This window comes from Garra rufa, chromosome 16, assembly GCF_049309525.1.
Source record: "Garra rufa chromosome 16, GarRuf1.0, whole genome shotgun sequence".
NCBI lineage: Eukaryota > Metazoa > Chordata > Actinopteri > Cypriniformes > Cyprinidae > Garra > Garra rufa.
Window position 1 is genome coordinate 19,172,928 of NC_133376.1, and position 142,369 is coordinate 19,315,296.

A 142,369-nucleotide genomic window follows, 5' to 3' on the forward strand; every position below is an offset into this window, starting at 1 on the left:
ATACTATAAAAAGCTGTCTAACAGGTACCATCAAAATAATTAAACTGATCATATTATACATTCATCTGATCTGATACCTGATCTTATGGCTATTTGAGAAATATTATTATTATTACTTATAAGTGGTCTTTGTATGCTTTAAGTAAAGTGACATCAGTAAGATGGCAAAATATGAGACTTATACATTACAACTATGAGGAGGTAATCATACTCATAAAAGCTATAATAAAAAAAGTAAAAATTCTAATAAATAAAACTGTTCTTATGAATGCTCATGAGATGATACAACATATTATAAGGTTTTTATAATGTATTATGCATTCATTATAATGCCTTAAGAATACCCTTATAATGTGTTATAAATACATGAACCCACAAATATTTTAAATATATATTACAAATATAAATAAATGTACTAATGTACCTTTTAATAATATATGAATACTTTTTTTTAGTTTAATATTAATTAACATTAATAAATGCTATTTAATTATTGTTCATGTTAAGTAATATAGTTAATGTTAACAAATTAAACTGGATGGATAAATTTTAAATATTGTGTGTATGTGTCTGTGTGTTGATTTTAATTAACCCTTTAAATTCTGTAAACTTTAAATCGACCCTGGCAGAAGGGTTACTGTGAATGCATTTGCCAACTGGGCACCGTTTTCCTGATGCTATCGGGATGGCGACTGCACAGACGGTGAGGGCCCGGTCATCGCTGCTTGCAGCTTTAATTATTATTATTATTATTATTTCATCAATGTTTTGGGTTAATTTGGGGCCCTTAACATACACAAAAACTCTTGAAACTTTGCACACACATTGGAACCTGCGGCCATCAGGGCCGGACAAACTTTGACATGGGGGGGTCACCTGGGGGGGGCGTGGCACAGCGGTAAAATTTTTTACATTTGAGGGACTCTGGAGCGCATGCCGGTTGACCTACCGTTATCAAAATTCATACACATATAGACCTCATCGGGCTGAATAACCTTCGTGCTCAAAGTCGGTGCTTCGCCCAACAGGAAGTCAGCTATTCACGGATGTCTAAAAAGCGCATGCAATGGAATTTGAAATACTCCTCCTAGGCCTTTCCACCGATGGCCACCAAACTCGGTCAGCATGATCTCAAGACATTGGGGACGCAAAATTGCCAGGGGAATTTTGATATCTCGAATGGTTTGGCTGTGGTGGGGCGACAAAGTTATGGCGAGAAATGAGAAACAGGAAGTGTCTAATAACTTTAACACACTTTGTCTGATTTTGACCAAACTTCAGCAGTTTGTTCGTCGTCTGATGCCGATCACAGAGATGTGACTATTATGAGTCAACGTTATAGCGCCACCAACTGGCAGCAGAAAGTGTGATGTTTTCGAAATGCTTTAAACTCAGCCTCTTAATTTTAGTCAATTTGCTTCAAACTTCATTCCAATAATGTCGAAACACGGCCGATGGGAATCTGTGAAGGGCGTTATCGATAACTTTTATCATGTTACCATGGCAACGTGTCAAACTTTAACTTTAGTTTTTTATGTTTTTGAGCCACTTAAAATGCTTAGAATTTCATGAAACTCAACACACACATCTGTATTAATGACAGTTAAACACTGATAAAAGCCTATAAATGGGCGTGGAGCAGACGCTCCATAGCGCCACCTTTTGACAAAAGTTGGGGGGTTAGTTTGTCCTACAGTCACCAAACTCGGTACATATATTGGACTCATCAAGCCGGACAACTTTCTAATTTACACCCATTAGCTACCACCAACAGGAAGTCGGCTATTTTTATTTAAATGTGGATTTTTGGAAAAATCAGGCTGTGGAATTTGAAATACTCCTCCAAGGCCTTTCCACCGATGGCCACCAAACTCAGTCAGCATGATCTCAAGACATTGGGAATGCAAAATTGCCAGGGGATTTTCGATATCTCGAATGGTTTGGCTGTGGCGGGGCGACAAATTATGGCGAGAAATGAGAAACAGGAAGTGTCTAATAACTTTAACACACTTTGTCTGATTTTGACCAAACTTCAGCAGTTTGTTCATCTTATGATGCCGATCACAGAGATGTGACTATTAGGAGTCAAAGTTATAGCGCCACCAACTGGCAGCACAAAGCGCAACGTTTTCTAAATGCTTTTAAATCAACCTTTTAATTTTACTCAATTTGCTTCAAACTTCATCTCAATAATGTTGAAACACGGCCAATGAGAATCTGTGAATTGCATTATCGATAACTTTTATCATGTTGCCATGGCAACGTGTCAAACTTTAACTTTAGCTTTTTGTGTTTTGGAGCCACTTAAAATAATCAGAATTTCATGAAACTTCACACACACATCTGTATTAATGATATTTAGACACTGATAAAAGCCCATAAATGGGCGTGGAGCAGGCGCTCCATAGCGCCACCTTTTGACAAAAGTTGGGGGTTTAGTTTGTCCTACAGTCACCAAACTCGGTACATATATTGATCTCATCAAGCCAGAAACATTTCTAATTTACACCCATTAGCTACGATCGACAGGAAGTCGGCTATTTTGATTTGAATGTGGATATTTGGAAAAATCAGGCTGTGGAATTTTATATACTTCTCTCGGGAAAACCAACCAATTCACACCAAACTTTTTTGACATGATGCCAACATTCTGAAGATTCTAAATTGCGAGCAGATTTAGGATATCTTGAACGGTGTTGATGTGGTGATTGATTGAAATCGGAGTAAAAAAAGATAGCCGTAATTTTATTATATCTTTAAAGTGCAGCATCCAAAGTCTATGAAACTTTTTTCATACAGACTACTAGTCATTCTGATCAGACAACGTTCATTTCATAATTATACAAAGATCTATGAATTAATGAAAATTAAAAAACAAATCTGATCCCTCTCTGCTCTGCACTTATGTGTGTGCGTGGTAAGTGGGTGTGTGTTTTTTGAGTGTTAGGGTGACAGTGGGGAGGGGGGATGGGTGGAAAGAGAGAGTCAGAGAGGAGGAGATAGAAGGGAATATTTAAACTCTTGGTTGTTTATTCATTAGGATGTGAATTAGGGCTGGGTATTGTGACCAATTTGGCAATTCGATTCAATTGTTATTTTTATGGTTTCGATTCGATTCAACTCGATTCGATATCGATTAGCTATCAATATTTCATTTAAAATGTTAGTTTTGCAGACATGGGATCACTATTTTGATATAAATGCTGGTAACTTAAAACTCCCCTACTTAAGTTTATTACTGAAATACACATCTACATTAATAATAGGGTGCACACAGTTGTTTATTTTAAACAACTTTTATTTTAAATGAATACTGTAACAAGAAGTCATAAATATGTGCATCCAATGTACACCATGTAAACAAACTGCAAAATGCACATTACTGTAAAAAATAAAAAGACTAAATGTGCAACAGTGAAATCTATTAAGAACTTCAAACATGTTTAAGAATTTTTTTTTTTCTAAATTCAAATCAGGCCCATCATAAAGCCCTTGTCTGCATATACAAAACATTCTAACTGTCCATAAAACTAACAGTTCTTAACTACAGCCTGATAATTTTTGGTCACCAGATTTTTTTTGCAAAAAATTTACACCCATTAGCTACGACCAACAGGAAGTCAGCTATTTTGATTTGAATGTGGATTTTTGGAAAAATATAGCTGAATAAATTCATATCACTCATAGCAGAATCAGACACCAAACTTTGTCAACATGGTGCCAAGATACTGAAGATGTTAAAATGTGAACGGCTTTGGGATATCTTGAACGGTGTTGATGTGGTGATTTATGAATGTAACAGTAAAAAAGATGGAGAGTTATTTCCATATATCTTTAAATTGCATTATTCTAACTCATCAAAACTTTTTACATATAAAGAACAAGAAATTCTTAGGAAATACGTGTAGTTTCAAAATGTTATCATGCTCAGAGGCCCCAAAAACATTAAAAGTGTCATATAAATTGTCAGATTAAAGCTCTAGTACCAGGGATGAACACTAGAGGCCCTCATAAGATAAGGAATCGTTTGAACAATAATGCTATTTAGCTCATTCTCAGTGTATAAGAATGAAAATAATCCATAGAATCAGTTGATATGTACTGTATTGTCAGTAGACTTTTACATAGTTATTTTGTATAGGTGCTTAAAGAGCATTAAAATATTTTTTTTTAATCTTTTAAGGAAAAATTATATGATTTATATACATATATAGACTCTCACTGATAGAACAAAAAATCTTATAAGTATGACACTATACTGCTCAGTTCACTTAATTAGAATGAGAAAACAAATACATCAACTAAGTTATTATGTATTTATTTTTAATATATTTGTTTATAATTATTTCACAGATGCTTATGGATCATTAAAATAATATTTAAAAATGGTTGTAGATCATAAAACATGGTAACTATTTAAAATAGGGTCTTTTTTGTTAACAATGGTTTATGAACTAACACACGAACGAACAACGAACAATATATTTGTACTCGATTTTCTTCAAACTTCATCAGAATGATGTAAAAACACGGCCGATGAGAGTCTGTAAAGGCGTCTCTGATGCATCAAATGCTGTTGCCATGGCAAATAAATAAAAATACAAAATACATTCAAATATTTGTTTCCTGGGTTTTTGAGGCAGATAGCGTGCCTAGAATTTCATTTTTCATTTTCAATTTTCAATAATTTATTATATATTTAAAGTGCAGCATCCTAACTCTTTGAAACTTTTTTCATACAAATAACTATTCATTCTGATTAAACACAGTTCATTTCATAATTATACAAAACTCCACGAATGAAAGAAAATTAAAAAACATATCTGATCTCACTCTGCTCTGCACTCTATGTGTGTGTTTGTGTGGTAAGTGGCTGAGTGTAAGGAGGCGGGATGGGTGGCAAGAGAAAGAGTCAGACAGGAGGAGAGACAGTTAGGCTTAGTCCAAAGGGTTACTGTGAATGCATGTGCCAACTGGGCACCGTTTTCCTGAAGCTATCGGGATGGCGACTGCCAGACGGCGAGGGCCCGGTCAACGCTGCTTGCAGCTTTAATTATTATTATTATTATTATTTTTTTTTCAATGTTTTGGGGGATTTCGGGGGCCTTAACATACACGAAAACTCTTGAAACTTTGCACACACATTGGAACCTGCGGCCATCAGGGCCGGACAGACTTTGACATGGGGGGGTCACATGGGGGGGGCATGGCACAGCGTTAAAAATTGCGACTTTTAAAGGGCTCTGGAGCGCACAACGGTTGACCTACAGTCACCAAAATTCATACACATATAGACCTCATCGGGCCGAACAAATTTCACACTCATAGTCCGTGCTTCGCCAAACAGGAAGTCGGCTGTTCAGGGATGTCTAAAAAGTGCATGCAATGGAATTTGAAATACTCCTACTAGGCCTTTCCACCGATGGCCACCAAACTCGGTCAGCATGATCTCAAGACATTGGGGATGCAAAATTGCCAGGGGATTTTTGATATCTCGAACGGTTTGACCGTGACGGGGCGACAAATTTATGGCGAGAAATGAGAAACAGGAAGTGCCTAATAACTTTGGCATACTTTGTCTGATTTTGACCAAACTTCAGCAATTTGTTCGTCGTCTGATGCCGATCACAGAGATGTGACTATTATGAGTCAAAGTTATAGCGCCACCAACTGGCAGCAGAAAGCGTGACGTTTTTGAAACGCTTTAAACTCAGCCTCTTAATTTTACTCAATTTGCTTCAAACTTCATCACAATAATGTCAAAACACGACCGATAAGAATCTGTGAAGGGCGTTATCCATAACTTTTATCATGTTGCCATGGCAACGTGTCAAACTTTACCTTTAGTTTTTTGTGTTTTTGAGCCACTTAAAATGCTTAGAATTTCATGAAACTCAACACACACATCTGTATTAATGACAGTTAAACACTGATAAAAGCCCATAAATGGGCGTGGAGCAGGCGCTCCATAGCGCCACCTTTTGACAAAAGTTGGGGGGTTACTTTGTCCTACAGTCACCAAACTCGGTACATATATTGGACTCATCAAGCCGGACAACTTTCTAATTTACACCCATTAGCTACGACCCACAGGAAGTCAGCTATTTTTAGTTAAATATGGATTTTTGGAAAAATCAAGCTGTGGAATTTGAAATACTACTCCTAGACCTTTCCACCGATGGCCACCAAACTCGATCAGCATGATCTCAAAATATTGGGAATGCAAAATTGCCAGGGGATTTTTGGTATCTCGAACGGTTTGGCCGTGGCAGGGCGACAAATTATGGCGAGAAATGAGAAACAGGAAATGTCTAATAATTTTGACACACTTTATCTGATTTTGACCAAACTTTAGCAGTTTGTTCGTCGTATGATACCGATCACAGAGATGTGACTATTATGAGTCAAAGTTATAGCGCCACCAACTGGCAGCAGGAAGTGTGTTGCTTGCAAAACGCTTTTAAATCAACCTCTTAATTTTACTCAATTTGCTTCAAACTTCATCAGAATAATATCAAAACACGGCCGATGAGAATCTGTGAAGGGATCCTTGATACATCAAACGCTGTTGCCATGGCAACGTGTCAAACTTTAACATTTGTTTCCTGTGTTTTTAAATATAGCTGTGAATAAATTCATATCACTCATAGCAGAATCAGACAGTTCACACCAAACTTAGTCAACATGATGCCAAGGTACTGAAGATGTTAAATTGTGAACGGCTTTGGGACATATTGAACGGTGTTGATGTGGTGATTTATGAAAGTAACAATAAAAAAGATGAAGAGTTATTTTCATATATCTTTAAATTGCATTATTCTAACTCATCAAAACTTTTTACATATAAAGAACAATAAATTCTTAGGAAATACATGTAGTTTCAAAATGTTATCATGCTCAGAGGCCCCAAAAACATTAAAAGTGTCATATAAATTTGCCAGATTAAAGCTCTAATACCAGGTATGAACACTAGAGGTCCTCATAAGATAAGGAATCGTTTGACCTCTAATGCTATTTAGCTCATTGTCAGTGTATAGGAATGACAATAATCCATAGAATCAGTTAATATGTACTGTACTGTCAGTGTACATAATTGTTTTGTATAGGTGCTTAAAGAGCATTAAATCTTTTTTTAATCTTTTAAGGAAAAATTATATGATTTATATACATATATAGACTCTCACTGATAGAACAAAAAATCTTATAAGTATGACAGTATACTGCTCAGTTCACTTAATTAGAATGAGAAACAAATACATCAACTAAGTTAATATGTATTTATTTTAATATATTTGTTTATAATTATTTCACAGATGCTTATAGATCATTAAAATAATATTTAAAAATGGTTGTAGATCATAAAACATGGTAACTATTTAAAATAGGGTCTCTTTTGTTAACAATGGTTAATGAACTTACAAACACGAACGAACAATGAACAATTTATTTGTACTCGATTTTCTTCAAACTACATCAGAATAATGCAAAAACACGGCCGATGAGAGTCTGTAAAGGCGTCCCTGATGCATCAAATGCTGTTGCCATGGCAAATAAATAAAAATAAATACATTCAAATATTTGTTTCCTGTGTTTTTGAGGCAGATAGCGTGCTTAGAATTTCATTTTCCATTTTCAATGATTTATTATATATTTAAAGTGCAACTTCCTAACTCTTTGAAACTTTTTTCATACAAATAACTATTCATTCTGATCAAACACAGTTCATTTCATAATTATACAAAACTCCACGAATGAAAGAAAATAAAAAAAAAACATATCTGATCTCACTCTGCTCTGCACTCTTTGTGTGTGTTTGTGTGGTAAGTGGCTGAGTGTAAGGAGGGGGGATGAGAGTAAGAGAAAGAGTCAGAGAGGAGGAGAGACAGTTAGGTTTAGTCCAAAGGGTTACTGTGAATGCATGTGCCAACTGGGCACCGTTTTCCTGATGCTATCGGGATGGCGACTGCACAGACGGCGAGGGCCCGGTCATCGCTGCTTGCAGCTTTAATTAGGGCCCGAGCCCAAAAGGGCGAAGGCCCTATTGTTTTTCTAAGGATTATTAGGGCCCGAGCCCAAAAGGGCGAAGGCCCTATTGTTCTTCTAAGGATTCTTATTAGGGCCCGAGCCCAAAAGGGCGAAGGCCCTATTGTTCTTCTAAGGATTCTTATTTTTTTATTTTTTTTTTTTATTTTTTGTTAACCTTCCGGGCACTTAAGGGGGTCTTAACATACTCAAAAACTCTTGAAAATTTGCACACATGTCGGAATCTGCGGCCATCAGGACGCCACAGAGGCTGGTACCGGGGCGTGGCAAGGGGACTCTACAGCGCCCCCTGGAATTTTGAGGGCCATATAGCACACATACTTGAACGTACACATATGAAACTCGGTACACATATAGAACTCATTGAGCTGAACAACTTTTGTACTCTATGTCATTTTCTCAATGCAACAGGAAGTGAGATATTTAGGGCTGTATAAAAAGCGCATGCTCTGGAATTTAACGTACTCCTCCCAGGATTTCCATACGATTGTCACCAAACTCGGTCAGCATGATCTCAAGACATTGGGGACGCTAAATTGCGAGGAGATTTTTGATATCTCGAACGGTTTGGCCGTGGCAAGGCGACAAAGTTATGGCGAGAAATGAGAAACAGGAAGTGTCTAATAACTGTTGCACACATTGCCTGATTCTGATGAAACTTCACCAGATTGTTCGTTGTATGATGCCGATTCCATAAAGGTGACTATTATGAGTCAAAGTTATAGCGCCACCAACTGGCAGCAGGAAGCGTGTCATTTTCAAAATGCTTTGAAATCAGCCTCTTAATTTTACTTGATTTTCTTTAAACTTCATCAAAATCATGTCAAAACACGGCCGATAAGAATATGTAAAGGGGTCGATGATAAATCAAATGCTGTTGCCATGGCAACGTCTCAAACTTTAAAATTAGATTCCTGTCTTTTCGAGGCAGATAACATGCTTAGAATTTCATGAAACTCAACACACACGTCAATATTAATGATAGTTAGACACTGGCAAAAGATCATAAATGGGCGTGGAGCAGGCACTCTATAGCGCCATCTTTTGACAAAAGTTGGGGGGTTAGTTTTTCCTACAGTCACCAAACTCTGTACATATATTGTTCTCATCAATATGGACAACTTTCTAAATTAAACTCATTAGCTAAGACCAACAGGAAGCCGGCTATTTTGATTTGAATGTGGATTTTTGGAAAAATCAGGCTGTAAACAAATTTATACTCCTCCTAAGAAGAACAAGCTGTTCACACCAAACTTTTTTAACATGGAGAGAAGATTCAGAAGATGTTAAATTGCGAGCAGTTTTGGGATATCTTGAACGGTGTTGACGTGGTGATTTTTTAAAGATGTATAACCGTCATTTTCTATATCTTTAAAGTGCAGCATCCTAACCCTTTGAAACTTTTTTCCAAAAAAATAACGATTCATTCTGATCAAACACAGTACATTTCATAATTATACAAAACTCCACGAATGAAAGAAAATAAAAAAAACATATCTGATCTCACTCTGCTCTGCACTCTTGTTTGTGTGGTAAGTGGCTGAGTGTAAGGAGGGGGGATGGGTGGTAAGAGAAAGAGTCAGAGAGGAGGAAAGACAGTTACGGTTAGTCCAAATGGTTACTGTGAATGCATGTGCCAACTGGGCACCGTTTTCCTGATGCTATCGGGATGGCGACTGCACAGTCGGCGAGGGCCCGGTCATCGCTGCTTGCAGCTTTAATTATTATTAGGGCCCGAGCCCAAAAGGGCGAAGGCCCTATTGTTTTTCTAAGAATTATTATTATTAGGGCCCGAGCCCAAATGGGCGAAGGCCCTATTGTTCTTCTAAGGATTCTTATTTTTTTTTTTATTTTTTTTTTCAACCGTTGGGGCACTTTTGGGGGCCTTAACATACTCAAAAACTCTTGAAAATTTGCACACACGTTGGAATCTGCCGTCGTCCAGACGCCACAGAGGCTGGGACCCGGGCGTGGTTCAGGGCATTTACAGCGCCCCCTGGAACACAGTTTGAAAACTTGATGTACTGCGCACACATACTTGCACGTACTCATATGAAACTCGGTACACATATAGAACTCATCAAGCTGAACAACTTTTGTACTCTATGTCATGGGCTCCACGCAACAGGAAGTGAGATATTTAGGGCTGTTTAAAAAGTGCATGCTCTGGAATTTAACGTACTCCTCCCAGGAATTCCATGGGATTGTCACCAAACTCGGTCAGCATGATCTCAAGACATTGGGGACGCTAAATTGCGAGGAGATTTTTGATATCTCGAACGGTTTGGCCGTGGCAAGGCGACAAAGTTATGGCGAGAAATGAGAAACAGGAAGTGTCTAATAACTGTTGTACACATTGCCTGATTATGATGAAACTTCACCAGTTTGTTCCTTGTATGATGCCGATTCCATAAATGTGACTATTATGAGTCAAAGTTATAGCGCCACCAACTGGCAGCAGGAAACGTGTCATTTTCAAAATGCTTTGAAATCAGCCTCTTAATTTTACTCGATTTTCTTTAAACTTCATCAAAATCATGTCAAAACACGGCCGATAAGAATATGTAAAGGGGTCGATGATAAATCAAATGCTGTTGCCATGGCAACGTGTCAAACTTTAAAATTACATTCCTGTCTTTTCGAGGCAGATAACATGCTTAGAATTTCATGAAACTCAACACACACATCAATATTAATGATAGTTAGACACTGGCAAAAGGTCATAAATGGGCGTGGAGCAGGCACTCTATAGCGCCATCTTTTGACAAAAGTTGGGGGGTTAGTTTTTCCTACAGTCACCAAACTCTGTACATATATTGTTCTCATCAATCTGGACAACTTTCTAAATCAAACTCATTAGCTAAGACCAACAGAAAGCCGGCTATTTTGATTTGAAGGTGGATTTTTTGAAAAATCAGGTAGTAAACAAATTCACACTACTCCTAAGAACAACCAGCTGTTCACACCAAACTTTTTTAACATGAAGAGAAGATTCTGAAGATGTTAAATTGCGAGCGGATTTTGGATATCTTGAACGGTGTTGACGTGGGTTTTTTTTTAAAGATATAGTAAAAAACATAACCCTAATTTTTTATATCTTTAAAGTGCAGCATCCAAACTCTTTAAAACTTTTTTCACACAGAGATCTAATCATTCTGAGCAAGTGCTGGAAATATTAATTTTATACAAGCTTCAATGAATTAAAGAAAATTAAAAAAATAACTCAGAAACCTGCTGTCACTCTGGTGAATGTCTCTACAGTATGTGTGTGCGTTCAGTCAGGCACAGAGAAGCTCATTATTGCAGGGGGGAGGGGTGAGAGGCAGAGAGGGTGACAGAGTAGAGAGCCATCCTACAGACCTTTGAACAAAAAATGCACATATGTATTTTAATTACATAAATATGTCTGATCTTTGAGAGTCTGATATTTTGAGAAAATATAAAGGGTCACTTAGTCTTTCATTGTTCGTATTTTGCAGTTGTTGTTTTTTATTTATTTTTTACTTAACTGTACCATGAACTTGTCCTATTCAGTCACATAGCAAAAGATTAAAAAAAATACAAATTTTTAGCATGATCAATTTATCTTCATTGATAGACAATATTTACATAGTGTTATTTATTGAATATAAAATAATAATAATAAAAAATTATGACAAACTTTGACAACAAAACAAACGTTACTGTTAATTTCTTCAAAACATCTGAAAACCATAATTTTAAGATCAGTTATAAATATATATATATATCACCCCGTTAAAATACTCAACTTGATTTTTAAAGATATTTTGAAAGAATGAAGAGTTTATAGAGCACTTTATTGTGTATTGCTGTACACCCACATGAACTGTGTTCATGTTCATGTTAATTTACAGTACATAAACTTTATATGAATACTTTTTTTAGCTTAATATTAATTAACATTAATAAATGCTATTTATTTATTGGTCATGTTAACTAATATAGTTAATTTTAACAAATGAAACTGGATGGCAACATTTTATATTTTGTGTGTATGTGTCTGTGTGTTGATTTTAAAGTGTAACCCTTTCAATTCTGTAAACTTAAAATCCAAACTAGCAGAGGGTTACTGTGAATGCATGTGCCAACTGGGCACCGTCTTCCTTATTGATTCTTAGTTATGTAGCACTTAAGAGTGATGTCTTATAACAGGAGTCACCAGCAAAGCAATATCCACACAAAAATTGTACAGATAGGTAACAATGACATTTAAGCAGAAGTGGTGGATGTAAAGGAAGCAAAAATAACATTTTGCTATCATCATGAATCATGTTCTTATCATCATTTGTAGCATACTGGTTCACAGTTGGCATCTATCTGAAGTCCTTGCATTGATTGCATTTAATTAAATCAACATTATATTTGGTCAGTCTGATCTTGAGGCCTTAGAGATGTTAAATTGTGAAGATCTTGAGTTTTCATTAAAGGGCATGTCCGTGGTGGCCTGACAAAGTTTGATGTTTCTGCATAGACATAGAAGTGGTTATAAGTTAGCCTGAAAATGTCTGATCTGCCACAAAATTCACAGGTTTGGTAAGAGTCCTGGCCTGAAGACACCTAAAGACCAATATTCAGATATTATCATAGCGCCACCTGTTGGCAGCAGGATATCTCATATATTTCACTAACTCAAACATACCAAGGTCAATCTGCACCAAACTTCATATGTTTGATAATAGTGCTGGCCTGAACACATCTACATGCCAATAATCAGTTATAGGTATAGCGCCACCAGCTGGCAGCGGCAAGTTTGGCACATTTAAGTGACTTTCACATATTTCTCCTACATTTACTGTATTAAAAGCATACTGCCCACCGTTTGCTGTTTTCCTGAAGCCACCGGTCGGCGGTGAGCCCGGGTGCGAGGGCCCGTTCATCGCTGCTCGCAGCTTTAATTAGGGCCCGAGCCCAAAAGGGCGAAGGCCCTATTGTTCTTCTAAGGATTCTTATTTGTTTTTTTTTTTTTTTTTATTTTTATTTTTTTTCAACCGTTGGGGCACTTTTGGGGGCCTTAACATACTCAAAAACTCTTGAAAATTTGCACACACGTTGGAATCTGCCGTCGTCCGGACGCCACAGAGGCTGGGACCCGGGCGCGGTTCAGGGCATCTACAGCGCCCCCTGGAACACAGTTTGAAAACTTGATGTACTGCGCACACATACTTGCACGTACTCATATGAAACTCGGTACACATATAGAACTCATCGAGCTGAACAACTTTTGTACTCTATGTCATGGGCTCCACGCAACAGGAAGTGAGATATTTAGGGCTGTTTAAAAAGCGCATGCTCTGGAATTTAACGTACTCCTCCCAGGAATTCCATGGGATTGTCACCAAACTCGGTCAGCATGATCTCAAGGCATTGGGGACGCTAAATTGCGAGGAGATTTTTGATATCTCGAACGGTTTGGCCGTGGCAAGGCGACAAAGTTATGGCGAGAAATGAGAAACAGGAAGTGTCTAATAACTGTTGCACACATTGCCTGATTCTGATGAAACTTCACCAGTTTGTTCCTTGTATGATGCCGATTCCATAAATGTGACTATTATGAGTCAAAGTTATAGCGCCACCAACTGGCAGCAGGAAACGTGTCATTTTCAAAATGCTTTGAAATCAGCCTCTTAATTTTACTCGATTTTCTTTAAACTTCATCAAAATCATGTCAAAACACGGCCGATAAGAATATGTAAAGGGGTCGATGATAAATCAAATGCTGTTGCCATGGCAACGTGTCAAACTTTAAAATTACATTCCTGTCTTTTCGAGGCAGATAACATGCTTAGAATTTCATGAAACTCAACACACACATCAATATTAATGATAGTTAGACACTGGCAAAAGGTCATAAATGGGCGTGGAGCAGGCACTCTATAGCGCCATCTTTTGACAAAAGTTGGGGGGTTAGTTTTTCCTACAGTCACCAAACTCTGTACATATATTGTTCTCATCAATCTGGACAACTTTCTAAATCAAACTCATTAGCTAAGACCAACAGAAAGCCGGCTATTTTGATTTGAAGGTGGATTTTTTGAAAAATCAGGTAGTAAACAAATTCACACTACTCCTAAGAACAACCAGCTGTTCACACCAAACTTTTTTAACATGAAGAGAAGATTCTGAAGATGTTAAATTGCGAGCGGATTTTGGATATCTCGAACGGTGTTGACGTGGTGATTTTTTAAAGATATAGTAAAAAACATAACCCTAATTTTTTATATCTTTAAAGTGCAGCATCCAAACTCTTTAAAACTTTTTTCACACAGAGATCTAATCATTCTGAGCAAGTGCTGGAAATATTAATTTTATACAAGCTTCAATGAATTAAAGAAAATTAAAAAAATAACTCAGAATCCTGCTGTCACTCTGGTGAATGTCTCTACAGTATGTGTGTGCGTTCAGTCAGGCACAGAGAAGCTCATTATTGCAGGGGGAGGGGTGAGAGGCAGAGAGGGTGACAGAGTAGAGAGCCATCCTACAGACCATCTTTGAACAAAAAATGCACATATGTATTTTAATTACATAAATATGTCTGATCTTTGAGAGTCTGATATTTTGAGAAAATATAAAAGGTCACTTTGTCTTTCATTGTTCGTATTTTGCAGTTGTTGTTTTTTATTTATTTTTTACTTAACTGTACCATGAACTTGTCCTATTCAGTCACATAGCAAAAGATTTAAAAAAATACAACTTTTTAGCATGATCAATTTATCTTCATTGATAGACAATATTTACATAGTGTTATTTATTGAATATAAAATAATAATAATAAAAAAATATGACAAACTTTGACAACAAAACAAACGTTATTGTTATCTCTTCAAAACATCTGAAAACCATAATTTTAAGATCAGTTATAAATATATATATATTACCCCGTTAAAATACTCAACTTGATTTTTAAAGATATTTTGAAAGAATGAAGAGTTTATAGAGCACTTTATTGTGTATTGCTGTACACCCACATGAACTGTGTTCATGTTCATGTTAATTCACAGTACATAAACTTTATATGAATACTTTTTTTAGCTTAATATTAATTAACATTAATAAATGCTATTTATTTATTGGTCATGTTAACTAATATAGTTAATTTTAACAAATGAAACTGGATGGCAACATTTTATATTTTGTGTGTATGTGTCTGTGTGTTGATTTTAAAGTGTAACCCTTTCAATTCTGTAAACTTAAAATCCAAACTAGCAGAGGATTACTGTGAATGCATGTGCCAACTGGGCACCATCTTCCTTATTGATTATTAGTTATGTAGCACTTAAGAGTGATGTCTTATAACAGGAGTCACCAGCAAAGCAATATCCACACAAAAATTGTACAGATAGGTAACAATGACATTTAAGCAGAAGTGGTGGATGTAAAGGAAGCAATATTAACATTTTGCTATCATCATGAATCATGTTCTTATCATCATTTGTAGCATACTGGTTCACAGTTGGCATTTATCTGAAGTCCTTGCATTGATTGCATTTAGTTAAATCAACATTATATTTGGTCAGTCTGATCTTGAAGCCTTAGAGATGTTAAATTGAGAAGATCTTGAGTTTTCATTAAAGGGCATGTCCGTGGTGGCCTGACAAAGTTTGATGTTTCTGCATAGACATAGAAGTGGTTATAACTTAGCCTGAAAATGTCTGATCTGCCACAAAATTCACAGGTTTGGTAAGAGTCCTGGCCTGAAGACACCTAAAGACCAATATTCAGATATTATCATAGCGCCACCTGTTGGCAGCAGGATATCTCATATATTTCACTAACTCAAACATACCAAGGTCAATCTGCACCAAACTTCATATGTTTGATAATAGTGCTGGCCTGAACACATCTACATGCCAATAATCAGTTATAGGCATAGCGCCACCAGCTGGCAGCGGCAAGTTTGGCACATTTAAGTGACTTTGACATATTTCTCCTACATTTACTGTATTAAAAGCATACTGCCCACCGTTTGCTGTTTTCATGAAGCCACCGGTCGGCGGTGAGCCCGGGTGCGAGGGCCCGTTCATCGCTGCTCGCAGCTTTAATTATTATTATTATTATTTTTTTTTCAATGTTTTGGGGGATTTTGGGGCCCTTAACATACACGAAAACTCTTGAAACTTTGCACACACATTGGAACCTGCGGCCATCAGGGCCGGACAAACGTTGACATGGGGGGGTCACCTGGGGGGGGCGTGGCACAGCGTTAAACATTGCGACATTTGAGTGGCCCTGGAGCGCACACCGGTTGACCTACAGTCACCAAAATTCATACACATATAGACCTCATCGAGCCGAACAACTTTCGTGCTCACAGTCCATGCTTCACCAAACAGGAAGTCAGCTATTCAGGGATGTCTAAAAAGCGCATGCAATGGAATTTGATATACTCCTCCTAGGCCTATCCACCGATGGCCACCAAACTCGGTCAGCATGACCTCAAGACATTGGGGACGCAAAATTGCCAGGGGATTTTTGATATCTCAAACGGTTTGGCCGTGGCGGGCCGACAAAGTTATGGCGAGAAATGAGAAACAGGAAGTGCCTAATAACTTTGACACACTTTGTCTGATTTTGACCAAACTTCAGCAGGTTGTTCGTCGTCTGATGCCGATCACAGAGATGTGATTATTATGAGTCAAAGTTTTAGCGCCACCAACTGGCAGCAGAAAGCGCAACGTTTTCTAAATGCTTTTAAATCAACCTCTTAATTTTACTCAATTTGCTTGAAACTTCATCCCAATAATGTCGAAACACGGCCGATGAGAATCTGTGAAGGGCATTATCGATAACTTTTATCATGTTGCCATGGCAACGTGTCAAACTTTAACTTTAGTTTTTTGTGTTTTCGAGCCACTTAAAATACTTGGAATTTCATGAAACTCAACACACACATCTTTATTAATGATATTTAGACACTGATAAAAGCCCATAAATGGGCGTGGAGGAGGCACTCTATAGCGCCACCTTTTGACAAAAGTTGGGGGTTTAGTTTTGCCTACAGTTACCAAACTCGGTACATATATTGGTCTCATCAAGCCGGACAACTTTCTAATTAACACTCATTAGCTACAATAAACAGGAAGTTGGCTATTTTTATTTGAATGTGGATTTTTGGAAAAATCAGGCTGTAAATAAAATCATACTAAACAAAGCAGAAACAAGAAGTTCACACCAAACTTTGTCAACATGATAAGAATATACTCAAAATGCTAAATTGTGAGCGGATTTTGGATATCTTGAACGGTGTTGATGTGGTGATTTTTTAAAAGTCACAGTAAAAAAAGTTGCATTAATTTTTCTATATCTTTAAAGTGCCTAATACCAACTCTTCAAAACTTTGTATGTATTAAGAACAAATCATTCTTAGAAAATACACTTGGTATCAAAATTGGATCATGCTCAGAGGCCCCAAAAACATTAAAAGTATCCAGAAGTGAGAGAGGGAGAAATGAAGACTGTAATACAAGGGATGAACACCAGAGGTCCTCGTATGATAAGGAATATTTTTACCTCTAATCCTATTCTGTTCATTCTCAATGTGCAACAAAGAAACGAATGCATAGATTTATTTGGAGTTGTTATGTACTGTACTGTCACAATACGTTTACCTATTTTTAAAATAAACACTAAAAAGCATAAAAAAATTAGTTATTTTTTTAATGAAAAATTATGAAATGTTTTGTTTGTCTCTCACTGATTTGGTAACACTTTCTATGAAGCCCCTATTATAAGGGTATTTCTAAGGCATTATAATGAACGCATAATGCATTATAAAAAAAGTATAATATATTATATCATCCAATGAATATTCATAACAACAATTATCATACATTATAATACTTAAATATTAGAGGTTATAAATTTTAAGATTATGATTATTTATAACACACAGTAGACACCATTTTAAACCTACTTCATTTGTAAAGGACTATATCATATTAGATTTATTTTTTTACATTATATTCTATACTATTGACTATTAACAACTAACTCTCACCAACTAACACTCCTTACAGTGTAGACTTAGTTTAATGTTAGGCTAAGTAGAAGGTTCATGTTCTTGCAAAGTTACTTATAATCAGTTTGTCTTTTGGGGAACTGTCTAAAAACAGTGTTAGCATATATTTACCACAGCAAATAATAATTACTGCTAGCTGACATGCAGTTGCAGAGTTACTTATAAAAAGCTGTCTAACGGGTACCATCAAAATAATTAAACTGATCATATTATACATTCATCTGATCTGATACCTGATCTTATGGCTATTTGAGAATTATTATTATTATTACTTATAAGTGATCTTTGTATGCTTTAAGTAAAGTGACATCAGTAAGATGGCAAAATATGAGACTTATACATTATAACTATGAGGAGGTAATCATACTCATAAAAGCTATAATAAAAAAAAAAAATTCTAATACATTAAAACTGTTCTTATGAATGCTCATGAGATGATACAACATATTATAAGGTTTTTTATAATTTATTATGCATTCATTATAATGCCTTAAGAATACCCTTATAATGTATTATTAATACATGAACCCACAAATATTTTTAACAAATATAAATAAATGTACTAATGTACCTTTTAATAATATATGAATACTTTTTTTAGCCTAATATTAATTAACATTAATAAATGCTATTTAATTATTGTTCATGTTAACTAATATAGTTATTGTTAACAAATTAAACTGGATGTCAAAATTTTAAATATTGTGTGTATGTGTCTGTGTGTTGATTTTAATTAACCCTTTCAATTCTGTAAACTTTAAATCCAAAGTGGCAAAGGGTTACTGTGAATGCATGTGCCAACTGGGCACCGTTTTCCTGATGCTATCGGGATGGTGACTGCGCATATGGCGAGGGCCCGGTCATCGCTGCTCGCAGCTTTAATTATTATTATTATTATTATTTTTTTTTTTTCAATGTTTTGGGGGATTTCGGGGGCCTTAACATACACGAAAACTCTTGAAACTTTGCACACACATTGGAACCTGCGGCCATCAGGGCCGGACAGACTTTGACATGGGGGGGTCACCTGGGGGGGGCATGGCACAGCGTTAAAAATTGCGACTTTTGAAGGGCTCTGGAGCGCACAACGTTTGACCTACAGTCATCAAAATTCATACACATATAGACCTCATCGGGCCGAACAAATTTCACACTCATAGTCCATGCTTCGCCAAACAGGAAGTCGGCTATTCAGGGATGTCTAAAAAGTGCATGCAATGGAATTTGAAATACTCCTACTAGGCCTTTCCACCGATGGCCACCAAACTCAGTCAGCATGATCTCAAGACATTGGGGACGCAAAATTGCCAGGGGATTTTTGATATCTCGAACGGTTTGACCGTGACGGGGCGACAAATTTATGGCGAGAAATGAGAAACAGGAAGTGCCTAATAACTTTGACATACTTTGTCTGATTTTGACCAAACTTCAGCAGTTTGTTCACCGTCTGATGCCGATCACAGAGATGTGACTATTATGAGTCAAAGTTATAGCGCCACCAACTGGCAGCAGAAAGCGTGACGTTTTTGAAACGCTTTAAACTCAGCCTCTTAATTTTACTCAATTTGCTTCAAACTTCATCACAATAATGTCAAAACACGACCGATAAGAATCTGTGAAGGGCGTTATCCATAACTTTTATCATGTTGCCATGGCAACGTGTCAAACTTTAACTTTAGTTTTTTGTGTTTTTGAGCCACTTAAAATGCTTAGAATTTCATGAAACTCAACACACACATCTGTATTAATGACAGTTAAACACTGATAAAAGCCCATAAATGGGCGTGGAGCAGGCGCTCCATAGCGCCACCTTTTGACAAAAGTTGGGGGGTTACTTTGTCCTACAGTCACCAAACTCGGTACATATATTGTACTCATCAAGCCGGACAACTTTCTAATTTACACCCATTAGCTACGACCAACAGGAAGTCAGCTATTTTTATTTAAATATGGATTTTTGGAAAAATCAAGCTGTGGAATTTGAAATACTCCTCCTAGACCTTTCCACCGATGGCCACCAAACTCGGTCAACATGATCTCAAGATATTGGGAATGCAAAATTGCCAGGGGATTTTTGCTATCTCGAACGGTTTGGCCGTGGCAGGGCGACAAATTATGGCGAGAAATGAGAAACAGGAAATGTCTAATAATTTTGACACACTTTATCTGATTTTGACCAAACTTAAGCAGTTTGTTCGTCGTATGATACCGATCACAGAGATGTGACTATTATGAGTCAAAGTTATAGCGCCACCAACTGGCAGCAGGAAGTGTGTTGCTTGCAAAACGCTTTTAAATCAACCTCTTAATTTTACTCAATTTGCTTCAAACTTCATCAGAATAATATCAAAACACGGCCGATGAGAATCTGTGAAGGGGTCCTTGATACATCAAATGCTGTTGCCATGGCAACATGTCAAACTTTAACATTTGTTTCCTGTGTTTTTAAATATAGCTGTGAATAAATTCATATCACTCATAGCAGAATCAGACAGTTCACACCAAACTTTGTCAACATGATGCCAAGATACTGAAGATGTTAAATTGTGAACGGCTTTGGGACATCTTGAACGGTGTTGATGTGGTGATTTATGAAAGTAACAATAAAAAAGATGAAGAGTTATTTTCATATATCTTTAAATTGCATTATTCTAACTCATCAAAACTTTTTACATATAAAGAACAAGAAATTCTTAGGAAATACGTGTAGTTTCAAAATGTTATCATGCTCAGAGGCCCCAAAAACATTAAAAGTGTCACATAAATTTGTCAGATTAAAGCTCTAATACCAGGGATGAACACTAGAGGTCCTCATAAGATAAGGAATCGTTTGACCTCTAATGCTATTTAGCTCATTCTCAGTGTATAAGAATGAAAATAATCCATAGAATCAGTTGATATAGACTGTACTGTCAGTGTACTTTTACATAATTATTTTGTATAGGTGCTTAAAGAGCATTAAAATATTTTTTTAATCTTTTAAGGAAAAATTATATGATTTATATACATATATACAATCTCACTGATAGAATAAAAAATATTATAAGTATGACACTATACTGCTCAGTTCACTTAATTAGAATGAGAAACAAATACATCAACTAAGTAAATATGTATTTATTTTTAATATATTTGTTTATAATTATTTCACAGATGCTTATAGATCATTAAAATAATATAAAAAAATGGATGTAGATCATAAAACATGGTAACTATTTAAAATAGGGTCTCTTTTGTTAACATTGTTTAATGAACTAACAAACACGAACGAACAACGGACAATATATTTGTACTCGATTTTATTCAAACTTCATCAGAATAATGTAAAAACACGGCCGAGTCTGTAAAGGCGCCCCTGATGCATCAAATGCTGTTGCCATGGCAAATAAATAAAAATAAAAAATACATTCAAATATTTGTTTCCTGTGTTTTTGAGGCAGATAGCGTGCCTAGAATTTCATTTCCCATTTTCAATTTTCAATGATTTATTATATATTTAAAGTGCAGCATCCTAACTCTTTGAAACTTTTTTCATACAAATAACTATTCATTCTGATTAAACACAGTTCATTTAATAATTATATAAAACTCCACGAATGAAAGAAAATTAAAAAACAAATCTGATCTCACTCTGCTCTGCACTCTATGTGTGTGTTTGTGTGGTAAGTGGCTGAGTGTAAGGAGGTGGGATGGGTGGTAAGAGAAAGAGTCAGACAGGAGGAGAGACAGTTAGGGTTAGTCCAAAGGGTTATTGTGAATGCATGTGCCAACTGGGCACCGTTTTCCTGATGCTATTGGGATGGCGACTGCCAGACGGCGAGGGCCCGGTCAACGCTGCTTGCAGCTTTAATTAGGGCCCGAGCCCAAAAGGGCGAAGGCCCTATTGTTCTTCTAAGGATTCTTATTTGTTAGGGCCCGAGCACCGATGGTGTGAGGACCCTATTGGATCTGCTTCGTTTATTATTATTATTATTAGGGCCCGAGCACTGCAGTGCGAGGACCCTATTGGAATTGCTCCGTTTATTATTATTCTTCTTCTTCTCCAAAATGAAAAGTCTTTTTGAGGGCCTAAACATGCCCGAAAACTCACGAAACTTTGCACACGCATCAGACCTGGCGAAAATTTACATCTGATATGGTTTTCAGAAGTGGGTGTGCCAAAATGGCTCGATAGCGCCACCTATAAAATTTCAACGGAGTGCGCCTCGAGCTACGTTTCACGTACATGTACGAAACTCGGTACACACATGTAACACACCAATACCTACAAAAAAGTCTCCTGGTGCAACATCCGAAACCCAACAGGAAGTCTGTTATATTGAATTTCCTGTACGATTTTTGTGCAGTTTTTGCCATTTTCATGCCTCGTACTTTAACGAACTCCTCCTACAGTTTTTATCCGATCATCTTCAAATTTGCTGAGTGTCTTCATAAGGCCTTTGCGATGTTAAATTGCGAAGCTTTAGAGTTTTCGTCAAAGGGCGTGTCCGTGGCGGCCGGACAAACTTTGATGTTTCGCCATGAAAAAGGAAGTTGCTATAACTCAGGCATACAATGTCCGATCTGCCTCAAACTTCACATGTTTGATAACAGTCCGGTCCTGAACACACGTCAGTGCCCATATTCAGTTATAGTCATAGCGCCACCTGCTGACAACAGGAAGTGACATGTTTAACACTGTTACGGACTCTTAGCAACATATTGAAAAGCCTTAACAAGTCTTAAATAGGCTAGCAACATGCTAGAAACATGCTAAAACATGCTAGCAACACTTAGCTAATATGCTAAAGCATGCTAATAATACAAATACAAAAGGAAATTGCTGTAACTCATGCATATAATGTCAAATCTGACCCAAACTTAATATTCAACATGCTACAAACATAGTAAAGCATGCTAGCAACACTTAGCTAATATGCTAAAGCATGCTAATAATACAATGAAACAGGAAGTTACTCTAACTCAGGCATACAATGTCCAATCAGCCCCAAACTTCACATGTTTGATAAGAGGCCTGGCCTGAACACACGCCCATGCCCGTATTCAGTTATAGTCATAGCGCCACCAGCTGGTAACAGGAAGCCACATGTTCAATACTCTTGTGGATGCCTACCAAAATTTTAAAAATATCAACAAGTGTTAAACAGGGTAGCAACATGCTAGAAACATGCTATAACATGTTAGCAACATTTAGCTAAGTGCTAAAGCATACTCTTAATGCAATGAAACAGGAAGTTACTGTAACTCAGGCATGCAATGTCCAATCAGCCCCAAACTTCACATGTTTGATAACAGTCCTGACCTGAAGATATCTACATGTCAATATTCAGTTATAGTCATAGCGCCACCTACTGTCAACAGGAAGTGACATGTTTAACACTGTGACACACTATTAGCAACACACTAAAAAAGCCATTGAGTGCTAAACTAGTTTAAAACGTACTCAAACATGCTAGCAACACTTACTTAGTGCTAAAGCATGTTGTTAAAGATATAAAACAGGAAGTTACTGTAACTCAGGCATGCAATGTCCAATCAGCCCCAAACTTCACATGTTTGATAAGACTCCTGGCCTGAAGATATATACATGCCCATATTCAGTTATAGTCACAGCGCCACCTGCTGACAACAGGAAGTGACGTTTAATGGTGTTACGGACTCCTAGCAACATATTAAAAAGCGTTAGCAAGTTTTAAATAGGCTAGCATCATGCTAGAATCATGTTAAAACATGATAACAACACTTAGCTAAGAGCTAAAGCATGATATTAATACAAAGAAAAATAAGTGTAACTCATGCATACAATGTCCAATCTGACCCAAGCTTAATATGTTTGATAAGAGTCCTAGTCTGAACACAAGCCCATGCCTATATTCAGTTATAGTCATAGTGCCACCTGCTAGCAACAGGAAGTCACATGTTTAATACCGATGTGGATGCCCAGCAACATTTTAAAAATATCAACAAGTGTTAAATAGGGTAGCAACATGCTAGAAACATGTTAGCAACATTTAGCTAAGTGCTAAAGCATACTCTTAATGCAATGAAACAGGAAGTTACTGTAACTCAGGCATGCAATGTCCAATCAGCCCCAAACTTAATATGTTTGATAAGAGTCCTGGCCTGAATACATATACATGCCAATATTCAGTTATAGTCATAGCGCCACCAGCTGGCAACAGCAAATTACTTGTTTTACACTAACTTAAACATGCAATGTACAATTTGCACCAAACTTGACATGTTTGCCAATAGTCCTGGCCTGAAGACATCTAAAAGCCAATATTTCGTAATAGCACCACCTGTTGGCAGCAGGATATGTCATGAATTACACTCAAGCATGCCATGTTCAATCTTCACCAAACTTCATATGTTTGATAAAAGCGCTGGCCTGAAGACATCTGCATGCCAATATTCAGTTATAGGCATAGCGCCACCAGCTGGCAGCAGGAAGATAGGCACATATCAATGACTTTGACATATTCCTCCTACATTTACTGTGCTAATAGCATAGTGCCCACCATTCGCCACCGATCAGCGGTGAGCCCGAGTGCGAGGGCCCTACCATCGCTGCTTGCAGCTTTAATTAGGGCCCGAGCACCGATGGTGTGAGGACCCTATTGAATCTGCTCCGTTTATTATTATTATTATTATTATTATTATTATTATTATTATTATTATTATTCTTCTCCAAAATGAATCGCATTTTTGAGGGCTTAGACATACCCGAAAACTCATGAAACTTAGCACACACATCAAACCTGGCGAAAATTTACGTCTGATATGGGTTTCAGAAGTGGGTGTGGCAAAATGGCTCAACAGCGCCACCTTTAGACGTTCAGCGGTGTGCGCTTTCAGCTGTGATTCACGTACATGCACGGAAATCGGTACACACATGTAACACACCAATACCTACAAAAAAGCCTCTTGGAGCAAAATCCGGAACCCAACAGGAAGTCGGTTAATATTAATATTCTCAACAAAATTTGTGTCATTTTTGCCATTTTCAGGCGTCATACTTGAACGAACTCCTCCTAGAGATTTATTCGGATCAACGCCAAATTTGCAGAGTCTAGTCTAAAGCCCTTTGTGACGTTAAATTGTGAAGATCTAGAGTTTTCATCGGAGGGCGTGTCCATGGCGGCCTCGCGAATTTCGATGTTTCGCCATAAAAAAGGAAGTTGCTATAACTCAGGCATACAATGTCCGATCTGTCCCAAACTTCTCATGTGTGATAACACTCCTGACCTGATGACATCTACATGCCCATATTCAGTTTTACTCATAGCGCCACCTGCTGGCAACAGGAAGTGTCATGCTGTACTCTGCAACAAACTCCTCCAAGAGATTTAATCAGATCAACACCAAAATCGGTCAGTCTAATAAAAAGGCTTTAGTGATGTTAAATTGCGAAGATCTTGAGTTTTTGTTGAAGGGCGTGTCCGTGGCGGCCTGACAAATTTCGAGGTCTCGCCATGGATATAAAACTTGTTATAACTCAGACATAAAATGTCCGATTTGCCTCAAACTTCACATGTTCAATAAGAGTCCTGGCCTGAAAACATCTGAAGGCCAATATTCTATTATAATCACAGCGCCACCTGTTGGCAACAGGAAATGACTTGTAGTAAACTCCTCCTAGAGATTTAATGATATCAACATTATATTTGGTAAGTCTGATCTAGAGGCCTTAGAGATGTTAAATTGCGAAGATCTTGAGTTTTCGTTATAGGGCGTGTCTGTGGCGGCGTGACAAAGTTTGATGTTTCGCCATGGACATAGAAGTTGTTATAACTCAGCCATAAAATGTCTGATCTGCCTCAAACTTCACAGGTTTGGTAAGAGTCCTGGCCAGAAGATACCTAATGGCCAATATTCACATATTATCATAGCGCCACCTGTTGGCAGCAGGATATATCATATCTTTCACTAACTCAAACATACCAAGGCCAATCTGCACCAAACTTCATATGTTTGATAAAAGTGCTGGCCTGAACACATCTACATGCCAATAATCAGTTATAGGCATAGCGCCACCAGCTGGCAGCAGGAAATTTGGCACTTTTAAGTGACTTTCACATATTTCTCCTATTTTTACTGTATTAAAAGCATACTGCCCACCATTAGCTGTGTTCCTAAAGCCACCGGTCGGCGGTGAGCCCGTGTGCGAGGGCCCGTTCATCGCTGCTTGCAGCTTTAATTATTATTATTATTCTTCTCCAAAATGAATCGCATTTTTGAGGGCTTAGACATACCCGAAAACTCATGAAACTTCGCACACACATCAGACCTGGCGAAAATTTACGTCTGATATGGGTTGCAGAAGTGGGTGTGGCAAAATGGCTCTACAGCGCCACCTTTACACGTTCCGCGGTGTGCGCATTCAGCTGTGATTCACATACATGCACGAAAATCGGTACACACATGTAACACACCAATACCTACAAAAAAGCCTCTTGGAGCAAAATCCGGAACCCAACAGGAAGTCGGTTAATATTAATATTCTCAACAAAATTTGTGTATTTTTGCCATTTTCAGGCCTCGTATCTTAACGAACTCCTCCTAGAGATTTATTCGGATCAACGCCAAATTTGCTGAGTGTAGTCTAAAGCCCTTTGTGACGTTAAATTGTGAAGATCTAGAGTTTTCATCGGAGGGCGTGTCCGTGGCGGCCTCGCAAATTTCGATGTTTCGCCATGAAAAAGGAAGTTGCTATAACTCAGGCATACAATGTCCGATCTGTTCCAAACTTCACATGTGTGATAACACTCCGGACCTGATGACATCTACATGTCCATATTCAGTTTTACTCATAGCGCCACCTGCTGGCAACAGGAAGTGTCATGCTGTACTCTGCAACAAACTCCTCCAAGAGATTTAATCAGTTCAACACCAAAATCGGTCAGTCTAGTAAAAAGGCTTTAATGATGTTAAATTGTGAAGATCTTGAGTTTTCGTTGAAGGGCGTGTCCGTGGCGGCCTGACAAATTTCGAGGTCTCGCCATGGATATAAAACTTGTTATAACTCAGCCATAAAATGTCCGATTTGCCTCAAACTTCACATGTTCGATAAGAGTCCTGGCCTGAACCAATCTGAAGGCCAATATTCTATTATAATAACAGCGCCACCTGTTGGCAACAGGAAATGTCTTGTAGCAAACTCCTCCTACAGATTTAATGATATCAACATTATATTTGGTCAGTCTGATTTAGAGGCCTTAGAGATGTTAAATTGTGAAGATCTTGAGTTTTCGTTAAAGGGCGTGTCCGTGGCGGCGTGACAAAGTTGGATGTTTTACCATGGACATAGAAGTTGTTATAACTCAGCCATTAAATGTCCGATCTGCCTCAAACTTCACAGGTTTGGTAAGAGTCTTGGCCTGAAGACACCTAAAGGGCAATATTCAGATATTATCATAGCGCCACCTGTTGGCAGCAGGATATATCATATCTTTCACTAACTCAAACATACTAAGGTCAATCTGCACCAAACTTCATATGTTTGATAATAGTGCTGGCCTGAACACATCTACATGCCAATAATCAGTTATAGGCATAGCGCCACCAGCTGGCAGCAGGAAATTTGGCACATTTAAGTGACTTTGACATATTTCTCCTATTTTTACTGTATTAAAAGCATACTACCCACCATTAGCTGTTTTCCTAAAGCCACCGGTCGGCGGTAAGCCCGTGTGCGAGGGCCCGTTCATCGCTGCTTGCAGCTTTAATTTTTTTTGTTTTTTTTATTTTTATTTTTTTTCAACCGTTGGGGCAATTTTGGGGGCCTTAACATACTCAAAAACTCTTGAAAATTTGCACACACGTTGGAATCTGCCGTCGTCCGGACGCCACAGAGGCTGGGACCCGGGCGTGGTTCAGGGCATCTACAGCGCCCCCTGGAACACAGTTTGAAAACTTGATGTACTGCGCACACATACTTGCACGTACTCATATGAAACTCGGTACACATATAGAACTCATCGAGCTGAACAACTTTTGTACTCTATGCCATGGGCTCCACGCAAAAGGAAGTGAGATATTTAGGGCTGTTTAAAAAGCGCATGCTCTGGAATTTAACGTACTCCTCCCAGGAATTCCATGGGATTGTCACCAAACTCGGTCAGCATGATCTCAAGGCATTGGGGACGCTAAATTGCGAGGAGATTTTTGATATCTCGAACGGTTTGGCCGTGGCAAGGCGACAAAGTTATGGCGAGAAATGAGAAACAGGAAGTGTCTAATAACTGTTGCACACATTGCCTGATTCTGATGAAACTTCACCAGTTTGTTCCTTGTATGATGCCGATTCCATAAATGTGACTATTATAAGTCAAAGTTATAGCGCCACCAACTGGCAGCAGGAAACGTGTCATTTTCAAAATGCTTTGAAATCAGCCTCTTAATTTTACTCGATTTTCTTTAAACTTCATCAAAATCATGTCAAAACACGGCCGATAAGAATATGTAAAGGGGTCGATGATAAATCAAATGCTGTTGCCATGGCAACGTGTCAAACTTTAAAATTACATTCCTGTCTTTTCGAGGCAGATAACATGCTTAGAATTTCATGAAACTCAACACACACATCAATATTAATGATAGTTAGACACTGGCAAAAGGTCATAAATGGGCGTGGAGCAGGCACTCTATAGCGCCATCTTTTGACAAAAGTTTGGGGGTTAGTTTTTCCTACAGTCACCAAACTCTGTACATATATTGTTCTCATCAATCTGGACAACTTTCTAAATCAAACTCATTAGCTAAGACCAACAGAAAGCTGGCTATTTTGATTTGAAGGTGGATTTTTTGAAAAATCAGGTAGTAAACAAATTCACACTACTCCTAAGAACAACCAGCTGTTCACACCAAACTTTTTTAACATGAAGAGAAGATTCTGAAGATGTTAAATTGCGAGCGGATTTTGGATATCTCGAACGGTGTTGACGTGGTGATTTTTTAAAGATATAGTAAAAAACATAACCCTAATTTTTTATATCTTTAAAGTGCAGCATCCAAACTCTTTAAAACTTTTTTCACACAGAGATCTAATCATTCTGAGCAAGTGCTGGAAATATAAATTTTATACAAGCTTCAATGAATTAAAGAAAATTAAAAAAATAACTCAGAATCCTGCTGTCACTCTGGTGAATGTCTCTACAGTATGTGTGTGCGTTCAGTCAGGCACAGAGAAGCTCATTATTGCAGGGGGGAGGGGTGAGAGGCAGAGAGGGTGACAGAGTAGAGAGCCATCCTACAGACCATCTTTGAACAAAAAATGCACATATGTATTTTAATTACATAAATATGTCTGATCTTTGAGAGTCTGATATTTTGAGAAAATATAAAAGGTCACTTTGTCTTTCATTGTTCGTATTTTGCAGTTGTTGTTTTTTATTTATTTTTTACTTAACTGTACCATGAACTTGTCCTATTCAGTCACATAGCAAAAGATTTAAAAAAATACAACTTTTTAGCATGATCAATTTATCTTCATTGATAGACAATATTTACATAGTGTTATTTATTGAATATAAAATAATAATAATAAAAAAATATGACAAACTTTGACAACAAAACAAACGTTATTGTTATCTCTTCAAAACATCTGAAAACCATAATTTTAAGATCAGTTATAAATATATATATATATTACCCCGTTAAAATACTCAACTTGATTTTTAAAGATATTTTGAAAGAATGAAGAGTTTATAGAGCACTTTATTGTGTATTGCTGTACACCCACATGAACTGTGTTCATGTTCATGTTAATTCACAGTACATAAACTTTATATGAATACTTTTTTTAGCTTAATATTAATTAACATTAATAAATGCTATTTATTTATTGGTCATGTTAACTAATATAGTTAATTTTAACAAATGAAACTGGATGGCAACATTTTATATTTTGTGTGTATGTGTCTGTGTGTTGATTTTAAAGTGTAACCCTTTCAATTCTGTAAACTTAAAATCCAAACTAGCAGAGGATTACTGTGAATGCATGTGCCAACTGGGCACCGTCTTCCTTATTGATTATTAGTTATGTAGCACTTAAGAGTGATGTCTTATAACAGGAGTCACCAGCAAAGCAATATCCACACAAAAATTGTACAGATAGGTAACAATGACATTTAAGCAGAAGTGGTGGATGTAAAGGAAGCAATAATAACATTTTGCTATCATCATGAATCATGTTCTTATCATCATTTGTAGCATACTGGTTCACAGTTGGCATTTATCTGAAGTCCTTGCATTGATTGCATTTAGTTAAATCAACATTATATTTGTTCAGTCTGATCTTGAAGCCTTAGAGATGTTAAATTGTGAAGATCTTGAGTTTTCATTAAAGGGCATGTCCGTGGTGGACTGACAAAGTTTGATGTTTCTGCATAGACATAGAAGTGAATATAACTTAGCCTGAAAATGTCTGATCTGCCACAAAATTCACAGGTTTGGTAAGAGTCCTGGCCTGAAGACACCTAAAGACCAATATTCAGATATTATCATAGCGCCACCTGTTGGCAGCAGGATATCTCATATATTTCACTAACTCAAACATACCAAGGTCAATCGGCACCAAACTTCATATGTTTGATAATAGTGCTGGCCTGAACACATCTACATGCCAATAATCAGTTATAGGCATAGCGCCACCAGCTGGCAGCGGCAAGTTTGGCACATTTAAGTGACTTTGACATATTTCTCCTACATTTACTGTATTAAAAGCATACTGCCCACCGTTTGCTGTTTTCCTGAAACCACCGGTCGGCGGTGAGCCCGGGTGCGAGGGCCCGTTCATCGCTGCTCGCAGCTTTAATTATTATTCTTCTTCTCCGGAATGAATCGCATTTTTGAGGGCCTAAACATACCCGAAAACTCATGAAACTTTGCACACACATCAAACCTGGCGAAAATGGACGTCTGATATGGGGTTCAGAGATGGGTGTGTCAAAATGGCTCGATAGCGCCACCTTTACACGTTCCGCGGTGTGCGCTTTCAGTTGTGATTCACGTACATGCACGAAAATCGGTACACACATGTAACTCACCAATACCTACAAAAAAGCCTCTTGGAGCAAAATTTGACACCCAACAGGAAGTCGGTTATTTTTAATTTTCTCAGCAAATTTTGTGTCATTTTTGCCATTTTCAGGCGTCATACTTGAACGAACTCCTCCTAGAGATTTATTCGGATCAACGCCAAATTTGCTGAGTCTAATCTAAAGCCCTTTGTGACGTTAAATTGCGAAGATCTAGAGTTTTCATCAGAGGGCGTGTCCGTGGCGGCCTCGCAAATTTCGATGCTTCGCCATGAAAAAGGAAGTTGCTATAACTCAGGCATAAAATGCCCGATCTGCCCCAAACTTCACATGTGTGATAACACTCCTGACCTGAAGACATCTACATGCCCATATTCAGTTTTACACATAGCGCCACCTGCAGGCACCAGGAAGTGACATGCTGTACTCTGCAACAAATTCCTCCTGGAGATTTAATCAGATCAACACCAAAATCGGTCAGTCTAATAAAAAGGCTTTAGCGATGTTAAATTGCGAAGATCTTGAGTTTTCGTTGAAGGGCGTGTCCGTGGCGGCCTGGCAAATTTCGTGGTCTCGCCATGGATATAAATCTTGTTATAACTCAGCCATAAAATGTCCGATTTGCCTCAAACTTCACATGTTCGATAAGAGTCCTGGCCTGAACCAATCTGAAGGCCTATATTCTATTATAATCACAGCGCCACCTGTTGGCAACAGGAAATGACTTGTACCAAACTCCTCCTAGAGATTTAATGATATTAACATTATATTTGGTCAGTCTGATCTCGAGGCCTTAGAGATGTTAAATTGTGAAGATCTTGAGTTTTCGTTAAAGGGCGTGTCCATGGCGGCCTGACAAAGTTTGATGTTTCGCCATGGACATAAAAGTTGTTATAACTCAGCCATAAAATGTCCGATCTGCCTCAAACTTCACATGTTTGGTAAGAGTCCTGGCCTGAAGACATCGAAAGGCCAATATACAGATATTATTATAGCGCCACCTATTGGCAGCAGGATATATCATATCTTGCACTAACTCAAACATACCAAAGTCAATCTGCACCAAACTTCATATGTTTGATGAAAGTGGTGGCCTGAACACATCTACATGCCAATAATCAGTTATATGCATAGCGCCACCAGCTGGCAGCAGGAAATTTGGCACATTTAAGTGACTTTGACATATTTCTCCTATTTTTACTGTATTAAAAGCATACTACCCACCATTTGCTGTTTTCCTAAAGCCATCGGTCGGCGGTGAGCCCGGGTGCGAGGGCCCGTTCATCGCTGCTTGCAGCTTTAATTAGGGCCCGAGCACCGATGGTGTGAGGACCCTATTGGATCTGCTTCGTTTATTATTATTATTATTATTAGGGCCCGAGCACCGATGGTGTGAGGACCCTATTGAATCTGCTCCGTTTATTATTATTATTAGGGCCCGAGCACCGATGGTGTGAGGACCCTATTGGATCTGCTTCGTTTATTATTAGGGCCCGAGCACCGATGGTGTGAGGACCCTATTGGATCTGCTCCGTTTATTATTATTAGGGCCCGAGCACCGATGGTGTGAGGACCCTATTGGATCTGCTCCGTTTATTATTATTATTATTATTATTATTATTATTATTATTATTATTCTTCTCCAAAATGAATCGCATTTTTGAGGACTTAGACATACCCGAAAACTCATGAAATTTCGCACACACATCAGACCTGGCGAAAATTTACGTCTGATATGGGTTGCAGAAGTGGTTGTGGCAAAATGGCTCGACAGCGCCACCTTTACACGTTCCGCGGTGTGCGCATTCAGCTGTGATTCACGTACATGCCCGAAAATCGGTACACACATGTAACACACCAATACCTACAAAAAAGCCTCTTGGAGCTAAATTTGACACCCAACAGGAAGTCGGTTATTTTTAATTTTCTCAACAAATTTTGTGTCATTTTTGCCATTTTCAGGCCTCGTATCTGAACGAACTCCTCCTAGAGATTTATTCGGATAAACGCCAAATTTGCTGAGTCTAATCTAAAGCCCTTTATGACGTTAAATTGTGAAGATCTAGAGTTTTCATCGGAGGGCGTGTCCGTGGCGGCCTGGCAAATTTCGATGTTTCGCCATGAAAAAGGAAGTTGCTATAACTCAGGCATACAATGTCCGATCTGTCCCAAACTTCACATGTGTGATAACACTCTTGTCCTGATGACATCTACATGCCCATATTCAGTTATAGTCATAGCGCCACCTGCTGGCAACAGGAAGTGTCATGTTGTACTCTACAACAAACTCCTCCTAGAGATTTATACACATCAACACCAAAATCGGTCAGTCTAATATAAAGGCCTTAATGATGTTACATTGTGAAGATCTTGAGTTTTCGTTGAAGGGCGTGTCCGTGGTGGCCTGACAAATTTCGAGGTCTCGCCATGGATATAAAACTTGTTATAACTCAGTCATAAAATGTCCGATTTGCCTCAAACTTCACATGTTTGATAAGAGTCCTGGCCTGAAAACATCTGAAGGCCAATATTCTATTATAATCACAGCGCCACCTGTTGGCAACAGGAAATGACTTGTAGCAAACTCCTCCTAGAGATTTAATGATATCAACATTATATTTGGTCAGTCTGATCTAGAGGCCTTAGAGATGTTAAATTGCGAAGATCTTGAGTTTTCGTTATAGGGCGTGTCTGTGGCGGCGTGACAAAGTTTGATGTTTCGCCATGGACATAGAAGTTGTTATAACTCAGCCATAAAATGTCCGATCTGCCTCAAACTTCACAGGTTTGGTAAGAGTCCTGGCCTGAAGATACCTAAAGGCCAATATTCAGATATTATCATAGCGCCACCTGTTGGCAGCAGGATATATCATATCTTTCACTAACTCAAACATACCAAGGCCAATCTGCACCAAACTTCATATGTTTGATAAAAGTGCTGGCCTGAACACATCTAAATGCCAATAATCAGTAATAGGCATAGCGCCACCAGCTGGCAGCAGGAAATTTGGCACTTTTAAGTGACTTTGACATATTTCTCCTATTTTTACTGTATTAAAAGCATACTGCCCACCATTAGCTGTGTTCCTAAAGCCACCGGTCGGCGGTGAGCCCGTGTGCGAGGGCCCGTTCATCGCTGCTTGCAGCTTTAATTATTAGGGCCCGAGCCCAAAAGGGCGAAGGCCCTATTGTTTTTCTAAGGATTATTATTATTATTATTATTATTATTATTATTATTTCATCAATGTTTTGGGTCATTTCGGGGCCCTTAACATACACGAAAACTCTTGAAACTTTGCACACACATTGGAACCTGCGGCCATCAGGGCCGGACAAACTTTGACATGGGGGGGGTCACCTGGGGGGGGCGTGGCATCGCGTTAAAAATTGCGACTTTTGAGGGACTCTGGAGCACACACCGGATGACCTACAGTTATCAAAATTCATACACGTATAGACCTCATCGGGCTGAACAACTTTCATGCTCAAAGTCAGTGCTTCGCCTAACAGGAAGTCAGTTATTCAGGGATGTCTAAAAAGCGCATGCAATGGAATTTGAAATACTTCTCCTAGGCCTTTCCACCGATAGCCACCAAACTCGGTCAACATGATCTCAAGACATTGGAGACGCAAAATTGCCAGGGGAATTTTGATATTTCGAACGGTTTGGCCGTGGCGGGGCGACAAAGTTATGGCGAGAAATGAGAAACAGGAAGTGTCTAATAACTTTTACACACTTTGTCTGATTTTGACCAAACTTCAGCAGTTTGTTCATCGTATGATGCCAATCACAGAGATGTGACTATTATGAGTAAAAGTTATAGCGCCACCAACTGGCAGCAGAAAGCGCAACGTTTTCTAAATGCTTTTAAATCAGCCTCTTAATTTTACTCAATTTGCTTCAAACTTCATCCTAGTAATGTTGAAACACAGCTGAAGAGAATCTGTGAAGGGCATTATCGATAACTTTTATCATGTTGCCATGGCAACGTGTCAAACTTTAACTTTAGTTTTTTGTGCTTTCGAGCCACTATAAATACTTAGAATTTCATGAAACTCAACACACACATCTGTATTAATGATATTTAGACACTGATAAAAGCCCATAAATGGGCGTGGAGGAGGCACTCTATAGCGCCACCTTTTGACAAAAGTTGGGGGTATAGTTTTGCCTACAGTCACCAAACTTGGTACGTATATTGGTCTCATCAATCCGGACAACTTTCTAATTAACACTCATTAGCTATAATAAACAGGAAGTTGGCTATTTTTATTGGAATGTGGATTTTTGGAAAAATCAGGCTGTAAATAAAATCATACTAAACAAAGCAGAAACAAGAAGTTCACACCAAACTTTGTCAACATGATAAGAATATACTCAAAATGCTAAATTGTGAGTGGATTTGGTATATCTTGAACGGTGTTGATGTGGTGATTTTTTAAAGTCACAGTAAAATAAAGTAGCATTCATTTTCATATATCTTTAAAGTGCCTAATACCAACTCTTCAAAACTTTGTATATATGAAGAACAAATAATTCTTAGAAAATACACTTGGTATCAAAATTTTATCATGCTCAGAGGCCCCAAAAACATTAAAAGTATCCAGATGTGAGAGAGAAATGAAGACTGTAATACGAGGGATGAACACCAGAGGTCCTCGTATGATAAGGAATATTTTTACCTCTAATCCTATTCTTCTCATTCTCAATGTAAAACAAATAAACAAATGCAGATTCATTTGCAGTTTTTATGTACTGTACTGTCAGAATACTTTTACCTAATTTTTAAATAAACACTAAAAAGCATTAAAAATCTTTTTTTTTATGAAAAATTATGAAATGTTTTGTTTGTCTCTCACTGATTTGGTAACACTTTCTATGAAGCCCCTATTATAAGGGTATTTCTAAGGCATTATAATGAACGCATAATGCATTATAAAAAAACATATAATATATTATATCATCCATTGAATATTCATAACAACAAATATCATACATTATAATACTTAAATATTAGAGGTTATAGCTTTTAAGATTATGATTATTTATAACACACAATAGAAACCATATTAAATCTACTTCATTTGTAATGGACTATATCATATTAGATTTATTTTTTTACATTATATTCTATTCTATTGACTATAAGCAACTAACTCTCACCAACTAACACTCCTTACAGTGTAGACTTAGGTTAATGTTAGGCTAAGTAGACGGTTCGTGTTCTTGCAAAGTTACTTATAATCAGTTTGTCTTTCTGAACTGTCAAAATACAGTGTTAGCATATATTTAGCACACTTCTAATAATAATTACTGCTAGTTGACATGCAGTTGCAGAGTTACTTATAAAAAGCTGTCTAACGGGTACCATCAAAATAATTAAACTGATCATATTATACATTCATCTGATCTGATACCTGATCTTATGGCTATTTGAGAAATATTATTATTATTACTTATAAGTGGTCTTTGTATGCTTTAAGTAAAGTGACATCAGTAAGATGGCAAAATATGAGACTTATACATTACAACTATGAGGAGGTAATCATACTCATAAAAGCTATAATAAAAATGTAAAAATACGAATAAATTAAAACTGTTCTTATGAATGCTCATGAGATGATACAACATATTATAAGGTTTTTATAATGTATTATGCATTCATTATAATGCCTTAAGAATACCCTTATAATGTGTTATAAATACATGAACCCACAAATATTTTAAATATATATTACAAATATAAATAAATGTACTAATGTACCTTTTAATAATATATGAATACTTTTTGTAGTTTAATATTAATTAACATTAATAAATGCTATTTAATTATTGTTCATGTTAAGTAATATAGTTAATGTTAACAAATTAAACTGGGTGGCAAAATTTTAAATATTGTGTGTATGTGTCTGTGTGTTGATTTTAATTAACCCTTTCAATTCTGTAAATTTAAATCGACCCTGGCAGAAGGGTTACTGTGAATGCATGTGCCAACTGGGCACCGTTTTCCTGATGCTATTGTGATGGTGACTGCGCAGACGGCGAGGGCCCGGTCATCGCTGCTTGCAGCTTTAATTAGGGCCCGAGCACCGATGGTGTGAGGACCCTATTGGATCTGCTTCGTTTATTATTATTAGGGCCCGAGCACCGATGGTGTGAGGACCCTATTGGATCTGCTTCGTTTATTATTATTATTATTATTCTTCTTCTCCGGAATGAATCGCATTTTTGAGGGCCTAAACATACCCGAAAACTCATGAAACTTTGCACACACATCAAACCTGGCGAAAATGGATGTCTGATATGGGTTGCAGAAGTGGGTGTGGCAAAACGGCTCGATAGCGCCACCTTTACACGTTCCGCGGTGTGCGCTTTCAGCTATGATTCACGTACATGCATGAAAATCGGTACACACATGTAACTCACCAACACCTACAAAAAAGCCTCCTGGGACAAAATCCGAAACCCAACAGGAAGTCGGTTATTATTAATTTTCTTAGCAAAATTTGTGTCATTTTTGCCATTTTCAGGCGTCGTACTTGAACGAACTCCTCCTAGAGATTTACTCCGATCAACAGCAAATTTGGTAAGTCTAATCTAAAGCCCTTTGTGACGCTAAATTGTGAAGATCTAGAGTTTTCATCGGAGGGCGTGTCCATGGCGGCCTCGCAAATTTCGATGTTTCGCCATGAAAAAGGAAGTTGCTATAACTTAGGCATAAAATGTCCGATCTGTCCCAAACTTCACATGTGTGATAACACTCCTGACCTGATGACATCTACATATCCATATTCAGTTATAGTCATAGCGCCACCTGCAGGCAACAGGAAGTGTCATGCTGTACTCTACAACCAACTCCTCCTAGAGATTTATACAGATCAACACCAAAATCGGTCAGTCTAATATAAAGGCCTTAGTGATGTTAAATTGTGAAGATCTTGAGTTTTCGGTAAAGGGCGTGTCCGTGGCGGCCTGACAAATTTCGAGGTCTCGCCATGGATATAAAACTTGTTATAACTCAGCCATAAAATGTCCGATTTGCCTCAAACTTCACATATTCGATAAGAGTCCTGGCCTGAACACATCTGAAGGCCAATATTCTATGATAATCACAGCGCCACCTGTTGGCAACAGGAAATGACTTGTATCAAACTCCTCTTAGAGATTTAATGATATCAACATTATATTTGGTCAGTCTGATCTAGAGGCCTTAGAGATGTTAAATTGCGAAGATCTTGAGTTTTCGTTAAAGGGCGTGTCCGTGGCGGCGTGACAAACTTTGATGTTTCGCCATGGACATAGAAGTTGTTATAACTCAGCCATAAAATGTCCGATCTGCCTCAAACTTCACAGGTTTGGTAAGAGTCCTGGCCTGAAGACACCTAAAGGCCAATATTCAGATATTATCATAGCGCCACCTGTTGGCAGCAGGATATATCATATCTTTCACTAACTCAAACATACCAAGGTCAATCTGCACCAAACTTCATATGTTTGATGAAAGTGGTGGCCTGAACACATCTACATGCCAATAATCAGTTATAGGCATAGCGCCACCAGCTGGCAGCAGGAAATTTGGCACATTTAAGTGACTTTGACATATTTCTCATATTTTTACTGTATTAAAAGCATACTACCCTCCATTTGCTGTGTTCCTAAAGCCACCGGTCGGCGGTGAGCCCGTGTGCGAGGGCCCGTTCATCGCTGCTTGCAGCTTTAATTATTATTATTATTATTCTTCTCCAAAATGAATCGCATTTTTGAGGGCTTAGACATACCCGAAAACTCATGAAACTTCGCACACACATCAGACCTGGCGAAAATTTACGTCTGATATGGGTTGCAGAAGTGGGTGTGGCAAAATGGCTCGATAGCGCCACCTTTACACGTTCCGCGGTGTGCGCTTTCAGTTGTGATTCACGTACATGCACGAAAATCGGTACACACATGTAGCTCACCAATACCTACAAAAAAGCCTCTTGGAGCAAAATTTGACACCCAACAGGAAGTCGGTTATTTTTAATTTTCTTAGCAAAATTTGTGTCATTTTTGCCATTTTCAGGTGTCATACTTGAACGAACTCCTCCTAGAGATTTATTCGGATCAACGGCAAATTTGGTGAGTCTAATCTAAAGCCCTTTGTGACGTTAAATTGCGAAGATCTAGAGTTTTCATCGGAGGGCGTGTCCGTGGCGGCCTGGCAAATTTCGATGCTTCGCCATGAAAAAGGAAGTTGCTATAACTCAGGCATAAAATGCCCGATCTGCCCCAAACATTACATGTGTGATAACACTCCTGACCTGATGACATCTACATGCCCATATTCAGTTTTACTCATAGCGCCACCTGCTGGCACCAGGAAGTGTCATGCTGTACTCTGCAACAAACTCCTCCAAAAGATTTAATCAGATCAACACCAAAATCGGTCAGTCTAATAAAAAGGCTTTAGCGATGTTAAATTGCGAAGATCTTGAGTTTTCGTTGAAGGGTGTGTCCGTGGCGGCCTGGTAAATTTCATGGTCTCGCCATGGATATAAAACTTGTTATAACTCAGCCATAAAATGTCCGATTTGCCTCAAACTTCACATGTTCGATAAGAGTCCTGGCCTGAACCAATCTGAAGGCCTATATTCTATTATAATCACAGCGCCACCTGTTGGCAATAGGAAATGACTTGTACCAAACTCCTCCTAGAGATTTAATGATATCAACATTATATTTGGTCAGTCTGATCTCGAGGCCTTAGAGATGTTAAATTGTGAAGATCTTGAGTTTTCGTTAAAGGGCGTGTCCATGGCGGCCTGACAAAGTTTGATGTTTCGCCATGGACATAAAAGTTGTTATAACTCAGCCATAAAATGTCCGATCTGCCTCAAACTTCACATGTTTGGTAAAAGTCCTGGCCTGAAGACATCTAAAGGCCAATATACAGATATTATTATAGCGCCACCTATTGGCAGCAGGATATATCATATCTTGCACTAACTCACACATACCAAGGTCAATCTGAACCAAACTTCATATGTTTGATCAAAGTGCTGGCCTGAACACATCTACGTGCCAATAATCAGTTATAGGCATAGCGCCACCAGCTGGCAGCAGGAAGTTTTGCACATTTAAGTGACTTTGATCTATTTTTCCTACATTTACTGTATTAAAAGCATACTGCCCACCGTTTGCTGTGTTCCTAAAGCCACCGGTCGGCGGTGAGCCCGTGTGCGAGGGCCCGTTCATCGCTGCTTGCAGCTTTAATTAGGGCCCGAGCACTACAGTGCGAGGACCCTATTGGAATTGCTCCGTTTATTATTATTCTTCTTCTTCTCCAAAATGAAAAGTCTTTTTGAGGGCCTAAACATGCCCGAAAACTCACGAAACTTTGCACACGCATCAGACCTGGCGAAAATTTACATCTGATATGGTTTTCAAAAGTGGGTGTGGCAAAATGGCTCGATAGCGCCACCTATAAAATTACAACGGAGTGCGCCTCGAGCTACGTTTCACGTACATGTACGAAACTCGGTACACATATGTAACACACCAATACCTACAAAAAAGTCTCCTGGTGCAACATCCGAAACCCAACAGGAAGTCCGTTATATTGAATTTCCTGTACGATTTTTGTGCAGTTTTTGCCATTTTCAGGCCTCGTACTTTAACGAACTCCTCCTACAGTTTTTATCCGATCATCTTCAAATTTGCTGAGTGTCATCATAAGGCCTTCGCGATGTTAAATTGCGAAGCTTTAGAGTTTTCGTCGATGGGCGTGTCCGTGGCGGCCTGACAAACTTTGATGTTTCGCCATGAAAAAGGAAGTTGCTATAACTCAGGCATACGATGTCCGATCTGCCTCAAACTTCACATGTTTGATGACAGTCCGGTCCTTAACACATGTCAGTGCCCAAATTCAGTTATAGTCATAGCGCCACCTGCTGACAACAGGAAATGACATGTTTAACACTGTTACGGACTCTTAGCAACATATTGAAAAGCGTTAACAAGTCGTAAATAGGCTAGCAACATGCTACAAACATGGTAAAACATGCTAGCAACACTTAGCTAAGAGCTAAAGCATGCTATTAATAAAAATACAAAAGGAAATTGCTGTAACTCATGTATATACTGTTGAATCTGACCCAAACTTAATATTCAACATGCTACAAAAATAATAAAGCATGCTAGCAACACTTAGCTAATATGCTAAAGCATGCTAATAATACAATAAAACAGGAAGTTACTCTAACTCAGGCATACCATGTCCAATCAGCCCCAAACTTAACATGTTTGATAAGCATCCTGGCCTAAACACACGCCCATGCCTGTATTCAGTTATAGTCATAGCGCCACCAGCTGGTAACAGGAAGCCATATGTTTAATACTGTTGTGGATGACTAGCAACATTTAAAAAAAAATCAACAACTGTTAAAAAGGGTAGAAACATGCTAGAAACATGCTATAACATGTTAGCAACATTTAGCTAAGTGCTAAAGCATGCTCTTAATGCAATGAAACAGGAAGTTACTGTAACTCAGGCATGCAATGTCCAATCAGCCCCAAACTTCACATGTTTGATAACAGTCGTGACCTGAAGATGTCTACATGCCAATATTCAGTTATAGTTATAGCGCCACCTACTGTCAACAGGAAGTGACATGTTTAACACTGTGACACACTATTAGCAACACACTAAAAAAGCCATTGAGTGCTAAACTAGTTTAAAACATACTCAAACATGCTAGCAACACTTACTTAGTGCTAAAGCATGTTGTTAAAGACATAAAACAGGAAGTTACTGTAACTCACGCATGCAATGTCCAATCAGCCCCAAACTTCACATGTTTGATAAGACTCTTGGCCTGAAGATATATACATGCCCATATTCAGTTATAGTCACAGCGCCACCTGCTGACAACAGGAAGTGATGTTTAATGGTGTTACGGACTCCTAGCAACATATTAAAAAGCTTTAGCGAGTTTTAAATAGGCTAGCATCATGCTAGAATCATGTTAAAACATGCTAGCAACACTTAGCTAAGAGCTAAAGCATGATATTAATACAAAGAAAAATAAGTGTAACTCATGCATACTATGTCCAATCTGACCCAAGCTTAATATGTTTGATAAGAGTGCTGGTCTGAACACAAGCCAATGCCCATATTCAGTTATAGTCATAGTGCCACCTGCTGGCAACAGGAAGTCACATGTTTAATACTGTTGTGGATGTCAAGCAACATTTTAAAAATATCAACAACTGTTAAATAGGGTAGCAACGTGCTAGAAACATGTTAGCAACATTTAGCTAAGTGCTAAAGCATACTCTTAATGCAATGAAACAGGAAGTTACTGTAACTCAGGCATGCAATCAGCCCCAAACTTAATATGTTTGATAAGAGTCCTGGCCTGAATACATTTACATGCCAGTATTTAGTTATAGTCATAGCGCCACCAGCTGGCAACAGCAAATTACTTGTTTTACACTAACATAAGCATGCAATGTAAAATTTGCACCAAACTTGACATGTTTGCCAATAGTCCTGGCCTGAAGACATCTAAAAGCCAATATTTCGTAATAGCGCCACCTGTTGGCAGCAGGATATGTCATGACTTACACTCAAGCATGCCATGTTCAAGCTTCACCAAACTTCATATGTTTCATGAAAGCACTGGCCTGAACACATCTGCATGCCAATATTCAGTTATAGGCATAGCGCCACCAGCTGGCAGCAGGAAGATTGGCACATATCAATGACTTTGACATATTCCTCCTACATTTACTGTGTTAATAGCATAGTGCCCACCATTCGCCACCGATCGGCGGTGAGCCCGAGTGCGAGGGCCCTACCATCGCTGCTTGCAGCTTTAATTATTATTATTATTCTTCTTCTCCAAAATGAATCGCATTTTAGAGGACCTAAACATTCCCGAAAACTCACAAAACTTTGCACACACATCAAACCTGGCGAAAATTTACGTCTGATTAGGGTTTCAGAAGTGGGTGTGGCAAAATGGCTCCACAGCGCCACCTTTAGACGTTCAGCGGTGAGCGCTTTCAGCTGTGATTCACGTACATGCACGGAAATCGGTACACACATGTAACACACCACAACCTACAAAAAAGCCTCTTGGAGCAAAATCCGGAACCCAACAGGAAGTCGGTTAATATTAATATTCTCAACAAAATTTGTGTCATTTTTGCCATTTTCAGGCGTCGTACTTGAACGAACTCCTCCTAGAGATTTATTCGGATCAACGCCAAATTTGCAGAGTCTATTCTAAAGCCCTTTGTGACGTTAAATTGTGAAGATCTAGAGTTTTCATCAGAGGGCGTGTCCGTGGCGGCCTCGCAAATTTCGATGTTTCGCCATGAAAAAGGAAGTTGCTATAACTCAGGCATACAATGTCCGATCTTTCCCAAACTTCTCATGTGTGATAACACTCCTGACCTGATGACATCTACATGCCCATATTCAGTTTTACTCATAGCGCCACCTGCTGGCAACAGGAAGTGTCATTATGTACTCTGCAACAAACTCCTCCAAGAGATTTAATCAGATCAACACCAAAATTGGTCAGTCTAATAAAAAGGCTTTAGTGATGTTAAATTGTGAAGATCTTGAGTTTTCGTTGAAGGGCGTGTCCGTGGCGGCCTGACAAATTTCGAGGTCTCGCCATGGATATAAAACTTGTTATAACTCAGCCATAAAATGTCCGATTTGCCTCAAACTTCCCATGTTTGATAAGAGTCCTGGCCTGAACCAATCTGAAGGCAAATATTCTATTAAAATCACAGCGCCACCTGTTGGCATCAGGAAATGACTTGTACCAAACTCCTCCTAGAGATTTAATGATATCAACATTATATTTGGACAGTCTGATCTAGAGGCCTTAGAGATGTTAAATTGTGAAGATCTTGAGTTTTCGTCAAAGGGTGTGTCCTTGGTGGCCTGACAAAGTTTGATGTTTCGCCATGGACATAGAAGTTGTTATAACTCAGCCATAAAATGTCCGATCTGCCTCAAACTTCACATGTTTGGTAAAAGTCCTGGCCTGAAGACATCTAAAGGCAAATATTCAGATATTATCATAGCGCCACCTATTGGCAGTAGGATATATCATATCTTGCACTAACTCAAACATACCAAGGTCAATCTGCACCAAACTTCATATGTTTGATGAAAGTGCTGGCCTGAACACATCTACATGCCAATAATCAGTTATAGGCATAGCGCCACCAGCTGGCAGCAGGAAGTTTGGCACATTTAAGTGACTTTGATCTATTTTTCCTACATTTAATGTATTAAAATCATACTGCCCACCGTTTGCTGTTTTCCTAAAGCCACGGGTCGGCGGTGAGCCCGGGTGCGAGGGCCCGTTCATCGCTGCTTGCAGCTTTAATTATTATTATTATTATTCTCCAAAATGAATCGCATTTTTGAGGGCTTAGACATACCCGAAAACTCATGAAACTTCGCACACACATCAGACCTGGCGAAAATTTACGTCTGATATGGGTTGCAGAAGTGGGTGTGGCAAAATGGCTCGATAGCGCCACCTTTACACGTTCCGCGGTGTGCGCTTTCAGTTGTGATTCACGTACATGCACGAAAATCGGTACACACATCTAGCTCACCAATACCTACAAAAAAGCCTCTTGGAGCAAAATTTGACACCCAACAGGAAGTCGGTTATTTTTAATTTTCTTAGCAAAATTTGTGTAATTTTTGCCATTTTCAGGCGTCATACTTGAACGAACTCCTCCTAGAGATTTATTCGGATCAACGGCAAATTTGGTGAGTCTAATCTAAAGCCCTTTGTGACGTTAAATTGCGAAGATCTAGAGTTTTCATCGGAGGGCGTGTCCGTGGCGGCCTGGCAAATTTCGATGCTTCGCCATGAAAAAGGAAGTTGCTATAACTCAGGCATAAAATGCCCGATCTGCCCCAAACTTCACATGTGTGATAACACTCCTGACCTGATGACATCTACATGCCCATATTCAGTTTTACTCATAGCGCCACCTGCTGGCACCAGGAAGTGTCATGCTGTACTCTGCAACAAACTCCTCCAAAAGATTTAATCAGATCAACACCAAAATCGGTCAGTCTAATAAAAAGGCTTTAGCGATGTTAAATTGCGAAGATCTTGAGTTTTCGTTGAAGGGTGTGTCCGTGGCGGCCTGGCAAATTTCGTGGTCTCGCCATGGATATAAAACTTGTTATAACTCAGCCATAAAATGTCCGATTTGCCTCAAACTTCACATGTTCGATAAGAGTCCTGGCCTGAACCAATCTGAAGGCCTATATTCTATTATAATCACAGCGCCACCTGTTGGCAATAGGAAATGACTTGTACCAAACTCCTCCTAGAGATTTAATGATATCAACATTATATTTGGTCAGTCTGATCTCGAGGCCTTAGAGATGTTAAATTGTGAAGATCTTGAGTTTTCGTTAAAGGGCGTGTCCATGGCGGCCTGACAAAGTTTGATGTTTCGCCATGGACATAAAAGTTGTTATAACTCAGCCATAAAATGTCCGATCTGCCTCAAACTTCACATGTTTGGTAAAAGTCCTGGCCTGAAGACATCTAAAGGCCAATATACAGATATTATTATAGCGCCACCTATTGGCAGCAGGATATATCATATCTTGCACTAACTCACACATACCAAGGTCAATCTGCACCAAACTTCATATGTTTGATCAAAGTGCTGGCCTGAACACATCTACATGTCAATAATCAGTTATAGGCATAGCGCCACCAGCTGGCAGCAGGAAGTTTGGCACATTTAAGTGACTTTGATCTATTTTTCCTACATTTACTGTATTAAAAGCATACTGCCCACCGTTTGCTGTGTTCCTAAAGCCACCGGTCGGCGGTGAGCCCGTGTGCGAGGGCCCGTTCATCGCTGCTTGCAGCTTTAATTATTATTATTATTATTATTATTTTTTTTTTTTCAATGTTTTGGGGGATTTCGGGGACCTTAACATACACGAAAACTCTTGAAACTTTGCACACACATTGGAACCTGCGGCCATCAGGGCCGGACAGACTTTGACATGGGGGGGTCACCTGGGGGGGGCATGGCACAGCGTTAAAAATTGCGACTTTTGAAGGGCTCTGGAGTGCACAACGGTTGACCTACAGTCACCAAAATTCATACACATATAGACCTCATCGGGCCGAACAAATTTCACACTCATAGTCCGTGCTTCGCCAAACAGGAAGTCGGCTATTCAGGGATGTCTAAAAAGTGCATGCAATGGAATTTGAAATACTCCTACTAGGCCTTTCCACCGATGGCCACCAAACTCGGTCAGCATGATCTCAAGACATTGGGGATGCAAAATTGCCAGGGGATTTTTGATATCTTGAACGGTTTGACCGTGACGGGGCGACAAATTTATGGCGAGAAATGAGAAACAGGAAGTGCCTAATAACTTTGGCATACTTTGTCTGATTTTGACCAAACTTAAGCAGTTTGTTCGTCGTCTGATGCCGATCACAGAGATGTGACTATTATGAGTCAAAGTTATAGCGCCACCAACTGGCAGCAGAAAGCGTGACGTTTTTGAAACGCTTTAAACTCAGCCTCTTAATTTTACTCAATTTGCTTCAAACTTCATCACAATAATGTCAAAACAGGACCGATAAGAATCTGTGAAGGGCGTTATCCATAACTTTTATCATGTTGCCATGGCAACGTGTCAAACTTTAACTTTAGTTTTTTGTGTTTTTGAGACACTTAAAATGCTTAGAATTTCATGAAACTCAACACACACATCTGTATTAATGACAGTTAAACACTGATAAAAGCCCATAAATGGGCGTGGAGCAGGCGCTCCATAGCGCCACCTTTTGACAAAAGTTGGGGGGTTACTTTGTCCTACAGTCACCAAACTCGGTACATATATTGGACTCATCAAGCCGGACAACTTTCTAATTTACACCCATTAGCTACGACCAACAGGAAGTCAGCTATTTTTATTTAAATATGGATTTTTGGAAAAATCAAGCTGTGGAATTTGAAATACTCCTCCTAGACCTTTCCACCGATGGCTACCAAACTCGGTCAGCATGATCTCAAGATATTGGGAATGCAAAATTGCCAGGGGATTTTTGCTATCTCGAACGGTTTGGCCGTGGCAGGGCGACAAATTATGGCGAGAAATGAGAAACAGGAAATGTCTAATAATTTTGACACACTTTATCTGATTTTGACCAAACTTAAGCAGTTTGTTCGTCGTATGATACCGATCACAGAGATGTGACTATTATGAGTCAAAGTTATAGCGCCACCAACTGGCAGCAGGAAGTGTGTTGCTTGCAAAACGCTTTTAAATCAACCTCTTAATTTTACTCAATTTGCTTCAAACTTCATCAGAATAATATCAAAACACGGCCGATGAGAATCTGTGAAGGGGTCCTTGATACATCAAATGCTGTTGCCACGGCAACATGTCAAACTTTAACATTTGTTTCCTGTGTTTTTAAATATAGCTGTGAATAAATTCATATCACTCATAGCAGAATCAGACAGTTCACAGCAAACTTTGTCAACATGATGCCAAGATACTGAAGATGTTAAATTGTGAACGGCTTTGGGACATCTTGAACGGTGTTGATGTGGTGATTTATGAAAGTAACAATAAAAAAGACGAAGAGTTATTTTCATATATCTTTAAATTGCATTATTCTAACTCATCAAAACTTTTTACATATAAAGAACAAGAAATTCTTAGGAAATACGTGTAGTTTCAAAATGTTATCATGCTCAGAGGCCCCAAAAACATTAAAAGTGTCACATAAATTTGTCAGATTAAAACTCTAATACCAGGGATGAACACTAGAGGTCCTCATAAAATAAGGAATCGTTTGACCTCTAATGCTATTTAGCTCATTCTCAGTGTATAAGAATGAAAATAATCCATAGAATCAGTTGATATAGACTGTACTGTCAGTGTACTTTTACATAATTATTTTGTATAGGTGCTTAAAGAGCATTAAAATCTTTTTTTAATCTTTTAAGGAAAAATTATATGATTTATATACATATATACAATCTCACTGATAGAATAAAAAATCTTATAAGTATGACACTATACTGCTCAGTTCACTTAATTAGAATGAGAAACAAATACATCAACTAAGTTAATATGTATTTATTTTTAATATATTTGTTTATAATTATTTCACAGATGCTTATAGATCATTAAAATAATATTAAAAAATGGATGTAGATCATAAAACATGGTAACTATTTAAAATAGGGTCTCTTTTGTTATCATTGGTTAATGAACTAACTCACGAACGAACAACGAACAATATTTTTGTACTCGATTTTCTTCAAACTTCATCAGAATGATGTAAAAACACGGCCGATGAGAGTCTGTAAAGGCGTCCCTGATGCATCAAATGCTGTTGCCATGGCAAATAAATAAAAATATTTGTTTTTGAGGCAGATAGCGTGCCTAGAATTTCATTTTCCATTTTCAATTTTCAATGATTTATTATATATTTAAAGTGCAGCATCCTAACTCTTTGAAACTTTTTTCATACAAATAACTATTCATTCTGATTAAACACAGTTCATTTCATAATTATACAAAACTGCACGAATGAAAGAAAATTAAAAAACAAATCTGATCTCACTCTGCTCTGCACTCTATGTGTGTGTTTGTGTGGTAAGTGGCTGAGTGTAAGGAGGTGGGATGGGTGGTAAGAGAAAGAGTCAGACAGGAGGAGAGACAGTTAGGGTTAGTCCAAAGGGTTATTGTGAATGCATGTGCCAACTGGGCACCGTTTTCCTGATGCTATCGGGATGGCGACTGCCAGACGGCGAGGGCCCGGTCAACGCTGCTTGCAGCTTTAATTTTATTTTATTTTATTTTTTTTTTAAAGTCGTGAAAACACTATTGTGGAGCTTTTCTTTTGCTTTTTGAGCAGATGGGAATGCAAAAAAATGATTTGTGGTACTCTTCTATTCACCCCTCTCAAAGTTTACCCAACTATTACGACTTCCTCTCCAGAGAAACCCGAAGTTTACCCAACTATTACGACTTCCTCTCCAGAGAAACCCGGAAATGTAAACAAGTTCTAATAGTTCTTTTTATTTTTAGCCCGTGGTGGAAAATAAAAAAAGAATCATGAGATGTAACCTCAGTATTATGAGGGGAAAAAGTTAGAATTTTGAGATATAAAATCTGATATAAAATTGTATCTGCAAATCTGTTTCTTAGAACTGCAAGTTTATAATATATATATATATATATTTATCTGGTGGCAGGGACTGGCTTACATAACTAATGTTAGTTAACAATGATCTTATTTGATACTAGCATTTCAGTAGTAATTAATATTAATTAGGCACTAATAGTTAAAAAAATACTGACATAGTGTGGCACAATTAATCAAAATTAAACTGCAATCATGATTAGCAAAAGCTGTGATTTTTCATGCACAGCTTGTAAGTGAAGCACAGTTCTATGATCAGTAGTAAATACTGCTCCACCCGAAAGCCAGAGGGCGCTCTCGCTCTGAAACTCCAAATATGCCCAGCAGAAGAAAGGTAATGCATGTCGTTCCAGGAATTTTCCTATGGTGGTAGCTGAATAAACAGAAGATTGAACTGCTTTCATTGATTTAACATTATTAATAAACACATAACTACAGCAAAATATGGTTTATCTGAGTTCCATTTATTATATTTTTATTATAATAATGTATTACCGCTTAGAATACTATGAAATGATATGGTGCATGCCTTATTCTGTGTAAGAAGCCACATCATCTCAGAAGAATTTTATTTCAAACACTAGACAGATGCAAATTTGTAATTTGATGCAAAAGTGATATAATACAAAGTATAGTGTTATAAATATACATACATTTTTTTTTTAATCAAACACTCGACTGACGTATGAAGTGATTTTGAAGTAAAAATATATCATTAAATGTGGTATTTTGTTGGCCAAGAGGTTCATAAATGCTTCTCATGTTTGGAAAGATGTTTGACGCATTTTGCTTGTTCAAAAGCACGTTATAATCGACACAAACTCTCTGTGCTTTCAGATGGAGCAGCATTTCCTACCGATCACAGAGCCGTACTTCACTAGCTGCACCTAACAGCAAACTGATTTCATAATTCCATAAACCAGACAATTTAGTAGTGATTTTGACCCAATATTAACTAATTGTGCAGCCCTAACTATGAAGTATCCATTCTGACTTGTCAGAGATATGAGAAGTAAAAAAAGTAAGTGTAACTAGTGATGTTACAAAGAAATGTTAAACAATTGAAGTAGACACTATTTTATAATTAGGTTCTATTATTTATCAATTAAGTACTAGTAAAAGTAAAAAAGATACTATTGGGACTGGTAATAGTAATTAAGAAGCACTGTAGCACATTCTTCTTTTCGCTACATTGAATCTAATTTCTTCCTGTATGAAAAATTAGTGAAAGTAGATGTGATATTATGATACTCAACCTTACCAGGCAGTGAAATTAAGGAAATATCATAAAAACAGATACTGGTTAGTAAGCAATGAATGTTAAAACGGCTTGCCACAGTGGTCTTGCTCTACCGTAAACACTGTACGAGTTTGTCCTCATGAACTCCCAATGTCAAGTCTCGGTTAACAAGATCACAGGGCTACGATTAGGTCATTGCATAGACTGTCCTATTATCCCGTTCTCCACATTGAATAAAAACTAATGGAAGCTTAAATCCTCGTCGGAGATCCTCTCTGACAAAAATAGATAGCAGACTGGATTATTTTTACTTCATAATGATGATGATGCCATTACACCTGTGCTCTGTTTTCTTATTAAAGCTGTTTGCATCATGAGGGAGGCATATGTCATCATCAATTTGATTCCTTGCATCCATTATGGAAAAACTAATCAGGGTTACATTACGTAAATTCCAGTCTATGATTAGAATGTGCTTTGCTTTGTCACCCTCTATTGGTCAGAAGAAGAACTATAAACACACTACCTGGGATGATGCACCATCACGCAACATTCGCATTTTTTAAATTTAAAACAAGATGTTACAATGTTACTTAACGTGTGTTAACGTTGTCTGTTATATAGTGAGGGTCTGTCTTTTTTCTATATAATATAAAAACACCATCTAGAATGTAGGCTGTATGTTCACTCAGGTCTAACAAGTTATGTGAGCCTGGCATGCTGTATGTTTGTTTGTTTGTTTGTTTGTTTGTTTGCTTGCTTGCTTGTTTATTTGTTTCGTGCATATTTTAAATCAGGCCCATACTTTTTATAACCTTTAGTTAGTGAGATGGGTGCACTGTTGACAGCAATAAATGAGCAAAACACTTTGGAGTCATGGAAAGCTATTAGATCTATTAATGATTAGCTAAACAGTGGTTAAACCTATAATATAATAGAATCGAAACTTATCGCAATCTTACTGTTATGGCATGATGCCTTTAAATGTAATTTCATTTCCCAGCATAATTACACAATGTGGATACCTCTATCACAAGACTGTTCTTGTATTTTAGGATGGGCCATGATCTTTGGGCCTCACCCATTTTACATCATTGCAGTAAATCATAAACCAAAGTCTAAAATGATAAGATTATGATGCATATTGCTGTACTCTAACACATGTGGCATGAACATATCACATTTTACGATATAAGGTCCAGTAAACAGACTGATACCTGAATCAGAGATACCCATAGAATGTTTATATAGAAATGTTTGTTTGTTAAATTCTCCATATACACAGTTGTCATCTTTAGATTTATCTACCTATTTTTTCTATTATTTCACTCTGTTTTAACTTTATACAATGTCAAAGGTTGGACAAACTTGCCACCGATTAGCTTTAAATAATTAATACTTTATAAATATGAAATGTATGTAATGTAATGCATGTTTTTTTTTTAGTTTTTTTGTTATTATTTTGTATATTTTATATATTAAACAAATAGACACGTAGGGGGAAGTGGGGACGGTTGCAACAAGGGGCAGTTGCAACATGGCTTATTTCTTCAAGCAGAAATAAGATACAGAAATTTTATTCATACTGCATGTTTTATTGGCCACATGTGATCATTCCTTTTACAAAAAATCAATTTCATGGTAAAAAAAAATATATTTTTTTAAAAGATGAGATTTTTGGTCATAGTATCTAAATTGTTTGTGTGACGCATTGTAAAATCATAATATTTTAATCAGTGCATTCTGAGCTTCTGATAGACATAGCTAGTGTGTATCAATGATATTGTCTCAAGCTAATATACCAATGTTTTCATGGCTATCACTGTAGGGACAGTTGCAACGCACTGTTGCAACCGTCCCAATATGCAGTCCCTTACCACAACATTGATTTAAATGCTTGCCATAACATTACATAAATGCGATTTTATAATGATAATAATAATGAACCCCTTTAATAGTTAGTTATCTCTCCTTTTTTAAGTGAATAGGTAAAAAAATCTACTTGTTACTTAAGAATGTTTTTCATTTACTATTCTTTGGTTTTTATTTTTGTTTTTGTTTTGTTTTTCAGCCAATTTGCCTTATTAAAGACCCTGACTGTGCACAAATAAAATAAAGAAAAAGAAAAATGACATTTAAGAATGATTTAATTACATTTTATTAATTGTTGCAATTGTCCACTTTGTCTATTTAAGTGTAAATTGTACGTATATCATATGTACACATGTTGCAGCAATATGGGTGAGTATCTGACAGATGTGGCTTTATTGAATTAAAAATTTCGGCTTTCTAATACAAACAGTCTCTGAGAAACTAAAGGAAATGCAAAAAGTGTTGCAACTGTCCCCACTCTCCCCTAATATTGATTTAGGTTGAAATATTTAAACGCAAAACTTCCTAAAAGAAAGCGGTTGCTAGCAAGTGGCAAGTTCAAACTAGATGACATTTCACCCTATGAATAATTATGGTGATAAAAGACATTTATTTAAGATGAAACTGTTTAAAAATCTTACCAGTTCGTTAGTTATCTTAAAATTCATTACAGTTCATTCATTACAGCAAAGTCACCATTCTGGCTCCATACAGCTGCATTTATATGAAACAAGAGAATGCATATCTGCGATACCAGGATGACATAATTAAATAACTGTACACAGAATATTTTAATATTCTATATAAGATATTAAAATAAGAGTTTTAATATTATAGCCTATTAGTTACCCAAATGTAAAACTTCCCCAGCGCGGATGAGCCTGTGTTATTAATTTTTACCGGTTGTTATTGGGGAATATCATACCTTGGAATGTGGTCACTGACCAATCAGAATTGAGTATTCCGTGTAGCGTAATAATATTTATTATACAACAGTTCTTTTTGGTCCTTAAATCTGATTGACTGATAGGAGTGTGATATTAGAGCGATATTACAAGTACAACTCCAAAGCTGTTTTACAGTTTGTAATTGTATCACTTCGTACTTTTCACTGTGTCATGGTGGACACCCAAATACACTACAATTTAAAAAAATAATGCTGTTTTGTGTCAAGGAATGTAGTATTGAGAGCTTTTTAGGTGCTAATGTACTTTTTTGGACTTCAGATATGTGGTTTGTTAATAAAGATAACGATTTGCTTCAACGTTTCTGACATGTGCCGTTCAGTGCTCATGAATCTGCCGAGAGCGCCTGGCTTCAGCCAGATCTTCTGGATTTTCCACTGGCTCTGATGTCTCTATAATGGTTAAACATGATATATATTTCTTTTTGAGTAAATCTAACGGGCAGTCTTTGGTCTTGTTAGTCTATTATTTGTTCCAGAGACAATAGTTTTGGCAAAATCTCATCATGTTTATGAAAATTCACAGCTTGTCTATCAGAGCACTGCCTTTGTACTTTTGACTGAGTTTAGCAACTTTTATGATGGATGTTGTTCTTATTTATTAAATACTATTATTGAATAAATAATTTTTAATATAAATAATAGATGGCCATTAGATGGTGACAAGAGACTGTTTTTACGAAACTTTTATACAGAAAAATAAACACTGTTTTGAAACGGAAGTTATTTTTAGTTTCAACAACAGCTTGACTCAGCTAACAAATGCCCTGAGCAGCGCTGTCATCAGAAATCACCCTTAACAAATGAAAGAATAATAACGTTACGACAAAGATAATGCTTTCCTCAGCGGATAATCAAACTAATGTTTATTGTTAATATGAGACTGAGCTGAAGAATAATGAAAAAACATCTCTCTCATTATACTCTACTACACATTATACACTGCTTTTACTAGTAATGCAATAAATTAATCTTTAAATGAATCAACTCAACGTTCCTTTGTTACTAGTTCTAAAGTGTTGTTTTGGAATTAATAATGGAGGCTTAGGCTCAGCTGTTAAACAGTCAATTTTATATTATAAAACGGATAGTTCTGGTCTTCTGATTAGTTGAGCCACGTTCTAAGCTGTTGTAAATTACTCTACAAACATACACCTTTGTTTACCTCTGTGTGTTGCTCGGCAACCACTTTGTTTATTACGCTTTTTTTGCTCTGTTTTATATTGTGAAACTTTACTATGTGGAATAACCATTTTATAAAAGCAATAAGCGCCGTGAAGCTGTGGTTTACAGTAAATTTATAACAGCTAAAGAGGTAAGCTGTTTCGCGTCATGCCTAACAACACCCATTAGCTGTTATAAATTCACTGTAAACCATGGCTTCTTGGGGCTTATTGCTTTACTTGAATCTGTCGTGGAAGGAAGTAGTTCTGCGCAAAAGAAGGCTTTCAAAATACCTCCGTTGTTTTGTTAATGTATTCGCACATTTGTGCTGTCGAACTGTTGTATAAACGCAATATCACACTCGTAGGCGTGAGATATGGCTGTATATCTGCACGCTGTGATTACCTACGGCCAAATCACAGCAGTGACGATATACATCCATATCTCTATGAGTATATCAGCCATAACTCTACGAGATATTGCTAATATAATGCATTCTTTTAGTTTGTTGTTTATTTGTATTTTATTGTTATTATATTGAAAGTCTGTATCATTGTATATATATTATTCAAGTAAACATATTTTGTGTAAATAAATAAAAAATACAGCATATGTTGCTTCTGTGCTGCTAATAAAATGCATTTTAGTATTAGTTGATCTTCAGGCCTCTAGTGGCTTTAGTTTGATCCCTCATTCCACAGCATGTCCAGTATGGAAAACACCAAACAATTAGAGACAAACAAACACAAGCTCTTCTGTCAGTCTCAGGAGAAAGCTCCACCATTGTTTTTGTTTGGTAAAGCGGTAAAGATTCTCCCCAGGGGCTTTTGTCCGTCTCTCGTTAATTATGACGGCCCTGGAGGGAAGTGGGATCATTAGAGCTGGGCCGAGGGTAGGTAGGTTCTTGAATAGCTAATGAGCTCATTTGCTCCCTGGAATCTCTCAGACCACATTATGTCCAGCTTACTGGGGTGATGCCAAGAAATAGCCAGAAAATAAAAACCATATCCAAAGATATGATTCTGGTTGGCTTAAGATAGAAATGGTACTGCGCCATGCCTTTGTCCCGTGGTGTCATAGCTTTTATGATCTCATCTCAGGTATATTAAAATTTTTATTTTTTTTCCAATCATAATTAGGAACAATAAACATTCTTTAACTCGAGTTCTATTCGTTCTCTATTGCAGCTTCCATTAAGTTTGCTAAATGAATGTGTGAATGGGCCGGATTATTCTGGACATAATCTGTTGTGACATTTGTTTGCCTACCCACACTTGTTGTTCTGCTAAACCATTCTCTGAACACTGTTTTAGCATCTGATTCTGTGGTGCCACTAAGCAGCTTTGTCATCTGTCTACAGGGTGAGAAGAAGACTGTATTAAGCACGCAGTCTTTTCTCCACAACGGTGTTAATGATTAACATTTACAACTGATGGACAATAATAGCCAGTGATGCACTAGCCAAAGGTCTCTTATATTATATACTGTTCCCTTATTTGAAGTACGCCACTTTTTGGAATACCACTAAGAGCAGACTGGGCTCGGTAAGTCTTCATCAGCCTTATATCATTTTTGACTTTTGTCTATTTACATCCAGCTACTAAATGTAGATCAAGAGGCTATAACTAGATTAAGCTTTACTTTTTAGAAATTATTCCTTTGTGAATAATGGGTTTGTAAATTTTGATTGTAGACTGTGGAATCTAGACAAATCTAAGCAATCTCAATTTAATCTCACTGATGTCTAAGAGAAATATTTGAGATATTAAAAAGATATAAGCAGTGATTTTACTTAGTTATGCGTGATGATGTTCAACCATTCCAGGGCTTGAAATGTAAGCAGTTATGAAAAAATGAAATACGGCACATTAAAAATAAATGTTTTGTTAAAAACAGCTCAAAGCTGTGTGAAATATGGACAAAACCCAGCAAGTGGGTTGTTTTGATTAAATGTTTAGCCCAACCTTATGGGTATTTATCTCTATTGTTTGAAAATTACTATATGGCTAGCTTAATTGAACCCAAAATAGTTTGTAAATTAAAAATCAGACAATTACAAGAGGCATCAGCAATAATCAAAAGAAGAACTTAAAAAAAAAAGCAATTTAAAAAAAGGATATTAATTAATGTTTGATCTATTTTGGGTTCATTAAATAAAACTTCCCAGAATGCCCACCGCTGGGTTTGTCCATATTTCACCAACCTCTTTGTTGTTTTTAACCCAGCATTTTTACAGTGCAGACTGATTTGCTACTATTAAGTATTGTTTTAAATTGCAGCATTGGATTGGTCTTTTTTTTTAAAGGTGGAAATTTTGCATTTAATGGTTATTTTGTCTTCTATTTCTTCGATATTACAGCCTTACAGACAAACATGGGGAAGATGGGGAAACCTTTACTTCTCTTTTTTGCTTTTTTAGCATCCTGTGAGTATCTGAGAATTATTCAGTGTCCATGTCATCTATTAAAGAGTTATGGCTTGTTACACTGTACTAACTCAAAGTCCAAATCCAATAATGATAATCTTAAATGGACAGAAGCCAATGTAATTACGTTTTACTGTCATTTACAGTGAAAAATTCACAGATGTGTTTTCTATTTTTCTTTTCTTTCTCTCTTTTTGTCTTGGAATTGCTTTCTTAAAACTCACATGCTTGATAATGTTTGTGTTTTCTGCAGCCTACTGTAATTCTGTCCCTGTGATTAACATGGCTGTGAAACAAGTGATGGAAGATCTTCTAGTAGGTCTGTACATCAGCCCAAATTTCAGTCTCAACTCAATCCCATTTCGCATTTCTCTATGCATGAATGTAACATTTCCCTAATTATGTGATTTCCTGGCAGGTGAATTTGCGTTTCAAATTGATGCATCTGATCCAGACAATGACACTCTAACATACAAGATCGCTGGGACAGACTCTAGCCATTTTGAGGTCAACAGTGCGACTGGTGAAGTCAAAATCAAGAGTAGGCTGGACAGAGAGGTATTTTTGTTAGGATTTTAATAGTTTGCCCTCTATTAGTGAATTGAGATGAATGAACAGTTGTTTATGTGTTTTCTTTTTTCAGACAAAATCCCTCTTGGACATAGACGTTGTGGTGAATGATGGCGTTTATGCGGATGTAAGTTGGATCTACTGGAAGTATTACGATGCTAAGGAAAACTAACTTTCCTGAGTCCTAACATGTCTTTCTGCCCTTTTAGGTGTCAAAAACCATATATATTGCTGTTTCAGATGCTAATGATAATGCACCAGTATTCCAAGGATTGCCCTACAATGTAGAGATTCTAGAGGTGAGTCATTCTGTTATCCTTTGGTGTATGGATGTAAATACGGATGCTGTAACTTCTCAACACCTTACAGTTGTTACACTGAATGAATAATTCACCTAAACCTGATACTTTTGTCATCTACTTACCTCCTGTCTTTCAGAACAGGGCCTTTGCTAGAGTTCAACATTTTTCAAAGAAGTAAAAATGTTATGAATGAATATATTCCAAAACTACTGACTAACTTTACAAGGTCACGTTGTAAACTCTGCACAATTATTAGCATAGAGGCAATTTCTGTTCTATTATTACCTAATCTGCTGAAACATTTTGAATGATAATAGCCCTATCTGCTGGCCGAAACATGTACTGTACTGCAAAAAGGCATTTTAAAGGGTTCTAGAAGAACCATTTTTGGTTCCACAAAGAACCATCCAATCAAAGGTTCTTTAAAGAACAAGTCGCTTTCTTACCTTTTTATAATCTGAAGAACATTATTTTACACAAAGAACCTTTTGTAAAAACGGAAAGGTTCTTCAGATGTTAAAGGTTCTTTATGGAAAAATCTAGGCAAAAAAAGGTTCTTCTACTACTGAGAAGTAAAAGAAGATAGCTACTAAAAATGAAAAAAAAAAAAAAAGTGGGCTATCATTAGTGTTAGGTTACTTTGTAAATGTAATAGGTTGCAGATTACAAGTTACCCTATTGAAAATGTCATAAGTAGTGTAAATATTTCAGTTACTTTAGTAAAGTAACGCAGCTGATTACATATGATTACTTTTCAAAATTTTTAATGAATGTTTTCATCCTTTTATTTGAATTAAGATTTTTATCATTTCATTTTAAAGCACAGCCACCACAAAATCATACTTTAAACTAATCATTTAAGAGGCATTACAGTTTTTCTCAATTGCTTAAACACATTTCTTGAAATTATGCCTCTTATTTGCGAAACTCTAAACACAAATCCACAACTCCTAACTCAATTCCCCAAACTTCTTATATTGAGGTCAAAATGAAGCTCTCCACTCAAAACAACACAATCTTGCTGAAAAACCAAACTTTGCTCTCAGACATGACACACAAATCCTCAAAAACACACACACTACAACACAGTTTTACACACTGATGAGATAAATTCAAAACAATACAACCAAAACAATCCAAATAAAAAACTTTTCACATGATGAAAACAACAAATCTATGCCTTTGCAAGTGTTTTATTCCTTAATTTAATGTACTGTAGAGTACAGTACAAAACAGCAAACAACAACAAAATATAATTTTTCTGCCCAGAATCCTGTCTTTGGTCTGGGACAGGCCAAAGAACCTCTTCAGCATCACAGGCTAAATTAGCCCTGGCCAGGCAGCAGGGGTCAAATCCTCTTGCATGCCTGATCCAACCCTGGCACTCATCAACTAAAATATAGGAGACTGCTTGTCTTCTTGTCCTTGCTCTTCCTCTGTCTCTTCCACGTTGTCGTCATCGTCCTCCTTCTTCTCCTCCTCTTCCTCTTTCACCTCCTACTCTTCCTCTTCAAAATTACACATTACTGTATGTGGGATACTGATTGAAAAAGACTGGATATGATTCACAGTTACACTTGTACTGTACTAGTGGTATGAGAAAAAAAATAAAAATGCATTACAGTGTCATTGTGAAACAGCAAAGAAAAATAAATATGGGCACAAAGGTAAAAATAAAAATTAGAAAGTCTACTGTCAGATTTTGTAACTCCTGCGTTGTCCTCTGTCTATATACAGTATGCTTTCCAATTGAAGGTTCAAGAGATGTACCTTTGAGCTATTTCAGAGAACTGCTTTATCATTGGTTGATATACATTATCTTCATTAGTGAAAGTCAAGATTCACTTGAATAAATTCATGGCAAATTTATCTAATCAGTTGTATGAATGTACCAAAGCAATCACAACTTGATCAGAAGAATGAGAAGCTTTTTATGATGTGCACAAGAGACTAGATGATGTGGATGTTGAACAAGTAGTTTTGACAATTTCATTTCTGATCTGAGAAATGCACCAAAGTGACTGAGAAAAACTGTAAGCTGACTTTGGCTTCTTTTAGGTTCTGATTTGGGTGTGCTAAATTTTGACTCCTAGTGTTTCCACTTGGATAATTGTGTGCTAATTGAGCTCAAACTTCACAGATTGAGTGAACAATGTTGAATGCTTGTGCTTTCTAAATGACCACATGGTGTAAGCACTGAGAAATGTAGGGATTTGTGTGTAGAGTTTTGCAGTAACAGTTCACCAAATATAACTCATGTGTCAAAGCAGGGAATAGTGTTTATTGTTTAGGGAAATGGGTGTGCTTTTTCAAAAATGGCGTTATAGTTTTGAAATTTTAGTTCAAAAGACTGGTTATAGTGTTTTAGCAATTGAGAAAAACTGTAAGATCTACAAGCTGTGATGGTGTTGATCCTGTGTGAATGTGTGCTGGGTTAATTCTGTCTTTAATCTGCTCCAATTTAATTTTACTCTCAGTCTGAGCAGTTTAACACAGAGAGAGCTTCAAGAAGTGACAATGTGCATTTGTTTATTTTTTTCAGGGTAGCTTCTTCTCATTTATATGTTTTTTTTTCTTCTTTTCCTTCATACAGAACACAGCTGTGGGTAGTACACTGTTCAGAGCAAGTGCCACAGATAGTGATGAGAGCTCATCTGGTATTGTGTCCTACAAAATTGATAAAGTAAGTTCCCTTCATGTCATAAATTGCATTTTCACCCTCACATCTGACTTTAATTGTATTCATAACACAGTATGTTTGTCTTAGGTGGTACCAAATGAAGGGGCTAGCCTATTTGAAATCTCGCCGACTTCTGGGATTGTTGTCCTGCAGGGCACTTTGAACTTTACTGACAAAAGTCCTTTCTATCAAATAACAGTCAGTGCATCTGTAAGTATTTATTTATGAAGTAATCATATTCATCTGTTTTTTGAATGAGGGAAAACATTGCAGTATTTAATTACACTGTGTGCATAATTATTAGGCACCTTGATATTTTTTCCCAAGCGCATTTGACCAATTCCAAATCACATCAATCTTAATAACTATTATCAATTTTATATTTAATCATTTATAAGTGATATATAATTGTCCATGAAGGCTGGAAATGAAAAACTCAGGTTATTAGGCATGTAACTTTTTCAGATAAAATGAGCCAAGAAAGAGATTTAAAGGAAGACTTCACTTTTTTGGAAATAGGCTCATTCTCCATCTCCCCCTGAGTTAATAAGTTGAGTTTTACGTTTTGAAATCCATTCAGCCATTTTCCTGCTCTGGTGATATCACTTTTAGCATAGCTTAGCATAGATCATTGAATCCTATTAGACCAATAGCATCGCGTTCAAAAATGACCAACGAGTTTCGATATTTGTCCTATTTAAAACTTGACTCTTCTGTAGTTATATCGTGTACTAATACCGGCGTGAAATGTAAAGCTGCAATTTTCTAGGCCGATAAGATTAGGAACTACACTCCCATTCTGGCGTAATACTCAAGGAAGTTTGCTGCCGTAACATGGCTGAAGCAGGCGCAGTAATATCACGCAGCACATGTGCAAACGCTAACCTAGCTGGGAACTAATTTCAGGCAATGCATGATATTACTCCGCCTGCTCATGAGAAGGATGCAGTACTAATGCAATACTAAAATTTGCAAACTTGAGGCATTGGACACTGGACAGTCAAATGCTCAGTGGGTCACCACAGTGAGACAAAACAGGTGGAGAAGATAAGACACACGTTAACCACAAAATAATTAAGGTGAATAATTAGGTGTGAAACCATTAGGAACCATTTAGTCTCCAGTGCAACCATTTTGCAGAACTTTTCCAGACTTTTTTGGCTCATCATATCTGAAATATAAAAGAAAATGTGCATAATAATTACACACACCTGAATATACAGAGTTTTTCACTAGCAACCTGAATGGATAATTATATATCACTTATAAATTATTAAGTACAAAATAATTAGTAGTTATTAAGATTGATTTGGTTTGGAATTAGTAAAATGTGCTTGGAAAAAAATATTACCAGAATGTCAATGTGCCTAAGCAAAAAGAAATTTCAAAAAGTGTCAAATATTTATCAAAGCTGTTTAATGTGTAATTTGCTAAGTGTTCATTTGTCTCACCAGGATGGTGGTGGGGAACTGTTTGGTGTACATGTGGTTCAATCATCAACAGTAACTGCATTCATTACGGTCAATGATATACCAGATCAAGACCCACAGTTTCTGAATTTACCTAACCTTGTTACTGTTGAGGAGAATTCAGAAGTGGTAAGGGGTGTATTTTTTTTTTCCTTTTTTTCCTTCTTCTGTGAGTCACAATGTTCCTACAGCAAAAACAGTTGAGAACCAAAAAAGTACACACACACATACATATATAATGACCTCTCACCTTTAAAACTCTCTGCACACTCCATCTCAGGGTACATCAGTCTTTAATGTGAGAGCCAGAGATCCAGACACTGGGGTCAATGACGTGATCCTCTACAGTATTGAAAGTGAGTCAACTGGAAATTTTAATTTCATTCATTTTCATTTGCAATGTGACGTTTTTTTGTTTGTTTGTTTTTAATTACATTTGCAAACATAAATTACAGTCTCTAAAATCTCAAATGTCTCACACTATTTTCTCTGTCACCAGTGATTAAGATATAGTAATCAGCTGGTTGTGTGATGTTAATGTGGCAGCCACCATGAAGAGACCACCCGTATAAAATAAAACCCAATAAAACAGCTTTTTTACTTTATTTCTATTATTTTGTCCTGTTGCACAGAAACTAATGCACCAGACCTGTTCCAAATTGATGAAAATACTGGTGACGTATCTATCAAAACAAAATTTGACCGTGAGGAATTACTAGATATAAATGCTGTTGTAAAATTGGACATTAAGGTGAGTTTACTGATTACTAAATTTAGGTGTATCTTGTTATGGTTTCAGATTTAATGAAGTTTAATTGCAACGATATTTGGCAACAAACCAGTGCCACTGTATACTACTAAGCTATGTAGTACCTATTATAATCTATGATTTTGATGAACAGTGTTTGATTTGTATTTTATTTTTTTTATTTTTTTTTATTTTTCTTCCTGTACTTCAGGCAAGTGAAACAATTCCTAATGTGAATGGAGTTATTGCAAGCACAATATTAGATCTACAGATATCTATTGACGATTTGAATGACAATGGCCCAACATTTTATGAGTGTAAAGATGAAACCTGCACAGAGAAAAACACCTTCGTTGGTGAAGTTGAAGAGCATTCATCTGCAGGACTGTCAGTAAATGAACTGAATATAAAAGTCAAAGATCCAGACCAGGTCTGTAGATAAAACATTTGAATGTTTTCTTTTTCTTTTTTCTTTTTTCGATTATGATTTTTTTTTTCCTCATGTGTTGATGATTAACCTATCTATGATCCAGGGGCAAAACAGCAGGTTCGATCTCAGTCTTGAGGGACCTGATATGGAAGCGTTTGCTGTCAGTCCAAGCTCTGGACAGGGAGAAAGTTCTGTACAATTGACAATAAAAGATCCATCTGCTGTTGATTATGAGAAGAAGACAGTAATGTCTGTTCAGGTTTGTATATGAGGGTCTCACCACACTGGATAACCGGTCGAGTAGTTCGGCCAATGCCTAAATATTAAACTGGGTGGTGTTTAAGGGCCAGGCATAAATCAACAATTACTTTTATACAAGTAGCATATTGTAATATATACAACAATCAAAGAGCAGCATTAGGAAATGTATTTTAAACCTGTTTTCAATATAATTAAATGCACTTTTAATACTCCATTATATCTCCCCAGATTATTGCCAAAGATCCCACTGGAGCCTTTACTTCTACGGTCTCTGTCACTATTAACATCAAAGACACAAATGACAACTTTCCTAAGTTTGAGGAGGAGGCTTATGACTTTTCTGTCGATGAACACTGTGATGACAGAACAGTTCTGGGCACGATTACAGTAAGTTTCCTTTTTATAGTGACTAAAATGGATTGATCGGACACTAACTAATGTTCTGGTTTGACAGGCAACAGATGAAGATGCCTTGGATGCTGGAAAACTCACTTACAAATTGATGCCGGAAAGCATGTATGTTGAATATTCAGTCTACTATCATTTGGTTTGGACAATTTTACTTAGTCACTGCATGTTTGCCATAAAAAGAGACTTAAGATGTGGTTTTGTTTCTTTTCTTAAATTTACACCAGGCGGATTTTATTTGATGTTTATCAAGATAATGGAACTATCTTTGTAAAAGATGGAAAGAGTCTTGACAGGGAAGGCACCAATTCCTACTCACCCACCCTGCAGGCCATAGATACAGACGGCAAGATTGGTACCACTGTTGTGATGATCAACATTCTGGATATTAATGATCAGACGCCAGAGATGAACAGAGACCTTTATGAGGCCTATGTACAAGAGAACCAAAAATTAGAGCTTAGAATTCAGGTAACTTTATAGATGTAATGGTGATTGATTGCATGGCACTAGCAATACCAAAGTCATGGACTTGATTGTCAGGGAACACAGTAAAAAAATGTATTCCTTAAAATTACTGTGAATAAAAGTGTCTGCCAAGTGAATAAATGTACTGGAAGTTTCCATTTCTTTAAAGGAAAACCTTTAAGTTGTTTTTGAATTTTTGATAGGCTACAGACAGAGACGACCCAAACACGGCAAACAGCCAAATCCAGTATCGCATTGAAGACAGCCCATTCAGTAGTAACTTTACGATAGACCAAGAGACTGGTGTGCTTACAAACAGTGGTCTATTGGACCGTGAGGCTATTGACCTTGCCCTAGATGGCAGGATTGATCTGACGGTGATCGCTTCAGATATGGGCTCACCATCCAAGTCCTCCTCAGCCAAAGTGACCATCAACATTGGGGTGAGAATGCAACATTTATAGTTAGAGATGTAGCGGTAGCTAACAAATGTGGTTATGCTTAATTTTACCATTTATTGATGTCTTCGCAATTATATGAATGCATTTAAATTTATTTAAATTTGCATATATTTAGCATTTATATGTATTTATTAAAATAGATTTAGAAGTGTATTTACAGTTGAAGTCAAAAATTTGTAGAATTTGCAAAATGCAAATTATTTTACCAAAATAAGAGGGATCATGCAAAATGCATGTTATTTTTTTTATTTAATACTGATCTGAATAAGATATTTCACATAAAAGACATTTACATATAGTCCACAAGAGAAAATAATAGTTAAATTTATAAAAATGACCCTGTTCAAAACTTTACATACACTTCTTAATACTATGTTGTTACCTGAAAGATCCACAGCTTGGTTTTGTTTCATTTCGTTTTGTTTTGTTTAGTGATAGTTGTTCACAAGTCCCTTGTTTGCCCTAAACAGTTAAACTGCCTGCTGTTCTTCCAAAAAAATCCTTCAGGTCCCACAAATTTAGTTTTTCAGCATTTTCATGTATTTCAACCCTTTCCAACAATGACTGTCTGATTTGAGATCCATCTTTTCACACTGAGGACAACTGATGGACTCATATGCGACTGTAACAGAAGGTTCAAATGCTCACTGATGCATTAGAAGGAAACACGTTGCATTAAGAGCCAGGGAGTGAAATTTAAATTGAACTTATTTTGTCTTCTGGGAAACATCTAAGTATCTTCTGTAGCTTCTGAGGATCAGTAATAAATGAAAAATATGATATTTAGGCAAAATAGGAAAGATGGACACATCTTCATTCTGTTCAAAAGTTTTCATTCCTTGGATCTTAATACATTGCTTTTACTTCTGGAGTACCAGTGAGCATTTGAACCTTCTGTAATAGTTGTGTGTGAGTCCCTCAGTTGTCTTCAGTTTGAAAAAGTGTAACAGTCATCATCAGTCAAAATCATACAGGCATTGATGGAAAGGGTTTAAATACACAAAAATGCTAAAAAAACAAAAACAAAGAATCTGTGGGACCTAAAGGATGTTTCTGAAGAACAGCAGGCAGTTTAACTGTTCAGGACAAACAAGGGACTCATGAACAACTATCATTAAAAAACAAAACACACACACACACACACACACACACACACACACACACACACACACACACACTTGGATCATTCAGGTAACAACACAGTATTAAGAATCAAGTGTCATTTTTATAAATTCAACTATTATTTTCTCTTGTGGACAATATGTTAACAACTTTTATGTGAAATATCACAGAGGTCAATCCTAAATAAAAAATAACATGCATTTTGTAGAATCCCTCTTATTTTGGTAAAATGTATGTAAATGTAGGTGGTTGTAAACTTTTGACTTCAACTATAAGTCATTTATTTAATTAAGTAACATACTCTTTTGCTTCTGTTTTCCCAGGATGAAAATGACAATTCTCCACAGTACCTTGATCCTGCTCCCTACGAATTTACTGTAAAGGAAAGTGAAGGAGGCAAGTAACTTGATTTTTCTGAACAAATTTCATTATGATTGTTTAGTAAATTTCCAGAACGGTATAATTATTTTAAAGAAATAACATATATGAACATGTTGAAAAAACTGACAACTTTTTGTCACCCATTTATAGGCATTTTGGTTGGCTCGGTGCGGGCTCACGATGCCGACCAATCAGACTTCAATAACCGTATCTTCTTCAGCATAACTGATGGGGGTTTTGGAAGTTTCATATTATTTTCTGAGGCCACCAGTGAAGGTTACAGGGGCAGCATCACAGTGGATCCTGCTGTTGAGCTGGACTATGAAGGGCCCCACAAGACGTACGACCTAACGGTGGAAGCCTCAGACTTGGGTCAGAAAAAGGCTACGACAACAGTGAAAGTAGTAGTGCTTGATGTTAACGACACTCCGCCTAAATTCCCATCCAACATGATCCTGAACATAAAGGAGAATAGCACCTTGACAATGCCTCTGGGCAAAATCGAAGGTGAAGATGTGGACACTGAACACCTTTTAGAATATGAGCTTGATTCTACTGAATGCCAGTGCAATGGCATCAGAGGACCCTGTCCCGAAGAGTGGTTCAAAGTTGAACGTAACGGCGATGTGATATCTAATACTCTGTATGATATTGACTATGAGAAATGTGATAAAGTGTTCTTGAATGCCAAGGTGGTGGATGTTTTAACTGAGAAGAGGAGTAACAGTACTGAAGGTGCGTCATGTCACTTCATATTGCCCTTTAAAAAGTGCTTTCTTTCCTGCGCTGCCTTTTTTTCCCCTTTCATTGTATGTTCTGTCGTTAAAGGAATAGCTAATCTCAAAAATATTCCAATTCATAAAATGTTCTTTTTCATTACAAAATGGGATGGTCCTTTCCAATTACAATTTTTTTTTTTTTTTTGTGCAATTTTGGATTTAATTTCCAGTCACAGTCAAACACAACCGTTTATGTGACACGGACTAGGTTTAAGTGATTTTAAACTTACTTAAAAACTGAATAAATTGTTATTTTTAGGTGCACAATTTCTAAATTTAACATATCATTTTGGTCTTTACAAAGTGCATTAAATATAAATAAAACGTTGTTTACTTGCTTGTAGGAGTTGTCACTATTAATATTTTGGATACCAATGACAATGCCCCAGAGTTTGTTGTCTTGCAGGACTTCTATGGTAAACTAAAAAATTTTAAATAAATAAATAAATGATTTTCAAATAAGCAAATGTATATTATTTATGCAAAAAGTTTTAACCTATTCCTGTTTCTCTAGTTGTAGTCATTGAAAAAGTTGAGGTGGGCACTTCTGTCGGAAGAGTTTATGTAAGTGTGATAGTTACATATTGACCATTTGAGATCTTTTTATGTCACTTTTTGTGCTGCAATAAGCACTTATCCACGGTTACATAATTTTTTAATGTCACAATATAATGTGTTTTAGCTTCCATAAAGTATTTTCAACAGGCTTGTTTCTTTGTATCCTTTTAAGGCCACAGACAGAGACACAGGAGACAACAAGAAAACCGAATTTGAAGTTACCAAGGTGGACTTTGTCAGCAGCGAAGGGACTTCCGAAGAGGGTTTGTTTCTCTATGCTGACTCTAACGATCAGGTAGATGCTGAGGGAAGGTTCACTGCATATATTCGGTAAGAAATTAAAAATTCGAACCTGTTTGTAAACCATGAACCATGGTGAGATGTGACAAGTTTACAACATTATATAATTTGTCTGTTTATGCTGAAGGTCCCAGAAGGCATTGGAGAGTAATAAAAGAGGAAAGTTCCTGGTGGAGGTGAAAGCGTTTAACACTGGTAATAAGGATGTCAATTCGACCTCTGTGGTTGAGGTAGGGCATTTTCACCCCTACAATTTATCATTAATTCATTCAGTCTTGTTTGTTCTGCTCATTTTTTTAAATTGTGTTGTTTTGCAGCTTCTCACAGTGGACAGCTCCTACAGAGTCAGTCTCAGATTTTTTGCATCCGTGTCTGAAGTCAATGCAAATCTGCCTCAGATCAGAGCGTAAGAGATGCACTTTAAAGTTGATTTGAATCTACTCATGTGTGAAGAAGTGTTATTTTAAAGGACTAATGTGTGATTTTTTTACAGGATTCTGATTGGTGCTACAAAAGCAACAGTTGAATTCTTCAATGTGTTTAGTGAGACGGTTGCTCAACGGTAAGCTTCAAACATCCACGTCCCCATGCATACATACACTACCAGTCAAACGTTTTATCTGATCAAAAATACACCAAAAACATAAATTCAGCTTTGAAATTACATGAATAAATGACATTTTAAGATATATTCAAATAGAAAACTGTTATTTTAAATAGTAAAAATGTTCAGAATTGTACTGTATCTGCTGTACTTTGGATAAAATAAATGCAGGCTTGGTGAGCAGAAGAGACTTATTTGAAAAAAAACAACAACATTAATCTTACAGTAATCTTACTGTTCAAAAAGTTTTGATTTGGTAGTGTATATGCATACAGTAAACTAAATTGAATCTCACCAAATTTATGTAAACCTGGATTTTTCATTTAATTCCTGTTATAATATGTATAATCCAGCAGGTGGCGTGTACATCATAGACTAATGTATCCAAGTCAGTTTTTATTTTCTTACTCAGAAAGACTCAAAACTCCCTGTAGATGTCCTGTCTTGTCAGTGCTACAGTTATTAAACAAACATTTACTTTATATGGCATAATTACAGAAAATTCTAGATTTAATTTAGGCAAAAGACCAGCAAAACGTAAATGTTATATACACTGCAAAAATGTCCATCTATTTAACTTAAAAATTTAAGGAAGCAACTACATTTTTAAGTATAATCAACTTGGTCAGACAAGTCATTTGAACTTAAACTATATTAAACTGACTTAAAAAATCAGGTTGAATGTCATATAACTTATAAAAATTTAAGATAAACTCATATAACTTATATAAAAATATTTTCATGAGTTCATGACTATATATATATATATATATATATATATATATATATATATATATATATATATATATATATATATATAGCTATATATAAAAGCTTTTCAAAGTGTCAACAATATTCGTAATATATAATGCCAGGTTTATTCGACAACTAGATAAGGAATAAATATATAAATACTAGATGAAAATTTTAAAAAGGACTTTCAAAATGAAAGTCAGGAATGTTGCCTTGGCATCTAACTAAAATAAAAGATGTTTAGTTTAAAAAGTACTGTAAAACTGCAATAAAAATACATTCAAATTGAAAAAGAAACGAATAAATATTACAAAAGCACATAAAATTACTAAAAGTAAAATGAAAACTTAAAATATAAAAATGCTAATGAAATATATATACATAAATGCTATAATAGCATTTAAATAATACAAAACAAACAATAATAATACAGTGACAGCAGAATTCATTATGTCCTTTGCAGAGCTGAAGAGAGAACCATTTTGGAGGCCTATTTTGTGTTCCCAAATGGCACGGCTCTGAACTATGAGGAAGTGACCACAATCCTGAATTCAGAGGAGGTCTATATGGAATATGGAAACCAACTACTTCAGCTTGGATTTACTGGCATTGTAAGTAACAACAACAACATCAAAAAATCCCTCTCCCACCACTCCAAAAATGAATCGTGAAGGCTGAAGTTGTTGTTCAGCATGTTAAGCTTGCCTTTTTAAAATTTCGTTTTAATTTTTCCTACAAGTCCACAACTACTACTGACACTTCAGGCATCAAGACAGAGGTATTCATCATGATCGGTTTGATGGCTGCTCTGGCGATCGTTCTTGTTGTAACAACCACCTCTCTCGTGTGCATCAGAAGAAAGTAAGATTTACCAAATGTCCTATTCAAGTTTCAATGATGTTTAAGAAACACTTACTATTTGGTTTGCATGATGCTCTTTGTACAGCTTATCAGTATCTAACTCTTCTTGATGTGCTTCCTAAGTTTCTTCATCCTATCTACAACTTAACGTTGCTGGTCTCTTTTTACCCTTTAGCTACAAGAGGAAACTGAAGGCAGCCAAAGCCATGAATTCAGCAGCCACAGTGGTCATAGAGAATCAGAAGACTGGTCCTGTTGTTCCTGGAACCAACAAATACACCAAAGAAGGGTAAGACAGACATCACAGGCTGCATTAAATGCTGGCCAGTTATATAATTTTGAACAGGGATTCAGCAGCAGACTGATGTGTGAGATTGTCTGATATGTATCCCACAGAGCAAACCCAGTGCTGAATATGAATATCGACACGGCCACAGACCTTGGCTTTGATGAAGATGGCTCCAGCGCAGACAGAGAGAGGTACCGTGACAGTACACTAAAGACACTATAAACACTATGGAAAAAAGATGTTCACACTGTTGTACTGCTCAGTCCATTAATGAAGATTTTACAGACTCACCAACCAACATGACTCATTTTATATCGTCACTGTCATTCTGTTTTTAAACTGTGCTAAATTACCCAATTTATTTAATTACTAGGGCTGTTAATTTGGAACCCATTTAACTCAAGTTTTTGAAAGAAGTGTTTTTTAAGAAGTGTTTATTTGTTCATGTCTTTATTTCTTCAGTCAAAAAGAAACTGAGGTTTTTAAGGAAAACGTTTCAGGATTTTTCTCCATATAGTGGACTTTAATGGGGATCAGCAGGTTGAAGGTTCAAATTGCAGTTTCAATGCCGGTTCAAAGAGCTCTACACGATCCCAGACGAGGAATAAAGGTCTTATCTAGTGAAACGATCAGTCATTTTCTACAAAAAAAAAAACAAAAAAAAAATTATATACTTATTACCCACAAATGCTCATCTTGCACTAGCTCTGCAACGTGTGTCCTTGACTTCACGCATTATGTAATCACGTTGGAAAGGTACTCCTGGTTTTGTACTCCGATTCAAAAAGGTAAGGTCTCATTTTCTCCTCCAAATTCAAAATCGTCTGACATCGTTGTTTTATCTTTTTTTGTTAAGTGTGTTTGACATTCTTTGCATGTTCGCTTTGTAAATACTTGGCTGGTACCATTCCAACGTAAATGCGTAAAGCGTGAAGTCGAGCTAGTGCAAGATGAGCATTTGTGGTTAAAGAGTGTATACTCTTTTGCTAGATAAGACCCTTATTCCTTGGTTGGGATCTTGTAGAGCCCTTTTGTCAGGGTTGTGTGCAGGACGAGACGAGAGACAAGATTAACAATTAACAATATATTTTATATAATACTTCAAGAAGAACAATGCAGGATCAGGCAGGAACACTTACACACACGACATCCAACGTTAAAGACCGACATGAACTGAAGATACAAACAGACTTTTAAAGGGTGACTAGATGATTAAACACAGGTGACACAGATGACTAATAATTACGAGGACAGGTGTAACAGATGACGGTGACGAGGGCTAAACCAAATGACAAGAGAATGGCAGGGGAAGACAATGGGTGAAACCAATGACAGACAGAACTGTGACATCACGCCCCCCTCCGGAAAGGCGCGTCCTCGCGCCGTGGAAAAAATGAGAGGGGCGGAAAAACAGAGTCCATGAGGGAGGAGGCTTTGGCGGAGGACGGCACCCCTGGAGGGGGACAACAAACAAAGTCAACAGAGTCCAGGGGGGCGACGAAGGTGGGAGGAGCCAGGGAGGAAACAGGAGGGACCTGGAGCAGGAAGAACTGACCCAGACCACAGCCATGATGACGGCCCACAGTGGAGCCGACGGAGGGAGGAGCCATGGTGCAGGAAGGCGTGCCGACTCCATGGGGCCGACCGACAGAGGCGGAGCAGATGGCGGAGGAGCCCGAGGCGGAGACGGAGAGCCGATGATCCGGGATGACGCCGAGGATCCGGAGGGCCAAGGTGGAATAGGCTCTGGCGGCCGAGGCGGAGGCGGAGTTCCGGAGATCCGCGGCGGAGCCGGAGCGACAGAGGATGGAGGCTGTGCCTGCAGGAAGGAGGAGTCCCTAGGAGCCGGAGGGACGGCGTGATGAGGCACAGCCGGAGGAGCAGAGTCCGGAGGAGACGATGGGGTGACGACAGACCAGGGCGGAGCCGGAAAGACGATGGAGCCCGGTGGAGCTGGTGGATCGACGGGCGACGGTGGAGAGGAGGGCGTCGAGAGCCGTGGTGGAACCGCGGGGTCGAAGGGCCGAGGCGGAGTCCTGGACTCGGAGGCTGGAGGCGGAGCTGAGGGATCCTCCAGCCGAGACGCCGATGGAAGCTGGCAGCCCCGCGGCGAGCCCACTGCACAGGTGTTGGGCTGAGGATGAGCTGAGGGGCTGTCAGGGGACAGCGGCGGCCACCCAGGCATGGGTGTGGATGACAGAGGGTGGGCGGGTGGGAATTCCGGGCTGATAGGGAAGTCAGGACAGACGGATATTTCAGATGAGAAGTCAATGAGGTCCCCAGAATGGTCCTCAAGCTCACCCCCAGCGGTGGTGCAGTGGGCAGAGCTCTCTGTTGCCCTCTCTTGCTCCACGTCATACTCCACCGTCGCGTATGTTGCAGTCGGCTCTCGCACCTGGTCCGATGGGTCCGGCTCTGTCGCTCTCGGCTCGGGCTCTCCATCGTCGGTGGGCTCGGGCTGCAACTCCGCTTGTCGGGGTGATGTTGGGCTGGGTTCTGGGTCTGGAGTGGGGCTGGTGTCATCCTTCGCGGTCAACGAAGCTCTGCTGGACACCAGCACCCACTCGATGTAACCGGCGAGGCTCTCTCGAGGACCCTCCCCGGACAGCTGCGCTTTCGTGCCGATGTTAAGTCCTGCACGGAAGAACGTGCACAGGCAGCTGTCCGGGTAATGCGTCATCGGCGCGAGGTACACAAAGTCATTTATGTGGTCCTCGAGAGAGCGGTTCCCCTGCTCCAGCAGGATGATGAGGACGGCAGGGATATCCATAAGGGGAAAAAAATATATATATTTAAAACAAACACTGATACAAAAAACGGAAAAGAAACGCAGGGGAAGACGCCGTGAACTGTTTTGGGTCGGTCTTTCTGTCAGGGTTGTGTGCAGGACGAGACGAGACGAGAGACAAGATTAACAATTAACAATATATTTTATATAATACTTCAAGAAGAACAATGCAGGAACAGGCAGGATCAGGCAGGAACACTTACACACACGACATCCAACGTTAAAGACCGACATGAACTGAAGATACAAACAGACTTTTAAAGGGTGACTAGATGATTAAACACAGGTGACACAGATGACTAATAATTACGAGGACAGGTGTAACAGATGACGGTGACGAGGGCTAAACCAAATGACAAGAGAATGGCAGGGGAAGACAATGGGTGAAACCAATGACAGACAGAACTGTGACACCTTTGAAGCGGCATTGAAACTGTCAAACTGTTGAGTCCCATTGAAGTCCACTATATGGAGAAAAAGGCTGGAATGTTTTCTCAAAAACCTTAATATTTATTTATCGACTGAAGAAAGAAAGACGTGAACTTGAATCTTGGATGACATGGGGGTTAGTAAATTATCAGGAAATTTTTATTTTGGAAGTGAACTAATCCTTTGATATTTGTATGGAAACTGTGATCACTTTTTTAAAGATTTTTAAAGAAAAGAACAGCTTTTATTTGATATTATAATGTATTTACTCTCATTTTGATCAGTTTAATTTATTCTTCTTGAATAAATATATTAATTTCTTCAAACTTTTGATTTGTAGTGTATAGATCAAAGGTAATGTGACACTTTATGTAATTCTTTTTTATTATTATTAATCATACTAAATGATCAAACACTAAATCAACAGCCCTATTAGTAACATAATGTATCATAATTGTCTGGTCTCTCAGGCAGTTTGTGATTTCATGTAATTAGAGTAGACAGTGAGAGGTAAAATGTGATATTATCTGTTCTAAAATTATCTAAACAAGATGATATCTTGTTTGCACATTCAAAAACTGACTTCACTGTAAAACATGAAAGCCTCTTGTCATGGAAGCCCACATTCTGCCAATGAACTTGGCATCTACAAAATCCATTTAAGATGATAGAGTATGCCATTTGTCCAGGAACAGTACTGTGGTTCTTTATGAAAGATAGCATCTGTTTTTACTGATCTGTGGGTATTAGATCATTAGTTTCTCTAGCAGTAGTTTTAGTTACATGATGTTGTAATGTTAGCACCCCCATATTTCTCAGAATCACACTAAGCTATGCTACATGCTAAACGAAGCATGTTTTTGATTTTATTTCAAGCTACGTAACTGGTCCAAAATGTCTCTACTGGTAACTTTTCCCCATAATGTCCCTCATGTCTTCATACAGAAGAGAAGCTTTGTGAGATTCTGATCATGTGTGTTTGCTGTGTGTCTGTTCTGTTTTAGCCTTAATTCCCTGGACTACAACATTGATATGGACATGGCAGAGAAAGACACTATGGGGATGACGGTAAATGTATTATTAAAATGAAGATAATATACAGTGGGGAGCAAATCTGAGACCACTAGTAAAAGTCAAAATAATGAACATGTATTGGAAATTTCTCAGAATTTGTCATGTCACCTTTTTTTGCTTTGATAACAGCAGCACTCACGCTGCATAAATTTCAAAAGCTTGTATGACAAAATGATTTGAGGCATTCACAAAGGCGTTCACATTGTCACTAATTTGCTTATTTGATTAGGGACAGATCTAAAATATTTGTATGACTTGTATGGCTTAATAAAACGTCTCTAACTGAAATATGTAGTAGAAAACCCATTAAAAACTTACACTATTTAAAAAATCCACATGGTTTTATACATATTTTGGACTATGGGGTGGGGGGTGCCATTATTTTGATGACGTAAAATTTGTTGCACTCATTGAGCTACTGGTGCTACCTGTTGATATTTTACCACAACACATCTCGGAAAATAAAATACTGATGCAATGACCAATGAGCTGCTAAAAGAGCTTATTTGTGGCGATGGATATAATCATAGGCTTAAGGATGGCATCTAGCATTTCTTATCACTGCCGTTTGTAAGCTCTTTCAGTAGCTGTGGTCTACTAAAACCCTTAAAGGTGTCAGGACTAAAATCCTTTAGTCTTCAGGAAGTTCTCTTCTCTTCTCTTCTCTTCTCTTCTCTTCTCTTCTCTTCTCTTCTCTTCTCTTCTCTTCTCTTCTCTTCTCTTCTCTTCTCTTCTCTTCTCTTCTCTTCTCTTCTCTTCTCTTCTCTTCTCTTCTCTTCTCTCTTTCCACAGGCATCTTCCCATTCTTTTCTCCTCTTCTTATCATTAGGAAAAGCAATGAAGACTTAGATTGCTTCTCTTGTTGCCCTTTGACTAAAAATTGCAACCAAAAGTCGCACAATGTGGCATTGTATCAGTATTTTATTTTCCGAGTTGTCTTGCGGTAAAAATAGCAAAAGGTAGCGCCAGTAGCTCACTGAGTGCAACCATTTCACACCATCGAAATAATGGTGCCCCCTATCTTTCACTGGGTTTTCCACTACATATTTCAGTAAAAGACATAATTTATATTATATTAAGCCATACAAGTCTTAATACCCGGGTTTCGCTTTAAAAAAAAAATTGTAACCCTAAAACTTCCTAAGTTTGAAAGGTTTTTGAATCACATTTCCAGAGAAGTGCATCTTCAATCAGAAGTTCTTTAGCTGAGTATGTTTTGAGAACTTACATTTTCTGTTGTGCGACAGGTAATTCAGGAGGAAGAGGAGGAGGAGGATGATGAAAGGAGTAATTCTTCGTACATTGAGCCTCTGGGTGCTGCCCTGGCCCAGCGAGAAAAGAGGAGAGGTGGGGACAGTCCTGGTCTTACTTTTGAAAACCCTTCCATAGACACCACTGATCTCTAACATTCAGCCTCTGACCTCCACCTATTTGCCATTTTTTTATATGTGGTCCTGCCAAAAAGGAGAACAGACTCAATTTTACAATATATTCCATTTGGACAAACTCTAACTCCATACAAAACCTTTAAAGTTAACCACTTTAAATCACTAATGCACTTTGAAATGTAAGAGTTGGAAAAAAAAATCTCAGTGCACTAAAAAGCAGTAATTGAAACAGTACTTGAAGTCTTGTTTTACTTGTTATTCTTTATTGTCAATTTCTGAATCTCCAATATGTAATACCTATTCTTTGATTTGTTTTGTCATACAGAAGGATGGAACTCTCTTAAAAATGTAATTATTCTTACAAAACAATAAAACAAAACAAAAAAACCTAAACAGAAACTAAAGTAAAACTGCTTGTGTATCCTGCCAAATATTACCTGAGTCAAAGCAAATCAAGTTAAAAACTCAAATCTGGCTAAGCCAGATTGGTGACCAAGGTGTATATGTATCGTAAGCTGTCTATATATGTTGTATTGTTATATGTTCTAAGTGCAATCATTTGATAGCATGTTCTGTGAATTTGACAAATAATTGTTTTGGTATTTTACTCTAATAAAATTTCACAATATCAAAATGAGTCACAAATCAACTTTTGCATTTCCCTTGTAGACATGATTTAATTTCAAAACTATTCACTTTCACAACACTCACAAAACATCACAGGAAATGTAAGGCTTGGAGGTGTGTTCGTAATGAGCTGAACTGCAAATACAAGACAAATCCATTTAATATTACAAGGTTTTACAAAAGCCAATAGAAAAAGAACAATCTGAAACTCAAAGAACACCAAACACCACGTCATCTATTACTTGTTGCCTGAAACACCAAGAATTTCTAGGGTAATTTTTGCCTAATACACAGTACTTGGTACTGTCTTCTACAAATGTATTCTACCATCCTCAAAGAGTTATTCCACCCCAAAATGAAAATTTTGTCATTAATTACTTACCACCATGTCATTCCAAACCCATTAAAGCTTAGTTTGTCTTCGGAACACAAATTAAGATGTTTTTGATGCATTCTGACACCTCTGACCCTTCCATAGACAGCAATGTAATTAACACAATCAACATCCAGAAACATAGCAAGGAGATCAGAAAAAAAAAACATGTGACATCAGGGGTTCAACCATAAATGTATAAAGCTACGAGAATACGTTTTGCATGCAAAGAAAACAAAAATAGCGACTTTATTCCACAATTCATCTCCTCAGTGTCACCCTAGCGCCATTTTGGAGTGTATCTATTGAACGCAAAGTCACTATTTTTGTTTTCTTTGCATGCAAAAAGTATTTTCATAAATTCGTAAAATTCACAAAAAGTATTCTCATAAATTCGTACATTTACGGTTGAACCCCTGATGTCACATGGATTATTTTACCGATCTCCTGCTATGTTTCTGGACATTGAACGTGTTAATTACTTTACTGTTTATAAGAGGGTCGGAGAGCTTTCAGAATGCATCAAAAATATCTTAATTTGTGTTCCGAATACAAACAAAGCTTTCAGGGGTTTGGAACAACATAGGGTAAGTGATTAATGACAAAATTTTCATTTTGGGGTGGAGTAACCCTTTAACTATACATGATGAATTCATATATACAAGTTTGATATATATAAATCTTAAAGGTAAAATTATTAGTGTAAAATATTGTAAAAGGGCACTTTTAAAAGTGATCCTCACTGACCACAACAAGGATAGGGTAGCACAGTCTTGACAGAAGCAAGCAAAAACACACTAAAAAGCAACAAAGCTGGTAGGAGCCATTGTAAAGAACGAGAAAAAATCAAAACAACTGTATTTGTTCGCAGTGTATCAAACCAAACTGAAAATGATAACTATCCATATAGGGGCCTCTTGTGACGCAGAGTCATTTCAATAGTCTTAAGACTGTTAAAGGGTCGTATCATTGAACAAAACCCAATCCTGTGCACATCCAATGTGCACAAAATTTGGAAAGATTGTCTCATTTGGACTGCCTTGACCTGCCTTCCTTAATTTTCCTCATCTTGACGTGGTCTTGAACAACAACTCGGCCGTCGGATGTTCCTGAACCACTGGCGAAAATGATTCTGTCGACGCCTGCCGCTTTGCACCACTTTTTCCTCACTTTGTTCTTTGGCCAGGCTGCTTTCGCCAGGGTCTGATGTGGGGGGAGGACTGGAAGGTGTCGGCGTAGATGTTTCGGTCAGGCTTGCTGGCAGAGCATCTGTCGAGGATGATAAGACCAAAGTTGGTTTCTGCTGCTTCTTTACCTGTTTCTCCAGGTGTTTCTGAATGGCCGAGCCCAGCACCGCCACCTCCACCACCGCACCGTACACCTCCCAAGTCATTCCCTTCTCGTCCCAGCTCACCTCCTGCACAGGCTCTGGCACTTCTGGCATGACTCCGATCCGCGGTTCTGGCTCGGGAAAAACCTCAGGTGCAGTCAGAATGATCGGGGTCATAGGAGCCGTGGCGACCGAACGGAATTCCACTTGCAAGCCGACCTGCATCTCAACATCTTTGGTCTCTGCCACCTCTGTACTACACTTGTTGGCGAGTTTTCCAAAGGTGGTTGGAAAAAGGAAAGCTGCGGAGCCCTCGGGAGGAGTCATGGGACTGGTGGCCACCGACTGGTACATCACCTCCAGGCTAACCTGGGTTTGCACGGTCTGCGTGCGTCCAGGCGACCGAGTCAAGGTGAGTGTCTCTTGCGCAGGCCTTCCGGCATCCTTGGATTCGGTTTTCTTCAGTTTAGCTTCTGCATCTTCAGACTGATCTTCTGGACTGCAAATATTCACTTCCACCATGCTACTTGTGTCCGTTTTCTGTGGGGTGCTTGAACCTTTGGTTCCAGAGTTTGTCATATTGCTACTATCCCCTGGATCTCCAGGCAATCTTGGTTCTTCAGTGGTGGTGTTCTGCTCGGTTGATGTGTGGCTTACCACGCTGGTCTTCTGGACTTGACTGACTTCAATTACATTTGCCACAACGATGGAACCATCAAGGCTCTCTTCCTCAGTCGCTCTTCCATCTTCAACCCTCTCGGGTTCAGCAGGGCAGCTGGAGGTCTCCTGCTCCCCAAGATCCTCATCCTCCTCGTCCTCCAAAGTACAGTCATGGTTGGTCACCAGTATGGTAATCTCTTGGTTAATCTCCAGGTCAAGGTTTTTATCTGCTGGTTCGCTCTCGACTCCTGTTTGAGTGGAAGATAAATCCTCTTCTAATCGCAGCTCATGTGGAATTACCGACTTGATCTGATCTGAAGTAACCTCTTGCTCCGGGATGCTGCCATGGATCTCCTCTTGAATTATTGTCCCTTGCTTTTCAGATGCTTTTGACAGGGTTTCGTTGTCGTTTATAAGGGGTGAATAGTCAATACTTCTGTCCTCGGTGTTTATGCTTGTGCTGGTCCCCGAGCCAACTTTCCAAACTTCACTTTCTGTCAGAACAGGACCCTCCATGGGTTCAGAGATGGGTTTGCGTTGATCCGGGAGAAGGGCACTAAAACGTCCGAGCTTCACGGTCTCACGCCACTGATGAATTCGCTGAAAAACATTCCCATAAATGCATTAGTGCACTAATGCAGGTGCAATGAATAAAAAAGAGCACTTGACATGCATTAATGAAATCAGTCGTTCATTTCAAATCTGATCCAAAAAATCTTATTTTTTCTGCTAGAAACATAAAATGACATGCAAACTTCAGCCTTACAGTATTGATTGCCTTACAGTAACTGATTCCTCTTTTATCCCCATAAAGAAAGATACAATTATGTCATGGCAGCTGTTTGATTCAGTTCATCCACACACACAGACAAAAAAAAAAACTTGCTCGATAACAGTACCCTCTAAAAACAACTACGACAGCACACAGTGAGACCGCTATTGGAAAAACACTCCAATGACACATACCTCAACTGCTCAACTGCTCAACAGATCAAACGCTGTATCCATATTTTCAAAGATTTCACAGCCAAAGCATGTCCTCGCACTCCAAGCTTCCCTTTTAGGTGCTGGAAATAAGAGGCAGGCTGTATATGGTTTGTTTTCCAGAAGAATCTCAGTGGATGGTGGTCCTTGGATTTCACTGTGGCTGAGAGTACTGAAAGCTTCTGATTTTTAGTTTCCCTGGAAACCAGACTCAACCTGGCAGTGAGTGGTAATGAAATGACAAAGTATCTGTAGCTTTTTAATCAGAAGCAAATGAAGGTGATTAAAATACATGTGTAAAAAAAGGCTCTTATATAATAAATACTCAAATTAAATAAATTTACTTTGGCACTCAAAGGGTGCACCAGTAATGTCTTCATGGTCCCTGGAACAAAACATTTGATACTATTTAGTTTTTCTTATATAACAGAATACATATATGTAGAATGAACTCACTTTTCATAATTTTATGTTCCACATGAGACAGAGAATAAGTTCATATCATTGATGATGATTTGACATTTTCATCTTTTTTTCAAAATCGGTGTAAAGTGGTGGACGATGTAGGTCACTATACTGCTGCAGTTACGTAATATAAAAGACTATCTAATTAACATTCTTTCTGAATTTTAGTCATTGAATGGTAACTCTAGCATGGCTTTTTGGATTCCTGCATGCATGTGCTCACACACTGGTTCATTGCACCTCACCGTGCCATGGAGTGTGTTCTGGAGAGCTGTATTCTGTCGCCTATGTTCTCACCATAAAAATCGAGGGCTTTTGCCAATCGCACGCTCCCACAGAATATGTGTTGCCTAGCAACCAGCCATGTACATGCAGGTGGGGGGGTGGAGTGAGTGTGTTCATGGTAATGGTGGGGGGGGTGTTCAGACAACACATGCCATATTCTGAAAACAAGAATGCTGCCTGTCATTGCAGGCAAATGATGAGGAGGAGGGAGAGGAGGTGGATAGGGATGTAAAGATGATGAGGATGTGGAGGTGGAGAGTACGGGAGAGAGGGCCAAAAGTGCTGGAGATCAACTGTAAATTAAGTCGCGGTGAGAAACCTTTCTTCAGGATGAAAGTGTTTGACATTTGCATCTACCACAGACATGAACACTAATGGGTACATACTGACTGCTTATATCGTCAATATAAAATGGAATTATTTATTTAAGGTGAGAGACTACAAGCAAAAACAGTTTTTACATTTTTATATATATATAAAAAATATTTGTTTGTTTATGGTGTGTGTTTGTTTTAGTGTTTATTTTTAAAAAAATTAGATTTTTCTCCTGCACTGAGCCAGGAAACTTGGGTTTGTGCATATATACAGTTGAGGTCAAAAGTTTACACCCCCTTTCAGAATCTGCAAAATGTTAATTATTTTACCAAGGTAAGAGGGATCATACATGTTATTGTTTATTTAGTACTGACCTGAATAAGACATTTCACATAAAAGATGTTTACATATAGTCCAGAAAATAATAGTTAATAATTATTAATAATAATAATAATTTATAAAAAATTACCCGTTCAAAAGTTTACATCCCCTTGATTCTTAATAGTTCACCCAAAAATTTAAATTTGATGTTTATCTGCTTACCCCCAGGGCATCCAAGATGTAGGTGACTTTGTTTCTTCAGCAGAACACAAACGAAGATTTTTAACGAAAACCGGTGCAGTCTGTCAGTCATATAATGGCAGTAGATGGGCACCAAACCTTTAAAAGTAAACAAAAACATGCACAGACAAATCCAAATTACACCCTGTGGCTCGTGATGATACATTGATGTCCTAAGACACGAAACGATCTGTTTTTGTGAGAAACTGAACAGTATTTATATCATTTTTTACCTTTGATACACAGCCACGTCCATCTCTCCTGAGCACGAGCTCAGCATCCGGCTCGTTACATGTGAACGCGCTCTGGCGTAGAATACACAAACGCCGGAAGCGATCTGTCGCATGTATACAACACTCATTGTTTACACAGAGCACAGAGATTGTGGGTATAGCGGCTATTCAAAATGGTAATTACTTACGCGTATCCTGATTGTTCAAACCGTTTTAAAGCTAAAAGATTACGTTTGCTTGTGTATTCTACGCCAGAGCGCGTTCACATGTAATGAGCCGGATGCTGAGCTCGTGCTCAGGAGAGATGGACGTGGCTATGTATCAAAGGTAAAAAATGATATAAATACTGTTCAGTTTCTCACAAAAACAGATCGTTTCGTGTCTTAGGACATCAATGTATCGTCACGAGTCGCAGGGTGTAATTTGGATTTGTCTGTGCATGTTTTTGTTTACTTTTAAAGGTTTGGTACCCATCTACGTCAACGGGTTAAAGTTTCAGTCAAGCTTCAAAGGACACGATTCTAGCTGAGGAATAAGCGTCTCATCTAGTGAATCGGTCTGCCATTTCCGATAAAAACTTAAAAAGACTTAAAAGTGTTTAAGCATAAAAACAACAAGTTTAATACTGTTTTAAATGTCGTTTTTTTTTTTTTTTTTTTAATATTTAAAAGTTTTCTGTTTAATTTCATTGAATTTTTGTTTTGTTTTTTTTTCTGAGCAAAAAATAAATATACATTTTTCCCTAATTTACAGAAGACACCCACTAAAATGTCATTCAGTGTAACAGTCTTGTCAGGCATATTTATAACAAAAATCAATTTATGACATATTAAAAGATGAATTACTTTCACAGGGTGAGAGGAAAAACTATTTTCCAGATTTTTGGCATTCTCATGCAAAACTTTTGAGTTCCTATGGGAAACTTTGCTTTCCATCACAAAACTTTTGCGTTCTCTCGCTGTGATATATGCATTCCCTCCCAAAAATTTTGCATTCCTGCATGGAGATATTTGCGTTCCCTCACAAAACCAGAGTTGCTTGTCTGTACATAGTATATATTTTTAATAAAATATAAACTTTGGGCTTTTTGTATCAATGTCTTCTTATATTTTGCCACGTTAAGCGCGGTTTTCTATGGGGAAGAAAATGCTTATCATGCAATTCAGCACATATTCTGGGCTCATCTGCTTGCATGTACAGCATATATTTTTAATCATTTCTTTAGTATATTTTCTTCATTATCTTCATTAAGCCATTTTTTTCATGGGAGGAAAGTGCTTAATGTACAATTTAGCATTTTCTGATTATATTCTTGACTTAGCTGCTTTCCTGTATAAATAATTGATTAATAAACTGTTTACCAAATTCAGCCTTTTTATACCACTGTTTAGTGTTTTCTTTCTATAAGGAACATGCTTAATGTGCAATTTAGTGGGTTACGTTCATAGTCTGGGCTATTCTGCTTGTCTGTATGCTTTATTAATAAGGTGTGTACTGGTCCTCCAGTGTTTTACATTTGAGGGATAGTTCACCCAAAAATGAAAATTAGCCCATTATTTACTCACCGTCCAGGCGTCTTAGGTGTATATGACTTCCTTCTTTTAGACAAAAGGCAATCAGAGTTATATTAAAAATGATCCTGGCTCTCCCAAGCTCTATCATGGCAATGAGTGGGTGTTTCTCTTCAACAGTCCAAAACAACTCCAATAAAGTGCATCCATCCATAATAAAAAGTGTTTCACAGGGCTCCGGGGGGTGAATAAAGGCCTCCTGTAGTGAATTAATGCATTTTTGTGTGAAAAAATATCTATATCTAAAACGTAATAATCTCTGGTCGTACATGGAATCAGCTCCAGGCGGATGACACAGGACGTAGGTCTCGTGAAAACCTACGTTTGTTTACAAGAACAAAGAAGCAAAGTTTTCTTACTTTAGCAAAGGAAAACCAGTCTCCACTTGGTTTATATCAAAATCCTCCGTCATTTTTCTTTACAAATCCCCGTTTTGTACAGAACTCCTTCCATGTACAACAGTGAGCGCAAGCTAGATTAAAGTGTTTATTAAATTTTAAATATGGATATTTTTCTTACAAAAATGCATTAATTCACCTAAAGAGGCCTTTATTCACCCCTCAGAGCCTTCTTGTGAGGCACTTTTTATTATGGATGGAGGCACTTTATTGGACTTGTTTTGGACTGTTGAAGAGAACACCCACCCATTGTCATGAAAGAGCTTGGGAGAGCCAGGATCATTTTTAATATAACTCCGATTGGATTCATCTGAAAGAAGGAAGTTATATACACCTACGATGCCTGGAGGGTGAGTAAATAATAGGCTAATTTCCATTTTTTGGGTAAACTAACCCTGTAAGTGAATATATTTGTGAGAGAACACAAAAGTTTTGCTAGGGAATGCGAAGTTTCTCAAGGGAACACACAAGTTTTGAGAAAAAGGGGTAGGGTGAAAAACTCAAAATCGTCGAAAATCATTGTTTTAATTGTTTTGTAATATGTGTTCGATTTTCTTTGCACATCTGCTTTGCAAACACTGGGTTGATACTTACGCCTACATGAGGTTGAGCTAGTGCAAGACAAAATTTGTGGTTAAAATGTATATAAATTTTTAATTTTGTTTATAAAGTGACCAATCATTTTGCAAGATAAGATCTTTATTCCTCAGCTGGGATATTCTGAAACTGCAGTTTGGACCTTCAACCCATTGGGCTCCATTAAAGTCCACTTTATGGAGAAAATTCTTGAAATTTTTCCTCAAAAACTTTTTACTTTTTAATTTCTTTTTAACTGAAGAAAGAAAGACATAAACATCTTGGATGATGGAGCTTGGAGCACTGCATGATAATTTTTCTAAATTGTGCATCTCATAAATGCAAAATAAACATTACATGTTATATTTGTATTTTGAAGGAACTGAGAAGGGCCCTATATATTATTCTTACTTGCAGCTGCCTGAAATCACACCAAGTCTGTTCAACACCTTAGACAACACATGTAATAAGGTATTATGGGCTCAGCAGCTGCTCTTATGGCAGGTTTGACATAAAGTGCCTGACACAAAGCATATCTGCTCCTGAACTCTGCAGGAAATATTCCACAGCTCATTCTTAGCAGCTTTCCATGCATGAAATATATGGCGAGTTAATCTAAGGGCTAATGCATCCATAATGAAAACGTCAGCTATGCTTGTTACATCCTGAGCAAATTTCAGCTATGTAATAGATGATGCCTACTGTAATTCTGTTGCACTTTCTCTGAATTAAACTACACTGGTTTGATAAAGACTGATTTTAAGCTGTGCAGCACATTTGAAACAGGATGCACAAGTAGGTGAGTAGCAGCCAACATGTGGTAAATTATTTAAGGGGTTATTGTTCATAATCAAAAGCATCATCTCTTGACATCCACAGGAATACTGAATAGCAGGATCTGCCCTAAGGCACTTTTGAATGAAAGTTCTTTCACTGTGGTCTATCAGTGTTATGTTGCCATAGCAACATATCGCTGATCCCCCCCCCCCCCCTTCGGTGACGTGGGAGCTGAGAATAATAATAATAGGGATTTTTACTAAGAAAGTGGCCGTGTTCTTGCATACTCTACATCCTCACATCGTATTTCGCTAGAATAGAAAAGCACGTAGGATGGTTATAAACAGACACTGCAGCAGCTGAACGGAATGTATCGTGTATTTTCAAAGCACAAGCATCTTTGAACAGACTTTTGGAATACAGATTAACAATTAAACTGAAATTATATCTTTATGAAATGACCTGCATTTGAAATTGAGCTGGTGCATTTACAAAATTGCTAATACATTTTTTTTGTGATTGGATCTATTCTGATAACAAGGAATGTTGGAACTCAATTTGTTCATTTGGAACTCAATTTGTGTCCGAACTCCTTAATGGTGTCTGATGCTTTCTCTGCAGCTGTGCCTATAGCAGACTGTGTTTGTCTGGACGCCTCCTCAGCAGCTGTTTGTATATATACACATACACATACACATACACATACACAGAGACAGAAGAGAGAGAGACAGAGAAAGAAAGAGTTCTTTTAGGGATGCATTTGCATATTTTTCATGGTGCAACATACAGAGATAGGGATAAATGCAATCACATTTTAGATTGAGGACTAAAGCCTAAATTATGCACAGTATATTCCCAGTGTGCACAATATGATTGTGAATGATTTGCATACACTAAAAAGCTGTGAAATCACATGCATCTTTCTCTGTACAGATGTATTTAACCGACTCTTTTTCTTACCTGCACTGGTGGTTTCTTTGGAGGACTCTGCCACCTGCTGCACGACATCTTGCGCTGCCTGAACTGAAATAACATTAAACATGCTGGTTGTTTTTTGTTTTTTTTTACACACATTGACAAAGCTTTCTAAAAAGCATTACCAAAAATCTGGTTAATGCATTGTGAAATTAACTATACTCACTAATTAAATAAACAATCAAAGTTTTATTTATTTGATCAGAAATACAGAAAAAAAGTAATATTGTGAAATATCACTCCAATTTAAAATAAGTTTTCTATTTTAATATACTTCAAAATATATAATTTTTTTTCTGTGATGCAAAGCTGAATTTATCAGCTATTACTCCAGTCTTCAGTGTCAAATGATTCTTCAAAAATCATTCTGATATGCTGATTTATTATCAATGTTGGAAACAGTTGTGCTACTTAATGTTTTTTGGAACCTGCGATACTTTTTTTTAGGATCCTTTGATGAATAAAAAAAAATTAAAAAGAACAGCATTTATTTAACAAAAAAACATTTCTAACAATATAGACAATATATTTTTAATATTGTCTTTACAATCACGTTTGATCAACTGCACACATCCTTGCTGAATAAAAGTATTAATTTCTTTCAAAGAAAGAAAAAAAGAAAACTCCAACTCCAAACTTTGAACAGACGTGTATATTGTTTGCAAAAGATTTCTATTTTAATAAATGCTATTTGTTGTAATGTTTTATTTATTAAAGATTCCTGAAAAAGTAAAAAAGTAAAATAAAATAAAAAAATTAAGCAGCACAACTTCCAATGTTTCCAATGTTGGTAATAATCAGCATATTAGAATGATTTCTGAAGGATCATGTGACACTGAAGACTGGTGTAATGATGCTGAAAATTCAGCTTTGCATCACAGGGAAAAAATATATATATATTTTAAAGTATATGAAAATAGAATACCACTATTTTAAATTGCAATACAATTTCACAATATTACTGTTTCTTCTGTATTTTAATCAAAAAAAAAAAAAAAAAAAAACAGCCTTGATATTTTTTACTAAACCTAAACTTTTGAACAGCAGTTTATATAAAATCACACCTAATATTTAAAAATATATTACAACTTGTAACACGATAACAATAGTAATACAGTAAGCTGCAATACAAATAAACAGATAAATCAATAAATAAATGTTTTAAATGATCACATAATTAGCTCATCTTTAGCCATATTTTCAGTTGTAACATTATTAAATTATTAACTTCAGTTAAAGTAATAGTACTTTAAAATAAATTTTTAATTCAATACCAAAATTTTTGTGATATGTATAAAAATATACTCAAATATTATTTACTCATTTACTCGTTACTCGTTTTTTAATTTAATTGAAACTTTGAATCAGTTAACATCTAAAATAAAAAATAAATAAAAAATAGACAACATCTATTTCGTCTATGTAAAACATTTTAAAACCAAATCATTAAAAAGTACAGTTAAAATAATAATAATAATAAAAAAGTAAATAAACATGAAAAAATTCAGCAAATAAAAGCAAAAACAATTACATGTATTTAATGTTAAAAGTCCTTTTAAATCCCTCCCTGGCACAATAATAAAGCACATATGAGGTAAAGTAGATGGCTGTTCCAAATATACAAATGCAAGCCCAGATGAGCAGCGTGTAACCATTAGTACCTGTACTGTCAGTGACGCCTTTAGTGGCTGACTGTGTTGTGTTCTTCAGCCCCTCCAGAGACTTCTTAAAGGAAGCCATGATACTGAGCACATAAACCCACAGTCCTACCGGCCCGGCGTAAGCGGGACGCTGTCAGCGGAGGCCATTAAATACCCTCTGCTGCCGGAGGGCACCACATTCCCCTGTGATTGCACATGCTAATCCGTCAATGGTGCCCGGCTTATGCAGGTATGCCAGCTATTGAGCCCCGGCACTGCACTCATTCTGCTGGGCTCAGCATGTCTGTAGAGCAGTATGTCCGTTCTGGAGACACAGCCAGACATCCTGTTGATAAGAGACACGGGAGAGGACAGGAGCGAGGACGTCACTCCCTCTGTTAGTTTGTCTGCGTGTAATATATGTCTGGAAGCAAAATTTTAAATACACGTGTCTTTGAATGTGTACTGTATCCAGGCGGAAGTAAGCCTATGGGCCAGACGTCCGGTTTATTAGCCGCTATAGCGAAATAAGAATAACAATAACGGTAAAACGGTTTGCACTACAAACCAGTGTTTATAATAATTAAGATAATACATTAAAATAATATAAGAGATGCTAATTTGCAATATCAAGCAGCAAAACTAGTTGTTTTGTAAGTGAATGAGACCTAGCTGGTCATTCAGCCTGGTCTTAGCTGGTCTTTTAGAGGGGTTTTGGCCACTTCCTTATAGCTGGTCAGGCTGGGAGACCAGCTAAAACCAACTACTTACAGTTTAAACCAGCTAAAACCAGCCTAAACTGGTCTTTTAGAGAGGTTTTCACCACTTCCTTAGTTAGTCAGTTTGGGAGACCAGCTAAAACCAACTATTTACAGTTTAAACCAGCTAAAACCAGCCTAAACTGGTCTTTTAGAGAGGTTTTCACCACTTCCTTAGTTGGTCAGTTTGGGAGACCAGCTAAAACCAACTATTTACAGTTTAAACCAGCTAAAACCAGCATAAACTGGTCTTTTAGAGGGGGTTTCAACACTGCCTTAGCTGGTCAGGCTGGGAGACCAGCTAAAACCAACTACTTACAGTTTAAACTAGCTAAAACCAACCTAAACTGGTCTTTTAGAGAGGTTTTCGCCACTTCCTTAGCTGGTCAGGCTGGGAGACCAGCTAAAACCAACTACTTACAGTTTAAACCAGCTAAAACCAGCCTAAACTGGTCTTTTAGAGGGGGTTTCAACACTACCTTAGCTGGTCAGGCTGGGAGACCAGCTAAAACCAACTACTTACAGTTTAAACTAGCTAAAACCAACCTAAACTGGTCTTTTAGAGAGGTTTTCGCCACTTCCTTAGTTAGTCAGTTTGGGAGACCAGCTAAAACCAACTACTTACAGTTTAAACCAGCTAAAACCAGCCTAAACTGGTATTTTAGAGGGGGTTTCAACACTACCTTAGCTGGTCAGGCTGGGAGACCAGCTAAAACCAACTACTTACAGTTTAAACTAGCTAAAACCAACCTAAACTGGTCTTTTAGAGAGGTTTTTGCCACTTCCTTAGCGGGTCAGGCTGGGAGACCAGCTAAAACTAACTACTTACAGTTTAAACCAGCTAAAACCAGCCTAAACTGGTCTTTTAGAGGGGTTTTCGCCACTTCCTTAGCTGGTCAGGCTGGGTGACCAGCTAAAACCAACTACTTACAGTTTAAACCAGCTAAAATCAGCCTAAACTGGTCTTTTAGAGGGGTTTTTACCACTTCCTTAGCTGGTCAGGCGGGGAGACCAGCTAAAACCAACTACTTACAGTTTAAACTAGCTAAAACCAACCTAAACTGGTCTTTTAGAGAGGTTTTTGCCACTTCCTTAGCGGGTCAGGCTGGGAGACCAGCTAAAACTAACTACTTACAGTTTAAACCAGCTAAAACCAGCCTAAACTGGTCTTTTAGAGGGGTTTTTGCCACTTCCTTAGCGGGTCAGGCTGGGAGACCAGCTAAAACCAACTACTTACAGTTTAAACTAGCTAAAACCAGCCTAAACTGGTCTTTTAGAGGGGCTTTGGCCACTTCCATAGCTGGCCAGGTGGGGAGACCAGCTAAAACCAACTACTTACAGTTTAAATCAGCTAAACTGGGTAGGCTGGTCTTAGTTGGTTTAAGCTGTAAGTAGTTGGTTGTTGTTGTTTTTTCTTCAGCAGGGTCATGTTTTAATAGACTAGAAAGCAAGAAAAAGAGGACTACGCATGGAGATTTTTTGTTTGTTTTCTTTATTTACAGAGGATTCACTTGTCTTGAATGACACAGAAACCTAAATATTGACATTTCCAGCATTGTAAAGCACATATTGACCTGACATCCATAAACATTTCAAGACACACTTACACTAACTGTAAAATCTCCAGTACACAAACGCATACATACACACAGATACAAATTGCCCAATTCCAACAAATAATCCACTGGAATGATATCACAAGCAACTATAAAGTTACAACGTATAAAACTCTTACTTCAAAAAACAGTAAATAAATAGCTTGCTTTAATATGAAATTAAAAATGAAAGTAAAGTCCCACAAACAGGCATTGCACACACCTATATATAATATCATATTTACCCAAAGATATTTTAACCCCCAATATGCAATTGGAAGATCCGAAACATCTATTACACATATAGAAATGCAGGTACACAAGTACAAAGAGTCACAATGGGAGGGCAGGTCTCGTTTCATTGGGAGGGAGGCAAGGAAACGAGACAGAGCGCCCTCCGGCAGTCAGCATAGAGCTACATCCAACACGTTACCGTCAGAACATGACATTTACAATAGATCATAATAAAAGTATATATCTGATAGGAAGAACATTTCTCGGCAGGATTAACTGGAATATATATTTATGTTTTCTGTATTTTTTTCTTTTTTTTTCTTTTTCTTTTCTTTTTTTTTTGCAACAGGGTTTATTGTGTTTAGATTTTGTACTTGTTATTGATATAAACTTTTTGTGCTGCTGGCTGGACTTGGACTTGGAATGTGTTGTTTATGCCTCCGGCTCATAATCTTGGTTGTCCTGTGAACAGAAACACAAATATGATTATAATTACTTAAATATGAGAAGAAAATGATCTAAAATGATTTATTTGCTGGCTAAAATTATTATTATTATTATTATTTTTGTAAAATCCACATATAACGCTGTCCAGATAATAAGCTTCACGTCATAAGTAATAAAATGTTACCACAAAATAAATAACATGATTATATGATTATATGATTCCACAATTTTTAATAGCTTAAAAGAACAATTCTATTCCTTCTTTTTTACTATAAGATCTTTTTAAACACATTTTTAGCTTAAACACACACTTTAAACATCTATTTCTAAACACAAAGTAAATTATGCTGTATTTATATCAGCAATTTATGCCAAATCAAGCTGTGTTTTCTGTTTTCTTGTTATGCTATCATGTTTTTATTGTGTTAGTTAGTTTTTCATTTATGCTGTATTTTGTGTTTTTTTTAATACTTTACATTAAAATAACCCAACCGCAGTTTGAGATTAATTGGAATGCACAATGAAAAAAAACATGATTTTTGAAAATTGTTAAAAATTAAGTTATCTGTTTTTGCAAATAAACTCTTCATAACCTGACATAAATATTTAACATAAATTCTTTTTTATAAGATTATAAACTATACTTCAAACATCTTCAAATTAAAAATGTTATCTATTGCTTTTAAAACAAAAACAAAAAAGTTTGTTTTTCCCCACAAAATGTTTTCATTATTATTTTTATTACTATTAAACATAATACACATTGGGATGCCACACATAAAGTCAATTTCATCAAAATATGATGTTTAAAGGGATATTTCAACTAAAAATGAAAATTCCAAACCTGTAAGACCTCCGTTCATCTTCGGAACACAAATGAAATAATTTAATGAAGCTACGAGAATACTTTTTGTGCTCAAAGAAAACAAAAATAACAACTTCATTCAACAATTTCTTCTTTACTGTGTCAGTCTTTGACACGTATTTATCTTATCGTTTTCTTACTACTCTCTGATTTCATCAAAAATATTTTAATTTGTGTTCTGAAGATGAACAAAGGTCTTATGGGTTTGAAACGACATGAGGGTGAGTAGCTAAATTACAGAATCATAATGCTTTTCCTATTAGATAGATTCTATTTGACGTCTATTACAGTGCCTTATTTCCCCCAGCAGGTGGCAGCTGATGCTTTCAGATCACAAGCGATTTATTTAATAAATATAATTGCACTTCTTACTGGAGATATATTAGTAAGGTCTGAAGACCTATCATCTAAAGATACCCTACATCTTAAATGTCAGTGTCATTAGCTGATGACCCTGGTTCCCTGTGTGAGAGAGCATCTACTGGAAGAGCCCATCTCCTCATCAGGGCAGGGGGAGCCTCCATCACTACCCACAATGCAACAGGTCTTTTGACGTCACCACCACTCCCATGCATGCAGATTCAGAATGGCAGTGAGGTAATGAGAGGGAAGAAGGCAAACAGAAGGAGGGGGAGGGAGAAATAGAGGAAGGGGAGGAAACAGAAAGACGCCACACAGGGAATCCCACCATATCTGTGTGCACCGATCACACGTTTGAGAAATTCAGGTGATAATAAATGTCTGGGGTTAAAATAGATACATAAGTCTGTGAAGAATTTTTAATATTAGAAACCCGGATACACACACGATTTTGTAATGTATAATGTATTGTACAGATTGCTGGGAACTGGTTATTTACACATTTTAACAAAAATTAATACATGATATACTGACTGAAATTATTTGTGACCCTGGACCACAAAACCGAAAGTAGCACGGGTATATTTGTAGCAATGCATTGTATGGGTCAAAATTTCTTTTATGCTAAAAATCATTAAGATATTAAGTAAAGATCATGTTCCATTAAGATATTTAGTAAATTTCCTACCTTAAAAATATATCAAAACTTAATTTTTGATCAGTAATATGCATTGCAAATAACTTCATTTGGACAACTTGTAAAGGTGATTTTCTCAATATTTAGATTTCTTTTGCACCCTCAGATTCCAGATTTTCGAATAGTTGTATCTCGGCCAAATATTGTCATATTATTGGCATAATCTCAATTTTAAAAATGGACCCTTATGACTGGTTTTGTGGCCCAGGGTCACATTTGACTTTAAATTCAAATTATTTTATTATGTGAGAAGACAATCTGTCAAGAACGAGGCCAAAATTGATAGCAATCTTGAACAATGTAAATCAACGTATGTCTACAAGGAAACAATATTTTCTCAGAATATTGCAACATTGTTAAAATAAAAAAGAAAGAAATTAACCTACTAAAGAAATAAAAGAGAGAGAAAAAATTGTAAATAACTCCTTGGAAGAAGTCTCTTATGCTCACTAACACTATTTGATCATGAGAAATATAATTATAATTAAAAATTATATATATATATAAATAAAATATTTTAATGTATTTTAAAATGTAATTTATATTACACTGTCACATTATAATTGGATTTAATGTCACTTTTGATCAAGTTGAAGCATCCTAAATGAATTAAAGTAATAATTTATGAAAAAATAATTTTAACTTATTAAATCTATAACAATTAATAGAATTCTCCTGGTTTATAAAAATACATTGCAGCATATAGAATTTTTTTTTTAAGGATTAGTTCACTTCCAGAATAAAAAAATGTGATACTTTACTCGCCCCATGTCATCTAAGATGTTCATGCCGTTTATTCTTCAGTCGAAAAGAAATTTAAGGGAAAACATTTCAGGATTTTTTTTCTATATAGTGGACTTTAATGAGGATCAACGGGTTTAAGGTCTAAATTGCAGTTTCAGTGCAGCTTTAAAGGACTTTACACGATCCCAGCCAAGGAATAAGGGTCTTATCTAGCAAAATGATCTGTAATTATCTTAAAAAAAAAAAAAAAAACTATATACTTTTTAAACCACAAATGCTCGCTATGCACTAGATCTGCGATGAGTGTCTATGACTTTACGCATTACGTAATCACATTGTAAAGGAAGCTGCATTAAAATCTGTTGGTCCCCGAAGAGGTCCACTATATGGTGAAAAATCCTGAAATGTTTTCCTCAAAAACCTCAATTTCTTTTCGACTGAAGAAAGAAAGACATGAACATCTTGAATGACGTGGGGGTGAGTCAATTATCAGGAAATTTTTATTCTGAAACTGAACTAATCCTTAAAAAAGGATCTGAAACTTGGACTTGTGACCATGTCTGATGTCTGTGTGTGTTTTGTGCTCCCGTGAATGCTATTTTTCTTACCTGCTGAGTGTCGTCGTATGTCTGTCCCTCAGGGTCCATGAGACCTTCTCCCATTGGCGCCTCGGTGGCTTCCTGACCAAACTCAGGCTGTGAACATGAAAGCATATCACATCTTCAAAATCCAACAACAACAAATGATTTGGTCATGACTCATGTATAGGCATTTTAAAACACTGACATGAATAACACTAGCATGACTGATTCATTTTTAAAGCACTATCATAGGCAGAGGCTAAATATAAGCACTTGTCTCACTACATCAGTACAATATATTAGTGCTGCTTCTGCTACTGTGCTTTCGTATGGATGCTACATCTTCATATGTATCTAATAAATATTTCACCAAACTCCATTTTATCTTGCCAGAGAGAGAGAGAGAGAGAGAGAGAGAGAGAGAGAGAGAGAGAGAGAAAGAGAAAGAGAAAGAGAAAGAGAAAGACTCTCATTACCTACATACAGTAGTTAGATTTTCTTTACAGTTCTGGGTCACTGGAAGGTTTATTTTTAAACTGAGCCATCAGAGTCAATTAGGTCATATTCCAGCAATATACAATCCTAATATCACAACACAGCCAGTCAAACCCTTCATGTCAATCAAGCTACATGGAAAAAGTGGCATTTGTACTAAAACATTTCAGAAGAATTGTTTTATACCTACATTTGAAAAAGATTAAAGGAGAAGTTCAATTCCAGAACAAAAATTTACAGATTATTTACTCACCCCCTTATCAAAAGAAAAAGATGAAGAAAAATCCATATAGTGGACTTCTATGGTGCCCCCGAGTTTAAACTTCTAAAATGCAGTTTAAATGCAGCTTCAAAGGGCTCTAAATGATCCCAGCCAAGGAAGAAGGGTCTTATTTAATGAAATGATTGGTTATTTTCTTACAAAAATTACAATTTATATATTTATTAACCTCAAATGCTCGTCTTGTCTAGCTCTGCATGAACACTGTGTATTCTGGGTCAATACAGTTAGGGTAGGACAAAAAACTCCCATCTTATTTTCTTCTCCAACTTCAAAATCGCCCTACATCGCTGTTTTACCTTTTTTTGTAAAGGGCGTTTGACCTTCTTTGCACGTTCTCTTTGTAAACACTGGGCCGGTACTTCTGCACCAATGTAGGAGAATTTTAAAGTTGGAGGAGAAAATGAAATGGGAGTTTTTTGACCCACCCTAACTGTATTGAACCAGAGTACACAAAGTATGCAGGCACATCACAGAGCTAGACAAGATTAGCATTTGAGGTTAAAAAGTATATAAATTGTACTTTTTTTTAGAAAATAAACAATCGTTTCGCTAGATAAGACCCTTCTTCCTTGGCTGCGATCGTTTAGTGCTCTTTGAAGCTGCATTTAAACTGCATTTTGGAAGTTCAAACTCATGGGTACCATAGAAGTCCTCTATATGGAGAACATTCCTGAAATGCATAATAACATAATTTCTTTACGACTGAAGAAAGAAAGACATGAACATCTTGGATGACAAGGGGGTGAGTATATTATCTGTAAATTTTTGTTCTGGAAGTGAACTCCTTTAATACTGAACCCTTAGAAAATCATATTTTACCATTATAGACAGCACTTGATAAGCCTTGAGCATGGTAGTTGTGTTGCTGTCTTTGCAGGCTCTTGGATTTCATCAAAAATACCTTAATTTTGTCTGTATTAGACCAGCAGTAAGACACACAAAACACAAGTGGCACTGAGAACGTTTCCTGAAAACGACCCACAATCAGACTACAGACTATGTTCTAGTCTAGTACACCAACAAACACACACAAATGGCCAGTAACACAGTTAGCACTGACCACCCACACACTTTCACATGTTTGAAAACCGCTAAACTACACACTTAAACCAGCCATCACACATTCTTCTTATGACAATACTGCACTCCAAATGATCTGGATGATGATGGCTTAACCGAAGCACTAGAGCTTTAAAATCGATGACAGTGGCATTGTGTTCTTACTCGTCGGCTCCAGCAGGCTTCATATACACACATAACTGTAAACACCACAAGCACATATGCTGCAAGCTACTTATGCTGACTTCCCCTCTTAAGTGATTTATGAGATTACTGAGTCACCACAAAGGACAAGACTCATTTTTAAGCACGGTGAAGAAAATCCATAGAGGCCACACATGTAAATCTGTCACGAATACCACTAATGCTTAAAACCCAGGGCACTCTGAAATCAACAGTTTGTTTAAACTGTAGCATAGCAGATATGCCTAAGTTTGAAGACCGGCTGACTTTTCCTACGTAGTGCATTTTTAAAGACTGTGCAAAGCAGTAAGTGACCTTGGGCAAGGTCGAGAGAGAGAAAGCAAGCGAGCGAGAAAAAGAGAGAGACAGAAAGAGAGAGAGAGAGAGAGGAGAGCAGAGGGGGCTCAGCAGGACAGAAACACAAAGTAAGACACAATATTCCCCGTGGGATAAGCAGCCCTCCATTATGTTTCATGTGTTATGAGGTGAAGGTGAGTGTGTGAGGTGTACAGCCATCTGATATGCCTCTTCAGTCCCTGAGACTTCATTATTTTTTCTAGTATCATGTATTTCTTATTGAATAACACATAAACATGTCTGATGGTCAGGTGTATGCTGATCTGCTACACTGGGAAAAGAAATGTCCAAAAAACAGTTTTCACTTAGAAATTTCAAAATGGTTTTTTTTTATTACTTACTCCAATAATCTTTGTTTTATCAGGAACTTTAAAGTAGTGCTGGGTGGTTTAACCAAAAATCTGTATTTTTTTTTTTTAGGATTCTGGTGGTTTCACGTTTTTTTTTAATAATCAATTTGCATGAAACATTTGCAGAACCACTTCATTTTAATCATTAATAATTTTAAACAAACATTATACAAGCTACATGATGTAAATCAGACTGTATAATTTTAAAATTTACAACAAAAAGCTTTGTGTTATTATGCTACATAAAACATATATGTAAAACCAGCAGAGGGACTGAATGAAAATGTAAATTCTTTCTCTGCCCGCAGGCGGCACTTATGGAACAGCAGCGATACAGTTTTTTTTTGGGGTTACTGTCATGATCGGGGCTGTGGGTTTTCCCTGTGCTGGCACTGCACTCCCCTTATTGTTCACGTCTGTCTTGTCATTAGCACTGATTTCATTCACAGCTGTTCACCATCTGGACTATTGTATAAGAACTCTCACTTCTCACTCCTGCTTCATGTCTGCATTGTCTCGAGTCCTGTTTTGTATTCTGTGTTTTCTAGATCCTTGGCTTTGATTCAGTTTTGATTTTGTTATTTAGTGTTTCAATTTGTGCCGTGTTGGCCTTTTTGTTTGTTTAGTTTGTTTTCATTTCATTAAAACCCTTTCCCTGCACCTGGACCCAGACCCTTCCTTTTATACCGTGACAGTTACTGCTGTAAACAATGCAGCAACCGTGCTTTTAAATGCTACATTAATATGTACTTTATGGAGACAAAATTAAAAGAAAATACTATCTAAACTTTTCTGAAGACAGTCAGTTCCTTTCAGAGATACATTTATATAATCTCATCACCCCCATTTCAGTATTTAGAACTTACTTCCAATATTTTGCACAAGGTGAAGTGAGTTTGCTCTGCCTGCTACAGTATTTCTCTTCTTTGAGTTCAGCAACTCTGGCTTCTGTTAATGGCTGCTTACAGTGGCTTATTTGCTAAGTTAAAGAATTGGTTGCGTTATTAATAGGTTTAAAATGATCCAAAACTTAGTCAGAAGTGTATGTTTGCAGTTAAGAGTTCACAATGCTGTTTATGCTGCTTAGCCATTTGTACCAGTATGCCGTTTTTTACATTTTCATGTGTGCAATTCAAACCGATTGATATATTGCCCAGCGCTACTTTACAGAATCTTTTTTTTTAACAGTGTAGTGTTCACTATTTTGTAGCCTATAAATAAAAAGTAAAACTGATCAGAAATTAGACAAACTATCAATGTTAATTTTTTTTTTTGTCAGGTACAGTTGAGGTCAAACGTTTACATCCCCGTTTCAGGAAATTTTAACCTATTTTGTCTTCTGGGAAACATGTAACTAACTCTGAAGGACAGCACTAAATGAAAAAAAATATGATATTTAGGCAAAATAAGAAAAAATGTACACATTTTCATTCTGTTCAAACGTTTTCACCCCCAGCTCTTAACGAATGATTTTTCCTTCTGGAACATCAGGGAGCATTTGAACCTTCTGTAATAGTTGCATATGAGTCCCTCAGTTGTCCTCAGTGTGAAAAGATGGATCTCAAAATCATACAATCAGGGTTCAAATACACAAAAATGCTGGAAAACCAAAGAATTTGTACGACCTGAAGGATTTTTCTTAAGAACAGCAGGCAGTTTAACAGTTCAGGACAAACAAGGGACTCATGAACAACTATCACTAAACAAAAACAACTGTGGATCAATCAGGTAACAACACAGTATTAAGAACCAAGTGTATGCAAACTTTTGAAAAGGGTCATTTTTGATAAATTCTACTTTTATTTTCTCTTGTGGACTAATATGTAAAGATCTTTTATGTGAAATGTTTTATTCAGGTCAGTACTAAATAAACAACATGCAGTTTTGTATGATCCCTCTTATTTTGGTAAAATAGTTAACATTATGCAGAATTCTGAAAGGGGGGTGTAAACTTTTGACCTCAGCTGTAACCTAAAATTTCAAGACAAGGTTTGAAAAGTGAAGGGTTTGAACAGGTCGAAATAGCTTCTTTCTTAATAAAAGTAGCTAAATAAAAGGTAAAAATTTATTTTTTTTACAACTGACTTGCTGAAAGAATGAACATGGAATGGTATATAATAATATGTAACAATAATAATATATATTTTTATTTAAAAGAACATACATTCATGTCACTGGGGAACTCGTCCTTCTTCACCAGGCCGGTGGCAGCAGCAATGTTTCCGGCTCCAGACATTACAGCTCCTCCCAGCTGAGAGGCCTGCTCCTTTGTCTTCTCAGCCACTGACCGGCGATGAAACACAGACACAACCCATTTTCAACAGTGACACATCACTCCATGTCAGAAATTCAATATTTATTTGGCAACACAAGAAAACAAATGGGTAAATTATCCGAGGCTGTTGTACACTGTGACAATGTCAGTGTAACTCATTAAATGCTACTGGATTTTATTTTATTGAAAGAAATCCATTTATATTTATATTACCATGACTAAATCAACTGTCTCACATTACATTACACCAACAAATGGCCATGTAGTATTAAAGACTGTCATCAATTTATTTATGATTAAACCTTGTTCATAGACTTGCTGTGAATGTAATGCAGTCTATAAAAAGCAACACTATATATATATATATATATATATATATATATATATATATATATATATATTAGGGGTGGAGCTGAACCTGAATACGATATTCGGAAAGGCACAAATAGCGTGTTTTTTTACAAATACTTATTTCGAACAAATACTTAAAAAAAATATTTGTATTTGGGAACAAGAAAAACGTTATATCAAAAAGCTGCGTTTCCTCATGAGACCGCAGTGCGTGCCCTCATGAGTAAGTGAGTGACATTCAAGAGTCGGGGAGTGGGGGGTAAAACAGGTGACTGACACAGGCTGCTCCACACAGCAACAGAGAAGACTCGACTGAGCGAAAAAAGACTTCACTGCATCACTATTTTTGTTGAATAAATTTTTGTACCTTAACTGGGTTCCGGAGGCAGTTTATAACTTTCGGGAAGCAGAGTTTGATCGGGAGATTATTCTATTAGGGGCCATTCACATGTAGGGTCTTTTGCGCGCTCAAGTTCGTTATTTCAAATGTAGACGCGTGGTATGCGCGCTCATAATGGAAGCGACGTGCTCGTGACGCGCTAGTTTTTTTCCAGACGCATCTGCGTTGGACTTCATGCGGCGCTGTGCAGACCAATCGGCGGCTGACTTGAAGTAGTGCATGGCGGTTAGAAATTTTGTCCGACTTGAACCGGCGCCGACGCCACGTGACGTTCACGTGTGGCATCAAAGTAACGCGAGAGCGTTTGGAGAACAGCCGGCTTGCTCAGCCAGCGCAGCGTTTCAGGAGCGACTGCAGCAGGCTGTGATGACGTCACAGCTTCTCATGATTGGCCACATTCACCACATGACGATGATCACGCGTGTTTCGTGCTTCAATCCATATAATTGCATAACAAATCAATTTGCATGCCATTTCGTAAATAGTTTACGATCTTTTGACTGATCTTTTTTTCCCTTAAATTCTTTATATTGGATTTGTGCATAAGTTTATCATTGTATTTTTTTCATACAGACCACTTATAGTATTCAGCTGCATTAAAGTAGGCAAACGCCACGTGATCTGCCATGTTTGAGGAAGCAACGAGATCCCCAACGTGTCCGACTTCACGGCTCCGTTTTCAGCTCCTCCTCGACTGTTTTCGGCTAATCTCGCCGATCGGTCTGCGCACCGCAGCATGAGCTCGAACACACCTAAAAACATCTCAACTTTCCAGAATTCTGCGAGCGCACCGCGGGTCATGTGACAAGAACCAACGAATCAGCTTCAGCCATAGAGATGGCTGTGGCTCTGGGCGCGCCTAGTGTTTTCCACGTGTTTTTAGACGCGGCATGTGAACGGCGCCTTATATGGTACGTTTAAGTTACTCTGTCTTTTGCAGACAGCAAGATGTAGGCTATAGGATAGTTAACCTTAGCATAGATTCCAATCACTCATTATGTATATGCCTATTTTGAATTTTACTCGAATACAAATACAAATACAAATACTTTCCCCCCCTCAACAAATACAAATACAGATACAAATACCGGCTGCTTTGCACACCCCTAAATATATATATATATATATATATATATATATATATATATATATATATATATTCTGTTTCCATTTTAAATTTAGTTAGAGTTTGACATTTTTATTAGTTTTGTTTTTTGTTATTTTAAGACTTAGAGTTAAACTAAAATAAAACTACAAATGATGCCTTTGCAACTAGCTGAACTAAAAAATAATTTAAAGATTTTGTTTCATTTTATATCAGTTAACGTTTATTTTATTTCAAGCAACAAACAGTTAATAGTTATAGTTTTAGTTAAATATAATAACTCTGGCTTAAGCAGGAGGCCAACAGTTAATCATACTGAGCAACACTGTGACTTTTCTAGTTTTCCATCTGTCCTAGACAAATAACCTTCTGAAATATCACCTAGGCACAGAACTATTTGTCTCGGTTCCACTTACTGGCTGTAAGCCATGCCCTTTGAACACATTAAATGAGACTTATTCATTATTTACAAGACTAAAGACTAAAGAACAATTTGCAGAATCACCTTACCTGTTGCAACGCCGTCTTTGGTCTTGTTGCCTGCAAGAACACAAAAGAACATTGTAAAATCATTTACACAGTCCATAACAATACAAAAACACACATTAAATTAGCCCTCTGAAGGAACTGCGATAAGGCTGAGAGCAGGTACATGATACGAACAGGTAATAAGTAGAAAGACAATGTGAAATACAAGCTGGAACTCCCAGAGTAGCTTCATTTAAAGGTTCACTGAAAAATCATTAGAGCTAATAGAACCTGTATCTCAGACCTGTCACCTTAACCGCCCTGCTTGAGTGAACTACAACTCAGAAACACTTACTAGGAAGGGAGTTGCCATATGCTGTAATGGCAAATAGCACTCTGTGTCTCAGCCTGAGTATGATTCTTACAAGAGAAATTACTCTTGAGTAAAAGGATGCTTTAACTAGAGTCATTCACCCATGACTCATTAGAGCCAATGTGTTTCATCTACAGCACTTGAGTCATTATAACAAATTTGCTTCTTAAAAAGAGGAAAGACTTGTTCATGAATGCACAGTGTAACAGAAGTATCATTTTAGATAAAAAGGGAAGATTAAGTGCTTTATCAGGACTAATCTATCACTAAAGGAAATGTCTCATTTTACTATAATTTTTTCTGAAGTGTGGTTGAGCTTCTAGAAGGTCCCCCCACCCCCCCCACCCCCATTGTGTTGCTATTATCGTGTTTTTTCTATTTTAAGTTTATCACATATTTTGGAATGGGTTTGGAATGCACATTATCTATAATACAGTTGAAGTCAAAAGTTTACACACACCTTGCAGAATCTGCAAAATGTTAATTATTTTACCAAAATAAGAGGGATCATACAAAATGCATGTTCATTTTTATTTAGTACTGATCTAAATAAGATATTTCACATGAAAGATGTTTACATATAGTTCACAAGAGAAAATAATAGTAGAATTGATAAAAATGACCCTGATCAAAAGTGTACATACACTTGATTCTTGTCCTGAACAGTTAAACTGCCCGCTGTTCTTTAGAAGTCCTTCAGCTCCCAGATATTTGGTTTTTAAGCTTTTTTGTGTATTTGAACCATTTCCAACAATGATTATGTGATTTTGAGATTTATCTTTTCACACTAAGGACAACTTAGGGACTCGTATGCAGCTACTATAGAAGGTTCAAATGCTCACTAATGCTGAAGAATAAAAAACAACACATTAAAGGAGAAGTTCTCTTCCAAAACAAAATATTACAGATAATTTACTCACCCCCTTGTCATCCTAGATGTTCATGTCTTTCAATAATGTTTTAGAGAAAACATTTTAGGATTTCTCTACATATAGTGGACTTCAAGGTTGCTCATGAGTTGAAGTTCCAAAATGCACTTTAAATGCAGCTTTAAGAGCCCCCAAACGATCCCAGTCGAAGAAGAAGGTTCTTATCTAGCGAAACGATGTTTTCTAAAACATTTACAATTCATATACTTTTTAATCTCAAATGCTCATCTTGTCTAGCTCTGTGTGAACTGCATTCAAGGTCAACACAGTTAGGGTATGTCGAAAAACTCCCATCTTATTCTCTCTTCCAACTTCAAAATCATCCTAGTGTTTACAAAGTAAACGCATAAGCAGGGTCAAACACCCTTTACAATAAAAGGTAAAACAGCAATGTAGGACAATTTTGAAGTTAGAGGAGAAAATGAGATTGTAGTTTTTCGACATACCCTAACTGCCTTGAACCGGAATACACAGAGTACACACAGAGCTAGACAAGACGAGCATTGGAGGTTTAAAAAGAATATATAAATTGTACATTTTTTAGAAATTAACCCATTGTTTCGCTAGATAAGACCTTGTCTTTGGAGCCCTTTGAAGCTGCATTTAAACTGCATTTTGGAAGTTCAAACTTATGGGCACTACAGAAGTCCACTATATGGAGAACATTACCAAAATGTTTTCTCTCAAAAAACATAATATCTTTACGACTAAAGAAAGAAAAGACACAAGCGTCTTGGATGTAAAGACTTTAAATTCTGTAAAATTTTGTTAAGTGAACTTCTCCTTTAAGAGATGGGGGTGAAAACTTTTGAATTAAATCAAGATGTGTACAGTTTTTTTATGTTGCCTAAATATATATATATTTTTCATTTAGTACTGCCCTTCAGAAGCTACAGAAGATACTTATATGTTTCTCAGAAGCAGGGGCGCCGCTAAGGGGGGGAGGAAGTTAGGACAATTCTAAGGGCCCACGCCATTTAGGGGCCCCCAGAGATCTGCTTTTGTGTGGTAGGGGGGGCCCAACCTCATATTTTGTCATAGGGCCCAAAATTGCAAGCGGCGCCCCTGCCCAGAAGACAAAATAAGTTAAATTTACCCTGATCTACAAATTCACAAACTTTTCATCCCCCTGCTCGTTTTTTAGTTTTGCATCGCTTTTTCCTTCTTTAGCATCAGTCAGTGTTTGAACCTTCTGTAATAGTTGCATTCCTTCAGAGCGATGTCCTTCATAGATTCCTTCAGTTGTCCTCAGTGTGAAAAGATGGACCTCAAAATCATATAGTCATTGTTGGAAAGGATTCAAATACACAAAAATCTGCACATGTTAATTACGTTTTAGACAAGTAAAAGCACTTCTTTTCCCAGCAAACCACACTATCATGTATGAAGCACAAACAGTGTGGGAGCGTAACAAACAATAACCACTAAATATACAGCAGGGAATATACAGCTCGATATTAGGACGAGAAACCACTCAGGAAATAAATGTGAAACGGAGAGGAAATTAGAGATGCGTAATAGCAATGGGACAAAACAAGCCAGTGTGACATTAGCGCCAGCCACTTCCTCTTCAGTCTATCCTCAGATGGTTTGGTGGCGCATGTGCGTGAGGGAGTGTGAGATTGTGCAGCTGCTGTCCAAGGTGGAACAAGAACCTATCAGATACCCGTCACCCCTCCTCCATGCGCTAACACACACTCCCGTAAGGCTGTTCAAGCATGCCGTCCCAGGTCACCACGGTTGTCCGGTGTAAGTGCAACCCTGTGTTCACCGCAAACGTACAAGATGAACTGCTATGTGCTCGCAAAGCAACCGCAGATGGGCTTGAGATATCTGGGCTAACCATCTCTCTCTGGGACGCTGGTGGCACAGATGTGAAGGCATTCTATTATTCATTCATCCCAGCATCAAAACAGTGGAGTATGAATGAGTGTTTTCGCTGGGCACTTAAACACAAATGTCCTCTCCGTCTCCAATTACAGCAGGTCAACAGAGAAGATCACCGTCTCGTCTTTCTGATCATAGCACACGGAAACAAAGATGAGCAAGCTACAATTTTTTCAGACATGCATTGAGAGTTACATTTCCTTTCTTTCAGCTGCTATACGATGAAAGGATTTGGACTGTCACTCTTGTCTGTTTTTATACTGAGAGCTTTTTGTCACAGCCGTTGTGCGTATAGAGGTCTATGAGCTCATGGAATTGTGTGACATGTGGCCTGTACGGCTTTTTTCCAACCCGATAGGAGATCACAGAGATGCTGGATCGGCTCCAAAAGTCAACCACCTCACGCGGTGTTATTTCACTCTCAAATTAGCGTGTACATTAAGAATCACCTTATAAGATCGGGTTACATCAAATGGATTTTCTCTGTAGAGTTTATGCTATGCTGGAATCAATATCAGTCCAGCATCATGAGCGCTTTTAATTTTCCAGATGTAAAATCCATTGATGATTAAAGAGGCCATTTCAGGAGGCTGTGTGCTAGAGAGTGATGACAGCCACTGAAATGAGTATGCAAACAGGACTGTCACATTTGTTGTTTGAGTGAAATATATCGCAGTAAGCCAACTATGATCACATTTACATACATAAGCTGATGTATGAGTGATGTATTGCGCACAACAAACCTTGTGGACTGGAAAACTGTACAAAGGAGGGGTTTGCAATCTTTTGACAATTTTTTGTCCTTCGGACCCTTCCCAGCAGGCACACAACGTCATAAGACATTGATATTTGGTTAAAGTTTGGGTTGCGATGTTGGGTGACCAGAATTCAGTGTCAGTTCATCTTTTAATGTCACCATTAATTTGATGTCCAATACTGACGTTGTGTAATCAAAATCCAACATTATGTCAACGTTGTTAAAAATAAAATAGCAGCTATATTTTTTAATGCATGAAGACCCATTTAAATTGTTTTAGAAAGGTAAGTGTTATGTCTAAAGAAAATTTGTTTAAATAAAACTAAATAATTAACTTTTATATTCCAATCTACTAACCCAAAGAAAATTATTAAAATTTCTGAAGATTCTTAACATTTTGATTAAACTCCAAATTTTTTTGTGGCATAGTTTCCACAAATAATCTATAAAAAATAATTATAAAATATAAAACATATAAAAATAAATAAAGACTCTAAATATTTCAACTTAATTCCACATTCATTTGTAGCACCCTTTCAACAAATAATATATAAAAAAAATTCTAAAATATAAAATAAATTTTAGAAATTATTCAAACATTTTAAGATTCTAAATATTTCAGTTTAAGTTCCACATTTATTTGTAGCACCCTTTCAACAAATAATATCTAAAAACAATTATAAAATATAAAAAAGGAAATTAATAAAATATTTTAAGATTCTAAATATTTCAATTAAATTTCCACTTTTATTTATAGAATGCTTTCCACAAATAATATAGAAAAAGAATGATAAAATATAAAACATATAAAAAGAAATTACTAAATTACTTGAAGATTTTAAATATCAATAATATAAATAAATATAAATTTCGATTAAGCACATTTCCACATTTATTTCTAGCACCCTTTCCACAAATAATATATACAAATCTAAAAATATCTAAAATATAAAATATATATAAAAATATTAAAATATATTAAGATTCTAAATTAAATTTCACATTTGTCTGTAGCATGGTTTCCACAAATAAAATAAAAATTATTATAAAAGATAAAACATTGAAAGAAATTATTAAAATATTTGAAAATATTTTATCTGTAGCATGCTATCCACACAAACTATGTAAAAAAAACTTATTATAAATTATAAAGCATATAAAAACATTATTGAAATATTTGAAGATTCTAAATATTTCAATTAAATTCCACATTTATTTGTAACACACTTTCCAGAAATTATATAAAAGAGAAAAAGAAATGATTAAAATACCTGAAGATTCTAAATGTCAATTAAATTCCACATTTAATTGTAGCATGCTTTCAACAAATAATATATAAAAATATTCTAGAATATAAAACACATAAAAAGAAGTATTTGAAATATTTGAAGATTCTAATTATTTCAATTAAATTTCACATTTATTGGTAGCATGGTTTCAACAAATAATCCATAAAAAAATTATGAAATATGAAACATATACAAATAAATTATTGAAATACTTAAAGATTGTAAATATTTAAAAAATAAAATCCACATTTATTTTCAGCATGCTTTCCACAAATAATATAAAAATAATTATAAAACACAAAACATATAAGAAGCAATTATTAAAATATTTAAAGACTTAATACAAGGCCAAAACTGCATTTATAATAATCATCATTCTAAAAATTGCTGTTTAAAATAATTCTTAAGGTCCTCAGCAACCTTAAAGATGTGAACATACCGAAAAATGCCACGAAGTACACCAGAAATGTGGCTCTATATGGCTCTTTAAGAATAAAATAAATAAATCAATAGGACGTGATAGACGTAAGAGGCCTGGAAAACCCCACCCAATATCCCAGCCAATCACAAAATTACACAATAGTGCCTGAACCTATAGTGATGCTCTGAGAAGCGGCAGTAAAACAGATAGCAACCCCCTCCTGGCCCTCAGGCTCTGGGCTTCATGGTCCCTCCCACTCCCACTGAGCTCACGCTTAAATCGTGATATGCATGTATTAAAAAAGAGCATTATATGCTCCATATCTTACCCACAAACATCACGCCTTCCTTGGTCTTCTCTGCAGCCACCGCAACACCTTCCTTGGTCTTCTCTGCGGCCACTGCCATACCTTCTTTAGCTTTAGAAAGCCCCTTCATGAAAACATCCATCTTGGCCCCTCTGCATCCAAAAGAGAGCAGCGCACAATGAAAAACAGGGTTTGTGTTGTAGTGTATGTGACAAATGTGGGTTAATTTGGAACTGAGAACAAGTGTGTGTGTGCTAATAGCAGGCTGTCAGTCGTACAATAAGGAGTCTAATTTCCCTGAAGATAAAACGCCCATACGAACACACACAATGAGATGAGAACATTCACACCATCAGCTGACGATATTTTTCAGCTTTAACAGCAGGAGGTGTCCTCAAGATGTTCACAAACTCATTAATTATTACTCAAACGGTTTATTTCATAAATGGGCTTCTGAAAGACATTTTAAAGCTTGTGTAAATTAAAAATGCCACATGTGTTTTTTTCTTTATACAGTCGACTTCAAACATTTTATAGAACGAATGAACTGCTATAATAAAGAACAATCTGTGACATTACTACTTGTTTCATTTTAAACGCAAACATACAATCAATCTATCACTTCTCCTTTACAATATGGTGTCACCTCTTCAATGTCCTCACATTGAAGAAGTGCTGGACACGACACGGAGAAATTAAAACAACTGCGTGTTTTATCATCAAGCTGCGAACAAAATTTAACAAGTAATGTTTTAATTTGCTCACAAGCACGCCAATGTTCGTTTCCATCGATGTGCACGAGCTTTTTGTGTCCTTACGAGCACAGCGATAGTATTTTCACACGATCTCGGTTCATGGTAATATAAACAACTGCGTTTTTGCCTCATAGACGTGTAATGAAAATTAAAACGTACCTTTTAAAGCACCTTCTTTGTCCTTATGTTTCAAATGCGTGGTGGATTGAAATATCGTGGAAGGAAATTTTACACTACGATCTTGAGGTGGGCCTTCCTCTGGATGCGCTCAGCCAATGAGGGCGAGAGGATGAGACGATCGACGTAGCTCATGGTATTGATCATGGGGGTGTCAAACCCCGGCTGTAATAGCCTGTGACACACTGAGACTAATGCTGCATCCTTAGCCAATAAAAAAGGTGACTGAGATCGTCAGGAGATGAGGCACATGCATTTATACTGTACTGTCAGATATTATATGATCATTTGCGCTTGGTTTTTCCTTCACATAGTGTTTTTTATATGACACTGAACCAAGCATCTATTTATCTATCAATGAAGCTAATGTTGAGAAACCACAAACATATGTCTTGCCATGACCAAACACAAGTAGAGGGATGAAGTCTATCCAGATGTTTTTGAGATCGCGTACCGTCGAACTGAATGTTAAAAGCTGAATATCTAACCGTGAATCGTATAGTAAATTCACGTCAAAAAGGAAGAGTGAACAATAGGCTTTCTCATGCATATCTTGTTGGGATTTACTGCAGGCGATGAGTGTCGTGTCCACTGTCCATCTGTCTGAAGTGGGCGCATCGTGACATCTGCCTCTGAAAGGCAATCGAATGACCAATTGATTTTGTTTAGTCGTGTTTGAAGTCTTGTAAAGATCAGTCCCAGCTGGCGATTTGAAACTTTCCATTATCAATAATTCCGATCTGTCTGGGATACATATTTTCGTGTAGGCCTACATATGCTTTGATTAGGTACAATGAGATTTCACTCGTTAAAACACATTATGGGGATCGTTGGTTTCTTGTAGCGCTGTAGCTCTCACACCTATGACATCAGCTGTTGAACACAACTTCTGTTTCTATGCTTCTTGTGCCATCTGCTGGTTTAATGCTAGTATATCATTCGTACGACAATCCGATAATTGTTATGATCGAGTGAGGATCAGCAGAAGCTGCAGACTAGAAGTCAGACTTTCAGAACCTCGGACAGCGACCTGAGAAATACATTAGTTAAACACTGGGCAGCAAAATTTTAACGATATTCGGCACTGCGCTTTCATTGATGCAGTCCTTTTGAGAATGTCAAAGCGTTTTTTTAACCATACATACATATTATATACAGTCAAAATGGTAACAACATATGACAAGAACTTAAGAGTTAAACTGTGTCAGAACAAATTAGTCTTGATAATGTCAGATAACTTCGATAGAAAGGTATGTAACAAAACATGGTCAGGTCAAAGTGTCAAATCCAATTTTTGGTCCCAGTTTTTTTAAGCAATTTTACTGGTAGTCCACTGTAAGAAGAATTTTTGGGTATAATATGTCGCAGTTTGTTTTGCTATCCTCACATACATAAATGGACTATAGTGTCCTGCACCCACTTGTAAGAAAAAAAAATCTGGTGTCTGAATCATTTTTGTTTTGACTGTATACACTGTAGGCCTATACAGTTGAGGTCAAAAGTTTACATACACCTTGCAGAATCAGCTAAATTTAAATTATTTTACTAAAATCATCATACAAAATGCATGTTATTTTATTTAGTACTGACCTGAATAAGATATTTCACATAAAAGAAGTTTACACATCCACAAGAGAAAGTAAAAGTTGAACTTATAAAAATAACCCAGTTCAGCAGATTACATATACTTGATTCTTAATACTGTGTTGTTACACAGCTGTGTTTAGTGAGAGATCAGATTCAGTTTAGTGATCCACTTCAGAAAAATCCTTCAGGTCCCACAAATTCTTCGTTTTTTCTGTATTTTTGTGTATTTGAACCCTTTCCAACAATGACTGTATGATTTTGAAATCCATATTTTCACACTGAGGACAACTGAGGAACTCATATGCAGCTATTACAAAAGGTTCAAAGGCTCACTGATGCTTCAAAAGGGAACACAACAAATTGAGAGGCAGGGGTGTGAACAAAATGAAGATGTTTACATTTTTCTTATGTAATATTTTTCATGTTGTTTCATGTTGCTACAGAAGATACTGTTTCCCAGAAGACAAAATAAATGAAATTTACCCTGATCTTTAAATTCAAAAAGTGTTCACTCCCTGGCTCTTAATGCATCATGTTTCCTTGTGAAGCATCAGTGAGCATTTGAACATTCTGTAATAGTTGCATATGAGTCCCTCAGTTGTCCTCAGTGTGAAAAGATGGGTCTCAAAATCATACAGTCATTGTTGGAAAGGGTTCAAATACACAAAATGCTGACAAACCAAAGAGTTAATGGGACCTGAAGGATTGTTTTTATAAACAGCAGGCAGTTTAACTGTTCAGGACAAACAAGGGACTCATGAACATCTATAGCTAAAAAAAAAACAAAAAAAAAAACAAAAAAACGCTGTGGACACAGTATTAGGAATCAAGTGTATTTAAACTTTGGAATGGGGTCATTTTTATAAATTCAACTATTATTTGCTCTTGTGGACTATATGTTAACGTCTTTTATGTGAAATATCTTATTCAGGTCAGTATTAAATAAAAATAACAGGCATTTTGCAGATTCCGCAAGGTGTATGTAAACATTTGACTTCAACTGTATACATTGTATAAATGGTAGCAGTGATATATATATATATATATATATATATATATATATATATATATATATATATATATATATTAAAGTAGCAGTGAGTATCCTGTTTGTCCTCCAGCTGCTTTAAGTTCTGCAGTGCATCTCATCCTAACAGACTGAACCAGATTTGGCAGTTCTTGCTGTGAGATATTACTCCACTCTTACACCAAGACAAGTTCTTGAACTCATCTAGGGGGACATGTGGTTGCAAGGACGATCAGCTGTCCTTCCTGTCTCCCTATAGCACTATCTTAGGCATCTTACATTACACACATTGCAGTTTATTGCTCTGGCCACATCTGCAGTCCTTATGCCTCCCTGCAGCAGGACTAATGGCATGTTCACAGAGGTGAGCAGGAACCTTGAACATTGAACAGGAATGAGAAACATTGCTTAAACCTTTTTCAACAAAGATCTGTAAAGCTTATTTGGATTGTACAAAATGATGTACTATTATATAACATTTTATTTATTGAATAATAATATTTAATAAACAACAACAACAGCCATCATGAAAATGGCTAGGCAATTCAATCAAACATACAAAGACAGCTCTCTGATATAGCACTGAATTTACATAACCATGATAAGATTTTGCCAAAACTATTTGCTCTGGGACAAATAATAGTTTAATGAGACCAAAGGCTGCCTGTTAGATTTACCCAAAATTAATTATATCTCATGTTTAACCACTAGAGACATTAGAGCCAGCGGTAAATTCCAGAAACTCTGGCCGAGGTGAGGCGCTCTCGTGCAGGTTCATAAGCGCAGACTGTGAAACAGCTGTTGGAGTTCTGATATCGATCTAATATCGCACTCTTATCTGCCAATCAGATTCGAGGACCAGAAAGTACTGTTGTATAAATATGTAAACATACTGTTTTTCATGTTTTTCATCTTAATTGGTAACAATAGAACAAAACAATCATGTGTGTTTATATATATTTTGAAGTTAGAAATAAAACCTTCATATTATAAGCTTGTTATTAGTGGCTAAATATGTAGTCTTGTGCAGCCAGACCTTCAGACTGACTGCTGAAGGTCTGGAATTCATGGCAACTTTAATTGGCCAAGGCCCGCCCATAACGCCGTTTGACCGACATGTCAAACAACCAATCACAATTCGTTTCATTCAGCATCACGTTTCGGGGCGTGGAAATGTCCCCACAACAACAGAATGGCATGCAACAAGTCAGCCATTGAAATAACCAGCATTGAAAGTTAAAGAAGAAGAGGGAGAACAAGCAGTAAGTCAGTAATTTGTTCTCGAACGTTGCAAAAGTGTATAACAACAATGGCGTCTGCTTAAGCACCTCTTAGCAAAACACAGAGTAAAACAGTCTACACTTTGTTTCCCGGCAGACCGAAAATAAACGTGACACTCGCGTCTCCCGGAAATCCGATCTAATTCAACTAATCAGATGATGACGAAGTGTTTCCAGTTAAGTGTACCATATGCATTAGACGTTTAGCCAGCATTCCGTGGGCGTGACGTCTGAGGCTGAGACTAATAAATATGTTATTATTTAAATGCATTATGTAAGTTTTGCCTCCTTGTCGCCATCTTTGTTTGAAACCTGCAATTGCAGTTATTTTCGAATTAACTTCTTTACTTGGTTTGTGCATGGGGACCACTCCTCACAGATAAAAATATCAACTTCTTATTAGAAGTATGTCCAAAATAAGAAGTTTATATATATATATATATATATATATATATATATATTCTTTTTGACAGAGGAGCAGCGCACTTTCAGTTAAACCAGATATTATGTTGCTTCTAGTACTTGAAGTGGGCCAGTAAGCAGGCACTTCTGTATTTTATCATTTTGCCTACTGGCACTTTTTCGTGCGCACCGGCACTTCTGACATATTGAATGAATGCAAGCGGAGTCGGCCTACGTTAAGGATTGGTGGTGTAGGGTTGAAACGTAGAGCCACATACGAGTTATGCACACGAAAACTGCGTATTATAAGCACGTCAAACATATGCATATCATATGCACGCCAGTGTTAATTTCAGTGTATTAATAGCACGCCAAACAGAAACAGAAAATCGTGCTACTGGTACGTATTTTCATGAGACAGGGCTCTCGAATCAGTACATTATAACGAAAACAATACCTTAAAAAATTAAAAGTATCATGTTTTTGCGATCACATAATTTTAAATGGGTAAACTCCTGGAAAGTCCAAGGATCGTAAAGGCATTCAATCAGTAAGTTAAAAACAGCGATAATAATGCAGAGAATAGTTACTTATGTCCAGATGCCGGTAAATGATTCTTTTCAGCGATTGAATCATGATCATAATTCAGAATTTTTTTCAGTCACTATTTCATAATACTCTAGTTGTCTGACAACAGAAACAATATTACAATGGAAACATTTTTGTTGAGAACTTGGCTGCATCAAATTACAGTATGTGGGCACAGAGAGGCAAACAAATGTAATAATAAATAATAAATGTACATTTTGCATGTTCAGAAGAAGTGAGCTGCCCTGTCCTGCAAATAATGTAAACAGGCTTGTGTAAGTAAATTGCTCAGTGCAAAGATGATGTGTCTAATTGACATTGACAAGTTATTTGAAAAACATCTATGACCTTTAAAACATGTCTAGTCTTCATGCTTTATGTTGAGTACTAATAATAAACAAACATTGGCTTAAAGCATCCATATTTATCCATGCCCATGTTGATTGGAGTATTAAAAACTAAAAAAAAATATTAATTTAAGGTACATTTAGAACAGATAAAAATTATGATTAATCACGTTAACTCATGACAATCATGTGAATAATAGTAATAATGAACATAGCACTAGTCATTTACTCCCGACATCTGAGCTGCTTAAGAGGAAGAGGACAACGTTACTTTCATTTTTAAAAGGAAAGCGCCAATCCCTATCTATATATGCAACTATGTTCATGTGAATCATTCGTGATGCAGCTTCACCCACAGCAGAAGTGAGTATAAGGTTTTTTTTATGCATCTTTGCAATTAGCCTTTCTTAATAATCTGCTTGCTAGCAAGTTTCGCCGATAAACGCGGCTAAATGCAGCTAAACGCAGCTAAACGTGGCTAAAGTAAACATTGCAGCTCATAATCCCTCAGCAGAGAGGGGCGGAGCGAGCAGAGCTCATTTGCATTTAAAGGGCCCATGTGATAAAATGATCTGATTTTGACAAGGTAAAAGGGTGTTTTTTCTTTAAACTACTATTGAGAATTTTTAACCAAAGTATATTAGAGATTTTTCATTAAGACCCTAAAGAATCACATGAACTTGTGGAAAATGGGCATCCGATGACCCCTTTAATACTACATTATTTTTTAATTTTCTGCATTTTCCATATTCTGAGTGTTCATGTGATGTTGTCAAGAGTTTAGGAAACCAGCACTTAGTACAGGCTGAAAGTCTGAATGGCACCATGGACAGCGACCTCCAAAATACAATAGATAATCACTGCAGGCAACAAAGTTTTACGATATTCAGCACTGCGCTTTCATTGATGCAGTCCTTTCAGGGTGGCAATGCGTTTTTTTCCCCTTTGGAACCATACATGCATATTAAACATACACTGTTTATATGGTGGGCAGTATAAAACGTAACAGTGAGTATCTTGTTTGTCCTCCAGCTGCTTTAAGTTCTGCAGTGCATCTCATCCTAACAGACTAAACCAGATTTGGCAGTTCTTGCTGTGAGATATTACTTCACTCTTACATCAGGACAGGTTCTTGAACTCGTCTATAGTAGGACATGTGATTGTAAAGATGATCCTTGCTGTCCCTCCTTAAACTGACATGTTGAAGGCCCAGAAAGGTAAAAAAATAGACATAGTTAAAATAGTCCATGTGACATCAGTGGTTCAAAAATAATGTTATGAAGCTACAAGAATACTTTGTGTGCACAAAGGAAACAAAAATAACAACTTTATTCAACAATTTTATCGATGTCCTTACTACCTTTCTGGCTTTGAACATGTCAGTTGTGTTGTTGTCAATGCAGGGTCAAAAGCTCTCAGATTCTGAAAATAAACTAAGCTCTTATGGGTTTTGGAACAACATGAAGGTGGTTAATTAATGACAGAATTTGAATTTCCGTGTGAACTATCCCTTTAAGTTGTAAAATGATGAACTGAACTAAACAGAAGTCATGCAAACTGTTTGTAGCATGAAATCTATCTCATAAAATGTTTTGAGAACATTATCATAGTGAGCTACAGATCTGTCATCTTTCACAAATATCCATTTATAGAAGAAAAATGAAGGAAATAGTAATGCATTTTTCTCTGAGTAAAATGTTTACAGAACCAGAATCAATCCCACAGAGGCATTATGTTTGACAATAAACATTTACTTACTTCTCGGTGGTTCCTGCAATAAACTTGTTGTTCAGAATTTGGAAGATAAGCCCAGAAGCCCTCTGATAGAAGTGCAATATCTGAGAACAGGAAATGACAGCAGTCACCTATCAGCCTGCGTTATTTGACAAAAGCTGTACCGAAGTCGCTCTCCACAAATGCATTTCAAATGAACTTTGGGTCTGGAAATTTACTTCACTCAATTTTTCCTTTCATTATCTGCTGTTTTAGTGTGCTATTTCTCATTATTTTGACTTTTGCATGGTGCTCAATTTACAGCCTCAGCTTAAGTACTGATCTCTCAATACATCCAGACTGAGCTTTCATTCTTAATTCTCTGATCTCTTCCTCCTCACAGACCTCTACTGAAAACTTCTGGTCCTCTGTTACAGCTTTCAACTGAGAGAGTAACCAGATTTAACACTGTACTCCAAGCCTGTCCAACTTGATTTCTTTAAGGTCCTTTCTACTTCCTCAAGATCCAAAACAAATAAGAAGAAGACTTCTAAATTTGTTTTGCTCTATGATCTTGTTTGCGGTCCAGCCTTCAAAGCTTAGAACTTCTTGAGTCAAGGCCAAAAATAAGAGAAAGCTATAAAACTGACTATATCTGAAATATTACTGTGTTGTTGTTTAAGTGTGCACAGAAAAACATCTCTTCTCATGGCTGCACTGACGTTGACACATGAGAAATTTACAAATGATAAACAATCTTGTTATTAATAATAAAAAAAAAAAAATCTTTGTTTGTTGCATTTCATTTACTATTATTAAAACCAGGTAACGAGCAAACTGACTTGAATGGAGTTGACATGTTGTAATTTTAATAATGTTACTGCATTAGTATGAAACCTACAAATCCAAATAAAAAAATAAATTCAAACAATTACTTCTGGATACTATATACTAACAGTCAAATGTTTTGGGATTTTTAATGTTTTTAAAGAAGTCTCTTCTGCTCACCAAGCCTGCATTTATTTGATCCAAAATACAGCAAAAAAGTATTATTGTGAAATATTTGTGCTATTTAAACAAACTGCTTTCTATTTGAATATATTTTAAAATGTCATTTATTCCTGTGATTAAAGCTAAATTAATTAATAATTTTTGGGGGGCAAGAATGCTTTTATTTTTATTCAGCAAGAATGCTTTAAATTGATCAGAAGTGACAATAAAGACATTTATAATGTTACAAGTAAAAATATCATAACCCCCCCCCCCCAAAAAAAAAAAATATATATATATATTAATCTGTTTTCATATTAATACATGTTCAATCAGAATATGAGAATCAGCTTTGAAATCAAAAGAATAAATTGCATTTTAAAGTATATGCAAATACAAAACAGTTATTTAAATAGTAAAAATATAGCAAAATTATACTGTTTTTTCCCCCTGTATTTTGGATCACATAAATGCAGCCTTGGTGAGACCTCTTAAAAAACATTAAAAATCTTACTGTCCAAAAACTTTTGACTGGTAGTGAGTGTGTGTGTGTGTGTGTGTGTGTGTGTGTGTGTGTGTGTATATATATATATATATAGGCCTACACCTTCACATATGTGAAATGCAATATTATATGCAAATTATATGCAAACAAAGTAAGATAAGCTGATATGATATGATATGATAATATGCAGTTTTTGTTTCCTATATTTTTGTATGCATATGTTGTAGTATATTAAAGTACTATTTATTCATTCCCCCTTTTTTCCATTGAAGAAAAGGGAAATGCATTAAAATATCCAAAACCAACAGTTCAACAGCCTACCTTTGCCGCTGGATGGCGACAAAGACCATCTTTTTAATACAACAATATAGAATGTATTTTCTCTTTGCAGTTGTTGCAAAGCTGAAACTATGCAGATAATAACATGAAATAAAACAGAAAATATGAAATATGTAATTTCATTCTAAGGTCCGTATTTAAGACTTTGTCACCCGTTTAATTAATATCTGGCAACATTAGCAGCAACATGAAAGGGTGTTTTTTGAACGTAATTTTTTATAATTACTGTGCTGTATTTCACTAATCTTGTCAGTTATGTAAACTCATTACAGTTGGCTGGCTACCAACACAATTGGCTGCTACTAATGTTAATGTTAGTCCACAATTATGTTACATAACATGCTTATGAAAACATTAAAAAATGATAACGGCAGGGAGGAGGCAGAAAATACAATTAATAAATGGACACTGTCTTCCTGCGCAAAACCAGTTTGCTCTCTCACTCTTTCTCTGGCGCTCTCTATCAAGTACACCGCGTCTATATACAAGTGAGTTGGCTCTGCAGTATCGTGATTGTAAACAACTGCCTGGCATCCCATTATCTTTCACTATAAATATAGGTAAATATCCCACGCAGCTGCCATATATCTGGAGACTTAGGATGACAGTAAACTGCAGAAGCCATAAACTGCCATCAGTCAGACAGCAGTGCGTGACTACTAATGTGCAAATGTTATGCGTACGTGCTCGATCGACAGCTCTGCATCGGTGAAGCACTTCATATGAACTTGGGACACATCAAGAGACGAGCTTCCCAAGGGTTTCGGCAGACCGCGGTTGCCAAAGTGGAGCTACTTAAGACATCTGCTCGCTGTGATTGGAACTTCAACTCTGTGTTCAGAAACAAGGCTGCATAATGAATGCAAACTCAGGACTCCTGGAGAGATAGTGTTAGCTCTTTGTGAATGCTATTACCATGCTAATAACAAACTGACTTTTTTCCCCCGGGGAAAAATTACCGTAACAAAAAATGACTTTGCATTGGTTTATGAAATTACCGGTAGCTCTTCCCAAACCTGAAAGTACCACCAGGGGGCAGTTTAACTGCGTGATGCTAGCTAGCTGCCAGATGTATTAATGCAGAATCTATGGGTTTATCTGTGGGAAGTATCTCACTCAGAGATGCTTTGTTTTCACCTTTGCATTTTAAATCAACCCTTCAACCGATATCTGGCGGAGAAAAGAGTTAAAGAGACATGAAACAGACGCGTTTGGGTGTACGAAGGAACACAGGCAGCGTTTGCGAGTCCAGTAATAAAAGCAAATATTTACCAATTTCCATCTATAGATTAGACATCCTCTGCTTGGTCACAGTCGACTTGTAAACTAGCAAAAGTGCACTGGGGTGAAGTAAGGGGACAATCTGTTCTACTGTGATAAGTCAAAAGGGAATTTGCGAACAAGGGCATAATTTGCACTACAAAGAATATGTTTTCCCCAGAAAGCATGCAAGCGTAAGTCACTTTGTAGTAATAGGTCTTCAAATTTGTTGCTCAGGTTTTTTCTTTTAAGTGATAAAAGCGTACTAGGCTTATTTTCGGCAACATGCCCTGAAACCAGCCGAAGCCAATTTTGAAACAATTGAGAAGTTTAAGTGTCACATCTTGCTGTCATTTGTCATTCTGAAAAGATAAACAGATCTTTCACCCCTTGCTCCAGGGTTCAAGATGGCGAATATCAAATTTCCAGTCAGCATTCATCCTCGTTCCTGGAAAAAACAAACCAAAACATGAAAGCATACAAAACACTTATCCGTGCATAATCTGTCATTCCAGCCTTTGCTTGAAATCGCTGGGCGATGCACTCGTGCACTTGTTTAGACGAGTTGAGCCACAATTCATGATTTGCCGTAGAAGGAGTATGTTAAACAACCTATTTCTCAACTCATTCCCCACACAGCCAGCAGGACACTGAAATCAGAATGACTTCTGGAGACAGCTGTGGCTTTGAAGTGCGACAAATAAGTGCTATCAGGCAACTGGCGAGCAGAGAATTGCTCACCATATTATGTTCTTCGACTGGGGGCCGCTAAGCTAATGAGTTTGCTCGTCTATCTTCTTAGGTTTGTTCCTGCTTTTGTGTCCAGGCCTTTGAGGATCTAGTGTGCCAGGCATTGTAATACTCTTTCCATTGTCACTGCCTCAATCCCCATTTCTTATGGAATTTAGGGAATCCTGACGCAAAAATTTTCACATGGGAAAGACAGTAAGGCCTTAGAAAGTACAGAATTATGTATAATGCTGCACATAATGAGGTAAAATACAATTTTAACCATCAGAAATGGGTCACAATGGGTAACATACTGTACAGTACATACACTCAGTCGACTTAGTCGTATCACGACCCTATTCTCCTTCTCATTGATATTTAAATAATCATATTTTAAAGCATTCTTAAGAGATATAATTGTTGCTTCACACAACAATACTGTCAAAATAACATACACAGAATGCTTAAACAAATATGTTTTTTTATATTCACGGTGCATATGAACCCTTGGATTTAATAACTTATAATAGTAATTATTATTAATATTATTAATAAAATTATTATAAATTATTAAATTATTAATAAGTTATTAATAATTTAATAATTGACCCACTTTTGGCAGCAATAACCTGCATCTTATAACTGCAGTTCAGACTTACACAATGGTAAGGAGGAACAATTTTTAACACCATTGCTCTTTGCAAAATTGCTTCAGTTCAGCAATAATTTTGGGATGTCTGGTGTGAATTGCTCTCTTGAGATCATGCCAAAACATCTCAATAGGTCAAGACTCTTCTGGAGGGTGTGTTTTTTGCAGAAGCTTTTCTGTTCTTGGGGGTTCACATGCTTGTTGAAACTGTGTATAAGTCTGGGTCTAAAAGGAAAAATAGTCACAGGATAAATGTACTATATATGAAATATTTCATACTTCAGAACCTTTGAATGCTGGTCAGTGGAGAAAGATGCTTTTTGCTGTCACATAGTGTAGTTTCAGCATCTAAACAACCAATTTGAGGAGACAGACACCCTTAAACAAGGTTTTAGTTGTCAACTCATGAAAACATCCTGAAAGCAAACAAAAAAAAAACAAAAAAAACAACACTTTGCGCCCATGGTTCTTTTTTTCCTTATTTGCTGTGTCACATTCAAAACACTTTCCTCACCTTGTTCTGAGCTCTTTTATGAGGTGATTGTGCCTTTCCCCATCCATGACCATCAAGTCTGGAATTCTGCACTTCAAAATCCAGGAGACGGCAGCTATTTTCAAAGCTTCTTTGCTAAAGCAGTGGACTTAGAACCACTTAATGTGATCAGATACACAAAAAGAGCTTGAAGTGGAAGGATTTAGAGAGGGGATCACAGAATGTTGAAGTACTCAAGAGGAGATCTTCTGGCAGCTTGCACCTTCAGGCACAATGGTAACATTGATTCAGCTTTCACAAATGAGAAATGAAGTGTGTTTTTCGCTACGGGACAGCACAGCTAGCTCCCGTAATGCATGTTCATGTTTGTGCCCGTTTATGAGACCACATTAATGTGACCCTAATATTTTGTTGTATTATTTAATAATCGAAATAAATGGATGAAATTTAAAACAGGAAAATGAGAGTCCAAACAGCTGATGAAAACATCACAATAATCCACAAATAATTGACTCCATTCCACAAATAATTGACAATTCCCTTATTTTTTTGACATATAAGAGGTCATTGTACTATAAAAACTTATACTAAAGTCAATCTGCTAAAACGACAGGTGGTGAAATATGCCACTTTATGCTGTAATAGTGTGGCTGAACACCAACTCCATAGAATGAAATAAATGCCTGCTTCCACATCACTGCCTGTTTAGCCCCGCCTACCGATTCACGCATGTAGCGTAAATAACAGGAGCGGCAAACGCAGGTTTACACAAACGATAAAGATGGCTCCGAAGACAAGAAGATGCTGTGCAGTGCCAAGTTGTGGAAAAACTATCTTTGCATCGCATTCCTTCTGATCCCAACATTAGAAAAAAAGTGTGTACAAACTTTTTTTTTAAGTTCCAGACTGCATCAATCCTTTGTTGGTCCTTTGTTCACTTCATTTTACTGCAGATTTGTTTACAAACAAGGCACAATTCGACATAGGATTTTCATAAAGATTGAAACTAAAAACCAATACTGTGCCGGCTATATCGCATCCGACAGTAATACAAGTCACAAATGTAAGTAACTGTTTTTATTATGTGGTCACTATTGCTTTGTCTGTTATTACAGATCGTTTGATACAGTTGAAGTCAAAAGTTTACATACACCTTGCAGAATCTGCGAAATGTTAATCATTTTACCAAAATAAGAGGCATCATACAAAATGCATGCTATTTTTTTATTTAGTACTGACCTGAATAAGATATTTCACATTAAAGACGTTTACATCCACAAGAGAAAATAATAGTTGAATTTATAAAAAATGACCCCACTTAAAAGTTTACATACACTTGATTCTTAATACTGTTGTTACCGGAATGATCCACAGCTGTGTTGTTTTTTTGTTTAGTGATAGTTGTTCATTGTTTGTCCTGAACAGTTGAACTGCCCGCTGTTCTTAAGAAAAATCCTTCAGGTCTCACAAATAATTGTTTTTTCAGCATTTTTGTAAATTTGAACCCTTTCAACAATGACTGTATGACAACTGAACAACCAAGGGACTATATGCAACTATTATAGAAGGTTTAAACACTTACTGATGCTTCAGAAGGAAACACAATGCATTAAGAGGCAGGGGCAAAAACTTTTAAACAGAATGAAGATATGCATCCATCTTTGAAGGATATAAGATGTCAAACATACACAACTGTTATCCAATCATAGCAGTGGGTGTTTACCACGGCATGCCACGGATTCAAACAGAGCGTTCTGATGAGGGGAGTCAAAATAGGACAGAAAACAATCTATTTTTTCATCGGAGGAAGCATTATGTATGACAAACTTGTAAACAATGTTTTAAAGTTACAGGGGTCATGAACTGCCTTTTTTATTATTTTACAAGTAATATGCTATTTTCTGTCCTATAGGGAAAATGCAGTAACTACACATTTGGTCAAAATTGAGTTAAGGCTTAAAATAGGCTTTGTGACAACTGTTTTGTCTTGTGGCAAAGTCTGCTGGTTCAATTTTGTCAAAATTGCAGTAACTACTAAATTCAAACTAATACCAAGGCGAACCACAGTAAGTGATGTTACTGCATTCTAGCTTTGTTTTCCCGGCTTTGACACGGCATCTGCGGTATTAACTCCTAGCAAGGCAAATGACAGCTTTATAATCATTTTACATGATCTAGCCAGCCGCTAGCAAACATAACATTCACAGCATGCAAACATCAATAAAACTATTAGAGTTATTAAAAATAATCAACATGTAGTAAGAAACACAACAAGAAAGTTGGATGAACACATTTAGTTTGTAGATACTGCACTTTGCTTTTGCAATAGTGTTTTAGTTTTTTCAGGTCATCCAAAGGCAGAGTGCAGTATCTGCATTTTGGTGGTCAAAGATTACATCATTTGTCATGGTTTTTATCTATAAAAAAATTACCATTACCACTAATCTACCCACAACATGTTTGACTGGCTGGTGTAAAAACTTTAAAGGCATTTTTCTCAGTTTCAGTGTTGGTGTAGTTACTGCACTTAGCCTTTGTAGGGCAGTATGGTCCTCTCATGTTAAAATCCACCAACATATTTTTGGACTGTTTTTTCTTAATTTGTGCCTGATCGGTGCATATTTCTCTCCTGATACAGATGAACTTCTTACTGAAGAAATCAATATTATGGATAGAGGACTTGTATTGTAGCTGGAAGCAACAGTTTGAAGTTTAAGAATGCCATGATGGATTTTTTTCTTTACAAACATGCAGCTTTTCGTTTTACAAGATGTTAACTGATATAATAGAGTCGTGTGGATTACTTATGGATTATTGTGATGATTTTACCAGCTGTTTGGACTCTCATTCTGACAGCATACATTTCTCTAAATCTGTTCTGATGAAGAAACAAAGTAATTTACACATTTTTCAGTTTCATTTTTTCAGCTGATTTTTATTTTTGAAATAACTATTCCAGATTGTCTGGCTACTAATCTATTGGCTACTAATCTGAGCAAATCTGTGACATTGATCATCTGAACGGTTAAATGTTTTTGCTTCCATTGAAGGACAGGTTAATCTCAAGTAAATCGAGTTTTAAACAAACTTGTGCTTAAGTGCTTGAGTGCTTTCATTATTAAAGCAAAAAGGGCACAAACTAAATACTAAGGTATTCTGAAATTTATCTGCATTTTAGAAATCACATTTTTACTCAAAGAAAAAATAAAAAGAAGAAGCGTCTTCTCTAGTGCATGTGCATAGCTGTTTGCTGTAGGCATTTATATATTTAATATGTAGCATGTTTCCCTTCTTAGTATGCAGTAGGCTCATCTGACAAGTCTGTGGTTGATGTAAGGTATCACACTTACAGCTGTAACAAAGCTTTTACCACTATGCATCAGCAAAAGCAGAGCCGGCCAATATCAGCAAGGCGGTCCGCCACGCTACGCTTGGGGCTGCTTTCTGGTTAAGACTTCAGCCTTGTCCATTCCTATTTATTCAACCATTAATGCCCTGGAAAAGACCACAGGGAAATAAAATAAACACTTCTCACCGCATCGCAGCAACAGGACTTCTTGCATCTCTTTGCTGCACTGATCTGCCGCTTGTGCACAACCTCGACTGTCCTGCGGCCAGACCCTCCAAAAACAAATGAGCTTGTTTCCCTCTACTTTAGCTCATGTATCACTGACACTTCAACGGCTCTTGAGACTACTTCTACCTTCTGTACCACTAGTGTAGTGTTTTTTTTTTAATGCCATACTATGGTGGCAGTCTAATATTAGATTTTATATTTTCATTCGAGCATTTTAGGGTCACTGTTGTTGAAAAGGAAAAGTATGCGCTCATGATCCGGACAAGTGCTTCTGACCTAGTGTACACAAACACTCTGATACACACACACACACACACACACACACACACACACACACACAGCACTTCAGACATTACATATGCAATCAAGGCTCAAGGTGGCCGTCCTTATCAAACATATCAAGTTAACCGCTGATGTCATTGATCAAAAAGCCAATTCCAGTTCTATTATTGTGTCAGAGGAGAGAAAGATTGCAAAATGACTTTGTGAGGTGTTCCTACTTGGTAAACATACCTAGGATCCATTAGACCGAGAGGAGATTATCAAGACTGAATGCAACAATTTGGGGGGATTATTCTAGGCGACCTTCCTCCGCACTTGAAAGGCAATGGGAAACATGGCAGTGAGCCATTATGCTCACCTTCACTTTGATTATATAGCTCAAACATGCTGCCACTATGTTGCCATGTGCCCGTATCTAAAATAATCATTTATCCTTATCGATATACCTTGTCTCCTGATAAAGTCCAGCTGTAGCACAACCCTAATGGCCCCCTAGACATAGCTCTTGGCTCTTAATCACACCATCTCCACTCCATTAAAGAGATGCAATATCGTGCCCCCCTTCTCATCAATAAAAAGGGGTAAGATTTGACAAAGTTTTCCTATTTCTTCTGCCAGAGCTGGCCTCTGGAGGATCGGTGACCTCTGTTGAAATATTCACTGATTTTTCAATGTTCTTCCAAAAGCCCACAGCATATTGGCTAATGAGCCCCCCTCTGTGATTCAAATATTAATGTTGTTTAGTTGAGCATATATTTGGTGTTAATGATGACTTTGGTAACAAAAAAGCCTATTAGTTAACATGTTTTATAGTTTACGCTATTTAATGATAGGTCTGTTTAATTGTCTGCTGACAGGAACAAAAAATTAATTACCATTATTTCTTGAGATAATAATATGTATAATACGCTCCTTTTAAAGTTCATTAGCACTTCCAATAACAGACAAGGCTATTGTAAATAGTTTTCCCCCCCCCCTTTACTCTGTTGTGAATATGAATCTTTAATTACAGGTTGTCACATAAACAACCACTCAGTAAATAAACTGATTCAACTCTCAAGGTAACAGTTGCTGGTTCATTTCAAATCAGGCGTAAATAAAAATGACTCAGAGTTTTATGAGGGAGTCAGTTGTGAACTCTGTAATGGCTCTGTGACTCGGAGTCCAACAATTAAATCTCAAATGTGCTTGGCTCTTTTCCAAAAGGGAGAATTTCTTTGAGTATTTCATTAAAGTCTCTGGTTTGCAAATCAAACATTACGGCTCACACAGCTATCAGTATTATGCATAAAAAACACTAATGCATGCTCTAAAGAAACACACCAGTGGACACCGACAAATTGACTCGTGGCTACTGATTTAAAGGGCACCCATTATGCAAAATCCACTTTTACATGGTGTTTGGACATACAGTTGAGGTCAAAAGTTTACATACACCTTGCAGAATCTGCTAAATGTTAATTATTTAACTAAAATAGGAGGGATCATACAAAAATGCATGATATTTTTTATTTAGTACTGACCTGAAAAAGATATTTCACATAAATGATGTTTACATAGTCCACAAGAGAAAATAAAAGTTGAATTTATAATAAGAATAATTTGATTCTTCATACTGTGTTGTTACCTAAATGATCAACAACTGTGTGTTTTTTTAATGATAGTTTGTCCCTTGTTTGTCCTGAACTAAACTGCCTGCTGATCTTCAGAAAAATTCTTCAGGTCCCACAAATTCTTTGGTTTTCTGCATTTTTGTGTATTTGAACCCTTCCCAACAATGACTGTATGATTTTCACCTTTTCACACTGTGGACAACTGAGGGACTCATATGCCACTATTACAGACGGTTCAAACGCTCACTGATGCTCCAGAAGAAAACACACTGCATTAAAAGCTAAGGGGTGAAAACATTTTGAATTTGAAGATCAGGGTACATTTGACTTATTTTGTCCTTTAAGACAAAAGTATCTTCTGTAGCTTCTAAAGTGCAATACTAATTGAAAAAAAAAAAGATATTTAGGCAAAATAAGAAAAATGTACACATCTTCATTCTTAAAAGTTTTTCCTTCTGAAGCATCAGTGAGCATTTGAATCATCTGAAACAGTTGCATATGAATCCCTCAGTTGTCCTCAGTGTGAAAAGATAGATCTCAAAATCACAGTCATTGTTGAAAAGGGTTCAAATATACAAAAATGCTAAAAAAAAAGAATTCGAGGGAACTACAGCGGGAAGGTTAACTGTTCAGGACAAAGGACTCATGAACAACTATCACAAAAAAAAAAAAAAAAAAAAAAAAAAAAAAAAAAAAAAAACAGCTGTCGATCATTCAGACAACAGCACAGTATTAAGACTCAGGGTCAACATCATTGAACAGGGTCATTTGTAGAAATTGAACTATTATTTTCTCTTGTAGACTACATATAAACATCTTTTATGTGAAATATCTTATTCAGGTCAGTACTATATAAAAAGTAACATGCATGTTGTATGATTCTGCAAGGTGTATGTAAACTTTTGACCTCAACTATAAACGTGTTGGCAGTGTACCGCACTACAATGATAAAAAAAAAACACACGCTCCTTATTTTTTAATCTCCATTAAACCAAACCAGTCTCATTAGGCATGCAGTTTTGATTCTAAAAGCAGTGTGATGTCACATTGTTTAAGCCACACCCACAGCCACTGTTTATTTCTGTAGGTATGCAAAGCAGAGATTTATATGCTACACCCTCTTCTGAAGACAGGGCAGGAATATGGAGCTCATTTGCATTTAAAGTCATACACACCAAATCAGCTCTTTTTTAGACAAGCCCCAAAAAGGACATTTTCCTCATGTTATAATAAGTCATCTGTGGAACATTTTGAGCTGAAACCTCACAGACACATTCTGGGGACACCCAAGACCAATATTTCATCTTGTAATAAGGGGCATAATAGGTGGCCTTTACATTACTGATTACTCATTTTTTATTTTTGTCACATCTGCAGTAATTTTAGGCATAACCTAAAGCCCTGAAAACAACACAGGTTGTGTATTATAACAAAACGCAACTGCTATATCTCAATGTGCTGTTTACGTCTTAAAAAAATGTTTTTGACCTTCATGGCATTTCATACCAGACTTTCAACTCATTCCTAATATAAACTTGAGTTGTTGTTTTTTGCTAGGAAACACATAAGAAATAAACAACAACAACAATAGAATTTAGTCAAGGTAGCTTTGTATTTTACTTTTGACAAGAATGAAAACGAGGCTGTGAGGGATAGAAGTTGTGTGTTCAATGGACTGTACTGTTGTTTAACAATAGCAACTGTTCAGCTGACAAATTGTCTTTCAGTGAACAAAACTCTATAAAACAGTTTTGAAACTTGTCAAAAGCTGTCAAAAGTAGCTATATGTTCTCGGACCTTTATACAGTGTGCGCCATTGCAAAGACTGTAAATCTATCCCTTACAGCCTCATTTTCATCTGTTTTAAATTCAATATTCAACCTGATTAAGGTCTATATGTGTTTCAAACTCAGCTCAAACATCAAACATGTTTCATATCCTCTGACTTGATAGATTTATATTCTAAAGCTAAAAAAAAAAGCCTTTTTATCATCACACACTACTTGATTTTCTGCAAAATCGGTCAACCTCTGACTGCCCAAAATATGCAGACTGGCTCTGACTTTTAATAACTAATGTCGACACATCCAGACTGTAAAATCTGGGCCAAAGTTGTGTGTATTACAGCTTGTTATCATAATAGGTGATGTTCTACTGTTTAATTATGAAAAGAGTATGTGTTAATGACTTAATCTGCATAAGTTTTATGCTATATTGGACACGGTGTTGATAATTGGCACTTATATAATCATCCCACTTCTAATATAATGTCTCTTACCTTATCTTGGCATATGTTTTTGTTAATTAATTAGTTGGCAGTGAAGGTTTTTTATAGGAAAATGTTAATCAATATAGAAATGCATTAGCCCTTATGATGCATCTCATATGTGAGTCTGCTTCGACCAGTGAGTTGTCTTCCACAGGGGATGTTGCTGAGTTGTTAGATTCACCCTCTGACCACAACACACACACCACCCACCTGCTATTGAGTGACTTGCCCAACACTGCAAACTTGGTTTAATAATAATCCTGTCCTAAACTTGGCTTTGCATAAAGATGAGGAGAGCTCCAGTGCCATGTTTTTTTTCATTTCTATCAGATCTCTGGCAGTCCCTGAGAAGTTGGACTGCAGGGGAGTCACACACTGACTATCCTGGTGTCTTCAGCTCAGGCAGAGATCCAGGGATACGTTCTTGAAGAACACCCCCAGCTCTCTGCCTCCGAATCTGGCAGCACTGCTGCTGATGGCTGAAGCTTCTCTGATGTCTGCTGTATGTCAACCAAAACCACACAGCAGTGCTGGAGCAAAAGAAGCTCCAGCTTGTTTGTGGAGATGCTTTATTTCGGGGAATATTTATAAGGTGCTGCTACAAGAAACATGCATTAGCATTTTCCTTTCAGTTCGAGCTGCATTCTGAGTCATTTGGTGCCGTGAGAGTCTTGCAAAAGCACCGAATAACGAGCAATTCATTAAACTCTTACCATCCTGCATTTCCCTCGCAGAAGATCATAAAATCAGTGCGTTAATCTAACGAGCAAAGAGCCAGTGCTGTGAAAAGAAACGAGGCTTCAGACGGCTGAAAAAGTCAGTAATTTAGAACGCGCTGCTTTTAAAGTTATAATTATGTTATTAGGGTGCATTTTGTGTTATATAATGCCCTAAACCTTCGAAATGTCTGTTTTATCTTTACAGAATAAAGTCAGAATGTGTTCTCAATGTGGCACAAATGTGACATTTAGCTGTAAACACAAACACCCACTGTAATGTTAAACCAAATAGTTGATTATGTACAGTATGTAGTGTTAGGTTTAAAAGTCAATAACTATAAAACAGCAAATACATATTACATATTTTATCACACATATTTGCTCCAGCTCCATTTTCCAGCAAAATCAAGTTACAATTCTAGCCTTACAAGCTTTGTTTGACTGCCTGAGGCGCATTTAAAGTTATATGACTTTCTCTAGCTACATGGTAATTGTAAAGTAAAGCTAATTGTATTAGTCATCACTGTCAAATAATAAATGAAATGACATATTTTAAAAGCATATTTCAAAGCGTTTTTACATAGCTGATGCAAGGCTGCTCTGAGGGGCTCCAGATTCTGTGTAAAAATGAAATGGTGCATAAAAGCGGTACTAAAACATGCAGCTCTGACCCACCGAAATGAAATGCTGTGCACTAAACTTTGTCGTTGTCATGACAATCAGTGCCGCTTTGTTTCCTGTCAGTTCACTCGGCTGTGTGCCAGAATCAACAGGCAGTTGCCAGAGTGAACAGTCTAATAGCTTTGTTTGTTTTGAGAAAATGTCTAACAGTAAGGAAACAATAACTGTAATACTTAAAAATTATATATTTTTTGAAGCGTTTGCTCTGGGAACAATTTTAATAGAAAAAAAGAATGTAAAACATCTGTAACACATCAGACAACAATTATTTTTTTTCAAATTAAATTCATGTTTATGTATTGATAATTTTATCATGTCATTATCATATTTATTCTATAGCAGATATTGCATATTTTCATAGGGGTGACAAGGTAGGGGTCAGCAACCAGTCTGGGGTGACACAGAAATCTTCATTTTTTCCCCCCAAAACTCAGTTTGGCTATAAAATGCTGGAGTTCATTAGTGCCAACAACACAATTGAACGCAATTAATTAGTATTTAATTTAACTTTCTGGAGGTAACAAGTATGCTCGGTAGCTCACGGAATTGGATTTAGGATGCGGAATCCTTGGGTACAAATTCCATCAAAAACACCACTCACAATGAAAGAACTGAAAGATAAGAGATCAAAAAACAAGCTAAAATGACATGCTTGCGATTAAGTTTTTACGCCACATTTACTTTTACTCATACTATCGGGTAGGTTTAGGTGTAGTGCAGATGGTACATTATTTTAAAACGTTACGGAGCATTAGAGTTATAGCGCCACTCAACAGACATTTCAAGTCAGAACTGCAGTGACACGAACAAAACCACCGTCACATAAAATGTACCATATGTAAGTTCATCTGTTTTTTGGAAAAAAAACAAACACTCTTTCAGTGCCACTCAGTGGACATTTCACATCAAATATGTCATGAAATGTACTTGCCTGTATGTATTTTGCGTCTTGCTAAAAAGTTCCCACAGGTATTTTATACATTTAAATGTTATCCATTTTCATTTGTACTTTACGAACATAAAATTGGCTCCTATTTTCTAATACGAATACACAGAGACATGTTCTTAAATGTGACGCATAAAACAATTTATATTCTAATTTTCTGAGATACTGAATTGGGGTTTTCATTAGTTGTCAGTTATAATCATCAAATTTAAAAGAAATAAACACTTGAATGGAATTAGTGAAATAAATCAACTTTTTGAAGATATTCTAATTATATGACCAGCACCTGTATATGCGTTTTGCCACTGCTTTTATTACCTCCACATTTAATCATGTTGTATTAATGGTTGCATCTCGTATATTTACTTTTTGCTGTTGAAGCTCCCCCAGGACTTGTACCTCTTCTGCGCTAATTTGACTTGCACCTGTTACTAAGTCGGCGTTAGAGTGCCTGCCTGAACATTCTTCCATGTGTTGTGGTGATAGAGAGATGGTTTCATGTCTAAATAAATGCAAATACAATTATTGTTATTGAACAGGTTTCCCAAACACATCTACCATCTGCTATTTGTCAGCCAGATTATCCCACCCCAAATTCACACCACTAGTCAGCCAATGTTGCTATACAGTAAATGGCTTACTTTAAGGGTTAGTTCAACCAAAAAATGTAAATTATGTCATTAATTACTCACCCTCATGTTGTTCCAAACCCATAAGACCTTAAGTAAGAAACATCTCATGGATGCACTGGGACGCATCCTCAGTGATGTATCCTGGGATCATTGGATGTTTCGGGTCTCGCAACATCATACACCCTCTCCCAGGCGACCCAGCCGGGGTTGATCAAGCCCCGACTTGCGTCCCAGTAGCAGTCCACGGATCAGCCCTCTTTATCCAAAGCCACCTTGTGGCCTTCTCTGCTGCTTCACTTGCGAATCGAATGGCCCTTTTCTTTGCCACCCCTGTAACGCCCAACCGACTGAGGGCTTTGCACAATGAACGTCCTGCAAAGCCTCTACAGCCAACTTCTATGGGCTCATAGATGGTTCTCCAGCCTCTCTCCCTGCACTTCTCCACCAGTTCCTGGTACTTAGCACGTTTCCTCTCATTGGCTTCCTCAATACGCTCTTCCCAGGGCACCGTAAGTTCCAGCATGATTAGCTGTTTTGAAGCCTCAGAGGTAATTATCATGTCTGGACGGAGGCTTGTTGTTACAATGTGCTGAGGGAACCTCAGTTGCTTTCCCAGGTCGACCAGCAGCTGCCAGTCCGAGGCTTTGTGGAGGAGGCCTGTTGTTAATTGTGGGCGTGCCCGGGGTTTCTCTCCAGCTTTAACGAAGGGGACTGCCTTTTTTGGAGCATGGTGGTGCTTGCTGGTGCTGATGGCTGAGGCTAAGCTCTCAGCAATTGCCTTAAGCACCTGGTCATGGCGCCAACGATAACGACCATCAGCCAGAGCCTTTGGGCAGCAGTAAAGACAAAAATGTGGAATAAAGTCTTTATATTTGTATTCTACGCACACAAAAAGTATTCTCGTAGCTTCATAAAATTACAGTTGAAACACTGATGTCACTACTTTGTTGGTCAACTTGGTACTTTTCTGGGCGTTGAACGTAGTAGTGCCCTTGCTGTCTATAGGAGGGTCATAGACCTCTCGGATTTCATCCAAAAAAAAAAAAAACAAACTAAACCTAATTTATAGTTCACCCAAAAATGAAAAGTATCCTAGGTTTATATGAATTTATTCTTTTAGATAAATACAATCAAAGTTATATAAAAAAAAGTCCTGGCTCTTCCGAAGCTTTATAATGACAGTAAATGTCTGTTGAGATTTTGAAACAAAATAAAGTGTATCCATCCATCATAGAAAGTACTCTACACGACTCTGGGGGGTTAATAAAGGCAAGCTGAAGCGAATCGATGCATTTGTGTAAGAAAAATATCGGATGACAAAGGATGTAGACAAATGTGGAAGTGACAAACATGAAAGCGCAGCGGAGAGAGCAAAACAAAACACTGATCATGAATTAGAAGTACAAAATGAGGATTTGTAAAGAAAGATGTCAGAGGATTTCGATGTAGGCCAAGAGAAGAATAGTTTTCCATTGCTGTAAACAAAACTTTGTTCTCGTAAGACGTCATCTGCTGAAATGATACTTTCTCGTGAATGTGCATACGGAAGCTAGAGATTACGCTTTATTACGTTTTAAATATGTATATTTTTATACACTAACACATCATTTTGCTTCAGAAAGCCTTTATTAACCCCTCAGAGCCATGTGGAGTACTTTTTATGATGGATGGATGCACTTTATTGGACTTCAATATCTAGCAACCTTCAACTTTAGTAATTCATACATTAATAATAAAATATCAAATAGATAACATTAAATGAATAAAAAATAAGAAATTATAATTTAATGTTAAGTGTGTGCTACACAAATACATGCCCTATTGTGATTCATAATACGAAATGCCTCTGCAAAGCTTCTGACTGCAACCAAGCTTGACACCACATTACATTTCTGATGCTCGTCTACGGTCATCAAATAGCCTATTTCTGACTGTTCCCAGGTCCTGTTTAAAATTTAAGGGAGACTTCTTCAGTTTGCGGTCCCATGCCTCTGGAACATTTTGCTGCTTCTCATGAAGCTTTCGCAATATTAATGATTTAATGGTTTAAAACTCATCTTAAAGTAATTACAGTGAATTACAGTTCACAAACCCTTTTACTGTGTAATGTGACATAAAATGTGATGCAAAGGATATGCAACAAGAAAAAACGGGGAACTTGATTTTATCCAGTTGATTCATGAAAAGTGGTGCAATTATGTGAGCATGGACTACAAAACCAGTCATAAGTAGAACGGTATATTTATAGCACGAGCCAACAATACATTGTATGGGTCAAAATTATCGATTTTTCTTTTATGCCAAAAACCATTAGGATATTAAGTAAAGATCATGTTCCATGAAGATATTTTGCAAAATTCTTATCGTAAATATATCAAAACTTAATTTTTTATTAGTAATATGCATCGCTAAGAACTTTATTTGGACAACTTTAAAGCCGATTTTCTCAAATAGCTGTATCCCAACTTATTTATTCAGCTTTCAGATGATGTATGACTCTAAATTTAAAAAAAATGACTTTATGACTGGTTTTGTGATCCAGGGTTACATACACAGAATGAAACAAGACCAAATGCCATTTCCGGGTCTATATGTATAGTTTTTTTGTTTAACACAGAAATGAACCTAATTTCAATTGTCAGACATAGTATAATGATGCAACAGCAATTTTGCTGTATGTTGCATTGGAAAGCCACTTGGCTTTGGAATCTAAGTGTGAATGGGCATGACGCGTCTGCAAGTAGCTGCTAGTTTCAGCATCATGATAACAATCTGTTAAGTGGCCTTGTCTCTCTGTGCCTGAGCTCAACATCCTCTTAGTGATGAGGGGTTAGATGGGAATTGACACTCTTCTGTTGAACACTATCATGGGAGTCTATCGTTCACGCTGTGCGCTTCTACAAGACACTTCTCAATCTCAGTCCCTGTGATGTTTTGAAGCATCTCAATTTCGCTGTGGTCTTTGTACGGACCTGCCACGAAAAAAAAGAAGCCCCATTTGAGCTGAAAACCTTTGTAAAGCCTTTGTAGTGCACCTTATACATGACAGTAAATGAGGAGGTCTCAAAGGAGACGCAAAGCTGTTTGTTGAAACGGCACATTTATCTGTCTTATTTGCTTCCTTGTTTTGGTTGTTGCTATAGCAGTTGTGATTTGTTGTTATCGCTGTCTGTGTTGAAATAACGAGTGAGCGCAAACAAGCATGCGGTTTGAAGTTGATCTTCTCTGTTGACCTGCGGTAAATTTCAGCCGTCTGGAAAAAGGCCGTCTGCGTCATCGCTCTCAACCTTTTCTTTTCTGTCGAGACATGATTGACAGGTGGAATATGCGCACATCGTTACGATCTGCATCGCTGTGACAGGCTCCCGGTGGAAGTGTGGTGTCACCTCGCCTGACTTCTCCTCTGACCTTTGCTTCATTCTCTGATCAGACTCTGGCTGGGTCTTTCAAGGATGACAGCTCAGTGTACAAAGGAAAAGCAAAGAATGACAATAGTTTTTTTTCTGAAAAGGTTCAGGAAAATTTGTTTCGGAAATGTATTTGAGATTTAAATGCCATCTGAATCAAACTGTTCTGTTTTTCCTCTTACAACCTTTGTACAAATTAAATGAGAAGTTCACTAAGAAACCAAAAATTTACAGATAATTTACTCACCCCCTTGTCATCCAAGATGTTCATGTCTTTCTTCAGTTGTAAAGAAATTATGTTTCTTGAGAAAAACATTTCAGGATTTCTCTCCATATAGTGGACTTTTCAACCTCAAAAGATGAGCATTTGAGGTTAAAAAGTATAAAATTTTTATAATAAATATTAAAAAAAGCTGCATTTAAACTTTTGTCAAGAAACATAATTTCTTTATGAATGAAGAAAGAAAGACATGAACATTATGGATGACAAGGGGGTGAGTAAATTATTAGTAAATTTTGTTCTGGAACTGAACTTCTCCTTTAAGATGCAAATCTGAGCTACAAGGATCTGAGCTAGGAATTAGGATGTTAAGTCTTCACTCCTACTGGTATATTTATTGTTCAAGTTAATAGCATATATTTACAACCTTCTGTGAAAGCAGAAGAGCTTTCATCAAGGCTAAGAGAAAGAGTTTATCGTTCTTTTCAGACCCAGACAGGATCTCTCTATGGAGGCCTATATCAAGCTGACTGTGTTTGGAAGGCGAGATGAGAGAGATGAGAGCGATCGTAATTCTTTTGACATTTATTATATTTATTTACATAATTTTTCATGGCTGGAGCTCATATTAAAACAGCAGGGCTGCATATATTGGGTTGTGATGATACGTGCGTCAGCAAAAGATGCAAATCAAATGTTTCCCATCAATTCATTTATCAGCAAGAGTTTAGTTAGTCAGCAAGGCTAGAATTGAGGTTAGGAAAATCAGTGTTTGTAATTTCTAAAGTGCATATTTCAAAATGATGCACATTTTAAAAATAAAAAAAGATTGGATTGAAATATTGATTTATTAAGTTTACCTGTGTTTGGACACTGGATCTGGGCTTTTAGTGATATTGCAGACTGGAAATAGCAACTGAAGTTTGTTTGTAGCAGGTACAGCCAACAGATAAAGAAATCTGAAAACAAAAGGTGTATGATGAGTATTTTTGGAAACCATTGGTCATCTTGGACAAGTCCCAGACTGTTTACACACTGGGAGTACAAAGTGTGATCCGCAACAGAAAATGAGCTTTTAGCTAGAAGGTAAAGAAGCTCTCATGTACAGTTTGAGATTATGAAATGTATGATATCTGCTGTTTGACTTTCTATAGAGATTGATTGCACCACAGTATATTCACCGACAATGTTACTGTTTTGTAATGCATGTAAACAGAAGGATGATTCATACTCTTTTACTCAGCTTATTAGACCTTGAGGCAAAAGACGCTTACATAAACTTGACAACAGTAGCGCCTTGGAGTTTCTACAGACAGCAATCTAACACCAATATCCAAGCTGATATTTATACAACTCTCATGTTAAAGAATCCTGGGAGCACTGCCTGCCACCTAACATCTCCTCGTCTATCGCGGCCCCAGGCGAACCCAAAAAGCCAGCGTTCTTCTCCTTTCACGATATTAAACAACTGTGTGTAGGTACATAGAGAGAAAGAGCAGCAAGTGTTTCTGTGGAAGTCTAAAGCACCTGCACTGCTTCAAGATGTCAGACTAACAGAGCATATGGGACACTGCAGCACGGTTATGGGGAAAAACATTTGCTCTCAATGAATAAGTGATGAAAGGAAAAGTGGCATGCAGCATTCGTTTTAAAAACGAATTTCACACTCTCTTTTTTTTCTCTCTCTCACTGTGAAACAAGTTTTTACTCAATCTTGTTCCTCAGGGCAGGGCATTACGGATCCAAATAAAGTAACACTTTGAGGGAAACGGTGTGGGCCTTTTTTAAATATGTGTTGGATTGTCAGATGTTCGCTTTTTTCTAATCTTGCTGTTTTGGTAATGTGTTTAAAATCATACATGTTTTTTTTTTTTTTTTTCAAAATAACACATTATAATCCCATAAATAAAGACATACAAGTCATGTAACATGTGATTTAATCCAAAATTACAAATATGCACTTCATGTGATATGAATATGAAAAATAATCTAGCGCAGACCAAAATTTAAAGGGACAGTTCACCCAAAAGTAAAAATTCTGTCATTAATTACTCACCCTCATGTTGTTCCAAACCTGTAAGACCTTCATCTTCGGAACACAAATTAAGATATTTTTGATGAAATCCAAGAGCTCTCTGTCCCTGCATAGACAGCAGCACTTCTGACACGTTCAAGGCTCAGAAAGGTAGCAAGGACATCATTAAAATAGTCCATGTGGTTAAACTAATTTTATGAAGCTACGCGAATACTTTTTGTTCAATAAAATCATTATTTTTGTTTTCTTTGAGCATGAAAAGTATTCTCGTAGCTTCATAACATTACGGTTGAACCACTGATGTCACATGGACTATTTTACTTACTCCCTTTCTGGGCCTTGAACCTGTCAGTTGCATTGCTGTCTGTGCAGGGACAGATAACACTTGTATTTCATCAAAAAATATCTTTATTTGTGTTTTGAAAATAAACGAAAAAGGTCTTAGTCTTTTGGACTAACAACATTGATAGAGTGAACTATCCCTTTAAATAAAGTCATATCTTTGAAGTAAATTTTAAAATTACATATGTATTTATAGTCAAACGAAACACTGATAAATGTATTCTAACACATCTTAAGAAAAAAAAAAACAGGAAAAATCAATTAGGACACCTATGGAGTCTGGTGTTTATCGCTTGAGATCTCTTCGATGTTTAATCCTTATTGGTGATAGCATCACAACAGCATAAGCTGGGCATTCCACGGAGCCAAAGGTAATATAACCCTCACAGGTTAATGCGACTAACCCAATACATCCAGCTTATCAGTTCATTTAATTTCCCACAGTGATAATTTTCGATGCATCATTTAGAGCTGTGCGTGAAAACTATCAGCTTGAAGGGCTTTGATATGTAAGGGCATGGGTAAGCATAATAACAGCCTCTCTCCCTGGCAGAAGCTATATTAAATCAAATAAATAATGCATTTCACGTTTTGTCTTGAATTTAATAACTCACTACAGAAAAACAATAAGCATCAGAGCACTTAAGAGCTGGTTATCATAAATCTAATCTACTCGGACTGGAAGTGTGCTTTGGTATCTGTCTTACTCTAGGACCAAATCTAAGCTTTGCTTTGCTGAAACCCAGTGGCTTTCTAAGCACAAATATATATGCAACATGTGTGCATATACAGTTGAAGTCAAAAGTTTACATACACCTTGCAGAATCTGTAAAATGTTAATTATTTTACCACAAAAAGAGGGTGAAGGAAACACAATGCATTAAGAGCCGGGGGATGAAAACTGATTTGAAAATCAGGGTAAATTTAACTTATTTTGTCTTCTGGGGAACATGTAAGTATCTTCTGTAGCTTCTGAAGGACAGTACTAAATGAAAAAAAAAAATGAAATTTTGGCAAAATCGTCATTCTGTTCAAAAGTTTTTACCCCTGGCTCTCAATGTATCGTTTTTCCCTCTGATGCATCAGTGATTGTTTGAACCTTCTGTAATAGTTGCATATGAGTTCCTCAGCTGTCCTCAGTGTGAAAAGATGGATCTCAAAATCATACAGTACAGTGTTGGAAAGGGTTCAAATACAAAAAAATGCTGAAAAACCAAAGAATTTGTGGGACCTGAAGGATTTTTCTGAAGAACAGCGGGCAGTTTAACTGTTCAGGACAAACAAGGGACTCATGAACAACTATCATGAAAAACAAAAACAAAACTGTGGATCATTCAGGTAACAATGCAGTAATAATAATCAAGTGTTTGTAAACTTTTGAACAGGGTCATTTTCATAAATTCAATTATTATTTTCCTCTTGTGGACTATATGTAAACGTCTTTTATGTGAAATATCTTATTCAGGTCAGTACTATATAAAAAAATAACATGGATTTTGTATGATCCCTCTTATTTTGGCAAAATAATTAACATTTTGCAGATTCTTCAAGGTGTATGAAAACTTTTGACTTCAACTGTATATTTGGACGCCATCAGAATGAGAGAAAAAAAAAATCCTATAAACTTTTAAATGGTATAGTGTATACTTGTAAATAGTTTTAAATTGACATATTAAAATGATTTCTAAAGGATCATGTGACACTGAAGACTGGAGTACTGATGCTAAAAATGTAGCTTTGATCACAGGAATAAATTACATTTTAAAATATATTCAAATAGAAAACAGTTATTTTGAAATTGCAAAAATATTTTAGTGTTACTGTTTTTGCTGATCAAATAAAAGAGGACTTTTTAGCCAAAACACAAGATGTTAAGTGAAACATAAAAATGTTTTTTATCAGCTATTTGGACTCTCATTCTGACAGCACCCATTCACTACAGAGGATCCATTGGTAAGCGAGTGATGTAATTTTTAGCACAATTTAATTTTTGAGTGAGCTATATATATCAGTCTTATTCCTGAATAAATCATTCAGGCTGGTTTAATGAACCCGATCAAGTGTTTGTTAAAAATACTAATCACTTGATCAGGTTCACAAAACCAACCTGATGTCACGACTTGAGCAAACATATTCCAGTTTGTTTTTATCACATAAAGCTATCGTATCACTTAAAAAGAGTATACAGCTCACAAGTCCTGTGGACCACTGTTACGACACTTTAATGGCACTTTTGCATTCCTTTTAGAAGCTTGAAAGCCTCAGTCCCCATTCAATGTAATTGCATGGAAAATACAGACACAGATGCTTTTGGTGCAGAGTAGTAACAGATGCTTTTTGAAGTGTGATTTTTGTGAATGTGATGAGCAGAAATGTTAAGTGGATGGGAAGCAAAATGAAGCTTCTAGAAACCGACTCACTAATTTTGAAGTCACGGCCGGTCGGTCTGCTTTGAGAGCTCCTAATCACACAGAACGTCACAGTGTATCTGCAGAGGGTTGGCGGGAGGAAGCAGCGGCACAACGATGAATGTGTTATTTACAGCAGAGAGGCTGCATGTACTCACAGAGGGAGAAACGTGGCATCCTGGCCCCAGCATCACTGAAGAACCTCCCAGAGCACAGTCTCCTGTTAATGATACCAGAAATGTACAGGTTACTGGAACGTACAGCAGGGCAAAGTAATGCCCTAGATAAAGAGACAGCCGAAATGTTAACCACCTCCAACATTTATGCATTTATAACAGCTATGTCAGATTAGTTTTCTTTTTTGTGCCTGTCCTAAGCTCAAACGCCCCGTTTTGCTCTTCAATACATCATAAAGCATCAAAGTAATTTGCATTCTGAAGTTATTCCATTAACATGCGCTGCTCAGAAGCATTCAAATGTCAAGCTGATGATTTATGCATTCCAAATGCATTTACGCTCCAATGTCTGGTGAGACGTTCGTTGCATATGAACAGGAATGACTAAAAAACTGGTATAATCATGTAATAGAATGTCATCCTAAGATTGAGTGTGAGAGAAACACATTCTGGTTACTTATACCAGGGGATTTCAAACTTTACAGACCACCAAATACAGTATGACGTCGGATCCTCTTTCTAAAATATAAAAGCAGCTATATATTTTCATGTATAAACACCCATTTATAATGTGAAAAATAAAATATTAGGGAGCACTTTGTCCTTGTTACATGAACTTTCTGTAATAAGCAAACTAATAGCAGTATATTATTCATAATAACATGCACAAAACCAAACCCAAATCCTATCCCCCTTATTCTTTAATGTGGAAGTAAGGGAGATAATAAGAAGACTAACAACGTGCAGTAAACAATGCAACTGTTTGCACTAGAAAGCAGTGTGTTTAAAATAATATGACAATATAAAGCTGCAAATCAAGCTGTTTTGTACAGCTAAAAATAGCTGGACGCGGATGAGACCGGAGCCAGACCCATACAATGCACAAATGTCCATGTCCGCTCTTACGGGTAAATAAGGTGGATAATAAGTACATGTTGTTATTTAATATTATTCAGTAGTTAAATATATACCTACACTGTAACAAGGACACCTTTAATGAAGTGTAACCAAATAACATAATAAAAAATATTATACTCAAAATATGAAAAATTTAATCTGAAAATTATTTACTTTTTTCCTAACATTTTACAACATTAAAGTATATAAACTTAAGAGAAACATAAAACTAAGGATGTCATTACATTAAAATAATTTTGATTTAATCTCATGAAAAAAAAATGGTGTGGGATTTACTTTTAACATCTAATTACATAGAAACGGCAAGTAACACATTCATTTAAACATGCAATTTTTAAGTATGAAAACTCCAACAATTTTTTCTAAATTTACAACTGCTAAACATATTTTATAGTGTAGAATTTCTGTCAATTTTAACATTTTTACTATTATGTAGGGCTGCTTAAAAAAATGATTTCTAGATTTTAATTGATTCTCATTTTTATGAAATGGTTTCCTAAATCCCAAGAATCAATTAGTCTAGCCTGTTTTCAGTTAATGAATGGAATATTGTAGCACGCCTCCTATCCAATAAATTGCAATAAGCTTTGCGCTTTGTTACTTTCGATGTAAAACAAAGTCTCAGATTTTAAATTCTGCCCATTTTATTACAATATTCAAACAATAAATGCCATTTTGGCACTGTTTAGTGTGAAGTGACAGACTGTTGTACGACCTCAGTTCAAAAAAAGTGGCAGCGCAAATCGCACATAAACTGATAATCTCTTCTGGTTTAATACCAGTTTCAGAATAAGCATGAATAAACATGAATGAACATCCGAAGGTATGTAAAAACACACGCACACACACACACACACACACACACACACACACACACAAAAAACTCATTTTACGGTAGTATACTGTTTTTGTGAAAAATAATGTACCAAAGTGAAAAATAACGTCAAATTTACAGTGAATAACCGTAAATTGACATTCCCATTTTTTTACTTTGATGGTTTTTTGTTCTTTTTTTTCTTATTAGTTTTGTACATTAGGGTTGTATGTTACATTTAATGTTGTTAAATTAATGTTTACTGCATTATTTAAGTTTCATGTGCGTTACCATGATGATGTTTAATGATTGTGAGATTGACACTGTGCACCTTCTACATATGTTAGTATTTAAAAGCTGCTTGTGATGGGATTTGGTTCATCATGTGACTTCGTCATCACAACCTGCTTTTGGTGGTTATCAGTGTATCACAAAGGTATAGCACAGATTTCAATATTTAATAGGTTGGTACATTAACATTATATCAGTTAATGAAATTACATCATTTAAATGTAAATTAAAGTTAAAACAGTAAAACTCCAAACATTGCTACCGTATTTTTTATTTATATTATATATTTATATTTATTTGATAGATTTAGTTTTTTTTTTATAGTTCAGCTTGTAAACAATGTCACATAACATCACATTTACTTCTGAAAAAAATTATACTTAATAATCAGTGACCAAAAATTCATTAGTCAGGTAATAAAATTTACTCTAGAGAGAAGCATTTTGCCAAACATATTCACCATATAACACACAATCTTTTTTTACTGTTCTTCAGTGTTTAATTTACCCCAACCCTAATTATATATATATATATATATATATATATATATATATATATATATATATATATATATATATATATATATATATATATATAAAATATATAACTTTAAAGTTCCTTGCAGTTGTTCCCTAATTATTATTAGCTTTATGCATTCATGCTACCTCTCACATTGTTTTGTTTTTCTATATACAATAATTTGCATATCATACTGAGGTG

The 142,369-nt window shown here is 36.9% G+C and overlaps 4 protein-coding genes across 4 annotated transcripts; 1 reads left to right on the forward strand and 3 right to left on the reverse strand.

The window, feature by feature from the left end:
* The first annotated feature begins 56,053 nt into the window (after window positions 1–56,053).
* On the forward strand, window positions 56,054–76,775 carry cdhr2 (cadherin related family member 2). Its single transcript, XM_073820381.1, has 31 exons — window positions 56,054–56,134; window positions 56,950–57,015; window positions 57,269–57,334; window positions 57,434–57,573; window positions 57,659–57,712; window positions 57,795–57,884; window positions 60,481–60,570; window positions 60,655–60,777; window positions 62,022–62,165; window positions 62,317–62,392; window positions 62,669–62,787; window positions 62,996–63,214; window positions 63,318–63,473; window positions 63,704–63,862; window positions 63,930–63,991; window positions 64,111–64,354; window positions 64,555–64,794; window positions 66,258–66,330; window positions 66,466–67,050; window positions 67,439–67,510; window positions 67,609–67,658; window positions 67,825–67,982; window positions 68,080–68,182; window positions 68,270–68,358; window positions 68,446–68,514; window positions 69,773–69,920; window positions 70,049–70,170; window positions 70,346–70,459; window positions 70,567–70,650; window positions 74,681–74,744; window positions 75,998–76,775. The coding sequence occupies exons 2-31, from the start codon at window positions 56,964–56,966 to the stop codon at window positions 76,154–76,156; spliced, it is 3,924 nt and encodes a 1,307-aa protein (XP_073676482.1). The 5' UTR covers window positions 56,054–56,134; window positions 56,950–56,963; the 3' UTR covers window positions 76,157–76,775.
* A 132-nt stretch (window positions 76,776–76,907) lies between these two features.
* Window positions 76,908–80,264, reverse strand: gprin1 (G protein regulated inducer of neurite outgrowth 1). The gene is made up of 2 exons (XM_073820382.1): window positions 80,095–80,264; window positions 76,908–79,728 (listed from the first exon to the last, which is right to left on the reverse strand). Exon 2 carries the CDS (start codon window positions 79,642–79,644, stop codon window positions 78,193–78,195), a length of 1,452 nt encoding a protein of 483 aa, XP_073676483.1. The 5' UTR covers window positions 79,645–79,728; window positions 80,095–80,264; the 3' UTR covers window positions 76,908–78,192.
* Window positions 80,265–85,653: 5,389 nt separating this feature from the next.
* On the reverse strand, window positions 85,654–88,087 carry adirf (adipogenesis regulatory factor). The gene is made up of 3 exons (XM_073821117.1): window positions 87,930–88,087; window positions 86,254–86,316; window positions 85,654–85,959 (listed from the first exon to the last, which is right to left on the reverse strand). Exons 1-3 carry the CDS (start codon window positions 88,006–88,008, stop codon window positions 85,856–85,858), a joined length of 246 nt encoding a protein of 81 aa, XP_073677218.1. The 5' UTR covers window positions 88,009–88,087; the 3' UTR covers window positions 85,654–85,855.
* A 2,050-nt stretch (window positions 88,088–90,137) lies between these two features.
* sncb (synuclein, beta) lies at window positions 90,138–108,552 on the reverse strand. Its single transcript, XM_073820755.1, has 6 exons — window positions 108,393–108,552; window positions 107,500–107,630; window positions 101,558–101,587; window positions 99,081–99,199; window positions 94,217–94,303; window positions 90,138–90,957 (listed from the first exon to the last, which is right to left on the reverse strand). Exons 2-6 carry the CDS (start codon window positions 107,618–107,620, stop codon window positions 90,928–90,930), a joined length of 387 nt encoding a protein of 128 aa, XP_073676856.1. The 5' UTR covers window positions 107,621–107,630; window positions 108,393–108,552; the 3' UTR covers window positions 90,138–90,927.
* Window positions 108,553–142,369: the final 33,817 nt, after the last annotated feature.

Coding starts and splice junctions, on each gene's coding strand:
- cdhr2 (XM_073820381.1), top strand. CDS start 56,964: ATGGGGAAGATGGGGAAACCTTTACTTCTCTTTTTTGCTTTTTTAGCA. Junction 60,778..62,021: donor AAATAACAGTCAGTGCATCT/GTAAGTATTTAT, acceptor TTGTCTCACCAG/GATGGTGGTGGGGAACTGTT. Junction 70,651..74,680: donor TCCAGCGCAGACAGAGAGAG/GTACCGTGACAG, acceptor GTTCTGTTTTAG/CCTTAATTCCCTGGACTACA.
- sncb (XM_073820755.1), bottom strand. CDS start 107,620: ATGGATGTTTTCATGAAGGGGCTTTCTAAAGCTAAAGAAGGTATGGCA. Junction 99,200..101,557: donor CAAAGACGGCGTTGCAACAG/GTAAGGTGATTC, acceptor ATCGCCGGTCAG/TGGCTGAGAAGACAAAGGAG. Junction 94,304..99,080: donor AGTTCCCCAGTGACATGAAT/GTATGTTCTTTT, acceptor TCATGTTCACAG/CCTGAGTTTGGTCAGGAAGC.
- gprin1 (XM_073820382.1), bottom strand. CDS start 79,644: ATGGAGGGTCCTGTTCTGACAGAAAGTGAAGTTTGGAAAGTTGGCTCG.
- adirf (XM_073821117.1), bottom strand. CDS start 88,008: ATGGCTTCCTTTAAGAAGTCTCTGGAGGGGCTGAAGAACACAACACAG. Junction 86,317..87,929: donor AGGCGTCACTGACAGTACAG/GTACTAATGGTT, acceptor ATGTTATTTCAG/TTCAGGCAGCGCAAGATGTC. Junction 85,960..86,253: donor CAAAGAAACCACCAGTGCAG/GTAAGAAAAAGA, acceptor ATATACAAACAG/CTGCTGAGGAGGCGTCCAGA.